At 42.3% G+C, this 144,179-nt stretch overlaps 1 protein-coding gene across 1 annotated transcript; it reads left to right on the forward strand.

The window, feature by feature from the left end:
- The first annotated feature begins 40,334 nt into the window (after positions 1 to 40,334).
- LOC140467439 (uncharacterized) lies at positions 40,335 to 104,013 on the forward strand. Its single transcript, XM_072563792.1, has 9 exons — positions 40,335 to 40,834; positions 76,358 to 76,477; positions 76,850 to 76,915; positions 80,388 to 80,540; positions 86,803 to 86,971; positions 88,482 to 89,014; positions 93,007 to 93,062; positions 96,752 to 96,803; positions 100,045 to 104,013. The coding sequence occupies exons 1-8, from the start codon at positions 40,802 to 40,804 to the stop codon at positions 96,777 to 96,779; spliced, it is 1,158 nt and encodes a 385-aa protein (XP_072419893.1). The 5' UTR covers positions 40,335 to 40,801; the 3' UTR covers positions 96,780 to 96,803; positions 100,045 to 104,013.
- Positions 104,014 to 144,179: the final 40,166 nt, after the last annotated feature.

Raw genomic sequence — 144,179 nt, forward strand, 5'->3', positions numbered from 1 at the left:
GGCAGCTCATTCCATACACGCACAACCCTCTGTGTGAAAAAGTTGCTTTTCTTCAGTGTTGCTGGGTTGAATTGCTGAGAACTACCTTCTTAACAGCACTGTGAGTGTACTTATACAGAATGGACTGCAACAGTTCAAGACAGTGACTGACCACCATTTGCTCCAGAGCATTTAGTAATGTTCAACAAAGGCTGGCTTTTCCAGCAATGCCTTCGTGCTGTGAAAGAATATCATTGAAATAGAAGCCTTAAAAGTGGAATTGAAGAAGTAATTAAAGGAAAAGAAAATTACAGTTTAAAGAGAAAATGTGGATAAGTGGAACTGACTGGATGGTCATTGGAAGGATTCAAAAAGTTTAAGTTTTCCTCTGAGATGTGGTATTTTAACATTGAAGAACATTGATGAGAAAATAAGCTATATTGGAGAGGTGGCTTAACAAGGAGACAGAGATCAAGGGTGAGTTTTTAATGAGCGGCTTATACAATGAGATTCTATCAGATAAATCAGCAAGTGTTTTACTGGTGGCCTATTGTTTATTAGCCGTGGTGATTTTATTGAAGCATCGACTGTGACTCTGATTAAAAACGCCGGCCAATTACTGATTATCTTTCAGCCATGCTATTGGAGCCTAAATTCCAAAGGATGAACAAAGGTCCTGAGAGTTTTCTGCAAGATTCTGACTGGCTGTGACCCAAATCTCCATTCCAAGCAAAAGGCTTAATACACAAACTTTTTGCAGATGTTGTAAACTTTGCCAAATTCGTTTTCAGTAAACATTATTCTGGAGCTGAAGCTGGCGGTGGGGGGAGGTTCTCATCACATTTCAGCTCCTTGGAATACTCTCATTTTAATTCAAAATTATGTGAACTCCAGACCCATTCCAATAATTAAAACCTGAACACTGGCCAACACTTCAGTGAAGCACTTGGACCACGCTGCACTGCAGAATGTGACATTTTTAAAGGAAGATGCTCAGCTGAGGAGGTGTTGTCCTCTTTAACTGGTTGGTAAAACCTCAGAGCATGAGATGAGATGGGGCAGTCATGATTCCATGAAGGTAGAAACAATGACTGCAGATGCTGGAAACCAGTTTCTGGATTAGAGTGATGCCAGGGCCAGACTTAAACTCTCAACCAAATTTGAGAGTGTGTGTGTTTGTGTGTGTGTGTGTGTGTTTCAATGTAAGTGTGTCAGTGTGAGCGCATGTGTGATAATGTAAGTGTGTCAGTGTGAGTGTGTGTTTGGATGTGTGTATGCAAATGTGTGTGTGGATATGTGTATATATGAGTCTGTGTGTTTGTGTGTGTGTGTCAGTGCGTGTCTTTGTCTGTATGTGTGTGTCTGTGTGTATGTGTCAGTGTGAGTGTCTGTGTATGTGTGTGTGTCAGTGTGAGTCTTTGTATGTGTGTGTGTGTGTGTGTGGATATGTGCATGTGTGTGTCATTGTGTGTGCTCTAGTGTGAGTGTGTGTCAGTGTGAGCGTGTCTGTGTATATATGTGTCAGTATGAATACTATATGTGTCAGTTTGAGTATGTGTCTGTGTGTGTGTGTGTGTCAGTGTGAGTGTGTGTGGATGTGTGCATATATGTGTCAGTGTGAGTGCATGTGTGTGTATGTGTGTATATGCGTGTGTCTGAGATTTGATTTTCTGCAGTAACCTTAGATGTGGCATATCCAGCTGTTCCCCTTTATGTGCATTGCTGCAGAAATCCCAATGACCAAGTACATCTGGCAATTCTAAATAAGGACAAAGCAAAAATCCCAATACAGCTTTCCTAAGGCAATATGTGATGGGAAATTGTGACACACATGCACATGGGATTTATCTGCAAAGGAGGAGGGACTGGAGACTTGAATCACCCCACCTCCTCTACAGGATCTCTGCTGGGCAGACAGGAGTGAACCAAATGAGTCATCATCATCATCATCATCATCATCATCAATCATAGAATCACAGACATGTACACAGAAATAGACCCTTCAATCCAACTCACCCACACCAACCCTGATGCCCTAAATTGATCTCGTCCCATTTGCCAGCATTTGACCCATTTGCCTCTAAACCTTACCTATATAATATTTAAAAGGCAGCTGGATGGTATATATATGTATCCAGCCTCCACCACTTCTGGTAGCTCATTCTATATATGCACTACCTTCTTTATGAAGAAGTTGCCCCTTTCTCCTTGTTATATCTCTCCCCTCTCACCTTAAACCTCTGCCCTCTAGTTTTGGGCTCCCCTAACCTGGGAAAAAGACCTTGACTATTCACCCTATCCATGCTCCTCATGATTTTATAAACCTCTTTAAGGTCATCCCTCAACCTCCAATGCTCCAGGGAAAATAGCCCCAGCCTATTCAGCCTCTCTGTATAGCACAAAAACCTCCAAACATGGCATCATCCTTGTAAATCTTTACAAGGGTCTCACATGCATTAATATCTATGCTGGATTTCTTGGGAGAAGCCTTCAGTAAATCCTTGAAATGCTTCCTTGGTCCTCCACATATTGGCCCCGACATCCCTATTCTGCATGCCTCCCCACAACCATACACTCCACCTTCTCCATACCTACCAACTGTGCTCACCACAACTACTCCTTGTCCACTCCTTGCCTCATCCTCGGCTTACTGCAGTCCAGCCTGCACCAGATGCAAACAGCCAATCAATCCAACATGAAACCTGCAGAAAAAACTAAATTCAAACACATCCTCCACTTAATATTTGAAACGCACAGAAACAGAAATTGCTGGAAGAACAATTCTGGAAAGGGGTCACTGGTTGCGAAACATTAATTCTATTTTCTCTCTACAGCTACCTGTTGAATTTCTCCAGCAGTTTCTGTTTTTGTGTCTTCCAGATCTCCAGTTCTTTGTTTTATTCCATTTAATATCTGGAAACGCAAAATCCTAGACTTTCTGTTTCAAACCCCTGCCCTCCCCTGGCTTTTTACAAACCCCTTGGTACTCTTGATCACAGCATTTGCACAACATTAGCGGCCGTCAGAAAGTACATGCGCATGAATGTAAAGCAGTCCAGGTGCTGAAATCTGAATTAAAAACAGTAAGTGTTGGACACACTCAGCAGGTCTGGCAGTGTCTGCATATTCCAAGTCCACCACTCTTCTTTGGAATGGCAGGAGAGATTTTTTGGAATCACTGACACACCTGTGAAATTGTATGCTGACCATACCGCTGCTCAACCACTTGACATATGATAGTCTCCAGAAATTGGAGAATTTCTGCTACATGGATCAATTATGCAAAATAGACAGAGTCTAGCAGATAAAATAAATACAGGAAGTTCAAGAGAAACCCAGGCATGTCCAGAATCAAGAGTGGAGAAAGAAACACAGTTAACATTTCGAATCAACTCTGACTCTTATGCAGTTCCAAAGAAGAGTTATATTGGACTCAAAACATTTTCTCTCTCAACAGAAACTGCCAGACCTGATCAGTTTCTCTAATGGGTTCTGTTTTTAATTCAGATTTTAAGCATCTGAAAACTTGACTTTTATTCATATGAAAATAGAATGTACTTTCCCATAATCTGTGTGGAGTTTGCACATTCTCCCAGTGTCTGCGTGGGTTTCCTCCGGGTGCTCCGGTTTCCTCCCACAGTCTAAAGATGTGCAGGTTAGGTGAATTAGCCATGCTAAATTGCCCGTAGTGTTAAGTGAAGGGGTAAATGTAGGGGAATGGGTCTGGGTGGGTTACTCTTCGGAGGGTCGGTGTGGACTTGCTGGGCCGAAGGGCCTGTTTCCACACTGCAAGTAACCTAATCTAACTGCCAATGTGAAGCAAATAGTGTGATCACTGGCATCTAATTCTTTTATTAACTTGGAGTTGACCTACTCACAACACGCAAATAAATTGAATGCATTAAGCACTCTTTCAGGAGCAGTCCAAGATTTTACCTCCTACAATCAGAAAGAATAAGAAACTAAACAAATAAAGCTTGGATCGCCCTGACTTTCAAGAGGTCATAATGACTCACTCACAAATTTCCAGATGGAGGTGGGTATCAGCTAAAAAATCATATTCCAATCCAGCCTACATAACTGTAGCTTCAGGCCATACTAAATCCTCATTCCCTAAGAAAATTCACAGGGAAAATTTCCCTCCACTCGCTCTCAAGTCAAACTGTAAAACAGTGGCTTGTTTCAACCCTCCTCCCCCAACATCAGCATAAATGCCCATCCTGTGACCACATAACAGTTGGAGGGATGCCAATGTTGTGTGATTCATACTGTTACCCCCATTCATAAAACAATACCTTGAAATTGTGTTATTGCCAAGAAAACTGCTTTTCTTCGGTATAAGTTAAAAATCACACAACACCAGGTTATAGTCCAACGGCTGTATTTGGAAGCACTAGTTTTCAGAGTGCCACACCTTCACCAGGTGGTTTCTTTGGAATGAATGAGAAAATGATTGTTGATCACTTTAACACATGGTCCTTCTTTTCTCCTTGAACGTACTTTTTAAAATGAAGTTGATCTTTTTTCTGCCAAGGATGAAGACCAGAGGGCATGAAGAGAAGTCCTAAATATAATGCCATTCCCTTCTATATTTTGTGTTTAACTTCTGTATCTTTAAATAAAACAATAATGTTTTGTGTGCAACTCCATGAACCCAATTTATAAAATGAAACCCAACATATAATTTAGTTTCAAGAGCTTATTAAACCCAATTGTCTTTCCAGTTAAATTTGACACAAATGACTCAGAGGTGATGCATTTAAGGTGATGGGGGTGGGGGGAGTTCAAAGCAGGTGTGAGGGGCAAGTTTTTGATACAGAATGTGGTAGGAGTCTGGAACGCACTGCCAGAGGTGGTGGTGAAGGCAGATACTATAGAGGAGTTTAAGGAACTTTTAGATTAGCACAGGAATATGCAAAGAATGGAGGCATACAGTCTAAGAGCAGGTAGAAAAGATTAAATTAATTTGGCATCATGTTCAGCACTACATCGTGGGCCAAATGGCCCTTTCCTGTGATGTACTGTAGAATGCTCTATGTATTATCTGCCTTCAGATCTGGAAAATATCAAGACTCATTATGGTAAATCTAGGTGTGGATGCTTTTACTTACCCCATCACCTCATATTAGGAACTCTTAAGGTGGAGGAAAAGCTACAATGTCAGCTTTATGACCTTTCAATCAGCACCTGAGATTCCCGCCTTTTATTCGACTGAAATTGGAGATGGTTGAATTCCATAAATATAAAATCCTGTGATTGAAAGGAAGTTGTTGTTTGATCTGCACATGAGTAGCTGGACCCCAGGCTGAACCTGCAGTCTATACCAAATGCTTCATCCAAGTTGAAAAGAAGCCAATAGTCAGCCTGCACAAAGGTACTCAGATCAGCTCACCACTCAGGAACTTATCATTAGGCACCGATTTCCGGGATATTATAGCTCCATGAATTGATTTTAATGCTTCTGGATTTGCCAAAACTTTTAATTATCTCCTCTCCTCTTCTGTCTTCCTTAATTTCCAGAGTGTCTGTGTGTGTGAATGGAATAGAGAAGTAATCCCCTCACAATTTGAATGATTTCTCAATAAAGCTTATCTGCGATGCAGGTAAAAACAATGACTGCAGATGCTGGAAACCAGATTCTGGATTCGTGGTGCTGGAAGAGTTCAGGCAGCATCCGAGGAGCAGCGAAATCGACGTTTCGGGCAAAAGCCCTTCATCAGGAATAAAGGCAGAGAGCCTGAAGCGTGGAGAGATAAGCTAGAGGAGGGTGGGGGTGGGGAGAAAGTAGCATAGGGTCGAGTTTGTTTCACGACATGGTGGAAGAGCTTCAGGGCAGAGGAAATGACCTGGGAGTTGCAGTGGGAGAGGGACTCCCTGAGATTCTTGTAGAGAGAGGAGGAAAACTTCTTCAAGGCAGTTTGTTTCAAAATTGGAATCTACAAACCACAAATTTACTGAGCCTACTACAGTAAGCAATATGACTAAAGTGGAAAAGGGATAAATTAATCCATACCTCTCTATGTAGGGTTTAAATCCAAAGATGTACAGGGTTACGTGGATTGGCCATACTAAACGTTGCCCGGTTATGTCCAGGGATGGGCAGCTTAGGTGGGTTAGCCACTGTAAAACCTACATGCAGGATTACTAAGTCAGGGCAGGGGGGTCTGGGTGAGATGCTCTTTGAAAGGTCAGTGCAGACTCAATGGCCAAATGGACTCTTTCTGCACTGTAGAGGTTATATCATTCTTAAGAGGGGTGTCAGAGAAATTACCCCAATAAATTAGAAATCACAAAGCACAGTTCAAAGTGAAATTGACAAACAGTTTATTCGTACAGCGATATCATGGAAGAGAAATTGACTAAGCTGAAACAGCAGCGACAGTCTGTCCAGAGAATTCTCTTCTTCAAGCTGAGGATGAAGTCAGGTTTTCTCGGAATCTTGTACAATAAGATTAATTAAAATGGAGAAAGATACACTATATTTGGAAATGGAGTAATCTAGTTACAATGATGATAATTGGAGAACAGTTATCAAAGAATGTCCTGATTCTCAATACAATGCAACATCCTGACAATATCAATGGGATCAGGAGATTCCAGTCGTCTTAGCAGATAGATGAGAATGTCTCTTTTGAAACAGTAAGGTGCTTCCATTGTCCTGTCTGGGAGCGAGATCCTTGGTGGTGCCTCTCCATCTGACCTATTCTTTGTGTGGCTTTGGTATTGCTTTTGCCCGAAACGTCGATTTCAAAGCTACTTGGCCGTCGATTTCACTGCTCGTTGGATGCTGCCTGAACTGCTGTGCTCTTCCAGCACCACTAATCCAGTATGCTGCCTAAACTGCTGTGCTCTTCCAGCACCACTAATCCAGAATCTGATTTCCAGCATCTGCAGTCATTGTTTTTACCTTGCTGTGTTATGAGACTGCCCTTGGGGCTTTGGGACAGTTGTGTTGACCTGGTATTGTAATGGGTTTTGGGAAGTGTTTTCCCTTGTCTGCAAGTGATGTCTGGTTTCACTTGTCAACCTGCTGAGGCATTCTGGGTGTTTTTAATATAGTTTGGCCAAGTTTGCTTTCCTAGTTCTTTGTGGGCCTATCGTGGGCTGGCAGGGTGGCAGATCTTTTCCCACAATTACCCCACTTTTTTGGTTAGAGGAGGGATGAGAAGGGGGTAATATAGCCGAAGCCAGGGGGATTGTCGGGTGGGGCGGGGGGGGCTCGGTATCAGATAGATACCTCTTGGGGTCTGAGTCTGGCCCAGTAGAGGCGATCTCAGGGACAGGGATGATGCCCCAGTTGGTCTGTACTCGACTGAGTGGTGACGGGGGTGCAGAGAGTAGCAGGATTGTACACAGGTGTGAACAAAACAGTCAGATGGCCATGACCAGCGCCACAATCCCAGCAATAATAGCAATGAAGGGTATCAGTCCCTGTAGTCGGGCTGTACCCTATGAGCCCAGCCAGGAGGCTGCCCAGTCCCATAGGTTTCAGTGGGAGTTCTCCTCATGCAGGACAGAAGCTGCCTGCCAAATATGTTGGGCCAGGTCTGTGATGTTGTTGCTGAGGTCAGGAATGTAAGTGCAGCAGTCAGTGCCAATTAGAGCACATGTGCTCCCATTAGCAGCAAGCAGGTAGGCCAGGGCCATTGTGTTCTGCAGAGCTACAATACGAATGGCAAATGCATTCATCTGGGTGAGTGCTTCAGCTGGGGAGTTCGTCACCTCCTCTAGTGTGGCGGCTTCTATCTGTAACCTCAAAATTACTTAGGGGGTTGTCATGAGGTAGAGAGCTGCTTCATTGGCAGTGAGGGCTCATTGGCTACGGGTCATGGCTGGAAGGGAGAGGACTGGGAGTGATAAATGAACAGTACTACATACACGACGTAGCAACTCCCAGCCCAGAACAACGGCAGCCAAGGGTAGGCTTTGTGGCCACAGATAACTTACGTGCTGTTGTAGATCCAGAGATGGTGGGTCTGGGTTCCTGTCCAGACAGTGAAGCAGGTGGTGTTCTGGGTGGTCCTGTTGAGAACCTGCAGGTTTAAAATGCTGCCTTCTGCAGCAGATCAGCGTACTACAGGAGTTAGGAGCAGGAAGTCAGTGCACCGGCTCCAGCCAGCCTCCCATCCAGATGGATGTGTGCGTTTCATACAGATGGCTCCTGCAGGTGGTCCGTGTGTGTTAGTGTCAGCAATGGTCAGGGCTGGGGGCTCATGGGAGAGGTTGCAGGCTGGGTAAAACCACCCTTTAAATTTGTCCAGGTGGTACCCTGTCGACCTCCAGCAGGCTGGGCTGTTGTCCCCGTGGTTGGGCATGGCCAGTGTGGGACCTGTCTGGGTCTAGCCACCATTCCACCATGTCAGAGATGTTGAAGGGGATTGAGGCTAAGGGGATACTCCCTTGAGAGTGGGCGGGGACCCTAGTGCAGACCCAGCAGTAGGTCTGATTAAGTCTCTGAGCATAGCCATGGGCCATTCTCAGGAAAGTGTTGGCCCGCAAGTCATGGCAGATTATTAAATGTCTCGCCCCTTGTCCCTGTTTACCAGCAAGCCACAGTGTGACAGTCAGACAGATCAGGCTGACGGTGCTAATGGTGTTGGCTGCTGGATCCATCCTTGGTGGTCAGAGTGGCGCCTTCTTCTGCCTGGTCCCTGTTCATAGGTTGTGGACTCTCTTGCAGCAGGTGGTATGTGTCCATTCAGCCTGTCCTTCCAGTTTCACAGCTGTCCGGGTCATCATCAGGATCAGCTACGAGCCATTCCACCTCGAGGGAAAGAATCCTTTCCTAGTGAAATTATCGTGACATAGTCCCCAGGTCAGAACGGATGAATGGGCATTGATTGGGGTGTAGGCAACATGGCCCTGACCTGGTCACATGTAACACTAATAATCCTGCTAAAGGCCTGGACGTGATCTAGCAGGCCTCTTGTGTCAGGAGAAGGTCTGTAACTGTGGAGAGTTTTGGGGATTTGGTAGCAGTGGGTATAGGTTCCCATCAGTACTTCAAAAGGGGTGAGCCCAGTCATGCGGTTTGCCTGCCCACATAGAGTATAGAGGGCAAGTGACAAGGCATCTGGTCAGGTCAGTCCTGTTTCCTGGGTGATTTTGGTCAGTGTGGTCTTAAGGGTGCCATTCATCCGTTCGATCATGCCTGATGACTGGGGATGGTAGGGGATGTGGTGTCGCCATGGTATCCCTAGTGCCTTGCTAATGCCAGTTGTAAGCCTAACAGTGAAGTTAGTCCCCCTCTCTGCCTCTGTGCTACTTGGGAGCACAAATCTGGGGATGACATCCTTTAGGAGGCATTTTACTACCATACAAGCATCATTCTTTCTTGTGGGAAATGCTTCTACCAATTTGGAGAACATGTCAATAATGACCAGGATGTACTTGTAACCCTGTTTCTGGGGCATGTGTGCCAAGCCAATCTGTAAGTGGCTGAATGGTCCCTCAGGAACTAGCAGGTGGTCACACTGGCCATGCCCAACCACGGGGACAACAGCCCAGCCTGCTGGAGGTCGGCAGGGTACCACCTGGACAGGCCTTCCTGCATTGTTCTGCAGGCAGATAAGTCACTGTGACAGCAGGGCTTGGGCAGCGACAGCGAATCCTGGTGCATACCAAGACAATGTCACAGTGTGTATCATGCCCCTCCTGCCAGTGTGGCCAATGCCGTGGGCTGCTAGGCCCAGTATGTGCAGGTAGGCTCTTGGGCAAATGATGTGGCCAACGGGGTGTATTAGCAGCTGTAGAGAAGGTGACTGCGTGGCCCCAATGTGGGCTCAACTGTCCTCTTCCTGCTGTGGAGCAGCCTGTTGTGCAGCTTGCACTGCCTCCATGGGCTCAGGGGATACTGGGACCTTTGCTATTCTGACAGCCTGCATAACATAGATGGTGGGGTGCAGTGCAGCTTCCCAGGCTGCTGTGTCAGCTGAGGCATTCCCGAGGGTGACAGGGTCAGTGGCAGAGGTATGGCCAGAACGTTTGATAATTGCTAGGGCTGAGGGTAACAGAACTGTTTCCAGGAGGTTAGAGATCAGCACGGCATGTTGTAGTGGCCTCCCTGCTGACGTGATGAAGCCTCTCTGTTTCCAAAGTGTGTCAAAATCATGGATGACTCCGAAGGCATATCTGGAGTCAGTATAAACGTTTGCTGTTGTGACCTTTGGCGATGATACAAGCCCTAGTGAGTGCAAATAGCTCCACAGCCTGTGCAGATGTGCTGTCTGGCAGCGTAGCTGATTCTAGGACTGTGAAAGGGGAGCAGATGGCATATTCTGTCAGTGTGCAATGGTATGAGGGCCTGAAGGAGGAGCCATCTATATAGAGTACGAGGTTAGGATTGTCTAGAGGTGTTTCAGAGAGGTCAGGGCATGGGGTGACGATCTGCTGAACAAGGTCTAAACAGTTGTGATCGTCCGTAGTGGTGTTCTGAGTGAGTGGGAGCAGGGTGGTGGTGTTCAGGGCAGGGACACGTTGTAGGGATAGATTAGCTTTGGATAATAAAGTGACCTCATAGCCAGTACTCCGGGTAGCAGTGAAATGTTGGGTTGCTGCAGGATTTAGCAGCAGGGAGACCGTATGGGGAACCAAAACAGTGTATGGGGTGATCTAGGACAATGGGGGGTGACCTTCTCTACTGTTACCACGGCTGCTGCCACAGCTCTCAAACACACCGGCATTCCCCTTGTAGCAGGCAATAAGTGTACAGAGCAAAAAGCAACAGAGTGCTGGGGGTTCCCATGGAGCTGTGTTAGGATGCCGGATACAAACCCCTTGGATTCGTTGACGTATAGGTAGAAGGACTGAGTGTACTCTGGGACCCCCAGGGCAGGAGCAGAGACCAGTCGCTGTTTTAATTCAGTGAATGCCTGTTCCATCTTTGGTGTCCAGGTCAGTTTCACAGGCTGCTTTGGTGAGCCTCGCTTAGGGGCTCGTCAATGGTCTGGGATCCAGTGCCTGCAATAACTTACCATCCCCAGGAAAACCTGCAACAGTCTTGTGGCTGGCAGGAGAAGCTGAGTGATGGCTGCGACTCTCTCTCGAGATAGTGCGCTGATGTCATGTGAGAGTTCGCAGCCCAAGTACTATACTGTGTGGTTTCACTTGTCAGCCTGCTTGGTCCCTGCTGAGGCATTCTGGGTGTTTTTGGTATACTTTGGTCAAGTTTGCTTCCCTATGTTCTGTGTGGCCTATTATGGGTAGGCAAGGCGGCAGATCTTTTCCCACAAGGGGAAAGCAATTATAATTTAAAATTACACACATTCCCCTTTGTTTATATCATTACAAAGCTGTCCCTCAACTCTAATTTATCCTTAGCAGGGGTCCTCTAAATGAACCAGAGAAAATAATCTCTCCAAGACAGTCCCTGTTGAAAACCAGCAGGTGTCCACAGCACAGCAAGCATTTATCACCAATCATGTGATTTACAGGAAACCTTGTTTAAAAAAATTCAATATGCACAGTGAACTGCCAATTACTTCTTTTAAATAAGCCAATTTATGCAGTTTCACGAAACTTGCAATAAGTAATTTTTGATCCATAATCCTTCAAAGCGCAAGTCCTCCAAGCAATATTAAACATAAAGCACCCTTGTAACATTGGTGCTATTCACAAAGCCTTAAGATGTCTATGCTGCTCTAACTTGTAACTCTTTCTACACTTTGATTACCTTGCTCTGAGAGAGGTAATGACGTGGAAACAACGTCTTGGGTAGTAATCCAGAATCCCAGGCTAATATTCTCATGTCATGGGTTTGAATCCAACCAAGGCAGATGATGAATTTTGAATGCAATTTTAAAAATCGATAATAAGAAGCCACTGTCAATTGTATTAAAAGCCCATTTAGTTCCATCAGTGTTGAAAGAAATCTCGTGTCATGAGCTGATCTGCCCTACGTGTAAACCCGGACCCCCAATAATATGGTTGACTCCTACATACCCTCTGGGCAATTAGGGATGGACAATGAACACTGGCCAAGAGAGTGACATTCATTTCCCACGAATGAATATTGTGGGAGAGTGGGGGCACCCAAGATTAACCAATCAAGAACAGTCAGTATTTACCGTGAACAGCCTCAGATAAGTGAACACTGCAGGTTTAGAAATTGCAATTTTGGAGAGGGTGGGTTTGTCAATTCTGAGAAATAACTCCGTTTCCCAAAGGTGCCCCCCACCCCTTGCTTAGCCGCCAAAATGTGCCAATCACAACACCAACCTTTTAATCTTCCTTCAAGAACAGAATTAATTTAACCAGAGGTAAATGGAAGAAGATTGATTACACAGGTCATAAGAATCATGAAGTAGACTGGAAGGTGGCTGAAAGAACACAGCAAGCCAGGGAGTATCAAGGTTTCAGGTGTTACCCTTCTTCAGGAGTGGGGGTGGGTATGGGTGGGAGCTGCAGATAAAAGGGGTGGGCAGGGGCAACTGGTGAAGTGGGAATGGGTGAAGACAGGTAGAGGGTACGACCTGGTTGGTCAACAACCGAGTAAGAATCATGGAGGCAGATAAATTATAACTCTTAAAGAGGAGTTAGATAGATAGCAGTAAACAGAAAAAAATGCACAGCTATGTGTCTAAACTAGGGACAAATTGGAAAATGTTATCAAAGATCAGAATCTGGAACCACAATGGCTTCCTTTTGTGTTGTAAGATTCAAAGGTTACAGTTTAGTTCACGTCTCCAATGAGCAAGCCTTACATTCAGAAAATTATATGTTGTGAAACTTGAAAGAGTTCAGAAAAGATTTACAAGGATGTTGCCAGGGTTGGAGGATTTAAGCTACAGGGAGAGGCTGAACAGGCTGGGGCTGTTTTCCCTGGAGCATCAGAGGCTGAGGGGTGACTTTATAGAGGTTTACAAAATGATGCGAAGCATGAATAGGATAAATAGACAAAGTCTTTTCCCTGATGTGGGGGAGCCCAGAACTAGAGGGCATAGGTTTAGGATGAGAGGGGAAAGATATAAAATAGACCTAAGGAGCAACTTTTTCACACAGAGGGTGGTACGTGTATGGAATGAGCTGCCAGAGGAAGTGGTGGAGGCTGGTGCAATTGCAACATTTAAGAGGCGTTTAGATGTGTATATGAATTGGAAGGGTTTGGAGGGATATGGGCCGGGTTCTGGCAAGTGGGACTAGATTAGGTTGGGATATCTGGTCGGCATGGACGAGTTGGACCGGGGGGTCTGTTTCCGTGCTCTACATCTCTATGACTCTATGACTCCACTGCTTCAGCATTTCTGAGAAGTTTTAAATTATTTCCTTGAATCATGTTGTTCATTGGATGCATTACCTAGGACAAAATTATTTCCTGCAAAACAAAAGCTGACAAAGTTTTCACTACAATCAAAACGTGAAGTGAGGAGAATGTGTTTGTCAATGCATGCTTAGATACTTGATCTCAGCTAATTTGGCTCTTCTGTATCCTTTCACTTGTCTATGTTTGTATCTGCCCTGTACAGAATGAAATTCAGGTTGTCAGTTTGCTCACTGAGCTGGAAGATTTGTTCTCAGACGTTTCGTCACCATGCCGTGTAACATCATCAGTGAGCCTCCGGTGAAGGGCTGGTGTTCTGTCCCACTTGCGATTTGTGAGTCTTGGTCTGTTGTGGTGGGTGATATCATTTCTGGTTCTTTTTCAGAGAGATTGGTAGATGGGGTCCAAATCGATATGTTTGTTGATGGAGTTCCGGTTTGAATGCCAGGCCTCTAGGAATTCCAGTGCGTGTCTTTGTTAAGCCTATCCCAGGATGGATAGATTGTCCCAGTCGAACATGTGTTCCTCATTGTCTATGTATAATTGATCATGTGTTTTGGTGGTTAATTGGTGTACATGTATCCTGGTGGGTAGTTTCCTGCCAATCTGTCCAATGTAATTTTTGTTGCAGTCCTTGCAGGGTTATTTTGTAAATGGCCTGCAAAATTCATAGTTTAGAATTTGAACAGACCTTAAGACTGGGAATTATGAAGAAGTTCTTAAAAATTCTATGTGAATGCGGGCATTACTGTCTGGGTCAGCATTTATTGCCCATCCCTAGTTTCCCTTGAAAAGGTAGTGATGAGCTACCTTCTTGAACCAGTCCAGATGCTCAGGTCAACCCACAATGCCATTAGGAAGGATTTTCAATTTTGACTCAGCAGCACTGAAGGAACAATGATATATTTCCACATTGGGATAGTACGTACATTGGTGAGGAAATTGTAAATGGTGGTGTTCCATATATCTGCTGCCCTTATCCTTCTAGACCATAGAGTTCATGGGTTTGGAAGGTGCAGCTGGCCTTAGAGCTTAATATTATCATTCACCTTTGCCCAGTTGTCCTAATGCCACTGTGACCTCTTCCCAAGATCCACAAATCTCAGCCTCCATTGTGTGACATGAATCCATCGATACAGATCCTCCATGGATCAGGTATAGTTTCTAATGAAGGGCTATTGTGGTGCAGTGGTCATGTCTCCACATCAGGTTTCAAGTCCATCTGAGCTGATAGTGTATCACTACATGACTGAACAGTGTAATTAACAATAATCTAAGTTAAAACTTGCACAACACCAGATTATAGTCTAACAGGTTTGTTTGAAAGTACAAGCTTTCGGAACACTGCTCCTTCATCAGTTAACGAGCTACCTGACAAAGGAGCAGGGCACTATACATAAACGTATATCAACCCTGAGTTTCATTTCTACCAAAGGTGATTGTGGTTACTTTAATTTCTCGATTGCACACACCAGAGGCGGCCTCTTCTACATTTTCAGAGAACAATTTTCTCAACAGCATAGCCATAAAAGGTCAAACCTTCCAGACTCCAAATTAGCCTGCCACCCACATTATTTTAGAATACATTAGGATAATTGCTTTCAACATTAAATTTCCGTCAATTTAACGGAAGGGGTCAGTGTACATTGAAGTTACTCACAACCTCAAGTAACATCAGGATCTTACATTTATTTATTAGATTCCCTACAGTATGGAAACAAGCCCTTCAGCTCAACAAGTCCACACCAACCCTCTGAAGAGTAACCCACCCAGACCCATTCCCCTACCCTAATTTAACCCCTGACTAATGCACTGAACACTATGGGCGATTTAGCATGGCCAATTCACCTTTGGATTGTGGGAGCAAACCAGAGCACCCGGAGGAAACCCAAGACACAGGGAGACTGTGCACACTCCACACAGACAGTCACCTAAGGCTGGAATCGAACCTGGGACCCTGGTGCTGTGAGACAGCAGTGCTAACCACTGAGCCATCATACCGCCCCAAATATGGTAAAATGGTATGGTAATATGGTAAAATGACTCAAGATGCTCCATGGGAAAGTATAATCCAACAGACATCAACACTGAGCCAAAGAAACAGACAATAGAGGAGGTGACAGTTTGGTCAAAGGGAGAGGTTTTAAGGAGCATAAAGAAGGAGAGAGATGGAATGGTTTAGGAATGACCTGCAAAGCATTTCATGCTGGTTATCTGAAGAAATAGCTATTCCTTGAGTGGGGGATCGATAAGATCCAGTTTCAGAGGGTTGCTGACTTTTTCATGGCTTTAAGAATTGGTAATGGGGGAGGGGGTTACCAAGGAAGGGGTGAACGAATCAATGCAGGAACTTTAGAATACAAATTCAAGAATCAAGACATACAAGACCAGGGACTCAGGATTGATGGATGAATACATTGGGTGTGGGGTGAATTAAAATATGTTCAGCAGAGTTTTTGATGAGCTGATGTCCAGGTAGACTGAATAATGGGAAAATTATCATGGGAGAACTGGAAGAGTTGGACATAGATGAAAGCACAAATGGAGAATTGGGTTGGTTTGCAACATAGAACATAGAACAGTACAGCCTGGTACAGGCCCTTTGGACCTCAATGTTGTGCCGGCCTTTTATCCTACTCTAAGATCAGGCTAACCTACATATCCTTCATTGTACTAACTTCCACGTGCCTATTTCAAGAGTCACTTAAATGTCCCTAATGAATCTGACTCTACTACCATTACTGGCAGTGCATTCCACACCCTACCACTCTCTGTGTAAAGTACCTACCTCTGACATCTCCCCTAAACCTTTCTCTAATTACCTTAAAATTTTGCCCCCTTGGAAAGCCAACTCACCTCATTACACAGCACCAACATCCGGAAGTCTTCACACACAGCTGCTGGAAAAGACGATCCTGAAGGGCATGGGATTTGATGAAGTTTACAACCTTTATAACAACTCAAAGTGAAACATTGAGACTTCCTCCAAAGTTTTTAGCTACTAGGTGCTCCCTGTAAATTATGTAATGAATAGTAAACACAGAAGGTATAACTCTTTTTAGATGAGCAATGAATCATCTGTATTGACCAAACATAGAAGCGGCACCATCGGTTGCACAAGCAATTATAGAATCATAGAGTCATAGAGATGTAGAACATGGAAACAGACCCTTCAGTCCAACTCATACATGCCGACCAGATAACCCAACCCAATCTAGTCCCACCTGCCAGCACCCGGCCCATATCACTCCAAACCCTTCCTATTCATATACCCATCCAAATGCCTCTTAAATGTTGCAATTGTAACAGCCTCCACCACTTCCTCTGGCAGCTCTTTCCTTACACGTACTACCCTCTGTGAAAAAAGTTGCCCCTTATTTCTCTTTTGTATCTTTCCCATCTCACCCTAAACCTATGCCCTCTAGTTCTAAACTCTCCGACTCCAGGGAAAAGACTTTGTCTATTTATCCTATCCATGCCCTTCACAATTTTGTAAACTTCTATAAGGTCACCCCTCAGCCTCTGACGCTCCTGGGAAAACAGCCCCAGCCTGTTTTGCCTCTCCCTATAACTCAAATCTTCCAACCCTGGCAACATCCTTGTAAATCTTTTCTGAACCCTTTCAAATTTCACAACATCTTTCCTATAGGAAGGAGACCAGAATTGCATGCAATATTCCAACAGTGGCCTAACCAATGTCCTGTACAGCCACAACATGACCTCCCAACTCCTGTACTCAATACTCTCACCAATAAAGGAAAGCATATCAAACGCCTTCTTCACTATCCTATCTACCTGCAACTCCACTTTCAAGGAACTATGAACCTGCACTCCGAGGTCTCTTTGTTCAGCAACCCTTCCTAGGACCTTACCATTAAGTGTATAAGTCCTGCTAAGATTTGCTTTCCCAAAATGTAGCACCTCACATTTATCTGAATTAAACTCTGCTTGCTGCTCCTCAGCCCATTGACCCATCCATTGTAATCTGAGGTAGCCCTCTTCGCTGTCCACTACACCTCTAATTTTGGTATCATCTGCAAACTTACTAACTGTACCTCTTATGCTCACATCCAAATCATTTATATAAATGACGAAAAGTACAGGACCCAGCACTGATCCTTGTGGCACTCCAGTGGTCACAGGCCTCCAGTCTGAAAAACAACCATCCACCACCAGCCTCTGTCTTCTACCTTTGAGCTAGTTCTATATCCAAATGGCTAGTTCTCTCTGTATTCCATGAGATCTAACCTTGCTAACCACTCTCCCATGGGGAACCTTGTCGAATGCTTTACTGAAGTCCATACAGATCACATCTGCTGCTCTGCCCTCATCAATCCTCTTTGTAACTTCTTCAAAAAACTCAATCAAGTTCATGACACATGATTTCCCACGCACAAAGCCATGCTGACTCTCCCTAATCAGTTCTTGCCTTTCCAAATACATATACATCCTGTCCCTCAGGATTCCCTCCAATAACTTGCCCACCATCAACATCAGGCTCACTGGTCTATAGTTCCCTGGCTTGTCCTTACCACCTTTCTTAAATAGTGGCACCATGTCAGCCAACCTTCAGTCTTCCAGCACCTCACCTGTGACTATTGTTGATACAAATATCTCAGCAAGGGGCCCAGCAATTACTTCTCTAGCTTCCCACAGAGTTCTAAGGTATCCCTGATCAGGTCCTGGGGATTTATTCACTTTTATGTGTTTGGAGATATCCAGCACATCCTCCTCAGTAATATGGACTTTTTTCAAGATGTCACAATCTATTTCCCAACATTCTATATTTTCCATGTCCTTCTCCGTAGTAAATACTGATGCAAAATACTTGTTTAGTATCTCCCATATTTTCTGTGGCTCCACACAAAGGCCGCCTTGCTTATCTTTGAGGGGCCCTATACTCTACCTAGTTATCCTTTTGTCCTTAATGTATTTGAAAAAACCCTTGGATTCTCCTTTACTCTAGATGCCAAAGCTATCTCATGTCTCCTTTTTGCCCTGCTGATTTCCCTCTTAAGTATATTCCTACTTCCTTTATACTCTTCTAAGGATTCATTCGATTTATCCTGTCTATACCTGACATATGCTTCCTTCTTTTTCTTAACCAAACCCTCAATTTCTTTAGTCATCCAGCATTCCCTATACCTACCAGCCTTTCCTTTCACCCTAACAGGAATATACTTTCTCTGGATTCTTGCTGTCTTATTTCTGAAAGCTTTCCATTTTCTAGCCCGTCCCTTTACCTGCGAATATCTGCCCCCAATCAGCTTTTGAAAGTTCTTGCCTAATACCGTCAAAATTGGCCTTTCTCCAATTTAGAACTTCATCTTTTAGATCTGGTCTATCCTTTTCCATCACTATTTTAAATCTAATAGAAGTGTGGTCGCTGGCCCCAAAGTTCTCCTCTATTGACACCTCAGTCACCTGCCCTACCTTATTTCCGAAGAGTAGGTCAAGTTTTGCACCTTCTCTAGTAGTTACATCCACATACTGAATCAGAAAATTTTCTTGTACACACTTAACAAATTCCTCTCCTCAGTGGTTAGCACTGCTGCCTCTCAGCACCAAGGACCCGGATTCGATTCCAGCCTCAGGCGACTGACTGTGTGGAGTTTGCACATTCTCCCCGTGTCTGCGTGGGTTTCCTCCAGGTGCTCCAGTTTCCTGCCACAGTCCAAAGATGTGCGGGTCAGGTGAATTGGCCATGATAAATTGCCCAAAGTGTTAGGTGCATTAGTCAGGGGTGAATGTAGGGGAATGGGTCTGGGTGGGTTGTTCTTCGGAGTGTCGGTGTGGACTAGTTGGGCCAAAGGGCCTATTTCCACACTGTTGGAAATCTAATCTAATCTAAACCCTTAACACTATGCCATTCTCCATTGGAATATTGTTCTCACCTAAGTAACTTTTGACTTCTTCAAAAATCGACAGTCCCTTAGTATCCATTTTAATGTTCCTGGCAAACATCTCTTCCATTAGTTTGTTTCTGCTCCAGAATCTCACATAAACCATGAGAGGAGTGCTGTTATCTTTAAAAGTAGTTTTGTCTAATTGTAAAGAGAATTTCTTGAATTGTCATGAACTGAACAATCCCTCTTCAATGCCCTGTGCCAACTCATAGATTCTTCTGACAACAGTAGAATTACAAAAGGAATAGCCTGAATTGGCACTCAAATTCATGAGGAGAAAATGAGGACTGCAGATACTCGAGGTCAGAGTCGAAGAGTGTGCTACTGGAAAAGCACAGTCAATCAAGGGCTTATGCTCGAAACGTTGATTCTCCTGCTCCGCGGATGCTGCCTGACCTGCTGTACTTTTCTAGCACCACACTCTTCGAGTCAAATTCATGACATCAGATATTATTATGGACACTGAAGGCAGAATAAGTGACTCACCAATATTGTGAACATTTCCAGTCTTAGCTATCAGTTCACTAATTTCGCATGATGCAACGAGACCCTTCTCTCATGTCTGTGATGTTTGAGTAAGCATTTGTTTCAGCATTGGCCTTTTCTCGAAATTATCTCGAAGGTTTCTGAAGAAATCTAAGGAATTATCCTTCTTAGCCAGATGTGAGTATCAAAATGTTTTTTTTTTCAATTTGCTTGGTCTCATGCTTTCATTTGGCAATGTGGTCATGCAGTTCAAACACATGGGCAAAGGTGGGTTTTGCAGAGATATGATGAAACCATATGTTAAATGCTGCCTATACATTTTTTTCCCCAGGCAACTCAGTGGTAGAAATATTTCTGAAAATAATAAAATAATCATGAGGTACTTTTACAAGGAAAATAATGAAAAAATGAACTAGGATAAAAAGGACTAGCAAGACAGGCTGATCTTCGGATAATAAATATAGCGATAATGGGTGCAAGAGCCCTTGATTGAATACAATCTGATTCGCGACTGACTTTGAAGTGACGCTGTGTGGGAGGAGCTTAAGCAATTAATTTACCAGGTGCACTGAATTCAAACAGTGCGTTGGAGAGATATTATAAATAGGAGGGAAACTATTGACTCCAATCAAAGTTGTTGCTTGGGTATTTCATAGGTTCAGTTGCCAGAACCCCCATAAACACTTGGGGCTTCCCCTCTCACAGTTTACAATCTGTGGCCCCCTTCCAATGTGCCAGAGCCCCTCAGGGGGCCATATATTCCCCCCACTGAGAATGGCTGCTCCACACTATCCACAACTCCACCAACCTTTGTGTCATCGGCAAACTTATTAACCCAGCCTTCCACTTCCTCATCCAAGTCATTGATAAAAATTACAGAGCTGGGGCTCCAGAATTGATCCCTACAGAACACCACTGGTCACCAAGTTCCAGGCTGAATGCTTTCCATCTACCACCACCCTCTGTCTTCCATGGGCCAGCCAATTCTGTATCTAGACAGACTGGTTTCCCTGGAGAAAGTGAGGGTTGTAGATGCTGGAGATCAAAGTCAAGAATGTGGTGTTGGAAAAACATAGCAGGTCAGGCAGCATTCAAGGAGCAGGAGAATCGATGTTTTGGACATAAGCTCTTTTGAAGGGCTCCTGCTCCTCAGACAGGTTTCCATGCCTCCTTACTTTCTGAATGAGCCTACCATGGGAACCTTATCAAATACTTTGTTAAAATCCATGTACATCTCATCTACCTTCATCAATGTGTTTTGTCACATACTTTAAGAATTCAGTAAGGTTTGTGAGGCATGACTTAACCCTCACATTGCCATGCTGACTATCTCTAAACAAATATGGTTTTCTAAGTCATCATATCTCCTGTGTCTTAGAATCCTCTCCAATACTTTGCCCATCACTGACATAAGACTGACTGGTCTGTAATTCCCAGGGTTATAGAACATAGAACAATACAGCGCAGGACAGGCCCTTCAGCCCTCGATGTTGCACCGACCTGTGAACTATTCTCAGCTCGTCGCCCTACACTATCCCAAAATCATCCATGTGCTTAACTAAGGATTGTTTAAATCTCCCTAATGTGTCTGAGTTGACTACATGAGCAGGTTGTGCATTCCATGCCCTTACCACTCTCTGCGTAAATAACCTGCCTCTGACATCTGTCTTAAATCTATCACCCCTCAATTTGTAGTTATGCCCCTCGTACATGCTGAAGTAATCATCCAAGGAAAAAGAATTTCATTGTCTACCCTATCTAATCCTCTGATCATCTTGTATGTCTCTATCAAGTCCCCTCTTTGCCTTCTTCTTGCCAATGAGAACAGGTTAAAGTCTCTCAGCCTTTCCTCATAAGACCTTCTCTCCAGACCAGGCAACATCCTGGCAAACCTCCTCCTCACCTCTTCCAATGCTTCCACATCCTTCCCAAAATATGGGGACCAGAACTGTACACAATATTCCAAGTGTGTCAGCTTTTTGTATGGCTCCAGCATGATATTGCAGCTCCGGAACTCAATCCCTCTACGAATGAAACCTAAAACACCTTATGCCTTCCTAACAGCACTATCCACCTGGAGGTGGCAACTTTTAGGGACCTATGTACATGGACTCCAAGATCCCTCTGTACATCCACACTACCAAGAAACTTTCCATTGACACAGTACTCTGCCTTCCTGTTATTCTTCCCAAAATGCATCACCTCACATTTAGCTGCATTGAACTCCATTTGCCACTCTCAGCCCAATTCTGCAGTTTATCCAAGTGCCCCCATAACCTGTAACACTCTTCCACACTGTCCACTACTCCACCGACTTTAGTGTCATCTGCAAATTTACTAATCCATCCACCTATGCCTGCATCTAAGTCATTTATAAAAATGACAAACAGCAGTGGTCCCAAAACAAATCCTTGTATCACACAACTAATAACCAGACTCCAGGCTGAATATTTTCCATCAAACACCACTCGATGCATTCTTTCAGAAAGCCAGTTTCTTATTCAAACTGCTAAATCACCCTCCATTCCATGCCTCTGCATTTTCTCCAACAGCCTACCATGTGGAACCTTCTCAAAGGTTTTACTGAAGTCCATACATACCACATCAACTGCCCTACCCTTATCTACATGCTTGGTCACCTTCTCAAAAAACTCAATGAGGTTTGTGAGACACAACCTGCCCTTGACAAAACCATATTGACTATCCCCTTCCTTGTTTCTGGATTAGTGGTGCTGGAAGAGCACAGCAGTTCAGGCAGCATCCGAGGACTGGTAAAATCGACGTTTTGGGCAAAAGCTCTTCATCAGGAATAAAGGCAGAGAGCCTGAAGCATGGAGAAATAAGCTAGAGGAGGATGGGGGTGGAGAAAGTAGCATAGAGTACAATAGGCGAGTGGGGGAGGGGATGACGGTGATAGGTCGGGGGAGGAGGGTGGAGTGGATGGGTGGAAAAGAAGATAGGCAGGTAGGACAAGTCATGGGGACAGTGCTGAGCTGGAAGTTTGGAACTGGGGTGAGGTGGGGGAAGGGGAAATGAGGAAACTGTTGAAGTCCACATTAATGCCCTGGGGTTGAAGTGTTCTGAGGCGGAAGATGAGGCTTTCTTTCTCCAGGCGTCTGGTGGTGAGGGAGCGGCGGTGAAGGAGGCCCAGGACCTCCATGTCCTCGGCAGAGTGGGAGGGGGAGTTGAAATGTTGGGCCACAGGGCGGTTTGGTTGATTGGTGCGGGTGTCCCGGAGATGTTCCCTAAAGTGCTCTGCTAGGAGGCGCCCAGTCCTCCCAATGTAGAGGAGACCGCATCAGGAGCAACAGATACAATAAATGATATTAGTGGAGGTGCAAGTAAAATTTTGATGGATGTCTCCTTCCTTGTTCCTATTCCCTTTCTTGATCAAAGGTATAACATTTGCCACCCTCCTATCATTTGGTACTACTCCAGTGGAGAGTGAGGAGGCAAAGATCATGCTAAAGGTGCAACAATCTCTTCCCTCACTTCCTGTAGTAACGTCAGGCATATCCCGTTTGGCCCAGGGATTTATCTATCCTTACGATTTTCAAAATTGTCAGCACATGCTCCTTCCTAACTCAACCTGTTCTAGCATATCAGTCTGTTTCATGCTGTCCTTAGAAACTCCAAGTTCCCTCTCAATAGTGAATACTGCAGCAAAGTATTCATTCAGGACCTCCCCCACTTCCTCCAACTTTAGCCACAAGTTCCCTCCCCTATCCCTGATCAGCCCTACCCTCACTTTAGCCATCCTGTTGTTCCTCAATTAGTGTAGAACGCCTTAAAGTTTTCCTTAATCCTACCTGCCAAGGCTTTTTTATGTCCCCTTCTAGCTCTTCTAAGTCCATTCTTCAGTTCCTTCCCTGGCTACCTTGTAACCCTCTGGAGCACTGTCTGATCCTTGCCTCTTTAGCCTTAAGTAAGCTTTCTTCTTCATCTTGTCTAGATGTTCCATATCCCTTGTCACCCAAGATTCTTTCAACCTACCATCCCTTCTTTGCCTCAGTGGGATAAGCCTGTCCAGCACAATCAGCAGGTGCTTCCTAAACAACCTCCACATTTCTGTTGTGCATTTCCCTGAGAACATCTGTTCCCAACTTAGGCTCCCCTGTACCTGCCTAATAGCATTGTAATTCTGTCTCCCCATATTAAATACTGTCCCATAGCATCTGCTCCTATCCCTCTTGGAGAACGTAAACTATAGGGAGAGGTTGAACAGGCTGGGCTGTTTTCCCTGGAGCGTCGGAGCTGTGGTGTGACCACATAGAGGTTTATAAAATTATGAGGGGCATGGATAGGATAAATAGACAAAGTCTCTTCCCTGTGGTGGGGGAGTCCAGAACATGAGGACATTGGTTTAGGGTGAGAGGGGAAAGATATAAAAGGGACCTAAGGGGTAACTTTTTCATGCAGAGGGTGGTATGTGTATGGAATGAGCTGCCAAGGGAAGTGGTGGAGGCTAGTACAATGTGACATTTAAAAGGCATTTGGATGGGTATATGAATAGGCAGGGTTTGGAGAGATATGGGCCGGTTGTTGGCAGATGGGTCTAGATTGGGGTGGGATATCTGGTCAGCATGGGCAAGTTGGATCGAAGGGTCTGGTTCTATGCTGTACATCTCTATGACTCTCCATGAGTATAGTAAAGGTCATGGAGTTGTAGTCACTATCACCAAAATGCTCTCCCACTGAGAGATCTGACACCTGGCATGGTTCGTTGCCAAACATCAAACCCAATATGTGGGCGGCACGGTGGCACAGTGGTTAGCACTGCTGCCTCACAGCGCCAGAGACCCGGGTTTAATTCCCACCTCAGGCGACTGACTGTGTGGAGTTTGCATGTTCTCCCTGTGTCTGCGTGGGTTTCGTCCGGGTGCTCCAGTTTCCTCCCACAGTCCAAAGATGTGCAGGTCAGGTGAATTGGCCATACTAAATTGCCCGTAGTGTTAGGTAAGGGGTAAATGTAGGGGTATGGGTGGGTGTCACTTCGGCGGGTCGGTGTGGACTTGTTGGGCCGAAGGGCCTGTTTCCACACTGTAGTGTAATCTAATATGACCTCCCCTCTAGTCAGCCTATCTACATATTACATCAGGAACCCTTCCTGGACACACCTGACTGCTCCATCCAAACTTTTGAACTAAGAGGGTTCCAATCAGTGTTATGTAAGTTAAAGTCATCCATGACAATAACCCTGTTACTTCTACACATTTCCAAAATCTTGCATCCCAATGTGCTCCTTCATGTCTCTGTTGTTGGGGGGGGCCATAGAAAACTCCCAATAAAGTGACTGCTCTTTTCCTGTTTCTGACTTCCAACATATTGCAACAGTTACATAACGGGAGATGTGACCGGGTCAGGGCATTACTTATTGAGTGTAAATTGTAGATGGGCAGTTTAATATTAAAGAGCATTTTGTGGTTTGTGGCAATTTCCTGTTCCGTATTGGTTTTGACTTATTGACAATTGGATAAGTGTTTGGAAGGCTTGGTGGGATAGTTAAAAGTTGGCTGGAAAATGAATATGGGATGGAATTCCAGAAGTTTTATTTACTTTACACTTAGATAGAGCCAGAAAAAAAACTATCTCTGTTTGACAGATAATCAGCAGCAGTTAATTGTATGTGGGAGTTGACTGGTGTTTGGAAAGGTGGTGGTGTTGTGACAACATTACTGGACTGGGATCCAAAGGCCCAGGCTAATGTTCTGGGGATATGGATTTAAATGTCACCATGGCAGATGCCAAAATGAAATCCAATTGAGAAACCGAGCATCAAGTGCTTAATAACGACCATTATTATCGAAGTTATAAACCCATTTGGTTCAATAATCCCATTTGGGGATTGCAATCTGCCCTACATGTGATTCCAGACCCTACAGCAAAGCAATTGGCAGTTAATTGCCCACTGAAATAGCCATGTAATCTACTCAGTTGTAACAACAGCTGCAAAACCTAAACTAAGGAATGAAACCAAATTGACTGTCCAGTCCTGACCAAGGAAATAACAACAACAAACACAACCCTGTCAATCCTGCAAAGACTTTCTTCGCAATGTCTGGGACTTTGTGTAAAAAAATGAAGAGTTTGCTATCTGGCAGACTAGTCAAGCAACGGCCTGAGAAAAGAGCTGAACTCCCAAAAGTGATTGCTTTTGGCATTAAGGCAGCATTTCACCAAGGAAGCCATGCAAAACTAGCACTTCCTCTCTCTGCAGCTGCATAGCATCATGCTGGCTCAAGGCTGCACCAGTCTCTGTTTCCACTTCATCCTCTGGCCAGCACCTCATTTCCTGCCTGGGGACCCTGCAGTCTTCCAGACTCAATATCAAGTTCAATAACTTTAGCGCCTGTGCTCTCCAATATCCTTACCCCAATCGTTACAATTAAGCCTTGTTTTAACATCGTCTGCTATTCCGCACAACCCATTGTTAGCCACTTTCTGGATTAGTGGTGCTGGAAGAGCACAGCAGTTCAGGCAGCATCCAAAGAGCAGCGAAATCGACGTTTCGGGCAAAAGCCCTTCTTTGCTGCTCCTTGGATGCTGCCTGAACTGCTGTGCTCTTCCAGCACCACTAATCCAGAATCTGGTTTCCAGCATCTGCAGTTATTGTTTTTACCTTATTGTTAGCCACTAACAGTCTCCATTTACAGCTAATCACCTTCCAAGCCCGATCATTATTCACTCTTTTCTCTCTTTGGGCTCTATCCCCACTAATCGTTTACTCCTTATTGCTTCCCCCCATCCTATCTTCTGCATATCAATTGAAACCTGCATCCCCATTCTAAGTGATTAAAACTTAATAGCAATATAGGTTTGTTCAATACATGACATCAGCTGTATGACACTTTGATCTTTTACTATAAATTCGGTTTCCTGTGATCGCTGGTTACCTGATGAAGGAACAGAGCTCTGAAATCTTGCGCTATCAAATAAACCGGTAAATATATGGATATATGATTGATAAATGTACAGCCTGTATATACAAATGATAAATTCTGATCTCTGTATGCAAAGAATTTGAATGTTTACGTATGTATGGCATGACCAACTGTACAGACCATCAAAATATTTTATGAATAAAGTATATTTTTGAAATTAAAAGAAATCAAATAAACCAGTTGGCTTATAACCTGGTGTTGTGTGATTTTTAACTTTGCATTTAAACTGACATTTTCCCAGCTACCATCAGTTCTAAGGAACTATCGCTTGACCTGAACCGTTAACTCTGATTTCTGCTCACAAATGTTGCCAAACCTGCTGAGCTTTTCCTGCAATTTTGATTTTTGTCTCCGATAGACAGCAGGCAGCTGTTTTTATTTGGCATTAATTTGGAGTGGGGCTTGTTTGCTTCTTTCCTCTTTTTCTCTTTCTCTCATTTTTTTTAAAGTGGCCACAGTGTTCATGGCCCTGGCTCGTTGTTGTTGTTGTTGTCAGGCTGTTCCAGTTAATCTTTTTCGGAGAAGATAATACCAAAGTTGTTGAAAATGGTCAATTCAGTGATGTTTGTCACTGAAGATCAAACAACGATGTTTAGAGTCTTTGGTTTTGGAGATGCTTATTCCCTGTCATTTCTGTAACATGAAAGATAGTTGCCCCAAATCAGCTGAAGCCTGGATATCGTACAGGTCTTGGTAAACATGGAGCTGGAATGCTTTAGTGCCTGAGGAGGCATGAATGATGCTGAACCATGCAATCCCCATTTCTGATCTTATGGAGGAAAGGTCATTGTCGAAGCAGCAGAAGATGGTTGGGTTTTCATTTCTTGGGACTGAGATGATCAACCTCCAATAAACATGACCATCAACCTTTGGGTCAGGTATGAATGCAACCAATGGAGAGTCTCTCTCTCACACACACACACACACACACACACACACACAGACACACGCACGCACACACCCCACCAGCCACCAGCACCTCCCAAATGTCATCCACTTCAGGAGAAAGTGAGACTCCAGATGCTGGAGGTCAGAGTTGAACAGTGTAGCACTGGAAAAGCATAGCAGGCCAGGCAACATCTGCAGAGCAGGAGAGTCGATGTTTCGGACATAAGTCCTTCATCAGGAATGCTACCGTTTTGCTAGCAGCAAGCTACTGCACATGCTGGAATCTGCACAGAAAACAATAAATGCTGGAGATCACAGCAGGTCAGATAGCATCCATGAAAAGAGAGCAAGATAATGTTTCAAGTCTAGGTGAGTCTTCATCAGAGCTGAAGTGAAATGTGGAGGGCACAGGCTTTCATGCTATAGCTTGGGGGCAATGGAGTGATGGTAGTGGATGCCGGGTGCTGGTGGAGAAAGGATGTTGATAGTTCTTCTTCACCGGCATCATACATTCACTACCACCACCGGCATCATACATTCACTACCTCCACATCCCCTTGCTCTCCCTCCATAAATGCTGCCTCCTTCCACACTTCACCTCAGCTCGAGTGAAGAGCCATCTAGACTCAAAATGTTAGCTCGCTCTCTCTCCATGGATGCTGTCTGACCTGCTGTGATCTCCAGCTTTTCTAGGGCCCCTTGATGACATATTCCACTAAATGATACTTGATGTTAAGAACAGACACTATCACCTCATCTCTAGAGTTTGGTTCTTTTGTCCATAGTTGGATCAACGATATAATTAAATCAGGAGCTGAGTGCCCCTGGTGGACCCAAACTGTTCTTTAATGATCAGGTTATTCCTTTGCAAGCATATCTCAATAGCATTTTTGATGGCTCCTTCCATCTTGTTGTTGATGAACAAGAGTAATGGGGCATTGGTTATTTGGGTTAGATTAGAGTCATAAAGTCATATAGGTCTACAGCATTAAAAAGACCCTTTGGCCCATTGAGTCTGCTCCAGTCAAAAACAAGCACCTAACTATTCTATTGCTCAGCACTTGGACAATATCCTTGTATGCCTTGGCATCACAAATGCATATTTAAATACTCCTGAAATGTTATGAGAGTTTCTGCCTCTACCATCCCTACAGGTAGTGAGTGCCAGATTCCCCAACTCCCACTAAATCTTTTCCTCACATTCCCTCTAAACCTCATGCCTTAAATCTATAATCCCCCGGTCATTGATCACTTAACCAAGGGGAAAAGTGCCTTCCTGTCTATCTACCTATGCCCTTCCTGTTTTAACACATCTCGGGTGCTCTCCTGCATTTTGTGAACAGGACATACCTGAACAATTTTCCACTTAAAAGGTAGATGCTAGTATTATAGCTGTATACGAACAGCACAGGGAGGGATTGGGTAGTTGTGGAGAACAAGTTTTCCATACGTTGCCAGAAAGTTGTTAGAGCCCATAGTCTTTGCAGTATCTAATGTCTTCAGCTGTTACACAACATCCTATGGAGTGAATCAGATTGGCTGAAGATTGTCATCTGTGATGCCAGGGACCTCAGAAGGAGGTTGAGATGGATCATCAGCTCAGCACTACAGGCTGCAGCCTTGTCTTTCCCCTGATGTACTGGCCTCTTCCATTATTGAAGATGGTGATATTTGTGAACCCACCTCCTCCAATGAGTTGTTTAATTCCCACCACCATTCAGTCACAGGACTGTTTCTGATGTTTGGCATTCAAGCAATGTTATATTGCAGTTTTAGCAGGTTGACAACACAGTTTAACATTTGTCTGATGCAGGTCGTGGCCTGCCCTCCTGCTCTCTGTATTGAACCAGGGTTAATCTCATGGCTTGACAGTAATAGTACAGTGGGAGGGGGAGTGTGTGGGTGTTAGTGGTGGGGGCGGGGGGCTGTGCGGGGGCCCATGAAGTTACAGATTGTAGTTAAATACAATCTGCTGCTTCTGGCCCACGATATTTCATGAATGTCTATTTTCAAGTTGCTTGTATGTTCAAGGTCTGTCCCAACTAATACTGTGGTAGTGCCTCACAACACAATCGATGGTATCCTCAGACTGAAGCAAAACCTTGGTTCCACAATGGCTGTGTGTTGATTGCTCCTGCCAATATTGTCATGGATGGACACGTCTGCAGCAGGTAAAATGATGAAGACAAGTTCAAGTAGATTTTTCCCTTGAGCTGGTTTCTTCACCACCTGCTGTAGACCCAGCCTAGCAAATAGATCTTTCAGGATTCAGCCAGTTGGGTCAGTTGTAAGGCTGTTGTGTCACACTTGAAGATTGGAACTGAAGGCCCCTATAAAGAGTATATTTTATGACCTTGCTACCCTCAATAATTCAAATTGCGTTTGATGTGAGTGAGTTCGAATACATCAACAAAGTTTCCTTGCCCATGTTTGTTTGAGACATCATGGCTTTCAGAGTCAATGTTAAAAATCACACGACACCAGGTTATAGTCCAACAGGTCTATTTGGAAGCACTAGCTTTCGGAGTGCTGCTCCTTCATCAGGCGGTTGTGGAGACAACCATCTCATGAAGGAGCAGCACTCCGAAAGGTAATGCTTCCAAATAAACCTGTTGGACTATAACCTGGTGTTGTGTGATTTTTAATTTTGTACACCCCAGTCCAACACCAGAGTCTCCAAATCATGAGAGTCAATGTTGAACACCCCAAGGGTAACACCTTCCTGACTACACTTCTTTGCCACTACCTTTGAAGAGTCTGTCCTGCCAGTGGGACAGGACATGTCCAAAGATATTGATGGTGGTGCCTGGGACTTTGTCTGCAAGATATGATTCTGTAATTATAACATGTCAGGCTGTTGCTTGACCAGTGTGTGAGACAGGTCTCCTAATTTTGGCACAAATCAGCTGTGAGTTGGAAGGACTTTGCAAGGTTAGCAGGGTTGCACTTGCCACGGTTGTTTCCAGTGCCAGTGTTAACGCCAAGTGGTCCATCCAGTTTCAGTCCTTTGCTTCAGTTGATACAGTTGGCTTGCCAGGCCATTTCAAAGATCAGTTAAGTGCCAACCACATTGTTGTGGATCTGGAGTCACATATACGGCAGACTTGATACGGACAACAGATTTCCTTCCATGAAGGACATTCATGATTTTTTTACAATAATCATCAGACAAGATTAATTCAAGTATTCATTGAATTCCAATTTTACCATTGGACACAAGACTCCAGAACATTAGCCCGATTCTGAATTATTAGTCAAATGATATAGTTATTACACCATCATCTTCCCCATTGCAGCAAGACTTCCTTATTCTTATACTGTCCTGTCAAATTATTCTTGTTGTATGCAGCCTCTCATTTGAATGTATAAGCTTGATTATGTATTACTTAGATTTCCAGAAGGCATTTAACAAGATGTCACATAATAAGTTATTGCACAATGTAAAAGCACATGGTGTTGGGTTAACATATTAAAATGCACAGGAGCTTGGTTGTTGGCAGAAATTATACACAATGGGTCTTCTTTTAAATAACAGGACAAACAGGTAATGTCCTATAGGGGTTTGAAATCAACTTATCACAATTTATATTATTGACTTGGATGAGGGGTGCGAAGGTACTGTTGGCAATTTTTCAGAAATCAATTTGCTGTGAAGATTTTGGTGGTTGAAGACTCATTTAAATAGGATGAGTGAGTGGGCAAAAATCTGGCCAATAAAGTAGGATGTGGAAATATGTGGAAATTGTTCACTTTGGCAGGAAGAGTAACAAGACAGAGTATAAACTAAATGGTGTTTTCATGCATGAGTCACAGAATTTATAATGCAAGTACAGCAAGTAATTAAGGAGGTTAATGGAAATCTATTGTTTATTATGAGAGGATTATAAAAGTAGGCATTGTGTGCTTCAGTTACTCAGGGCAATGGTGACACCATTTCTTGAATACTTTGTGCAGTTTTAGTCATCTCATTTAGTGAAGGATATAACTGCATTAGAGGCATTTCAGAGGAGATTTTGCTAAAGAACTATCTGAAATCAGTTGGACAGTGTGGTCTTGTTTTCACTGGAAGTTTTAAAAAACTGAAAGGTGATTTGAGAGAAGCTCATACAATTCTGAATGGTCATGACAATGTCGACATGGAAATGATGTTTCCTCTTGGGGTTGAGTCCAGAATTAAGGGCACAGTTTTAAAATTCGAGGTAACCCTTTTAAGACAGAGATGAGGAGAACGTTTTCCCCTCAGATGGTTGTTCAGCCTCAGGATCTGTGGTGACAGAGCACAACGCAGGTTGATTCATTGATATTGGTCAGGTGGAGTTAGATAGATTCTTGTTAGGCAAGGAAAACAAAGATTATTGGGCTGTAGATGGGAAAGTGTCGTTCAAAACACAAACAGATTGGCCTTGAGTTTATTCAATGGCAGAGCAAGCTCAAGGGATGAATGGTCTCCTCTGTTCTTAATTCATATATTTAATGAAGCAGTAACTGAAAATACTTTTGTGTGATAGTGCATTTACAATAATTTAAAAGGAACAAATTGTGAGTTTTCAGTGAGTGTCTTTGCAACTTGTTTCTTGCATCCTTCCTCAACACCCATGTAATTTATTAGGAACAATGGCTTGCTGTTAGGGTGAACATACCATTTACCTTCCATATTGTTTATTGTATGTTTCACTATTAACTTCTGCAACTTGTATACAGGAGCAACCAGCTCATGGTATCAAACAGCAGGAGAAAGCCATGATCCCCGGTGTTGTAATAAACTTCATACATCAAAGAAGTAAGACAGTGTAAAAATGTTGCTGAAAACAGGCCCTTGAGCCAGGAATTTCCTTTGACTACTTGAGTTGCTTCTGTACCATTCTGATTGTGAAACATCCCCAAAACTAGTATCCTGCCCAGAACCCAATGAATTGAATTCGAGACTATGTTTTTGAAAGTGTAAATGAGAATATATAAGGCACACAATTGATGTGTAAAGAAATCGATGAGATCAGAGCTGAAAGAAGATATATCAAAAGTCAAACCAGGGCAATGCCTTTCTCCATTATGTGTTTGTCTGGGTTCTTAAATGTATCTGCACTATCCAACTCAATTACATAAGTTCCACATTCTAACCACTCTCTGGGTAAAAGTGTTTTTCCTGATTTCCCACTTGGTTTTATTCGTAACCGTTCTTAATTTGTCTTAGTTCTTGAAGGGAGAACAACAAGGGTGAGATGTTCGACGGCTGTTAGTCTGACATCCTGGCACAAAATAACAGCTATTGCTGAACATATGCAGTTGTCCCTGGGGACCTTTGAGGATGCAGTCATCCACAAAATATCAGAAAACTCTTTCATGGGATTCTCATGCAGCTGGACCAGGGCTCTGTTAGTAACAAGCTTTTCCAGAAACAGGAGAAATGAGCTGGGAGGCTTCTTTCTTTCAATAGGTTTCTTCCCAACTATCCCAAACAATATCCAAAGCAGAAACTGGAACCTGACAGTGAACCCAGGCAGGTGCTCTCCATTAAACAAGCAATTAACACAAGGTATGTGGCTGCCGAGAATTGCCTTATTAAGAAAAAGATCCAAGTCCTTTCATTGACATCATTAAAAAGAAATCCAAGTACCTGCAATCCTTGAAACTTGAGTTTACAAAGATTATTAAATGTTAAGTTTTAATAACACTGTTAGTTACAATATCTCAATCTATTGGTATTTCTGTAACTTGTTTTTGTGCCTTCTCCAGTGCCTCTCTATGACAGTATTCTAAATGTGGCCTCCTATTGTTATGTTTCATGTTAACTTTTTCTACTCTTAATTCCTATAACTGCATTTTAAATAGGTATTAGCTTTTATAATGGGTATCAGCAATTCCAATTTTTACCCTGATTCCTAATGCAACATTTCAGTTAACATTGAACACTGCAATTAAATTGTTTTGCAATCAGATGACACATTACTGCTATGCATTAACCCAGTTGAACGCAATGTACTGATGTAGGACATGCCAACAACAGAGATCATCAAGCTAAGTCTGTTTTAAAATTGATAAATAAGAAGCACACACAAGTCAAACTGGTTCCTCAGTTAATTATTTTACCTTTTGCAGCTACGTAGACCAGATTCTTATGTCATAAGATACCCTGTTAATTAAATTTGTGGTTCCATTATCATGTATGTAATAGACACATTTTTAACAACTACAGTGAATCATGCAAACAACTTATTGTCTCACGCAAAATTACCAAAGATGCTATAATGGACACCTGTATTGAGGATGATAATAAACCTATACCTGATGCTTGATGCAATTTTAGGAATCTCATTGACATTGTCCAAGGTAACAACGTTCTACTGGAAACAAACACTGAGCTAAACAACAACAGAAAATGCTGGGGAAACACAACAGGTCTGTCTGAGTCTGTGGAGAGAAAAACAGTGGAGTCAAAATATTAACTCTATATTTCTTGTTATAGATGCTGCCAGACCTGCTGAGTTTCTCCAGCACTTTTTGTTTTTGTTTCAGATCCCCCACATCCACAGTCCTTTATTTTGTTGTAAACATTAAGCCAAACTCTGCATAAGGAGATGTAGTAACAAAAAATAGCATGAGGCTAGCTTTTCATTTCAGATTTTTCCTGAAATCAAACTTTAACCATTTGCCATTGTAACATATACACCCATGTCCCCAGAATATTAGCCTCGGGTTCTAGATTATACCAACTCCTCCCTACAGAGCAGTGTATCAGAGATATGACTGAATACTACATTGGAAACTCTACCAGACACTGAGTCAGAGATTAGACTGTAAACTGTGCTGATTGCAGCACTCAGCAATATTGGAGTCAGTACTAAAATTTGAACCAAACTGTATGCTAAACAGTTAGGAAATCTACTGAACACCTTACAAAACCCAACTGACCATTTAAAAAAAAATCATTCATTGGACGTGAATGGTGCTGGCTAGGCCAGCAGGTATTGCCAAATTGCCCAGAGGGCAGTAAAGAGTCAACCACATTGCTGTGGGTCTGGAGTCACATGTACGCTACACTGGGTAAAGATGGCAATTTCCTTCCCTAAAGAGCACTAGTGAACCAAATGGGTTTTTCATGAAAAATGTCAACAGCGGATTCGTTAGTCATCATTAGACTCTTAATTCTAGATTTTTATTGAATTCAAGTTCCACCACCTGCTGTGCTGCAATTTGAACCTGGGTCCCCAGATCATCACCTGAGCTTCTGGAGTAAGACACAAGTGATAATACCACTTCCCATGACAAGGTGCATAATGAAATGTACTGGATATTGTTTAGATAATTCCCACTCAATATTTTATTTGGGAACTGCGCTTAAAACATTGTTTGAACTGTACTAGATACTATGTAACATAACTTCCAGACCTCGATATACTTTGGTCGTGAAATATTAGTCATTTTGTTTATTTTATTTCCCTGTAATGATCGAGATTGGAGAGTTTCCTACTTCCCTTTCTGGTCCCACTCTTCCAAATGTCTCATCAACTTTTATATGTAATCAAGTTGGTGAGGTGGCCATTTATAAAGGCTTCAAACTATGTCAGATGTAATATTAACAACAGTCAGGTTTCTTTAGTCAATATCAAATAACTGGTTTATTACCAAAAATAAATTTATTCAATTACAAAGTTTATTTGCAAACTATTTTGGCTACATATGGGTGACATACTGTATCTGCCCTTTTAAAACCAAAGCTATCACACACTTATGATGAGAAAGAAAGTGAAAATGACAGGGTATTAACTCCAAAGCACTTAGTTAAAAATCACACAACACCACGTTATAATCCAACAGGTTTATTTGGAAGTACTAACTTTCGGAGCACTGCTCCTTTATCAGGTAGCTGTGGAGCAGGATCATAAGACACAGAATTTATAGCAAAACGTCACAGTGTCATGCAACTGAAATGATATATTGAACAAACCTAGATTGCTGATAATTCTTTCATCTTTTAGAATGGGTTGCAGGCTCCGTTCATTAATACTAAATCCCAGAACTTCTTTTAAGTCACATTCTTGAGATAATTTAAGGTTTTATCAAAGAAGGTGACATCTCAGCCCAGGCAATTCATAAAGCTGTGAGATTAGAATCTATCTGTATCCCAATCTTGAGTTAGACTGGTTCTATTTCCGAAGTAGGAATTTATAAAATATTATATGGATTGACTGCCTGAAGATTGTGCACTTTTTGAGCAAAATAGTGTATCTGCAAATAAAATTCTGCAAATGCAAATTCACCCCACAGACTTATATGTGTTTGTGTGTGCTTGAAAGAGAGAGAGTGCACGTGAGAGAGTGTGTGTTTGCGTGTTTGTATGCTTGGTAGAGTGTATGTGTGTGAGTGTGATGGAGCATGAGCCTGTGAGAGGGTGTTTACATGGGTGTGAGTGTGGGGTTGTATGTGTGTGTATAAGAGTGTGTGAGTATGTCAGAGTGTGTGTGTGTTTGAGAGAGAGAGAGAGTGCATAGTGTTGTGGGGCACCTGAAGTGTGACATGAACCTAAGGTCCCAGTTGAGGCCGTTCCCATAGGTGCAGAACTTGGCTATCAGCCTCTGCTTGGCCACTTTGTGTTGTTGCCTGTCCCGAAGTCTGCCTTGGAGGATGGTCACCCAAAGATCTGAAGCCGATGTCCCTGACTGCTGAAGCATTCTCTGTCTGGGAGGGAACATCCCTGTCCGGTGATTGTTGTGTGGTATTCATTCATCCGTTGTCGTAGTGTCTGCTTGGTCTTGCCAATGTACCATGCAGCATATGAAATAGACAATGGTGGCCGAGTCACATGAGTACCTACCGCGTGCATGGTGAGTGGTGTCCCCACTTGTAATGGTGGCATCCATGTCGACACTCTGACATGTCTTGCAGTGGTTGCCATGGCAGGGTTGTATGGTGTTGTGGTTGATGTTGTCCTGAAAGCTGGGCAGTTTGTGGCGAACAGTGATCTGTTTAAGGTTGGTGGTCGCGACAGACACTTGAAGGTGCAGAATGATACCCTCATAAGAATAGGGTACGATCCTCAACTCATCGATTGCCAGTTCCGGTGTGCCACAGCGAGAAACTATAACGACTTCCTTAGGAGACAGACATGGCATGCAACCGTTAGGGTACCCTTCACTGTCCAATCCTTCCCAGGAGTGGAGAGATTACACCATGTTCTTCTCAGCCTCCAACACATCATCGATGAGGATGAACACCTTGCCAAGACCTTCCCTACGCCTCCAATTCACACCTTTAAATAACCGCCAAACCTGAAACAGAAGATTGTTCAGTTATAGAGCCATAGAGTCATAGAGATGTACAGCACAGAAACAGACCCTTCAGTCTAACTCATCCATGTCGACCAGATATCCCAACCCAATCTAGTCCCACCTGCCAACACCCGGCCCATTATCCAAACCCTTCTTATTCATATGAGGTAAAAACAATGACTGCAGATGACCCTTCTTATTCATATACCCATCCAGATGCCTTTTAAATGTTGCAATTGTACTAGCATCCACCACTTCCTCTGGCAGTTCATTCCATACACCTCCCACCCTCTGCGTGAAAAAGTTGCCCCTTAGATCTCTTTTGTATCTTTCTCCTCTCACCCTAAACCTGTGCCCTCTAGCTCTAAACTCCCCCACCCCAGGTAAAAGACTTTGCCTATTTATCCTATCCATGTCCCTCATGATTTTATAAACCTCTATAAGGTCACCCCTGAGCTTTCGACGCTCCAGGGAAAACAACCCTAGCCTATACAGCCTCTCCCTATAGCTCAAATCCTCCAACCCTGGCAACATTCTTGTAAAGCCTTTCTGAACCCTTTCAAGTTTCACAACATCTTTGCATTGGGAAGGAGACCAGAATTGCATGCAATATTCCAACAGTGGCCTAACCAATGTCCTGTATAGCCTCAACATGACCTCCCAACTCCTGCACTCAATACTCTGACCAATAAAGGAAAGCATACTAAACGTCTTCTTCACTATCCTATCTACCTGCGACTCCATGTTAAAGGAGCTATGAACCTGCACTCCAAGGTCTCTTTGTTCAGCAACACTCCCTAGAACCTTACCATTAAGTGTATAAGTCCTGCTCTGATTTGCTTTCCCAAAATGCAGCACCTCACATTATTCTAAACTCCACCTGCCACTTCTCAGCCCATTGGCCCAGCTGATCAAGATCCCGTGGTAATCTGAGATAACCCACTTCGCTGTCCACTACACCTCCAATTTTGGTGTCATCTGCAATCTTGCTAACTATACCTCTTATGATCAGATCCAAATCATTTATATGAATGATGAAAAGTAGAGGACCCAGCACCAATCCTTGTGGCACTCCAATGGTCACAGGCCTCCAGTGTGAAAAACAACCCTCCACCATCACCCTCTGTCTTCTACTTTTGAGCCAGTTCTGTACCCAAATGGCTAGTTCTCCCTGTATTCCATGAGATCTAACCTTGCTAACTAGTCTCCCATGGGGAAACTTGTCAAATGCCTTACTGAAGTCCATATAGATCACTGCTAAGCAATGACCAGCCCTGACATGGCATTGCAAGCATCGCACACTCGCCAACCTCAGCATTACCCTGGTCAGTATAGATCACGACCATCATCAATCCTCTTTGTCACTTCTTCAAAAAACTCAATCAAGTTTGTGAGACATGATTTCCCATGCACAAAGCCATGTTGACTATCCTAATCAGTCCTTGCCTTTGCATATACACATACATCCTGTCCCTCAGTATTCCCTCCAACAAATTGCCCACCATCGACGTCAGGCTCACTGGCTTGTCCTTCCCACCTTTTTTAAACAATAGCACCATGTTAGCCAACCTCCAATCTTCCAGCACCTCACCTGTGACTATTGATGATACAAATATCCCAGTAAGAGGACCAGCAATCACTTTCCTAGCTTCCCACAGAGTTCTAGGGTACATCTGATCAGGTCCTGGGGATTTATTCACTTTTATGCGTTTCAAGACATCCAGCACTTCCTCCTCTGTAATATGGACTTTTTTCAAGATGTTGCCATTTATTTCCCTACATTATATATCTTCCATGTCCTTTTCCACAATAATTACTGATGCAAAATACTTGTTGAGTATCTCCTCCATCTCCTGCATCTCCACACAAAGGCCACCTTGCTGATCTTTGAGGGGAAAGTGAGGACTGCAGATGCTGGAGATCAGAGCTGAAAATGTGTTGCTGGAAAAGCGCAGGTCAGGCAGCATCCAAGGAGCAGGAGAATCAACGTTTCGGGCATGAGCCCTTCTTCAGGAATGAGGAAAATGTGCAAAGCGGGCTAAGATAAAAGGTAGGGAGGAGGGACTTAGGGGAAGGGTGTTAGAAATGCGATAGGTGGAAGGAGGTTAAGGTCAGGGTGATAGGCCGGAGTTGGGGGGGGGGGGAGCGGAGAGGTCAGGAAGAAGATTGCAGGTTAGGAAGGTGGTGCTGAGTTCAAGAGTTGGGACTGAGACAAGGTGGGGGGAAGGGAAATGAGGAAACTGAAGAAGTTTGAGTTCATTCCTTGTGGTTGGAGGGTTCCTAGGCGGAAGATGAGGCACTCTTCCTCCAGCCGTCGTGTTGCTATGGTCTGGCGATGGAGGAGTCCAAGGACCTGCATGTCCTTGGTGGAGTGGGAGGGGGAGTTGAAGTGTGGAGCCACGAGGTGGTTGGGTTGGTTGGTCCGGGTGTCCCAGAGGTGTTCTCTGAAACTGTCCCAGAGGTGTTCTCTGAAACACCTCTGGGACACCCGGACTAACCAACCCAACCATCCCGTGGCTCAACACTTCAACTCCCCCTCCCACTCCACCAAGGACATGCAGGTCCTTGGACTCCTCCATCACCAGACCTTAGCAACATGACGGTTGGAGGAAGAGCGCCTCAGCTTCCGCTTAGGAACCCTCCAACCACAAGGGATGAACTCAGATTTCTCCAGTTTCCTCATTTCCCCTCCCCCCACCTTGTCTCAGTCCCAACCCTCGAACTCAGCACCACCTTCCTAACCTGTAATCTTCTTCCTGACCTCTCCCCCCCACCATCCCCACTCCGGCCTATCACCCTCACCTTAACCTCCTTCCACCTATCGCATTTCCAACGCCCCTCCCCCAAGTCCCTCCCCCTACCTTTTATCTTAGCCTGCTGGACACACTTTCCTCATTCCTGAAGAAGGGCTCATGCCCGAAATGTCGATTCTCCTGCTCCTTGGATGCTGCCTGACCTGCTGATCTTTGAGGGGCCCGATTCTCTCCTTAGTTACCCTTTTGTCCTTAATGTATTTGTAAAAACCTTTCGGATTCTCCTTAACTCTATTTGCCAAAGCTATCCCATGTCCCCTTTTTGCCCTCCTGATTTCTCTCTTAAGAATTCTCCTACTGAGGATTCCCTCAATCTATCTTGTCTATACCTGTCATACAAAGGGATGGGATGTTTGGAGCTTTCTAACTGCAAAAAGCAATTAATGCTGGGTCACTTGTTAGTTTTAAATCTAAGATTGCTAGATTTTGTTCACTGATGGTACAACGGGATATGAGGTAGAGGAAAATATGTGGAGTTTGACGGCAGGTCAATCTCTCTAAGCATTAAGAGCCCTCTTCCTGTTCCTCGGTTCTCTACTGACATCTGAATGGGTTAACACTGGATGTATTGAGATTGTACTGATCACTCAACAGGAACTGGAACGATTGAACATTCCACTAGACACTGGATTGGAGAGTAAATTAAACATTGTGTTGATACGAAACATGCACTGGTATAACAATACAGAACATTGCACTGCAGTTAGACTGAATCCTCTATTGAACATTGCATTGAACAGTGTGGTGTGACCTACACTAGACAAGCACATTATCTTAAGGACTGTTCTGAATTAGGGACGTCTACTGGAGTTTAAATGTGGGGAAGTTACTGAGCAGTGTATCTGAGGACACGGTGCGGAACACTGGGAATGGATTCCACATTGTATTCCGGGACTATAAACGGGCAGTATATTTGTGGAGTCCCCTGGACAGTATTGGAGACTCCGTATAGTGGGGGCTGTCCTTCGCCCAGGATTAACTTTGGGGATGGTGCGAAGTAAAATCATTTCCACCCCACCCCAGCTCAGGCACAGACACCGGTTACCGAGCCAACGCGGACAAACTACACAACTGTGCTGGGAAATCACATGTGAGGGGGTGGGTTAGTACATTTCACTCGCTGTGTGTCTGTGTCAGTGTGTGTGTGTGTGTGTCCGAGCGCTCGATCGGGATATGTATTAGCACCAGCCTCCCAGCGATGTGAGCTGCTCCTCAAGATCAAGACCTTTAAGACCAGGAGTTAACACCCAAACATCTACTCCCTATGAAGAAATTAGCTTCCCTCTGCAAACTCCAGGTAAAGACCTCTTTCGCTCGGCACATGAAGATCCCGCTGCGGGGGGGGGGTTGTAAAAGGGGAACTTTGCTCTGAAATGCAATGCAAAAATAAGAAATAATAATTTGGCAGCGGATGCATGGTGTTGGGGCTGAGTTCACATGAACGCGCGGGGGGTTGGGGGGGAAAGGAGGACAAAGCTATTTGATTACTGATCTATTTGTTCGGCCCCATCTTTTAATTCTGCTTTCACTTTCTCTCGCGAGTGTCGCTATTGGGCTCTCTCGTGGTGTGTGTGTTTTTACATAAATTCAGTTTTTAAGTCAGTTCCAGCCTTTGGAGATCTGTCTTTTTTTTTCTCTCTCTCTCTGTGTGTCCAGGTACTCATTACCCCTTGCTTCTATGAGTTGGTATGCTTCAGGTCGGGGGGGTGGGGGGGGTGGGTGGAGAGTGTGGGTCAGGAACGCGTGGCCTCGCTGTTAATAAGCAAGTTCGGTCTGCAGCGCCCAGTCTTCGGGAGGGGGAAGGAGATCAGTCTGCGCTTGAGTTTCATCCCACTCCCCTTCCCTGCTGGGAATTACACTGTTCCCTTCGTGATCCCCCTGGGATGAGGGGCAGCAGGAAAGCATCCAGAAGAGAGTGGCTAATCAGAAATGACATGGGAGGAATGAAGAGAAATATAGTGCAAACTCTAGTAGGCTTTCAAAAACAAATTAAAACAAAAACTTGTCCTAATATGTACGCATGCGACTCGACCCAGGACCTCCTAGCCCAAAGGTAGGGACACTGCTAATGCACCATAATACCCTCTCAGGTTCTTTCTTTCAGATTCATGTATGTTAACCCATTAGTGTTACACAAATGGTGAGCATTCTACATCTGACAACCCTGATTTAAGTCCTGCCGCCTTAATCTCCATAATATGGCCCGATGGGGAAATCCAGTTTGCATTGTATCCTTCAGATACAATATAAATGCATCGATGTGTCCAGTCATTCATTTTTCGAGTAAGTGTATTAGAAATCAAAGCAGAAAGTGCTGGAAACATTCAGGCAGCGTCTGTGGAGGGACAGACATGAGGTAATGATCATTCCTCAGTTCTGGTGGAAAGTTATCGAGCTGAAATATTAACTCCGTTTGTCTCTTCACATATGATGCCAGACCTGCTGAGTTTCTCCCAGCTTTTTCTGACTTTGTTTAGGCGAGACCTCTCTATCCGGAGATGTGAGCTTGCAGACACAGTGAGAAGAATAGAAGCAAAAATGCCTTGAAGGGGAAGCTGAATGGATACATAAGGGAGAAGTAGATTACAACACGTGCAGGTAGAATTAGAAGGTATGGAGTTTAAAGAACAGTACAAATCACATCAGCTGAATGGGCTGTCTCAGTGCTGTAAATTCAATGTCAAAATCCAGCTGGCTTTAAATATTTAATGCCAGACCTATTTGCTTTCCCCCCTTTCACTTTCTCTCATGGGGAATGTGAGGACTGCAGATGCTAGAGATCAGTCAAAACGTGTGTCGCCGATGATGAGCTTATGCTCGAAACCTTGATCCTCCTGCTCCTGGGATGCTGCCTGACCGGCTGTGCTTTTCCAGCACCACACTTTTCGACTCTTCCTCTCTCATCCAAAGCAAAAAGGACGGCCGGGGATGAGGAGAAATTTCTAAGAGGTACAGATAACGTGGGTCATTATGAGCTGAATTGTTTGGCCTGAAGTAGGTCCGACATTAAATATTTAAAGCCAGCTGGATTTTTGACATTGAATTTACAGCAGAGAGACAGCCCATTCAGCTGATGTGATTTGTGCTGTTCTTTAAGCTCCACACCTTCTAATTCTACCTGCACGTGTTGTAATCTACTTCTCCCTTATGTATCCATTCAGTTTCCCCTTCAAGGCATTTTTGCTTCTATTCACCATTGTGGGCAGCACGGTGGCACAGTGGTTAGCACTGCTGCCTCACAGCGCCAAAGACCCGGGTTCAATTCCCGCCTCAGGCGACTGACTGTGTGGAGTTTGCACGTTCTCCCCGTGTCTGCGTGGGTTTCCTCCGGGTGCTCTGGTTTCCTCCCACAGTCCAAAGATGTGCAGGTTAGGTGAATTGGCCATGCTAAATTGCCCGTAGTGTTAGGTAAGGGGTAGATGTAGGGGTATGGGTGGGTTACGCTTCGGCGGGGCGGTGTGGACTTGTTGGGCCAAAGGGCCTGTTTCCACACTGTAAGTAATCTAATCTAATAACTTCTCTCTGTGTCTGCAAGTTCACATCTCCAGGTGAAGAGGCTTCGCCTGAATTCCCTTTTGGGTTTAGTATGGCCATCTTTAATTTTTTCACCCCTGACTTTTGGCAAGCTTGCCAGCAAAAACATTTTTGGGCTCATCCTATCAAACCATTTCACAATGTTAAAAGTCACTGTTCTATTGTCCTCCCCAGAGGTTGCTGTTGTAGAGAAAGGGGCCCCAGACTCTTCTCTTACTTGGAAAGGAATGATCTTCTGGGCTGTGGGCCAAGTGCAAGAGGAATGAGACTAATCCAATAGTTTTTATCAAATAAACCCAAGCAGATAGGATGTACAGAGTGATCTCCTTCAACTCTACATTATTCTGACTGTAGGTGTGAAGTTTGTTGTTACATTTTTGCTTAATAATCAGCATAAGCTCTAAATGATGTTGCAATTTGGAATTTAAGAGTCTTTCAGCTCAACTGGTTCATGTATGTGACCATGCAGGATATAGGAGCCGATTTAGGACATTCTGCCTATCTAGTCTTCTGCCATTCAATCATAGCTGATACATTTCTCAACCCCATTCTCCTGCCTTGCCCCATAGTCCTTATATTCCACACAAATCTCTTCCCACCTTACTCTATCTCACTCTATCAACATTTCCTCCCATTCCTTTCTTCCTACAGGCACTAAGGGGAGGTGATGTTGCAGTGGTAATATCTGTAGGTGAGGAAAGACAGGGTAACTCTCTGGATGTTTGGGTTTAAATCCATCTTGGAAAATGGTGAAGTTAAATTCAATTTCTGGGAAAACAAAATGGAATTAAAAGCCAGTTCAGTTGTAAGCACCGTTGTTAAAAACCCATCTGGTTCACTAATGTCCTTTAGGAAAGCAATTCTGCTATCCTTACCTGCCCTGACTAAATGTGATTCTCAGTCACAGAAGTTAAATCTTAAATCTCAAATATTGACCTTGTTGATGATGCCCAGCATCCCACGTGAGAATAAAAAAATAGAATTGGGTGCCCTTAAATACATCGTTGTTTGATTTTTTTCAGATTGTGTTGCACTTGCTTAGGGATTGTCCCTGAAGACATTCGGCCGGAGCTCATTAATAGAGTTGGAGCTGGCAGACTCCAGTGTTTACCTAACCTCATGTTTAAAGCATTTGTTTCCTCTCTTCATTCAGGAAGGCCTTTTAGCTCTCCAGTCTATAACTGGAAATTTGAAATCCTCTGCCGTGAGTTGTTTAGGGCTTCAATGTATCCTGGAATAGGAAAACGACAGGTTAGGCTGGAGAACTGCCAGGGCAAGTGGTGAGACATTTGGATATGTACATGAATAGGAAAGGTTTGGAGGGATATGGGCCAAAGCACAGGCAGGTGGGATTAGTTTAGTTTGGAATTATACTTGGCATGGACTGGTTGGATCAAAGGCTCTGTTTCCTTGCTGTATGACTCTGTGACTGATCACTGTCTGAAAAGTGAATATGATGGAATATTTCCTTCGTTAATAAGCTCACAGATCCCTACAACAACTGCTTGCACTTACCTAGCACCTTGAATGGTACAGAATGGCCCAGAGTGCTTAAGGAAAGTGGACATGATGAATGTCGAATTGGTCATGATCCTATTGAATGGCAGATCAGGCTGGAGAGGCCGAATAGCCTACTGCTATTGCTATTTCTTATGGTCTTAAGAGGAAGCCATCAACAATATCATTCAGCCTGGAGGTGGGCGGTTTTTGTTATGAGAAACCCAGCAGGTCTGGCGGTACTTGTGGAAAGAGAGAAACAGAGTTAATGTTTTGTGTTTGGTACAGCTCTTCTTCAATGATGTTCCTCTGGAGTAGGTAGGACTTGAACTCGGGCCTTCTGACTCCGAGATAGGGGCACTACAACAGTATCAACTGTGCAGTTTCTTCTGACAGATTAACTATCAAGAAAAGCTGGCTGTGGTTCTCCTCTGAAGAAAGGCAAAGATTAATTGGAGGCCGACTAAATATATGTAAAACTATGAAATGATTTGATAGAATAGGTGTAGAATGTATGGGTGAACCAAAACTGAGTCGTAACTATAAAACAAAAAATAATGAGTCCAAGAAGGAAATCAGGAAACTTTCTTTTGCCAGAAAGTGGTTAAAATGTGCGCCTCACTGCTGCAAGGAGTCCTTCTGGTGAACAACATTGCACATTTACAGGAAAGTGAGAAAAACATATGAAGGAGAAGTGAATAGAGAATGACTGACAGGTTTGCAAGAAATGGATCAGTTGAATGCTCATGTTGAGCAATAAAACTGCCATGCTCCAATTGGATTAAATGAGCTGTTTGGGTACTGAACCTTACATTCTGCAAACATAGAAATTCAAGAACTATGTCAAGAATCAAGTTTCTTTACTGTAATACACAGTGTAGAAGCCATACGGAGGGGAAGGGACACATGGGTGTGACTTATAATTCACATTCAGTATCGGATTTGAAACTGTATTTGCTTTCTATTTGCTCAGTGAGGAAGAATAGCAGTGGTCAGTGTGTTACACATTTGAATGGTCAGCCTTAATTATACTTTAGTGTGGCCAGACAATTGTGAAAACTTCCTAAAACACAAATAAACATCTCAACCTCAACCTCAGAGAAAGGTCATTTCTGAGATGTCATATTTAGAATATGGGTTCAAGACATTGCAATGGCCCCAAAAAGTACACACACATCTGAACATTTTTTTTTGTAAGCATTTCTCATTTAAGGTAATGATGTTTTCCATTTTAAGGGAAGGTAGTTAAAGACATGAGGGAGCAGGGTTTAACGGTGATGGGGACTGGATTAGCTGAAGAGCAAATGGAGAATCATTCAGAAGAGAATGAAGATTACCATGTATTAGCTGGCTCAAATGGTCTGCTTCTATACTCTACATTCTATGGAATTTCCAGTCCCAGGCAGTGAAGGTAAAAATCTATCCCAGTGTGCACAAACACTGTCCCAGACCTGAGGAACAAATTGGGGTGTGCTGCCCCTCAGAACCACATCTTCTGTTAGCAGTGGCTTCCTTGGTTTTCAGTTTGAGAGTGGCTTATCAGGAAGGGGCAGAGGTGACATACAGCAGTGGGAGTCAGCGCAAGAAGAAGAGAGAGAAAAAAGATCAGGCCTGAACCTTTGGCAATCTAGCGATAAATAAGTGAAGAAGGATGTGACCTGTATCCTCTGTCTGAAATATTTCTTAACTTCTGTGCAATATTGTGTGTGTTAAATTGAGTGGCTCAGTGGTTAGCTGCATCACAATACCAGGAACCTGGTTCCATTCCAGCCTTGGCTGACTCTCTATGGATATTGCACATTTTTACCCTGTCTGTGTGGGTTTCCTCCAAGTGCCCTTGTTTCCTCCCACAGTCCAAAGGCATGCGGGTTAAGTGGCTTGGCCATGCTAAACTATCCATAGTCTCTAGGGCTGTGCACGTTAGGTGAATTAGTCATGGGGAGTACAGATATGGAAAGTCTGGGTGAGATACTTTTCAGAGGGACAGTGTGGACCCGATAGGCCAAATGGCCTCCTTCCGCACTGTAGCAATTCTATGAAGTTGTTATAAGTATGACAAAGATACTTGCGTTAGCACAGCCCAAAGTTGCAGTGTGTTTTTTTTCCCAAAGTCTGAAGTTTAAGGTTTTTCTTCATGAGTTGTAAAATCTAAAGTCCAAATATCGTGCTTCACCTAATAATGAGACTGAAGCAGCCCGTTACTTTAAATTAGGAGTATGTGTTCAGATTTAACCCCAGCTTACCGGATTGCTGGTGTTTGGGGTGGCACGGTGGCTCAGTGGTTAGCACTGCCGCCTCATAGCGCCAGGGACCCAGCGCACATTCTCCCCGTGTCTGCGTGGGTTTCCTCTGGGTGTTCTGGTTTCCTCCCACAGTCCAAAGATGTGCAGGTTAGGAGAATTGGCCATGTTAAATTGCCCATAGTGTTAAGTGCATTAGTCAGGTGTAAATGTAGGGTAATGGATCTGGGTAAGTTGCTCTTCGGAGGGTTGGTGTGAACTTGTTGGGCCGAAGGGCCTGTTTCCACACTGTAGGGAATCTAACCTAATCTATCTCCATAAACCTCTAGGAAGGGGCAGAACACTGCCAACAGTTTGGCATAGGTTGTCCGTCAGGCTCAGGGATAGCCATGCTGGAAGTTAAAGCATTAACTTAGGTGACATTGGGATCCCCTGTTGAGGTTACCATTAAAATGTGTTTCAGTGGTAAAAGCTTTCTCACTCATCCAGCCATGCTATAGTTGGTGCGGGTGTGGTTTGTAATCAAAGTTGATTGTCCAAAAGTGTTACATTATAAACAGTAATTTTCTTCCTCATTGAGCAAGTGAAAACCATTTATCTGATCACATTCATGTGTATCATCCTACTATGTATGTATAAAAGGAGATTTTTAAGATACTAATTGCAATAAAAATAATTAATTTGACTTGCCCCAAAGTCTTGCTTTTATAGAGATGCATAAAATGTAAAACAAACCAACTGTTTCAAACCCCCAATTGTTCATGTTATACATGAGCTTTCTACTGCCCCTCTTCATCCAAGTCTATTTGAGTAATCTTCTGTTTTTCTTTCCCTCATTTATTTATCTAACTTCACCCTAAGTGTGTTAATGATATTCACAACCTTTAGTTTTGGTCTCCCCAACAATTGGAAATATATTCTTTATGGTCAAAACCATTGTCAAACTATTTCAGGATCTTAAAGATTCTCTGTCCTTTGCAGTTCCTCCAACAAAGTAAACGAGGAAAGATAACAGAGTAGAGGAAGAGCAGCCTTAAAGCAGAGTTGTTGAAATGTTTCAATAGACATGAATCCGTGCATTGATATGGAATGATTTACATGAGAAATCGCAATCTACCAGTAGCCCACTGTCCATCCAGGGTAATTAATGTTCTGTGGTCTTTGTGTTGTCTCAGCTCACCAAAGAAAAATATAACAACAGCTGGGATTCAATACATTACAATAATGTCACTGTTCCAACCAAACCTTCTGCTATATTGCATAATTGCTGATGACACAATTGTTGAGTTATGTTGCAATTAATCCCTTATAAGAAGCATACTATTCTGCAATGCTTTATCCCTGTGATCATTATAATATCTGAGGATAAAAGGACTTACATTTTTGTAGCACACCTTCACATCCTCAAGGCATTCCACAATATTCCTCAGAGAATCAATTACTGTTGCAATGTAGTCACTGTTGTCTTATAGACCAACATAACCCCAGGAAGCTGTGGGATAATTAACCTTAATCTATCCATGTGATTTGAGAGATGCAGGTTTACCAGGGTCACAAAAAGACAGCCCCACTTACAACAAATGACGGTGTGGAACCTTTTACCTTTACCTATCAGACACCCAGTATGCCTCGCTCCAGTACTGCATCCAAAGCAGAGGACCTCTGACAATATAGCACTCTCTCAGTACGTAAATACTAACTTCAGATTATGTACTGATGTTCAACAACAGGATATGAATCCACGAGCTTTGAATTCAGAGAACAAGGCTGGGACAGATACGTTCAGCTGAGTATAGTTGTCAGGAGGTTGCTTGGTGTTCCCAATGAAGCAACAAGTATATCCCTCTTTGTGCTCCACATTCTGCCAGGGTGCTGAAGAGTACTTGATATTTATAAAACTATCTACCAGCAAGATTTCCCCCCTTCCATGAATGGCAAGAGGAAAATAAGACATTTTCTAATTTTCAAAAATAAATTATTCCCAAACAATTCCATACCTGGTCGTTGTTAATGTTTTCATTCCATAGCTCCCAACTTATTGTCTTTATAAAATCACGACCATTTACAATCCCACTCCTCCTTCCTGTCACTATATCCTCTCTCCTTCCTCAACTCTTCACACTCGCAACTAACAGCCTTTCACTCTGTTTGCCTGGGAAGAAATCTTAAATTGGAGATCACAATTTTTAAATTGTTCTATCCTCTCCACAAGGGGAAACATCTTCTCATCATCCACCCTGTCAACTCCTCTCAGGCTCTGATAAGTTTCGATAAAATCCTTTCTCATTCTTTTAAACTCCAATTAATACAGACCCAGCTGTTCAATCTTTATTTGTAAGGTAACCCTCTGCCTTCAAATCCAGCTATTAGTTGAGCAAGCCTTCTTTAAAATGGCTTTAATTCATTTACATTTCTTAAATACAAAGTCTAAAACTGTATATGGAACAGTAGATGTGGTCTCACCAACATTGTAACAAAACTTAATTATGTTCATACTTTTGCAATTTTTTACATGATAGATGGAGAGTTTTACCAGGGAATGACAAAGCATAGGATTCAGGAAGCCATAATTAATGAGGAAAAATTAAGATTGAATGCACAAATCCTTGGAGTCAAAAGACCAGAGTGGTTGGTTGTAGGGAATGAATGGTTGTGGAGATGGGGATCAGAGGCATCGGATTCAATAAGATTAATGTTACTGTCGAACATAATATCTCACTGTTCCCAAATCAGTGTATTCTGTACTACATTACATGGTGCTCTGTAGTTATAGAGTCAGAGAGTCATAGAGATGTACAGCACGGAAACAGACCCTTTGGTCCAACTCGTCCATGCCGACCACAGACCACAACCTAATCCAGTCCTATTTGCCAGCACTTCACCCATATCTCTCTAAACCCTTCCTATTCATGTACCCTTTTAAATGATGCAATTGTACCACTTCCTCTGGCAGCTCATTCCATTCACACACCACCCTCTGTGTGAAAAAGTTATTCCCTGCACATTTGGTAGCAGAACTACATTTGTCATTCTCCTTCCCGTCTCCGTCTCCCCTCAGTGTAACAATTGTACTTATCAGATTGAAAGTAATATTGAGAGAATAAATACCTTCATTCATTATTGTTAATTTTTAATGGTTAGTTATTAACTTTTATATTTATGAAACAATTCCTAAAACAATCAGCTTAGTTTTAACTGACCAGTGGAGTGCCACAAGGATTAGTACTGGGTCCATTACTTTTCATTATTTATATAAATGATTTGGATGTGAACATAGGAGGTATAGTTAGTAAGTTTGCAGATGACACCAAAATTAGAGGTGTAGTGGACAGCAAAGAAGCTTTCCTCAGATTACAATGGGTTCTTGATCAGATGGGCCAATGGGCTGAAAAGTGGCAGATGGAGTTTAAATTAGATAAATGTGAGGTGCTGCATTTTGGGAAAGCAAACCTTAGCAGAACTTATACACTTAATGGTAAGGTCCTAGAGAGTGTTGCTGAACAAAGAGACCTTGGAGTGCAGGTTCATAGCTCCATGAAAGAGGAGTTGCAGGTAGATAGGATAGTGAAGAAGGCGTTTGGTATGCTTTCATTTATTGGTCAGAGTATTGAGTATCGGAGTTGGAAAGTCATGTTGCGGCTGTACAGGACATTGGTTAGGCCACTGTTGGAAAATAGCGTGGAATTCTGGTCTCCTTCCTATCGGAAAGATATTGTGAAACTTGAAAGGGTTCAGAAAAGATCTACAAGGATGTTGCCAGGGCTGGAGGATTTGAGCTATAGGGAAATGTTGAATAGGCTAGGGCTGTTTTCCCTGGAGCATTGGAGACTGAGGGGTGACCTTATAGAGGTTTATAAAATCATGAGGGGCATGGACAGGATAAATAGACAAAAGTTTTTTTTTCCCTGGGGTGGGGGAGTCCAGAACTAGAGAGCATAGGTTTAGGGTGAGAGGGGAAAGATATAAAAGAGATCTAAGGGGCAACGTTTTCACACAGTAAGTGTATAGAATGAGCTGCCAGAGGACGTGGTGATACAATTGCAACATTTAAAAGGCATTTAAATGGCTATATGAATAGGAAGCATTTGGAGGAATGTGGACCAGGTGCTGGCAGGTGGGACTAGATTGGGTTTGGATATCTGTTTTGGCGTGGACAAGTTGGATCAGAGGGTCTTTTTCATACTGTACATCTCCATGACTCTATAACTAAGCAAAATTTTGCAAATCACTCATCTAACAGTGACTTGGATGAAGTACTGTTAGATTGTGCTTGGCTGACAATAAGATGGTGAGTATTATTTAGGCTTTACCAAAATTGAATTTGAAGTGTCCAGACTTTCCATTCAATGTTTAAACATCAAAGTATAATTTACATAACAAGGGAACTTACTCTTCTAACATTACTAATGTAGCTAAGACAGAATACAGCCCCACTGGTGCCAAAAGACCTCTGGCTCTGTGCTCCTCAATGACATGCACAATAAAATTTAGTTTTGTTTGAATTGCTTTTGGATTCTATTTCCAATGGATTTGGTTTTCTGTCAGTCAATTACAACGTAGCATTGAGTATTGTCAGTCTCTTGTTCCTCGCACAATAACATTATGATTGCTTCTACTTCCTCATTTGCTGTTAGCTGTAAATTAGTGCCCATTTCCCTCCTGCTGGCACTGTGGAGAAGGTGGGTTTGTATCTAATCTCTCTCTTAAATGTTTGTGAAGTCTAGGATTTTACTTCTCCAGTGCTGGCAGTATGATGATTTTTGATAAAATTTCAATGTTTTTTTGTCAAGCAAACAAATATTTTGAAACTTTTACTTAAGTCTTTTAGGTATTTATGCTAAATGTGGCACATTTGTGAGGAAGAAGTGATTTTGGATCCGTGCTTTCTAAAGATCTTCATCACCAGGTTTTTCTCCCCTCAGCTTCTCAGTCAGTTGTAGACTCACTGAAAGAGATGAATCACCATAATCGGCATTATTGTTGTATCTTGAGACTACCAAGATGGTGGACGATAAATGATGTGGACCTTGACCATTTCCCGCTAATAATTCCTATTGTTCCCATTCATTGGCAATGTTTTAAGGAATAATGGCCACCATCCCATAATTATGCATCTTGTAGAGCAATATTGCTTGGTCTCAACATTTCAGTCTATCTTCATGCATCAAAAACTTTCCTCAGTGCTCATCTCCTGCAAGATTTTCCATTCTTATTTCCTTACAGAATCTAGAAGATTTAGAATACTGTACAGTAGGCAAACAGACCACTCAGTTATTAAGTAAAGACACAACTGATATAAATTGGAGGTGATCATCAAATATACTCACCACCCCCCCCTTCCCAATCATCACCATATATAATCTTTAATGCCATACTGCAGGGAGGTGTAACTACATGATGACAAGTTTGCGGAGTCAGTCTCTCATTTTAGATTAGACTCACCACAGTATGGAAACAGGGCATTCGGCCCAACAAGTCCACACCGATTCTCTGGAGAGTAACCCACCCAGACCCATTCCCCTACCCTGACTAATGCACCTAACACTATGGGCAATTTAGCATGACCAATTCACCTGCTCTGCATATCTTTGGATTGTGGGAGGAAACCAGAGCATCCAGAGGAAACCCACACATGTGCAAACTCCTCACAGAGTCGTCCAAAGCAGGAATCGAACCTGGGTCCGTGGTGCTGTGAGGCAGCAGTGCTAACCACTGAGTCAATATAAGTGTGGTCATGGCAAGGAGACCCTAATCCAATGAAAGATTAAAATGCAAAGAAAGCAGCAAAGAAGGAAAGAACTACATTTCATTCTCACAGTGTATTTCATAGATTCAGGATTCAACAAATTATGTTTCTATCATTGTAGTAATTTTGAACTACTGTAACAAGCAAAATGACACAGCAATATGCACACAGCAAGCTCCCATAAACAGCAAAAACAAGAAATGACCAGACAATCTACTTATGAAATTCTGATCCCTCTGTCTCTACTTCTCTTGATATCTACTCACTGTCTTAACTCCAAACTTCACGGATGACCAACAAATCAGATATTAAGTTTGCGATGCATGCTTCAAGGTGTGTCACATGCAGTCACATTTGCAGCCCTGCATGCCCACCTTAGATGGATCCTCTCAAAATCCAGAAATTTCAGTATCCTGCACATATGCCATGCCTGAGAAATACAACTTGATTGTGGCCATTTGATTCAACTAAGCCTGGTCTTGTGTTTTGGGTTAAAATGAGAGTTTACATCAATGAGAAGGCAGTAAAGAGTGTGGGCAAACAGAGACTAAAATGCACAAAATGTTTCAATGCATGTAATGCCATAAGAAGTCTTACATAATTTGGATTTTATAAATTGGACAGACAGTGTAGGACTATAAATACAAAAATAAGTTTATACATTAATATTAGTTAAACTACAGATTGAGTATTGTGTAATTTTGAACCCATCACTACAGAGAATGCTACAGGAATATGGAATACAGGAGCAGGAGTAGGCCATTTAGCCCTTTGAGCCTGTTGCAGCCATTACTAAGATCATGGCTGATCTAGTTGATCTCCACTACAATCTCCTGCCGCCACCTCAGAATCCTTACCACTCTCGGCTATCAAAAATCTGCCAGGTTCAGCCTTGACGAAATTTAAAAACCCAGCCTCTATTACCAGAGTTCAAGAACCAGGGCTTAGTCTAAGGATGCAGGGTAAACCATTTAGGACTGAGATGAGAAAGAATTTCTTCACCTGGAGAGTGATGAACCTGTGACATTCACTAACACAGAAAGTGGTTGAGACCAATTCATCAAGTGTTTTCATGAAGGAGTTAGGTTTAGTTCTCAGGGTTAAAGGGATCAAAGAGTATAGGAAGAAATGGGAACAGGGTCCTGAGTAGGATGATTAATCGTGATCAAATCGAATGGCAGAGAAGACTCAAAGGACCAAATGGCCTATATCGGTTCCTATTTTCTAAATTTTTATGTGTATCATCTGGGGAAAAGAATTTCACACTCTAATGATTCTTTGGGAGAAAGAAAATCTCTGTATCTTTGCTTAAGATGCAGCAGCACGTTGACTGAGTGGCTCAGTGATAAGCACTGCTGTCTCACAGCACCAGGGACCCAGGTTCAATTCCTATCTCGGGTGACTGTCTGTGTGGAGTTTGCACGTTCTCCCCAGGTTTGCTCTGGTTTCCCCCTGCAGTCCAAAGATGTGCAGGTCAGCTGAATTGCCCACAGTGTTAGGTGCATTAGTCAGGGGTAAGTATAGGGGAATGGGTCTTGGGTGGGTTACTCTTTGTAGGGTCGGTGTGGACTTGTTGGACTGAAGGGCCTGCTTCCAAACTGTAGGGAATTTGAACAAAATGAAAGGGTAGATCTCTACTTCTTCTTAATCTACATTCCTTAATTTTAACCTCTTCCAAAAGAGGAAGCATCTTCCTGGTACCTACTCTTTCAGACACCTTCAAGCTCTTCAGTCTTCTAAACTCCAGTGGATTTAGGCCTAACCACTTTAACCATTGTTTGTAAGATAACCCTTCACCCAAGGGCTGACTCTAGTAAACTTCCTCTGCTTCAAAAGTATTTATATATTTTTTTCAAATAAGGTGACCAAACTGTACACTGCAATCCAGATGTGGTCTCACCAGTAAATCTTCCCTACTTTCACATTCCTTTTCCCTTGCAACAATCACAATCTCCCCCACCATTTCATTGCCTTCCTAATAACTTGTTGTATCCCCACACTAACTGTATGTGATCCATTTACTAGGACACCCAAATGCCTCTTAATATCGATTTCTCCATTTTAATTGCTTTTGATTAGATTAGATTAAATGCCCTACAGTATGGAAACAGGCCCTTCAGCCCACCAAGTCCACACCGACCCTCTGAAGAGTAACCCACTCAGACCCATTCCCCTACCCAATATTTACCCCTGACGTGGCAATTTAGCATGGCGAATTCAACTGCCATGCATATCTTTTGGATTGTGGGAGGAAACCGGAGTACCCAGAGGAAACCCACGCAGACATGGGGAGAATGTGCAAACTCCACACAGGCAGTCGCCCATCGAACCCGAGCCCCTGGCGCTGTGAGGCAGCAGTGCTAACCACTGAGGCACAGTGCCACCCATTTCTATTCTTCCTGCTAAAATGAACAAATTTGGATTTAGATACTACAAATCTATCTCAATCAACTTGTTCATATCCCTTTATAGACTCTCTAACGCCTCTTGAAAATTTACTTTCTTACCCATCTTGACATCATTAGCAAAATATAGCATTCTGGTCCTTCATCCATGTCATTGCCATGAATTATGAATAGTCGGCAACGCTGCACTGTTCCCTGCGGCACTCTACTAGCTCCTGCTTCTCAACCTCAAAGTGAACCACTTATCCCAACTAATATAATACTCCCTGTACCATGCACTCTATCCCTATACAGCAACCTTTGTGGCACATTATCAAATGTGTTTTGAAAATCCAAGTACCTACACCTACCAGTTCCCCTCTGTCTACTGTAAGTGTTACATTGTCAAAAAGATTAAATAGATGAGTTAAACACAATGTCTTCTATCCAAAGCTTTGTTCACTCTGCCTGATTAGATTAGATTAGATTAGATTACTTACAGTGTGGAAACAGGCCCTTCGGCCCAACAAGTCCACACCGCCCCGCCGAAGCGTAACCCACCCATACCCCTACATCTACATCTACCCCTTACCTAACACTACGGGCAATTTAGCCTGGCCAATTCACCTGACCTGCACATCTTTGGACTGTGGGAGGAAACCGGAGCATCCGGAGGAAACCCACGCAGACACGGGGAGAACGTGCAAACTCCACACAGTCAGTCGCCTGAGGCGGGAATTGAACCCGGGTCTCCGGCGCTGCGAGGCAGCAGTTCCAGTCACATTGCATTGTGATTTTTTAAAAATCCCATTATTACCTTCTTAATAATGGATTCTCTTACTTTCCCTTATCTTAGTCAAAGTTCTTTTCAAAATCATTCACTAAGGTCATGCTGTGGATCGGCGGTTTTCAGTAAGAGCTGAAAAATGTGTTGCTGGAAAAGCGCAGCAGGTCAGGCAGCATCCAAGGAGCAGGAGAATCGACGTTTTGGGCATAAGCCCTTCATCAGTAAGAAATGAGATTAAAGATTCTGGGAGTACCAGTATTACAGTGAGTAAACTAAATTTGGATTGATATTGGTTGTTGTAGCAAAATGAGACTGGACATTAAGATGCTGAGATACATAATGATTTAACAGTGACACCTGCAGCCACGTGCGAGAAACTGTGAAGAAAGGATGAAATTATTTGCTTTAGTGAGAAATGTACTGACAGAGAACAGTGTCATGTGCAGTGGTGTCGACAAAAGAGCTTTCAGAAAACCAATAAACAATGGGGGAAACCAATGCAGGCCACAAACTATCAGCAGAGAGGAGAGTCACTTCTCCAATGTTCCGAATTGGAACCCTCATGCTACAAGGCCTGTGGCTACACAAGCCAGTTATTAATGTTACAAAAATAGGAGATAAAGGAGGTTTCCTTTAGTTAGCATGACAGTGTTAAGAGGGTCATCAGTTTAAAATGATCGCTGACAGAACATGGAGAGTTTTTGGAAGAATTTCCTGCACACGGTGATTGCCTTTGGTTGGTCTGCTGTACTATAGAAAGTAGTCAAGCTGAGATGAATGCACTGGTTTGGGACAAATTGGATAAAAGTTTGAAGAAGAATGAAATGCTAGACCGTAGGCATTGGTCAATGAGGATAGCTTTGGAGCAAAGGAGCCAGCAAAGATACAATAGCCTTTCCTCTGCTATAAATAAACATGTTTCCATAATATTTGCTGATTCCTAAAGCAGTGAAGATTAAGGTTCCCGATCCCATTTCCTTCCCTCTACTTCCAGTCCGGCGCTTTCTTATCAATGTTAAGTAATATATCTTCTCAAACAAGATTGGGAAATCAAAATTGTGCTCCCTTCTGTCACGTACGACACGTGCACACGCATGTCTGTCACTTACTAACACACATACACACACACACATACACATCCTTTCAGCTGTCTAGTCTTTTTTACTTAGCACCAATCCCCCGCCCTTTCCCTATAACTCTGTGCATTGTTTCTCCATAAATAATCATCTAGTGCCCTTTTGGATGCCTCAATTGTGCCTCCATCAAAATTTCAGGGAGTGGATTCCAAACCCAAACTGTCGCTATGTAAAAAAAAATTTTCTCACTATCCATTTACTTCTTTTGCACTGCTCTTTTTTTAAGCTGTGCAGAACTATCCAAAGATATGCTGGTTAGGTAGATTGACCATGCCAACCAAATTGCCCTGTAGTGTGCAGATTAGGTGGGTTAGCCATGGGAAAACACCCTATATGGGGCTCCAAGCATGTGATGGTTCAGACTTAATAGCCTGAAGGATCTGTTTCTGCATTTAGGGATTCAGTGATTCTATTTTATGACTCTATGTGCCCTCTGTTTCGTGATTCTTTCACAGTCATGAACAGTTTCTGTCTATGTTATTCAAACCCCTCATGATTTTGAAAGCCTCCATTCCTACAAAATCTTCCACAGTCCCAACCTCTCAAATCTTTCCTCTTACCTGATGTGCCTCATCCCTGGAACCATTCTCAAAAAACCCAACTGCATACTGTTTCAGGACTGCGCAGAACAAGCCTTAATCTGGCCCCTGTGTATTAGCTAGCCGGGGCTTAGTCAGTGGAGCCCTCTCCCTTAGCTCAGAAAGCTGTGGTTCAAATCCTGCCCCGGGATTGGAGGGATCAAGGCTGAATCCATAGTGCGGTACAGAGGGCATGCTGCTCTGTTGGAGGTGTTGCCTTCTGGATGTGATGTTAGACCAAAGGCCCACCCGCCCTGTCAAGTGGATGTAGAAGATTCCTGAGCACTGTTTCAAGGAAGAGCAAAGTTGCCATTAGTGCCTTGGCCATTAATTATCCCTCAATCAGATCATGGAATAAGAAAACAGATCATCAGGCTGGTGGCTAGAAAGCACTTTAGAATGTTCAGTGGCTACTTGATGGAGGCACTCTACAAATGCAAGACACTTTTTTTTTATCTTTGAAGGCTCAGTTTTGCTTATGTGAATGAGCTTGGTCGAGGCTGGGTTAGTGTGGGAGGTTCGTGAGTAGACTCGCCATACCTGAGGGTCACCACACCTCAGTCAAGGGGCAGGGCTAAGAAGGTGGGACCTTCATTAGTTGTCCTTAATTGGTGAGAGAATCAACAGGGGCAGGTGGTCGTTCACAGAGTGAGCTTTTCTTGAGGGGAAGATGCTGTTTATTTTGTTGTGTTCAGAAGGAATATTGAAGATTTATAGATTAATATCGGTTTCTGGAGGAAAGTATTTTTATGTGGCATAATTAACATAAGAGATATCTCTGCCACTTTTAGATATAGGGGTAAAAACAGTTGTCATTGTTTCCCAAAGGATAACTGCACAGTTTCCCACTCTGGGTTAAGATGTGGTCATTGGAATATCCTCCTCACCACAGGATGGTAATAGTGTTTGACAATATCTACTCTATCCAAAGATCGGGGATCAATTGCAAAAGCAATAGAACAGATAATCAATGAAAGCCACCTTTAGATCTCAGTGTATATCCATATTTCTGTATTAAAATGAAGTTCCTCAAAATGGCCCATCTTGCTTTTACTGTGAGATCCATTACAGAGAAGAGTGGCCTCTAGCGACCCGTTGCACAGTGGGATGGAAGAGAAGGACTGTTCACTATAACAGTTGAGCAGATTGTACATTCGCAAGCAATATTCATCAATGCACTTCTAACCACAAATCATCTTGAACTGCATTTCCATTACATCTGTAACATGAAGGTCAAGTGCAGTGCAATAAATCTGGGGTCAGTTGGAAAAGCAGTTTCAGGAATGGAATGGATTGAAAGACTCAAACTATGCCAGGGGATGAGTGCCCAGAATAATGAAAACAAAAAATGCTGGAGATCGCAGTGGGTCAGACAACACCCATGGAGAGAGAGCAAGCTAACGTTTCGAATTTAAATTTGAAACATTAGCTGGCTCTCTCTCTAGGGGTGCTGCCTGACCCACTGGTCGCCAGCATTTTCTTGCTGTCAGTACAGATTCCAGCCGTAATTTGCTGTTAGCACTAGGTGATCCGACTATTTTTGCTGGAGCAGAGGAGTCTAAGTAGAGATTTGAAAGAGATTTTTATTTAAACGGTCAAAGGTGATGATAGGGGAATGCTATCGGCTGGAATTTCTTTGGGACTTCTTTCACTGGAAGCTTGGCAGGAAATGATGCATTTCTCTGGGCTGTGGAAGTCAAGTTTGATCCCAGGAGGTAAATGACTTCTCTGTGCGTTGCTAGCTCTAAGGACCCTTTCCCTAGTTACAGTGATGTTCTTGTTCTCGAAACCTGTTATCAGAGAAAGCCTTGGAAATTCCAATAGTAATTTCCTTATGAGTAATTGACTATTTGTGAAGCCATTATTTGCTTAGTCATGTGAGTGGTGGTAGGATCACTTCAGTCGTCTAACATTCCAAAATGCCACAAACCATTCTGCTGTTGCCAGCATTTGCATTCCATTTGTGTAAAGATTGCTCTCTGTCACATGATTGAGTCAAGAAAGGCCACAGAAAGAAAATGCACAAGCAACACTTTGATGAACAGGCTGAACTAGAAACTTTATGGCAGAAAGACATTTACATATCTGTTCGCTGATGTAAAATTGGACCAGTTAGAGAAAGTTCAGGAAGACCAGTTAGGATATCAAGCCACTACTTGCCCCTTACCCCACTTCCACCACTGTTCTTTAACCCCTGTCGCCTATATAGTGCAGTATTCTCGTTCGAGATGTAATACTGTTTGTGGTTAAATTGCAGCATGGTAATTAGAACCAGATGTTAGAAGATGTGAGAGGCTCTGGTGAACTCATATACAGGGAAGTTGCTCATACAAAATATTGCATGGTATAGAAATTTAATTGCAGAACTTTAGTGTGAAGATGAATCTCAATCAAAGTTCTCAATAAAGTTGGATGGAACTGCACAATGTAGATTGGATAAAGTTAAAAATCACATAACACCAGGTTATAGTCCAACAGTATTATTTGGAAGACTAAAACCTGGTGTTGTGTGATTTTTTAACTTTGCCCACCCCAGTCCAACACCAGTACTTCGATATAGATTGGGTTCAACTCAAGTCATACGCTATTTAACTAGTTCTGGTTTTGAAAGGATTGGCATATTTTGGAGGGTTTGTTGTTTAGTGTTGCTTCTGATCACAGAACTGATTTGCTCTTTACCTGCATGTATCAGGAGATTGCCTGCAGAAGGCTTACAGCTTTCCATACATTTAAACCACTGCATAGAAATTCTGGGTGATTTTAAAGAAAGTAAGGCTTTTCAATGCAGCCCTGAGAGTGTACTGCACTGTCAGAGATTTAATCTTTCACGACTCTGTGTCAGGTGGATGTAAACGTTTCTATGGCACCTTTTGAAGAGGAGCTTCTTACACTTTGACTGACATGTTTTCCTTCACCAAAAGACATTATGCGAGGCGTAGACAGGGTAGATTGTGAGACTCTTTTCCCCATGGCAAATGTGTCTAATACTGGATGGCATATGTTTAAGGTGAAGAGTAAATGGTTTAGAGGGGACCTGAGGAAATTTTGTTTTCACTCAGAGGTGGTGGATAGGGCAGCACGGTGGCTCAGTGATTAGCACTGCTGCCTCACAGCACCAGAGACCCAGATTTGATCCCAGCCTCGTGTAACTGTCTGTGTAGAGTTTGCACATTCTCCCCATATCCGTACAAGGTTCCTTCAGATGCTCTGATTTCTTTCCACAGTCCAAAGATGTGCAGGCTGGGTGGATTAGCCATGGGAAATGCCGGGTTACTGGAATAGGGTTGGGTCTGGGTGTGATATTGTCCGAAGGGTCCATGTGGACACCATGGGCTGAATGGCCTACTTCCACACTGTGGGAATCCTATATATGGAATATGCTGCCTACGAGAGTGGTGGAGGCAGGTACTCTCACAACATTTAAGAAACATCTGGATGAGCACTTAAAATACCAGGGCATAGTAGGCTATGGACTAACTGCTGGTAAAGGGGATTAGTGCAGATTGGCATTTGTTGGTCAGCATAGACATGGTGAGCCAAAGAGCCTCTTTCAATGTTGTATGACTCTATTAACTTTAAACAGTCATTTAGCAAAGTGATGTTTGTGGAATATTGCTGTGTGAAAATTTACTGCCACTCTCTGAGATCCTGAGGATCTGAAAGGCACTATGTAAATGTCAGTCATTCTTTTAAGGCTTTTTCATAAAAACCTTGAAAAATAGGGAAGTGAAAAGGTCTTCCAGAGAAGGAGACGGATTGTAAAAGTCTACTTTCACCACTTTTATTAGCGTTTGAAAGGAACACTTCCAGCTAGTGACTGAATCCTTGCCATGGAGAGTGTAATTTCTACATCTTCAGAGCGAAGCCAACAGCACAGGTTCAATTCCTACACCAGCTGAGGTCACCACGAAGGTCCCACCTTCTCAACCTCTCCCCTCGCCTGAGGAATAGTGACTCTCAGGGTAACCTCACCACCAGTCACTCTCTGTCTAAGAGAGAACAGCACTGTGGTCCTCTAAGACTATGGCAACTTACCCTTATTTTACCTTTTCAGTTCCTGAAATCACAGAAGGTTACAATGCAGGAAGAGATGGTTTCGTAGGGGTAATATCACTTGGCCTGATATGGGTTCAAATCCCGCCATGCCGAGAAATTTGATTTCAGTAAAAATCTGTACTAAAGTGATGGCCATGAAACCAGTGTTGATTGTCATAAAAGCCCGTCTGTTTCTCTGATTCCCTTTAGGGAAGGGAATCTGCCATCCTTACCAGATCTGGACTACGTGTGATTCTAGACCCACAGCAATATGATTGACTCTTAATTGCTCTCTGGGCAATTAGGGATGGGCAATAAATGCTGGCCTGGCCAGCGATGCCCCCATTCTGTGAATGAGTAAAAGAAAATTGCCATCGGACCATCACTTCTGCACAGGAGAGTGCTCTCCAAATTCATAATTCACTTAGTGACAAACCCTGCCTTCTCCACATAGCCCTGAACATTCTTTCAGACAGCGGTCCAGTTGCCTTTTGAGTGCCTTATTTGAACCTCTTTCTACACATTCTAAGGCAATGCGTTCCATTGTATATGGGTCTAAAAGTTGATTGAATACAGAGCACACCATCCACTGTGATGATACTATGGGAATCTGGTCAGGGTAAAGTATGGGACAGACCTGAGGTAATGCGCTGCTATATTCTCTACAGGAAAGTAAGTCATATTCACATAGCCTGTAAATGACTGTAAATTTGTATTTCTCACTCTGTTCGATCACCCTATGATCTTGGTGTCTTTGTATATTATGATCTGCCTATACTGCATACAAAACAGAGCTTTTCACTGTACTGAGGTAGATGTGACAATAATCAATCAAATCAAATCAATAGTTACAATAATGCAATAAAATTCATATTGTTCATTCAACACAAGTCTTCTAATTAGAACTGAAATGTGGATATTCTAATCTACATAGACTACTTCAGGCTTGAAGGAAAACATATTCTAGGTATCTCAGAACTTAACCACTAGATGCATGAATATTTTTCCTCATGTCACCTTTGTCCCTGCTGCCAGTTACTTCAACACTGTGTCCTCGTGTGTCTGGTCCCTTCATGAGTGTGAACAGTTTCTCCGTATTTGTTCAGTCCAGGCCTCACAAGATTCTGAATGCCTTGATCACATTTCCTCTCAGCCTTCTTTTGTTCCATGGAAATAGCCCTAAACTCTCAAATCTATCTTCATAACTGAAGTGGCACTTTGTTGTTTTAAAGTTATGACCAGTGCTCTGCATGTGTACTAAATGGTGAGATTGTAGTGATGTAGCTAAAGAAAAAGAGTAAAAGAGAGAAAAACATCTGTGTGTGACGTATGTTTCTCTCTTCTGGCTAAAACCAAAGAATGTCTTTAAAATGTATGTATATTATTTCATGGGCCCAATTGTAGGTGGACCTGTGATTTGCAAAGTTTGACAGTACGTAATTTATGTCCCAAACTTTAGACACAGAGCTCCATGGAAAAGCAGGAGTTTACCAATGAGCTGTGCCTGTATATTTCAACCATGTCACGACAGTGAAGCATTATTACCCAATGTGAAAATTGCAACATCTGATAAAATCTAAACTCTGACCTGACAAGATTCTTGTTTTCCTTCTAATCTTCCTGTAATAAGTCGTGCAGAGGCCAGCCCCTGAACTTGGCTCAAGCAATGTGATCAGAATAGAGTCAAACTTTAAAATTGATGGGATTAACCCAAAGGGGAAGACATTCTCCACAGGGAAGAGCTAGTCCTTCAGAGGGAGAAACTCAATGGAGAGAGAAACAGAGCCAACATTTCAAGTCCAATATCATTCTTGCATCAAACTCTGGGGTTACAAAGAAAAGTCATGTTGATCTGAAAACAGCAACTCTGTTTTCGCTCTCCACAGGCTTTGCCAGACCTGCAGAATTTCTTCAGCACTTCCTGTTTTTAATTCCTTACCTCCAGCATCCACATAAATTTGCAGTAATCATTGAACCTGTGGTTGTGTTAACTAGAAAGGGAAAGGGATGAGAACTGGTCAGTCTCTTAATATTGAACATGTTCATGGAAATCCAAAGACAAAACTTTTAAGAACCCTTGCTTCAATGTTGTGTTTAACTGAGACCCTCAGATCAGGAATTCCCTGGTTCTGTTACTGACTGAGTTTATCTTAGCCAGAGAGGTACAGTTGGGAGGAAGAGGAGGAGGACCCTCAGCCTCAGTCAGATTGATGAGTAATCTGGAGGGTTGGTAAGCTAACTCTAATGGCTCCTAGGACTGGTCACTAACCAGTGATCCCAGTGGAACAGTGTGTGTGCTGAAACATGTTGATAGGATAGTGAAGAAGGTGTTTGGTATGCTTTCCTTTATTGGTCAGAGATTTGAGTATAGGAGTTGGGAGGTCGTGTTGCAGCTGTACAGAGCATTGGTTAGGCCAATTTTGGAATATGGCGTGCAATTCTGGTCTCCTTCCCATTGGAAGGATGTTATGAAGCCTGAACAAGTTCAGAAAAGATTTACCGGTATTTGAGGATTTCAGCTGAAGAGAGAGGCTGAATAGGCTGGTGCAGTTTTCCCTGGAGCCTCGGAGGCTGAGGGGTGACCTTATAGAGGTTTATAAAATCATGAAGGGCATGGATAGAATAAATAGACAAGGTCTTTTCCCAGCGGTGGAGGAGTCCAGAACAACAGGACATAGGCCTGGGGTGAGCAGGGAAAGATTTAAAAGCAACCTAGGAGGCAACATTTTCCATGTGCGTATGGAATGAGCTGCCAGAGGAAGTGGTGGAGGCTGGTACAATTACAGCATTTAAAAGGCATCTGGATGGGTATATAAATAGGAAAGGTTTAGAGGGATATGGACCAGGTGCTGGCAAATTGGACTAGATTAGGTTGGGATATCTGGTCGGCATGGACGAGTTGGACCGAAGGGTCTGTTTCAATGCTGTACATCTCTATGACTATGACTGTGTTGCCATGCTGGGCAATATGGTCCATTACTGCCCACAATCCAATAGGTACACAGAAGAACATCCTTGAGGATGTTGGAACAACAGTGGTGATTCAAGGCATTGTTTATTTATTTCAAGATAAACCTGAGAGAAGACCTATGAATATGAAAATGAAACCAGATTCTTTGAACAGGCGACATTTCAACAGGAAACATTTCAACAAGAAACTGGGTTTGAAATCCCAAATAAACCGCAGTGCTAGTGATGCAAGTTGTGTGTGAGGTCTATCAACTAGAGATGGCTTATTGTTTTGTTATGTTTAGGCAGTGAGCAATTTCCGGGACAGAGCTGCCAGGTCTCCAGGATTGACATTTTTGAGAACTACAGATTAATCTCTTGGACACTGCAGAAAGCTGCCCTTAACGAAATATCATAGAGGCACCGGAAACAAATGTTTTCATTTCATTTTCTTTGAGTGCGTTATTTGCTAAAAATCAATTGGAGATGAGAGCAGAATGGTTGCTTGGCTGGATGGGGATGTTGTGAGATGGAAGCTCCAGGAATAAGTCAAATCCTGCCTGACTCCTAATCTCTTTGCAAATTGCATGTGCTAGTTATACACTTGTCAAAGGCCGGGTCCTAATAACCGTGGCTAGTTTAAGCTGGAGTACATTGCAGTCGATATGACAGAAATATTTTCATTATTTCTGTGCAGTACTTCATTGATGTGGAGGATGTGGGAGGAAATTTCAGTTTCAAAGTCAAGTTTCTTACAAGGCAAATTGCTTCTGCCTCCGAGACAACTGGACTGATTGAATCTGGGTGGGGGATTGAAGTGACATACTTGTTTTATTCAATGCAGAACCCAGAAATGATCCCGGAATTTGCTCAGTGTCTGATGTAGACAAGAGCAGGATGCCACAATGTCAAGAACACCAGTAAGGGTGACCAAAAACATTTCAAGTTTACCTAGCTAACACATAATAGACAAATGTTCATGCACTCAGGAAGCACAACTCTAGTAATAAATACTGAGAATTAAAATGTGGGCCATATACCATTTGATAATCCCAATCTTTCATACAGTTAATTCGGGATTTCTTAAGGGTTGGACTCCTGAACTTGGGTTCTTTTGAGTTCCAATATTGAGCTCTCGCAAGAGAAACAAAGCGAAGAATATCATTGTCCTAGGAATTGTACGTTGAAATATCCCTTAGGATCATTTCTCAGGGATTTTCATCAGATGATTATGTGTCAAAATTTGATGCATTCTTTAAATTCTTATAGGAAGCTGGTTGATGGATCTGTTTATTTTAAACTGAATAAAAGGTATCTAATTGATAATAGATTCCTTGCAGTGTAGAAACAGGCCCTTCAGCCCAACCAGTCCATACCAACACTCTGAAGAGCAACCCACCCAGACCCATTTCTCTCTGACTAATGCACCTAACATTATGGGGAAATTCAGCATAGCCAATTCACCTGAACTGAACATCTTTGGACTGTGGGAGGAAACCAGAGGACCCGGAGGAAACCCACGCAGACACGGGGAGAATGTGCAAACTCCACACAGACAGTCACCCGAAGTTGGAATCGAACCTGGGACCCTGGTGCTGTGAGGCAGCAGTGCTAATCACTGAGCCACCATGCCACCCTATTGGTAACTGGGTAAAATGTTTACATTTATGTTATGGTCAGTGGAGTAGTGGGGTTAAAGGGAAATACAATATACGCCTCTCATCTTAGTCATTATCTATTGGACACAATATGATGAATGAGATAGTGGAATGTTAGCCTTTATCCCTCTGGACTATGCAAAAGGGTAGAGATAATGTTAAGTTATGCCAACCTCTCTTTGGACCCAAGTTCAATTCCAGACAATGATAGAGAGGGTGTTTTTGTTAAACAAACCTATCAAAGGCAAGTAAATGGAGTTAAGCCACGCATCAACCACAATCTTGGTGAATGATGGGATAGGTTCAAGGGGCTGAATGGATTACTCTTGTTCCTTCATTCCTATTGAATCTGAGGAGGGATTCATTTGCCTTGAAGTTTGACCATTGTAATGCCAGATGATGAAAGGAGTGGGTAGTTCAGGTAGAATTATTTTCTCGTGTATAGGAGACCAGAGTAAGAATGGAAAGCTTCCATTTAGAGCTAGGCTATGCAGTGGTAGTATCAAGAAACATTTCTTCACACGAAGCATGGTGACAATCTGAATCTCTCTTCCCCACAAAAAAAATCTGAGATTAGTTTACTTCTGAATTTTATAAATTTCTTTTCAACAATTGCAGCCAATGTAACAGAACCAAAGTAGGTAAGGAGGACTTGCAATTCAGGTCAGCCATGATAATTGAATGATGTCACGGGCATGAAGGGCAGAGTGGCATCCTTGTACCTATCTGCCCATTCATTTTATTTATGTGAAATTTTGCTCGGCACAGTGGCTCAGTGGTTAGCACTGCTGCCTCACAGCACCAGGGACCTGTGTCCAATTCCACCCTTGGGTGACTGACTGTGTGGAGTTTGCCCATTCTCCCCGTGTCTGTGTGGGTTTCCTGCATATGCTCAGATTTTCTGCCACATCCAAAGATGTACAGGTTAGATGGATTGCCCATGGGAATGCAGGGATAAGATGGGGGATGGGTGTGGTTGGGATGCTGTTTGGAGGGTTGGCTTGGACTGATTGGGCTGAAAGGCCTGCTCCCACACTGTAGCGATTCTGTCTGTTATGTTAATGTGCAGGTGTTTATTGTTCATTCAGACAGAGCCTGGATGTCATTGCTGAGTTTTTTGTGGACTGTGGTTATCAGTAATTTTCACTTCCTGGTGGATTAGTAATGCACTGTTTTATTCATTCCAATATTCCCTCAGCAATATCTGTCCAATAGTGTGACACAGCAAAAAAAAAACAGTGGGCTCTGATAAAACACAGCTGTCAGTGCGCTGTTTGTACACTTTTAGTAATTTCTGCAAACTAACTGGTTAGTCCCAGTGCTTTGTTGTGACCTCCTTTCTGATGGCCATTGTCCTTCAGGCCAGCCAGGTGGGTTATTGGTTTTATCTGTGAGTAACTATCCTTTTGTAAAGAATTCTCAGCAATTATAGGCAGTTAACACTAACCTGCACTTGCTGAAGTTTCTCTAAGGTGTTTGTAATGTAGCAATGTAATAAAACCTAATAAAGTATATACAGACAGGCTTACATTGGATTGGCTTGGTCCCCCTGCTCAGAGGGTTGTCCTATGACAAAAAGCTCAGGAAATTGAGTTGATGTTCTCCAGAGTTTAGAAGAATGAGAGATGGTCTCACTAAAAAAAATTGCAGGATTCTGAAGAGGCTTGACACTCAGAGGCTGTTGCGCTTGACTTGAATACGGAGGTGATGTAGTGGTCGTGCTACTTGAGTGTGATCCAGAAGCCTGCACTAATGCTTCATTAATAACCCAATACTGGACCCACACACCCTGCCACAGAGAGTGTTTGCTGTTCACCAATGGGTCAGATGCTCTTTCTGCCATTGCTGTTTGTCAGTTTCCCCTCCCGGGGCACCTGTGTATGCCAGAGACACTCAGAATAGTTCACTCCTTTGCGGATGCTCCTTCTCTGATGATGGCCTTTGGGTTTGCCTTTTATTGGATGGTTGGCACCTTTTTTTAAAAAAAGTTAGGTCATGGGGCCTTTCGGAGTGAATGAATGATCCAGTGGCAGCAGGAAGAGATGGGGAGGCAGCAGCGACGGCATTGTGGGCCAATGTGGGAGCATTGTGTATCTGCAGTGTTAGCGGCATTAAAAACAGGCAGCTGAGGTTTCCCAGAGAGTGAGCTATGTGGAGGATTCATCAAAGATTGTGGAACTTTTAACTTAATTGCTTAATTTTTCCAGTTCATACTAAGAATTACATTATTGTTAACTATTATTTATTTATTTTTCTACTTATTTTGTGAGCGTAATGCTTAACCTTTAAGTGTATCTTTTACTATTTGGTGCTAACTAATATGGTGCTGTGTGTGGCAACATTACACTGTTTTCACTATAATTCTATTTTGCAAAATTATATTTGCAGATACATTCTATTTTGCTCAAAAAATGCATAATCTACCTCCATGTAATATTTTGTAAATTCCACTTTGGAAATAAATTCAGCCTGACTCAAGATTGGGATACAGGCAGACTCTAACCCCACACCTTTAATGAATTGTCTGAGCTGAGATGGCACTTTTTGTTATAAAACATTAAACTATCTTGAGAATATGACTTAAAAGAAGTTCTGGGATTTACATATTAAACCAAAACTAGCAAACCCATTCGAAAAGATGAAAGACTCAATCTCGGTTTGTTCAATATATCATTTCAGCTGCATGACACTAATCTTTTGCTTTAAATTCTGTGTCTTATGATCTTGCTTCTCAACCACCTGATGAAGAAGCAGTGCTCTGAAAGCTAGTGCCTCAAAATAAACCTGTTGGACTATAAGCTGGTGTTGTGTGATTTTTAATTTTGTCCACCCCAGTCCAACACCAACTCCTCCAAATCAAAGCTAGGATGAGACTAAGCACTGAATGCCTTCACACTGGCATCATCCACAGTCTAACTGCACAAAGAAATACCACGTGGATTTGATATTTTTCCAGTGCTGGTGACAGCATGAACACAAAATGCAATTCGTAGGAGGTGAACAGCATGAATCAGAAATCATATCCTGAAGTTTGCATGAATCAGTTAGAATTTCTAGAAATTTCCTGGAGTATTACAAGTTTTTACATCTGCTTGGTAGTCTCAGAAGAAGTCTAGAAAGGGAATTAACTTGTTCAGGCCAAATGGTCTGTTCATTTTCTGGATGTCCTTGGGACCTGTTGAGTCAATAAATAGATTTTGGCAAAGCTAAGCTAATTTATTGCATCAACTGATCAAAGTAGCAATTACCATATTTCGTGTCTTCCATTTGTCATTATTCAGTCTGGGACAGTTTTGGCCAGATGATACTATGGGCCAAATCTGATATCATCTGAAAGAACTTTGTGTCCTGTAGATTCGTATTGGATTGTTCTATTTTTATAGAATGAGCCAATCTGGGATACCAATAGTTAACCATTGATTTGTTTTCGGCTGATATTTACCACAGTGTCTGAATTCTGGACTTGGAACTGTGGGCGTTTTTGAAATCTCCTTTTCTTTTGCTGATAGTTAATTAAGTTGGTGTCTGTGAGGTTGCATGTCATGTGTTTGGAAATAAGTGGATGATTTTCCCAGCAGCATTAAGATTGAGGATCTGCCTGCATTTAAATGATCCAAGAGATTGAGAATCATGAACAGTTCTTACCAGTCAATTGACTGGTGTTGGTAATGGATGATGTAAAATTCTCATTGGTCTTCTGTTGTGGTTCCAATATGGTTATGCAATTCAGAAACCTAGACCCTTGAATTCTCGCTGCATTTTGCTGAAGACCATCATTAGAGACATCAGACTTTAACTATCACTCATCAAACTGGATAATTTTGTATGAAAATGAAACTTAAACTTTAATTAACCCTGCCCACTGCATAGTTTGATAAAGACCATCCATCCCTCTGCCCATCCTTTCCTTAATTCCCTTTGTTCATTTATGTGTTTATCACTGTGCAAGTATATGAGCATTTGCAAGAATCCTGGTTCTCTCTCCCTCACTACATGCTTGCAACCTACTGAATGATGTAAGTTGAAGACTTATGGCAAGATGTACTTGACTTAGTAGATGGTAATGTTGAAAATGTTTGCTGTGTGATACTGTCGTTTGTCACAGGACGGAGACTTAGCATGCAAGTGGGTTAACACATGAGTTTCGACTGTTCCCCAGCTCAATTAAAGTGTCAACACGGTTGTTTCCAAGGTTAATTCCTCCTTTGAAATGGCACGCAGTTATTTCTTAGAAGGGTGTGAATGTTGCATATATGTAGTGCAGTGATTTTCACCACATTATAATGGCAGGTGTTACTCGTGATACGAGTTGAAAAGTGCAGTGCAGGTGAATTCCAAATATCTGCACTCCCTTTACAGTTTCAGAAAGGTCAAATCATAAGCTTTTTGATCACAGTCAAAGCCCATGTCAACTACTCTTAATAAATTGATCACTTTTGCTGACAAACAGTAAGTGCTCATTGCTTATCACCTGAAACCGTGAGTTTTAAAGTTTTTCGGAAAGAGTTATTAAAATCTGGGTAAACTCTTAAATGCAGACCCATTTAAAGTGCTGCATTCAGTTCTGAGCACCATGTTTCTTTAATGATGAGGTGAGGAAGAGCACAGACTTAATTGAACAATATTTGGACTGAAAGGATTAAATTGCGAGGATGGTTGTATTGAGGAGGCTCTGAGTATAGAAGATTGAAGAATGATCTAATTGTAAGGTGATTAAAGGAGCTAGTTGAGTGGATAGAGAGCAACGTATTCCTCTGATGGAGAAGAGGAGATCAAAGGGTTCACAGATTCATGGCTTTAACATTGGAAATAGACCATTCATGGGTTCTGGAAGGAAACACTTACACAAGTGTAAGGTGATGGGAAGCAGAAATCTGGGATTTTTCATGCATCCCTCCCACACCTGAATGCTGTTCAATTGATTGAAAATTTCAAGACTGAAACAATAGCTTTTATAAGGGGTGGGGTATTGAGGAGAAAGTGAGGACTGCCAAATCTGGAGATCTGAGTCAAAAAGTATGGCGCTGGAAAAGCGCAGCAGGTCAGGCAGCTTCCGAGGAGCAGGAGAGTCAATATTTCAAGCATAAGCTCTTCATCAGGAATATTGGGGGCGTCTCAAGGGGGCTGAGAGATAAATGGGAGGTGGGTGAGGCTGAGGGGAAGGTAGCTGGGCATGCAATAGGGAGATGAAGGTGGGGATGGAATTGAGGTGCAGATAAATGAAGTTGTATCTGAATGTGGGAGGAAGGGGGGAGTTGAATGGCATATTTAAGTTCTTAAACAATCAGTTTTCACAGCAGAGCTGAAGAAGCCAGTGCAGAAGTGACTTGTGTTGCGTGGAAAATATTTTCCATTGTGCAGACCTGAGGTCAGTGTGAATTGAATTGAATTGAATGTATTGTCACGTGTACCGAAGCACAGTGAAAAGTGTTGTCTTGTGAGCAACACAGGAAGATCACAGAGTTAAGTAGCATAGATAGTAAATAATAGGTAAACACGACAAAAACAAAAACACAGGTACAGGTGAATGTTAAGAGTTTGTGAGTCCATTCAGTATTCTGAGAACAGTAGTGTTGAAACTGTTTCGAAACCAGCTGATGAGCGTGTTCAGGCTTCTGTACCTTCTCCCCGATGGTAGAGGTTGTAGAGGAACATTGCCAGGGTGGAATGGATCTTTGAGAATTCTGGTGGCCTTTCCTTGACATTGAGCCTGGTAGATGGATTCTATAGATGGGTGGTTGGCCTTTGTGATTGTCCAGGCCGAGTTCACCACTCTCTGTAACCGTCTCTGATCTTGAATGGTACAGTTGCCATACCAGGTAGTGATACATCCAAACAGAATGCTCTCATTGGCGTACCTATAGAAGTTGGCAAGGGTATTCACCATCTTGCCAAATTTCCTCAGCTGCCTGAGGAAGAAGAAACATTGTTGGGCCTTTGTAACCAGTGTGTCCACATGAAGTGTGCAAAAGCCAATATGCCAATTGCTATGCAAAGCAATCTCCCATTGAGACTTTGGAACTGACCCAGCTTTCAGTCATGACTAAGTAAAAGGAAGAAATTGAATTTATATAGCACTTTTCTTCACTTTAGGTTTTTCTGAAACATTTTCCAGTCAATAAAGTGTAGGCACGGAAATTGCAGCAATTATTTTTGCTGCAGCAAGCACCCATAAACCCCAAGTCTAATGAATAGCCAGGTTGTCATTTTAGGTTTTTGGTGAGGTATAAATCTCAGACTGCTTGCGAGGAAGAACTTCTTGCTAGAAAATTTTACATCAGTTTAACATTTCACCCCAAAGATAGCATTTCTGACAGTGCAGCACTCCCTTAGAACTACAGTGAAATGTCATCCTTAATTATCTGCTCAAGTTTGTGAAGTGGGACTTTAACTGACAACTTCAGGTTAGGAGCAAGAACAGTCAATATTCAACTATCACTCGGTGGGTAATTATTTGGGATAGACTGTGGCAGTGAATGCACATCAAATGAAAATCAAAGGAGAATTATAAAATGGCATAAAAATAGAGAGATTGCTGGAAAAGCTCAGCAAGTCTGGCAGCATCTGTAGAGAGAAATGAGAGTTAATGTTTCAGGTTGAGTAACCCTTCCTCAGAACTCAGAGAAAGGGTCACTCGACCCAAAACGTTAACTCTGATTTCTCTCCACAAATGCTGCCAGACCTGCTGAGCTTTTCCAGCAATTTCTGTTCTTGTGTCTGATTTACAGTATCCGCAGTTGTTTTGATTTTTATAAAATGATGTGTTTGGCCACAGAATATAGTGAAATTCTTAATCCTGCTATATGGAAATCTAGAAAACAACTTTCTTTGGGCCTGTACTTTCCTTGCTGCTCTGTTCAAAAGAAAATCCCCCAAATTCCTTTTTGATTTCTCTGGCAATTTTTCAAATTCTCTGCAGTGTCTATTAATTGGAACCATCTGAGAGAGTCAGGCATCTCCAAAATCCCAGTTATCTCACTGTAAATGTCAAGCATGTTAGGAACCTCTGAATTAACAATGGTTAATACTGAGTTTCCTAAAGATTTACAACGTGTCATAGTTGTGGGAGTGTTAGCTAGCTGCAAATGTTATTTGCTGATGTTCCGTCCCCTGTCTAGGTGACATCCCAGTCAAGATTAGAGTGGTGCTGGAAAAGCACAGCAGGTCAGTCAGCATCCGAGGAGCAAGAAAATCGACGTTTCGGGCAAAAGCCTTTCATCAGGAACGAAGGGTTCCTGATGAAGGGCTTTTGCCCGAAACGTCGATTTTTCCTGCTCCTCGGATGCTGCCTGACCTGCTGTGCTTTTCTCGCACACCACTCTAATCTTGACTCTAACCTCCAGCATCTGCAGTTCCCATTTCTGCCTAGGTGACATTTCAGCTCAGTGAACATACCCACAAGTACAATAACCAGCACCGGAGCTGCAAATCTTTACATTTTAGAACTTTTTTGGAATTTAGAATAATTGGTTTATGGTCAATCTGTGAAGATATTTTCTCCGCCACCTGGTCAGAAATGTTTTGACATCAGACTTGAACTTGGGCCTCAGGATCTCTACCATGCTCCCCCCCCCCCCCCCCCCCCCACACACACACAAACTCCTCTCAATCTACACAGCTGACAGACTGGAGTTTGCAGTTGATGACTTGTTGGACTCAATTACAAAGGTGCACCTCTGTGCTGGCTTATTCCATTCCTCTTTGCCCAGATCACTTCCAATGTAAGACAAAAGCTTCAACAATTTCCCACCACAGACGATAGACTGACTGGTCTCCAGCATTCTCTGTGTTTGTTTCATGATAAAGCTATTGATTATCAGAGAGAAGTATTTAGATTCGGTGTGCAAGGTTCCAAATGACGGCGTCATCCAGTTGCAGTTTCAAAACACAGCAAACTCTTTTCTGTTTTAGTGTCAACGATAAATTTCCTGCGGTCACAACAAAAGAATTACTAAAGACACAAAGGCTGTTAACTTAAGGATTCTGATGTTGGCTTTTCACTTGTACAAACTGAGATCAAATCCAGTTTAGAGAGATGAGACAGAAGCTCTGTATATCTTATGGATGGATACGTGAAATATATTTGAATGTTGGATCTCCAACCATCATGGGCATGGAGTTTGACGATAAGTGGGCGGCACGGTGGCACAGTGGTTAGCACTGCTGCCTCACAGCGCCAGAGACCTGGGTTCAATTCCCGCCTCAATTCCCGACTGTGTGGAGTTTGCACATTCTCCCCGTGTCTGCGTGGGTTTCCTCCGGGTGCTCCGGTTTCCTCCCACACTCCAAAAATGTGCAGGTCAGGTGAATTGGCCATGCTAAATTGCCCATAGTGTTAGCTAAGGGGTAAATGTAGGGATATGGGTGGGTTGCGCTTCGGCGGGTCAGTGTGGACTTGTTGGGCCGAAGGGCCTGTTTCCACACTGTAAGTAATCTAATCTAATCTAATCTAATTGTTGCCACAGGGTCACACAGAGAGATGACAGGATTACCCTGAGATCTTGTGGAGGAGAGGGTAATGTTCTTACCATTATGTGGTTAGCACAGAAGGTGTGTCGTAACACAGCCAAACAGATGATTATCAATCTGTAAATCCTTCTGTAAGAGTGGGAGTGCCTCCTGGTCAGCCAAAATCAGGTGGTCGCTGCAGTGCAACAGGTTTGCCGTGTTGGAAGTGGATGATCTAAAGCCGTGAGCAATCACGGTCAGCCCCAGGCATGTACAAACAAACCCCGGATTGCTTGTCGGGCCTATGCTGAGGGGAATTGTTGAAGCATAGTATCATAGAGTTATACAGCATGGAAACAGACCCTTCGGCCCATCTCACCTACGCCAACTATGTTTCCTAAACTGAACTAGTCCCACTTGACTACACTTGGACCATATCCCAACAGACCTTTCCTATCCATATACTTATTCAAACATCTTAAATATTGTCATTGTACCCACTTCTACCCCTTCCTCTGACAGCTTGATCCATACAGGCACCACCCTCTATGTGGAAAACGTTACCCCTCAGGTTCCTTTTATAACTTGCCCACTTCACCTTCAACCTATGCTCTGTAGTTTTGAACTCACCCACCCGGGTAAAATACCTTGTTTATTCACCCTATCCATGTCCCTCATGATTTTAAAAGCCTCTATAAGGTCACCTCTCAGCCTCCTACACTCCAGGGAAATAACTCTCAGTCTATCCAGCCTCTCTTGTGACGCAAACCTTCCAGTAACGTCTAATGGAGGAGGCATTGCTTTGCATCTGACTTGCTGTTTCTGACCCATGAATGAAGCATTGAAACATGGAAAATAGGAGCATGTGTAGACCATTTGGCCCTTCGATCCTGCTCTACCATTCATGATGCTCCAACTCAATGGGGCAGCACGGTGGCTCAGTGGTTAGCTCTGCTGCCTCACAGTGCCAGGGATCCAGGTTCGATTCCAGCCTCGGGTGACTGTCTGTGTGGAGTTTGCACATTCTCCCCGTGTCTGTGTGGGTTTCCTCCGGGTGCTCCGGTTTCCTCCCACAGTCCAAAGATGTGCAGGTTAGGTGAATTGGCCATGCTAAATTACCTGTAGTATGAGGTGCATTAGTCAGGGATGAATGTAGGGGAATGGGTCTGGGTGGGTTTCTCTTTGGAGGGTTGGTGTGGACTTGTTGGGCCGAAGGACCTGTTTCCACACTGTAGGGAATCTAATCAAATCTAACAGCCTGTTTCTGCTTCTCCTTCATATCATTTGATCTCTTTAGCCCCAAGATTGCTTGATATCACCACTGACTAGCATTAGCACTAACTTCCATGGACATTACGTTCACAATAAAGGTTTAAAGAAAGGAAAAAGACACTCATAATTATTGTCGACATACTAAGAGGAATCTAGATAGAAATAAAGGTAAAATAATCACAATCTTACTGGACGATAGGGCTGCTTTCTCATCAGGGAGACTTGACTGGTGGTGGTTTAACCTATGGGTCACCATGCCTCAGATGAGGAGAGAGAGATTGAGAGGCACATCTTTCATGGTAACCTCAGCCAATGCAGGAATTGAGCCCAAGTTATGGCATTACTTTGTGTTGCAAACCAACTGAGCTAGCTGTTTTCCAGATGAAAGTGAAAGTACCAGAGTGATATATTGATTGAATTGAAGGTGTGACATGGGAACAGCAGTACATACTAGTTGGACTGAATGGCCTGTTCCCATGGTATATATGTGCATGCTAATGTATCCAACTGGTTGTTAGACATGGCTAGTCATGATCATTTCTGTGTTTTATTATAGGCACTCTGCTGCTTGAGTCTTCTGGTATTTCTGCCTGTTATTGCAACAGAAAAATGGTGCAACAGCCCCGATGACTTCAAATGGCTAACGGAACAGATTCAGATTAAGATCAACAATCTGGTTAGAGAAACAAAGCAACGCAACACACAATTATCACTGTAACTTCAGCCAGACACATTTCCTGTCATCCACATTCTTATAAATCCTGTAACTCTTATTTTAACATACCTACTACTCGAGCAGTAGTCAGCCCACTACGTTTTATGAAAAATTTGGTCTCAAAATCTTAATTTGTACACAAGTATATATGATGATTTACACTCTACGCTTTTAATCCCTCACGGTAGTGCTACTGACTTTGATGCAGCTTATAGTGCTTAATATAATACTTCCTGACTGTCTTACATTCCTCAATACACTTCACTTTCAATCAACATCAGTTGCCTCAGTTGTAATAGTTTCTAAGGGCCTAACTGGATCTTTCTTTCCCAGAATGATAATCTGCTCCCGAGTATGATAAAGTACAACACCTTTACAAATGTGAAAACTGCTGTATTGGTAAGTGACCCTTGCTTTGATTTCATGTTGAAACAGAACAATTAAACAATTATGCACCTGAGGCAGGGAATTGCACAAACTCATCACTCTCTGAGTGAAGAAATTACTCCTCATCTCAGCCCTAAATAGCCTGCCCTGTATCTTTAGACAATGAGCCCTGGTTCTCCCTGGTCACTGGGAACATCCTTCGTGCATTTATCCTGTCTAGTTCTATTAAAGCTGTACAGGTCTCCATGAGATTGCCTTTTTTTCCTTCTAGTAGGAGACATTGGACTGCAATCCACCAGTAGTCTAATGCCCTTCAGTAAGCAATTAATTTCAACTTAAAGGCCACTTAGGAAGGGTCTAAAGGGATCTAGACCAAGTGCTGACAAATGGAACTAGATTGATTTAGGAAATCTGGTCAGCATGGACAGTTAATAATTAGTTGGACCAATGTTTCTGTGCTGTACATCTCTATGACACTATGTTGAGATTTTATAAGAGTGTTACATGCCAAGTGACCAGTCAACAGGATACCCTCCTCAGACTGAAGGGTGGATACCCTCCTCAGACTCAGGTGGAAGGGGGAGTGGGAGAGTTCCCTCCTTTTCAAACCCGTTTTTCATTCGGCTTCCTCAAGCCACAGCCATGACTCCAGCCTTGGGCATTGCGTTCTGCTCTTCCGTCCCACTCCCTTGCCTTGTCACTGCAAACTGCCCACAGTCACCAAAGGCCTCCCCTGCCCCGTGTAATATCACTGGCAGTACAGGAGAACTTTCAGCCTCTGATTGGTCAATGGCTGTCTGAGGCAGTATTTCCTAATGCTGAGGGGAGCAGTACTTCCTGGAATCAATGAATGGAAAAGCCGCCAATGGTAAATGGGTGTGGGCCAACTGTTGGTCCTCCAGGTGGACTTCCCTCAGCTTTTAAACTTGGGGGAGTGAGCATGGATTAGGTGTCATTTAAATTCAGCCTATTTTTACATTATTCTATTTCACAGCTTGAATAACGTTACTATATAACGTGCAGTACAAAAGCCACTGCAGTAAGATCTAAATACAATTTCACAACAGTATAAATTTGGAGGCAAGAAATATCAGCTTGCCAGTGTGTTTGATTATCTCCTGTTTTTAATATGACGGCTTTTACAAAACTGATCCTTTTGTTGTGGCTGTGATGGTGGGATCACTGGCCGGACTTTGCTGACCATACTTAGAAGGCCTCAAGAAGATCGTGGTGAGCTGCCTTCCTGAACTACTGCAGTCCATAATGCTGCTGTAGGGATTCCTGAGGGAATTCCAGGATTTTGGCCCAGTAGCACTGAAGGAATAGAATCCCGTTTGGCCCAACCAGTCCACACTGACCCTCCAAAGAGTAACCCACCCAGACCCATTCCCCATTACTCTTTATTCCTGACGAATACACCTACGCGACACATCCCTGAACACTATGGGCAATTTAGCTTAGCCAATTCACGTAACCTGCACATCTTTGGACTGTGGGTGGAAACTGGAACATGCAAAGGAAACCACTCGGACACGGGGAGAATGTGCAAACTCCACACAGACAGTCACCCGAGGGTGGAATTGAACCTAGGTCCCTGGCGCCGTGAGGCAGCAGTGCTAAACCACTGAGAGATGGTGAGATATTTCCAAATCAGGATGGTGAGTGGCTTGGAGGAGAAATTCCAGATTCCCAGGTAGCTTCTGCCAAATGTTACAAAGGAGATTTGATCCTCAACAAATATGACTTCAGGCCAACTGTGTCTGCACTCGGTCATTCCTGTACTGAAGGTATATGATTACTCTGATCTTGCCTTCTCCTCAGCGAATTTAAACTAATCTACAGTATAAGTGAGGCCTATTGCCTTGAATGGCCATTAGCTTGTGCAAAACTAAAATGATATCTTTTATTAGCATCATGCAAATATTTCTAGAACTTCAAAATAGCAGTATTTAAAACCCTACAGGTCGGCTTTTGAAAAAAATGCATTCTTGCGTGGAATGTGGGCATCACTGGCAGAGCTAACATTTCATTCCCATCTTGAATAACCTTTGCAAAGATGGTGATGTGGCACCTCTTTTCAGTAGCCATGGTGCAGGTATACACACAACACTGTTCGGAAGCAATTTTCACCCAGCAGTCATGAAGTAATAGCAATATAATTCCAAGTCAAAATGAGTGTGTGACTCGGAAGAGAACTTAATGATGATGGTGTTCTGATGTATCTACCTCCCTTATCCTTCTAAATGGTAGAAGTTGTCAAAATATTGCCTCATTTAACGTTAGACACTTATCAAGAAATCCAATAGGGAATTGGAAATAAACCTCTTCACCCAAAAAGCACTTGAGAAAGTAGTGAACTGTTCAAGTGATAATCTGTTCCAAAATTCTATCCTCTTGCCAAAAATCAAATTTGGTGCCAAAATTTCTGATTGTTTCTGGTGAGATTGATACACATAATTTTATTTACAATTACAATGGCTCATAGAAAAAGATTAGAACATTTTCCTTCCATTTTTATCCCAAAGTGCTTAAATGAATTATTTCGTGAATGCATCTGCTCTTACTCTGTATGCATGTATGACAATTAGTTTATGCACAGAAAATCCTCATTAAAAGAAAGATTGCATATTCAACAATGTAACAGTCCCTCAGTGTTGCACTGGAGTGTTAGCTGAGATAATATGCCGGGTTTTCTGGAGTGGCCTTTGAACTTTTAAAACTTTTGTCTTAGAATTGAGAGTGCTACCACAGAGCCAAGGTGTTAATGTCTCTTAACATCCTGTTAATACATTCCAAACCCACAGCATCCAATTCCTGCCTTTTGATTTGTCCTGAGGTGACTCCTGCTGGTCTGTGGTTCCAAATAGCTTTCTGTGACTGTCATTTTGTGATCATCCATTCGAGCTGTAACCTTAGTTATAGTCAGAAGGTTATTTGATAGTGGGACATTATAGTTTGCCCTACTGTTCTGGTGTTCATTCTTGCAATCAAGATAGGCAGTTGGCTCACAAGATGGTGATCAAATGTGGAAATTTGCCTACTTTCCCCTCTCTACCTCAGAGGCAGAGATCTCAATTACATTGTTCTGTTATCTGCTAGTTTACTACCCAAGGATAAATTTCTTTACCTGTGGAATTCTATGCCTTAGCAAAAAGCAGTTGAGGGCTAAACATTGAATGGATTGTAGTTAGATATAGTTCTTTGGGCTAAATTGATCAAACAGTATGTAGAGAAAGAGGGAACAAGGTAGAGTTGGATGATCAGGCATGATCATATTGAAGGACTGAATGACTTACTCCTGCTCCTACTTTTGATCTTGTGAACCCAACCTGATGCCTTTTGAATCTGCAAGACCGCAATCCAAGTATTAGGGCCTGGCTCAGGATCACTGGCTCACTTCACCCTGATTTTATGGTCATAATGAGAGCTCTTGTTTCTCACTCCTATCAATTTTTAAGTTATTTTCTTATTTTCTTCCCTACAGACTGATCGCTGTTTTATCATTGTCACTGCTGAGCAACTCAACAACTCTCTTCAGCTCCTGATGAGCCACTTTAAGACGAACTCCAGCAATTACAATCTGACGCAACAAGTGGTGACATTCCTGAATATACTTCACACACATTGTTCTGATGAAGTACGTGTTTATCTTTCTTGCTATTGTCTTATTAAGCAATATTAAAACAGGATTACCCCAAAGCCCAGTGACTGAATGGAGGAAAATTGCTTCACTCAGAAGCTAGTGACGTTTTGGAAACCTCTACCTCCAAGGACTGTGGATGTTCCATGATGAATATATTAAAAATGGAGATTGGTAGTTTTTAAAAAAAATTCCAGGGGAATTGAGCACAAGGAGGATAGAGGGAGAAGGTGGAGTTGAGGGCATTTGTAAACTGTGATCGTATTGAATGGCAGAGCAGACTGAGAGACCTTCTGGTCTACTCCTGCTCCTATTTCTTACATTCTTCAGTAGCTCTTGGGAAGCAGGCCCTTGTAGGTGGTGCATAGGTATTGTTGAGTCAGGCAGCCACATAAGTGTCCGGTGGGCAGTTAGATGCTACCAAGTCTCCTTCAAGAATTCCCTCCATTCTTGAGAGACAACTCTCTGAGTGACACTCACCCATTTGAAATGGGCACTTGGCTGCTTCCATGCTGTTCACTCCAGAATTCTCATTTTTAACACTGGCACTTTTAAAATGCACCATGTACAGGGGAACCTCGATTATCTGAATACCAATTATCCAAAAATCAGATTATCAGAAGGAGATCTCAAGGTCCTGCTAGAAACATTACATCAAAGACGTGTTTCGCACCTTTTGTTTACAGTGATTAAACAGGCACCGTCTCCAAATGACTGACCTCCCGCCCTCTCTCTCTCCCACTTTCCCTGGAGTTCTACAGAGGGGCATACCCTAAACCCCCTCTTCCCCAGATAATCTCTCCAACACTGTCCTGTACAGGGCAGCCCCGGAGAGGGGGTGGGGGTGGACGGAGACGGGGGTCACCGATATTGGACGCGGTTGGGGGGCAGGGGCTGGGGATGATGTTGAACGCAGTTGGGGGGGGGGTGGGGTTGGATGGGGTTCTGGAGGTGTGTGGGGCGCGGTGTTGGAGGCAGGAGCTCACACGCTGTGTGCTGCTGCAGTCTCCTGAATGGGGAGCAGACTTTAAAAACTCCGACCCCCAGAGAAAAGGCATTTAATCGAGAACCGAATAGTGCCCACCCATCTCGTTTGGATAATCGAGCTTCCCCTGTAGTTATTTCTTCCTTAGTGGCTCTATGATAGGTACCATTATCCGATTTTTAATGTTGTTTTCCCTTCCTCCAAAGTACGGTTGTTGTTATTAGATGATTAATCAGGTGCAGAGTTACTTCCATAGACCTTCTACTAGCACCAACTAGGAGAAAGTGAGGACTGCAGATGCTGCAGGTCAGAGCCAAGAGTGTGATGCTGGAAAAGCAGAGCAGGTCAGGCAGCATCCGAGGAGTAGGAGAATCAACATTTCGGGCAAAAACCCTTCATCAGGAATTCCAAACTTTTGCCCGAAACATTGATTCGCCTATTCCTCAAATGCTGCCTGACCTGTTGTGCTTTTCCAGCACCACACTCTCGAATGTTATTAACATCAGTCAAGAACCACCCCCCAACACACACACACAAACACACACAAACACACACACACGCGAAAGTCCATTGAAGTTGTGGAAATCTGACATGTTACAGCCATTATTCTACCACAGGATAGGTGGGATCATGTTCCACAGACCTGAGAAATGATCCAAAAATCATTTTTGAATTGTAAAATAATGTTTCTGAAAAAGAAGGGGAGGGGAGTCCTATCGGGTTGGTGAATCAAGGATGTTGGTCTGGTCATTTGCAGAAGAGAAGGAGAAAGAGGAAGATAAAATAACTAAGGCTTCATGGAGAGCAGTCAGGAAGGATAATGCATCAATCATTGTTTTGAGAGAACTTCAACTATATTTGGAGTCTTGCTTGATCTGTGGCCGTTACTGCAATAAACTACTCTCAATCACTATTGCATTTGCTTCAGACCCTGCCTTTATTTTACTGTCATACCATTTAAGTCCTGCTTCTGACTCAATATATACAAAGCATTCCAGAGAAAGAATTTATTTCCTTACTGTGTGCCTGACTACAATGTTTTATTCGTTTGCCTCGTGTGTGTCTGTGTGTGTGTCTGTGTGTGTGTGTGCGCCCAAAATGTCGATTTTCCTGCTCCTCGGATGCTACCTGACCTCCTGTGCTTTTCCAGCGTTACTCTAATCTTTTACCACTGAGTCTCAAGATTTAAGTGCCAAGTCAGTGAGAGGAATAGCTGTGTTGACAGGCCCCCATCCCTCTGTGTGATCCTTCTGACTCAACTGCAGCATTCATACCAAATCATGTGATACTTTCTCCCAGAAAGAGGCCAAAATAGAAGAAAAATACGAGATCTCCAGTCATTTAAATTGAGGCTTTGAGGTAGTTTATCATGTGGGAAGGATTTGAAAACAAGGGGGAGAATTTTGGAACAGAGACTGATGCAAACTGGTGATCCAGCACTTAGTGTGAGTTAGGATACAAGCAGCAGAGGTCTGGATGAGCTGAAGTTTGCAGAACAGCATGGGAGGGTACAACACAGTAAATGCAGAGCCAACAGAGACCTGGATGATTGCATATAAAAATTGAGCATATGAACTGAAAGGTAGGGGTGGAGACAATTGATGTTACATAACTGGGAGTAGACACTCTTGGTGATGAAGGTCACAGAGTCATAATCTTAACACAGGGTCAAAATGAGTAGAAATCTTTATTTGGCTGCCATGATTAGAGGTCATGAATCCCAGGCAGCTGGCCGATTGATTCAGGACCCAAATTTGCTCCAAACCGGATAGCCAGTCTTATCTCTGAGTTTTCTTTCCTACTCCTATCCATTTCAAATCTTCTGAGTCCCTTTAATTTGATTAATTTTGATTTTAACTTTTGTTTTAATTCATTCACTCCTGGGATATAGGCCTCACAGACTGGACCAGTATTTATTGCTTATCCTTATCTGTCCTGGGATTCAATCGAGTGCTGTATTTGGCCACTTCAGAGAGCAGTTAGGGATCAATCACATTGCTGTGTGGGCCTGGAGTCACATGTAGGCCAGGTCTGGTAAGGACAGCAGTTTCCTTCCCTAAAGACATCAGTGAACCAGACTGGGTTGTTACAGCAATCATCTTGTAGGCATTTTGAATTCCAGGTTTTTTATTGAACTGAAATACCACCATCTGCTGTGGTGCGACTCAAACCCAGATCCCCAAAACATTCTACTGGTCTCTGTATTATTCGAGTAATAATCAGTTGTTGCTTCCCTCTTAGAAGATCCCAGCAATCCCTGGGCTGGCACGCACCCAACAATCCAACTCAGTACCTGAAGGTGCTCAAGGAGGGAAGGTAGAAGCCATTTTCTGATTGTTATGCAGCTCAGACTCAAAGTAATGTGGTAAAAACAATGACTGCAGATGCTGGAAACCAGATTTTGGATTAGTGGTGCTGTAAGAGCACAGCAGTTCAGGCAGAATCCAAGTAGCTTCAGAGTAATGTAGCAACTAGTCAATGGTTAAAAGTACAGGTGGAATGCTGCCTTGCATCCCTTCCCATCTGTATTTGCTCCACTTCTATTCCAGGGCAGTGTTTTCACATGAATTATGAAACTATTTGCTGCTCTGTGTGTGTCAGAGGAATTGGAAACCTGACACGTCTTGTACTCCCTGTTGTGAGCAGATCTCTTGTTATTCTAACCAAAAATCATCACTCTCACCCAGCCAGGGCGTAGTTTTTTGAGCAGAGGAGATAAAGACTGAAAAAGGGTCTGCCAGGGAGGAACTGTGAATGCAAAAACAGTCCGTCCTCTTGACAATGTGATTTCAACCAGTGCTGTGTTTCTTTTAATGGACGAGATACATATCTTTGACATAGTTAATTTATTTTAGTCAGAAATAAGCACTCTCCAGTCCCCTGTCTCCCACCACATCCACCACCGCCCCCCCCACTCCCCCCCCCCCCCCACCCCTGCACCACGCTCACTTCACAGTCATCAGTGACATTTCTGGTGGTTTTAGGATTTGGAGTAGGCCTTTGAACCTTTTCTGTTATTGATTCTGGTTCACAGACAATCCAATCCTGAACGCATTTGCTGCCTTTTCTTCATATCCATCGATACAGTCACCAAACAAAGATCTAACCATCTCCATTTTGAACATTACAATTAGCCTTAGAGCTATAGGGAAGAGAGTTTCCACTTGTTCTTTTTGTGAAAATGTGTTCTCCGATTTGATTCATGAATTTGAACCCAGTTTAAGATTGTTGTGTTTTGATATAGAGGCCCCCTACCCACCTAACTAAAGAAAATGATATCGCTTCTTTTTTGAAACTTCATTCATGAGACATGAGCATATCTGGCGAGGCCAGTACTTGTTTTCCATCCTCATTTGCAGTTAAGTATCAATTGCATTGCTGCATTTTCCTCCCGAAAGGACATTAATGAGATTTTCTAGTAAATGATGCTGGTAAGTTACATGGTTTCAGGAGACTTGCTTTTATTCAAGTTTCATTGCAGGGTGGCACGGTGGCACAGTGCTGCCTCACAGTGCCAGAGACCCGGGTTCAATTCCCGCCTCAGGCAACTGACTGTGTGGAGTTTGCACGTTCTCCCCGTGGCTGCGTGGGTTTCCTCTGAGTGCTCCAGTTTCCTCCCACAGTCCAAAGATGTGCAGGTCAGGTGAATTGGCCACGCTAAATTGCCCGTAGTGTTAGGCGAAGGGGTAAATGTAAGGGTGTGGGTGGGTTGCGGGTCGGTGTGGACTTGTTGGGCTGAAGGGCCTGTTTCCACACTGTAATGTAATCTAATCTAAAAGAAATTTCAGCAAATACTGTATCTCAAAATATTGTCACTGAAAGAAACCAGTCTTCATTTACATTTTAATAAATTGTTAGTGAACTGCTGACATCTAGGTTATTCCTTGGTTGTTTCTGTGACTGGTTTAATTGTTATCCATGATTATACTTTGTTATTGCTTTGTTACATTAAGTAAAATAGCAAAGTGAAACTTACATTTATCAATATATGTAAGCTGTAATGTAAGACATGTCGATGATCAGTAAAGTAAAGGGCTTGACTGATAAAAATGTTCATACTGCAGAACTGGTCAAGTAAAGATTTTGATATACTGAGAAATCAAAGTGAGGTGTAAAGACCCACAGTGGAAGATACCTCTAATGTACAACAATCTACAAGATAAAATACTACCATGACACAAAGATATTTGGTTAGATATCTGAGTTGCTGCATACACGTCTGGAATCTGCTCTTTAGGAAGGATATATTGACCTCGAAGGGAGTGTAATGTAGGTTTACCATATTTGCAACTTGGCTATCTAAAGTTAAATTATGAGGAGAGATTACATCAACTGCATTTCTATTTCCCACAGTCTTGAAGGTTAAAGAGCAATTTGATTTAAGTTCTAATGTTTTGAGAAAGAGATAAGGGAACGAAGCTAGAATGTTAGCTATAGCTCAGTCAGTCAAATTCTTGCCTCTGAACAGAATGGTCCTCGGTTTAGGACCCACCCTAAGGCTTGAGCACATAAAAACTGAGGGAGCATGAGCCAATCAGAGGTGCTTCAGGTGAGGCTTTAAACTGAGACCCTGAGTGAATGTACCAGATGCTGTGGCACTATTTCAGAGAAACACAGAGGAATTATCCCTACTGTCCTGCCAATATTTATCCCTCAGTCAGCTTCATTAAACAAGATAAGCAAATCATTATCACAATGTTAACTATACTTATAATTTTAAAACTTTTGGTGCAATACCGCCATTAGTCTGAGATGATGTCTGAACCAAAGTACCAGAACTAAGGGATTAAGTTTAAAACTTAGACCCACTTCTTTAAAGAGCAAAATTAGGAAATGCCTCTGTGCACAAAGATTGTTAATAAATTAGTACATTTTAAGCCTGTAATTGATAGATGTTTATTGACCAGGGTCAAATGGAGTTAGATCAAAGATCAGCTTTGCTCTCAATGACTCACAGCACAAATAGACTTTAGGAGCTGATGGAGAGAGAATTTGGAGGTTAGAGGTGAGAGGTTAATCTATCGTTTGGCATCCTAGTTTTCCCTTTAGTTTCTGTCAGTGAATGCGAGAGTTGCACAAAAGCTGAAATAATTGAGCAGCTTGAAGTGCTGGAATTATACCAAATGATCAATTTAGCTATCATTCTTTGGAAAGTGTCCAATATAAATTTGTTTAACTGAACTTTGTTTATGTTTACTATAAAATATACATTGGGATTTGGAGGATGCGTTGTTTAAAAATTGGAATTAAACACTTCCTTGTTTTGTTTTACAGAACTCCCATCAATGCTCGAAACCAGATACGAAGGTTGTTACTGGGTGTAAAAGTGATCTGTTTGCTTACTTCCATGCTATCTTGAGTCACTATATATACATATTTGACCAGTGCAACCCAGTAAAACAAGCCACAGAGCAGTCAGAGGGCTATCTTTCCTTCCTGAAAGGTAACTGGGATTCTTCTTAATTTCATGGCTCTAGAGAATTCATTACACTTCCTTTGAAAAACTAACTATAATCCCTAATACCTAGACTTTCCACATATCCTTGTGGCTTTCATCCTCGTTCTTAAACTTGTCTGCTGTGTGCCTTTATTTCCAAAGTTTAATAACTCCTAGATTTACTTCAAAAGCACGAACTTCTGTTTATCTCAATTCCATATCTGCCTGCTTCTTTACTTCCTTCGAAGTTTAATTGTGAACTTTGTACATTTTCTGTGTAGTCTTCCTTCCGAAATGTGGCACACTTGAGCAGAATCTTCTGCCGAGACAATCTCCCCTCTTATATAATGTTCTGTATTAACTTCCAATATTACATAATATGGCCAAATACAGGTTTATGGTGTTAGTTTGTAGATTGGCTAGGAGTGATGCAACAGGCTTAAGGGCTAAGTGGAAAGATAGTGGTGAAGTGATAATGTCACTGGATTATTCATCTAGAGACTCCATCTCTGGAGATGTGAGTTCAAAACTCAACATTGTAGCTGGTGGGATTTAATTTTATTTATTAAATCTGGAATATAGAGTTGATGTCAGTAATGGTGACCATGACAGCTGTCATCAATTGTTGTTTTAAAAATAAATTCCATAAAAGCTCTAAAGGGAAGGAAACCTACTTTGCTTACCTGGCCTACACGTGACTCCAGACCCACAGCAAAGTGATGGACTTTTAACTGCCCTCTAAAATGTCCCCACAAGCCACTCAGATCGATAGCAATTATGAATGGGTAACAAATGCTGGCCTTGCCAACAACACCCACATGCGGTAAAATAACAAAGGGATAAAGGTCCCCATCTCTTCAATTGTACATGGTCCAGTCTCTACAATATTGTCCTTTATCGTGTTATCTACTGAACTCTGCTATTCTCTCCAGCTCCCAATCTTTATGGCCACCATCTCACCAACATTATTTCCTTTTTGTTAATGTTTGTTGAAATTGGGACAGTTAGTATCCTTTCTAGTGATTTTAACCATGGTCTATACATTTATTGTACTGTTCCTCTGTGGATGATGTCCTGCGAAGGGCTGATTACAGGGATGAGCCAATTAGACAGAAAAGAATCTTTAAAGCAGCTCAAGAAAGTGGACAAATATCTTAAAGAAAACATTCTTCCAAGTAATTAATGTACTCAACTTTAGTGGTTAGCACTGCTGCCTCACACCGCCAGAAACCCGGGTTCGATTCCCGCCTCAGGCGACTGACTGTGTGGAGTTTGCACATTCTCCCCGTGTCTGCGTGGGTCTCCTCTGGGTGCTCCGGTTTCCTCCCACACTCCAAAGACGTGCAGGTCAGGTGAATTGGCCATGCTAAATTGCCCGTAGTGTGAGGCGAAGGGGTAAATGTTGGGGAAATGGATCTGGGTGGGTTGCGCTTTGGTGGGTCGGTTTGGACTTGTTGGGCTGAAGGGCCTGTTTCCACACTGTAAGTAATCTAATCTAATCAATTTATTCCCACAGCCTCTGAGATCTCCATTGCTTCAAACTGTTGCCTGATTGACCTGCACAATGGATCACATTCAAGCTATCTTAACAGAGACTCTCCCACAAAATCTTTGTATAATGTCAGCACACTAGAGCCTTTCTGCTCCTTGTCGTCTCCTATACAGAGTGTAACGGGTTACAAGCTTATTCCCAGCACAGAAGCAACGTCTGCAGTGACCAACGTACTCACAGAAGACAAAAGCACTGTTGTTAAAAAGGATGCCTTGTTTGGCAGCACGACTGATGACCCACATCACAGCACTGGCAATTTAATGCAAACAGAGGTTAATAATGGTGGAAGTACTGTACCTAATGTGCTGCCTGCATCAAACTCTGCTGTATCTCCTTCACAGACTCTCAGTAAACCTACTGATGCTGCAGGAAAAGCTAGTCTACATGAAGACAAGCAGCACACAAACACCCACTTATTTCAATATCTATTCATAGGAACTGCTGTTGCACTGGTTCTCACACTCTCTGCACTCGTTCATTCGCACTTCAAGATAAAGGTAAGAAGTTGTTCTCTTCACTTCTTAATCTGACATGACTCCCATGTTCCATCTTAAGCTTCTATTGGGTTTCATTTAGTCACTGAGAAAAGAACTAATAACTCAGGGGAGCTGAATTTGCCTTTCAGAACGTGGAGCAAAAACCAAAGCTGGGAGAGACACATTTGATGGTATTTAATAGCAGGTTGAAAGTATGGGGAAATGGGGGGAGGGGAATGTTCCACTGGCCAGTGAGGGGTGTGGTGGAATATAGACTTCCATGTCGATGAAAATCAACTGAAGCCAAGGAGAAATGAATGGAACATATTGGAAGTTCAAATGATGTCCACTCCGAGTGAAGATTTCCAGTCTACATTTTCTAGATGCCCTGAGGGTACTGTAAATGTGAAGTCTGAATCACTCCACCAGCTGTCTGCTAGTCCTTGCTACTTCTGTGGGGGTGTCTTTATTTATTATTGTCATGGGATGTGGAAGTCACTGGCAAGAGCAGTGTTTGTTCCTTCATCCCTAATTGCCCTTGCTTTTCTAGGTCATTTCAGATGGTTAAGTGTCAATCACATTGCTGTGAGTCTGTGGGCCAGGCCAAGTAAGGATGGTAGATATCCTTCATAGAACACCATTAGTGAACCAGATGGATTTCTACAGCAGTGAATCATCATTTCATGGTCACAAATTAGAAGACTAAGTTTCAAGTTCAGATTCTTGTTAATTGAATTGAGCTTCCATCAGCTGTCAATATGGGATTTGAACCATTTCCCCAGTGCATCAGCCTGGGCCTACTGGATTACTTGTCCAATGCCATAACCACAATGCCACAATAGGTGGTGGGGGATTGTGATATACCTGGTCAAAAGGTGCAAAAATGCTCCATAAATAACAGAAATAGACTTGTTTGATATCATTTATGTCCTAACAATGGTGGACAGCAAGGTCATCTATTCATCCTAGTTACCCAGTGTCACTGTGGAGAGTAAAGAGGATCATATCAAATGAAAAAGACAGCTCAGCTAATCCTTGAGCAGTTGTTTGCATAGGCTTACATGTGGTTAATGTAACTTAGTTCTTCACTCTCTATGTTATAGGGCAGTGTCCTTGCTCACTGGCCTATATTGGGTCTCATTCTCCTATCATCTCAAATATAAAATGATTCTCATGACCTTGCCCCCCCATAACCCCTTTCAGTCCTAAAATCCCCACCTGAATTCCCATGCCCTGAATCTACCTGCTTATGAGTGCTCCCTTTGTTCCACCAACACCCACTGCACCTTGGACAGCACATTGTTGAATCTGCTCCATAATCCCTTTGACCTCTCCATCTCCTGCTCCACTGATAAGATCATCCTTAAACCCATCACTCAGCCATGTTATTGGTCACCCCTCCTAAAGCGCTTTAAAAAGGCAAGTTACTCTTAGGTTTCTGTAGGGATCTGATCTGGGACCAGTTTAGTTGGTCTGAATTCAAAACAGTATGTGTAGAAGGAAGTGAGGGCTATAGAAAATCTGATGTCATCATTGGCTACAGTCTGCTCTCTTTTTTGTTGCTCCTCTTTGGGTGGAGTGTGGCCCACTTGCACAGACTGAAAAAGCAAGTTCATGACTCACAAAAACATCAGTCAGCCAGCAGGTCCTGCACTGTGCTAGAGTTTCCATAGCAAACACAAAGCAAGTCATGTTTTGACAAGCAAGACAGTGAGATTGAGGGCAGAGTCTACATCTGCAGTCACACCTCAGGGTACCTCAAGCCTATCAATCTTGTTCCCTTAACTCCCTAGCAACAATTTCTCAGCTTCCAGACATTCCACAGCGTTCTGTAACGATCCACTGGTTGGAATAGGATAGTGTAATACCTGCTTGACTGCTCACAAATGATGCTGTCACTGCTGGCTTGCATAGTCTTCCAGTTCAGATTAAAATTCTCCATAGCCTCTGTGGTCCTGCCTCTCCTTATCTCGGTAACCACCTCAAGCTTCACAGCCTTCTGCTCACTTGCATGTTCCCAATTTCCACTGTCCTGTTGTCGGCAGCTTGTCATCAACTGTCTTAAATGATAACTTCATCAGCTAGGATGAAATGGTAGAGCAGACAGGATGGGCCCAATGGTGTATTCTGCTCCTATATTTTATGGCTGTCTGGAAATTCCTTTCCAAGCATTCCCAGCTCTATCTCCTCCAGTACAGTGTATAAAGCAGTCTGATATAGTTTGGAATGTTACCCTGGCATAACCTTAAGATATCCTTGCCAACAAACAGACCTTCTGAATGCACAGTATCCAACTGTTTCAGTACAGTCAGGCATGTGCAGAGCTGCTTTTTTCACAGTAACATTATTTGAATTTACCCAAAATAAAGATAAAGAGGCTGAATGTGGATAAATGAAAAATGATGGGGAAGCCGAGGTTGTATATGATTGTGTGTTTCAAAGCATTTTCTAGACTGATGAACTATAACAGGGCACTGCTCGACAAAGGGGAGGGGTAGAATGTCATGTTACTCATACTGGTGTTTGGGCTAATCCTCTGGAGGTATGAGGTCAAATTCCATTGCAGTTGGACAATTTTGATTCCATTCAAAGAAAGCTGATAGTATTGGTGGTGAATGTGAAGCTAGTAGATTATTGTGAAAAACATTATTTCATTCAAAGTGCCCTTTAGGGAAAGAAACCTGCTGTTATTACTTGTCCTACAAAATGACTCCCAACCCTGAATAACTTGGCTGACTCTGACTGCCAAGCTAGCCACTTAGTTGCATTCAAAAAAGTGGCTCACCGCCATTTTCTCAAGCAATATTAGAGTTGGGTAGACCCAGCCAGAGAACAAGTGAAGAAAGTGGTTTAATTCTGTTTCACTAACTTGTCAGTGATATTAGTGAGGGGAGATGGTACTGTAATGTCAAAGTCACTAGGCTAATCATGTAGACGCTGAGGGAACATGGGTTCAGGTCCCACGACAGCAGTGTGTGGAATTTAAATTCAATGAAAACCAAAAGTTTATAAAATCCTGAGGGGCATACATAAGGGTCTTTTCCCTAGGATGGGGAGTTCATAACTAGGAGGTATATTTTTAAAGTGAGAGGTGAAAGACTTAAAAAGGACACAAAGGCAACTTTTTTTACACTGCAAGAGGTTCATGTGTGGAATGAACTGCCAGAAAAAGTGGTGGATGCAGGTACAGCTGCAGTATTTAAAAGGCATTTGGATAACTTCATGACTCGGAAAGGTTTGAAGCGATATGGGCCAAGTGCAGACAGGTGGGAGTAGTTTAGTTTGGGACATGGTCAGCATTGGGTGGGTGGACCTTAGGTTCTGTTTCTGTGCTGTATGACTCTATAGCAATCAGGAATTGAAAGCTCGCCTCAGTAGTGGTGACCATGATGAGTATCATCAATTGCCACTACTCTCCTTTTGGGCAAGTGCCATCCTTACGAGGTCTGGCCTACGTGTAACTCCAGACCCACTGCAATGACTCGGCCATTTCATTTATCAGAAGGGCAATTAAGGATGGGCAACAGATGCTGATCTTGCCAATGGCACCCACATTCCACAGAAGTATAAAGAAAAGTAGTTCATTATTGTCTGTGACATAACAGGAGACTGGCTTACTGATGAGCTCACCTTTATACAGTATCTTGTACTCCTCCACATTCATGAAAAGCATCAAAGGTGTGCAGTTCAATTTGTTGCTTTCAGAATTTCTCTCAGGAATTTGTGTTTCTTGGATTCTGGGACAGTATTTTGGTCAGGGCTGTCATCATTAATGCCATGCTGACTACTACCCTTGTCAGGAATGGACATTAGCAACAGGATTGATGGGGTCACCATGGTCAGATGGTTAATGGAATACTGTACTTAAACTGGAACCATGCCATGCCATCTGTAGAATTCTGCTGGCTGAGAAAGGTTATGTGAGAGTGAAGAGAAATGACAGGAAGGGTTAGGAGAAAATTATCTCGGTGCCACCTCTGGACTTAACGTGATCTGGTTTCTATTTGTTACAGAGGCTGAAGCAAAGATTGTGGAATAAAGACTTGGAAGACCACGACACAGAAACCAGGTAAAATTTGACAAAATTTAAAATTCTGTAGTTTCCTTAAAATATATCACATGCTTCTCCTTCCTCCTGCTTATGAGAAAGCAAACTGGTCACTCTTTCCTTTCTGTAAGCAGAACACAGAGACGAGGAGTCAACTCCCTCTCCCTATTGGCACCATCTTCTCATCAGTTACTTCTCAGTCCCCTTCCTCCATGTTTCTGCCTCATTAGCAGTGACCACACCTCATGAGCCAGCTACCTTTGATACGCTTATCTCTATCTGAACCCTCTTGCTTGCGTGTCAGTGGAATAGGAGGATTTTACATAATAGCTAACTTTGTTTGCAGTCACACTTTTGACTCCCCCTAGGTAGGTCATCGCAAGGGCTGGTGGTGCAGTGGGTAGTGTTCCCACCTCTCAGGCAGAAGGTCCAGGTTCAAGTCTCATCCCATAACTTGACAGCCAAGGATGTGGGCATGTTCATAACATGGCCAAACAGGTCAATGGTCAGCTTGCAAAAGCTTCTAACATATACTTAAGAGAGATTTCTGGTCACCCATGTGATGTAACAAACATTGGAACGTCACATCACCATTCATTGCTCCACAATATGATGTGCATGTAAAAGTGTATTGTAATGTGGACTGTAACATAATGCTATCACTTACATATGTGATTAGTCAATTGATCCATTTTTGGGAGATTGTGTGTTTGTGTGTGTGTGTGTGTGTGTGTGTGTGTGTGTCAGACATCTGTGGCACATCTATCCACATGCTAGTGTCAAGTGAAAGGAATTTGTGCGACAGAGCAAGAGGCTATAAACCCTCCAGAATATCACATAGTTTCTTTGGTTAGTGAGACAACCAAGCTGAAAGGTCAAGGGCTGTGGCACAAGATATATAGATGTTGAAAACAATTAGCAGAATAGGCAATGTCAGATTTATTAGATTGTAAAAGGATGTAAAGTCTGAAAGGTGTCCAGATGAGAATGGTTAGGATTAGGAGTTACAAGTTTAACTTGTAATACATGGATAAGAGATCTAGTATCTATTTATATCTCTGTACTTCAACAACTCTGCCACTCTTCAGTAATCATGCAGTTTTAAAATATTTCATGATTTCAATGCTTCATGTATAGTGTTCAGCCTGTACATTGAGTACTGCATGACATGTAACGTCATAACAACAGGCAAAGTGGCTGTACAGGTTGAATGTGAATTCTTAATGCAGTTTATCTTTAGCATAAAAACAGTGGCTCAGTGGTTAGCACTACAACCTCACATCACTAGGGACCAGGGCTCGATTCCAACCCCGAGCGACTGGCTGTATGGAGTTTGCATGTTCTTCCAGTGTCTGAGTTGGTTTCCTCCCAAAGTCCAAAGATGTGCAAGTTAGATGGGTTGACCAAGATAAATTACCCATTGTGTTCAGGGGTGTGTACATTAGCCATGGGAATACAAGGTTATAGGGTGGGGGATTGATCTGAGTGGTCGGGTTGGTGTGGAATTGTTGGGCTGAATGGCCTGTTTTCATACTGTGGAGATTCTATTCCAAATTAAACTTTGGTGTGACATGAAATTCTCATTAAGTGTTGTGAAAAATATAATAGTCCCCTTGTCCAATTTGAAACCTACATTTTTGTTTAATAACTGGGCAAAAATTAATGAAAAGTTACAACAAACAAGGTCCTGTTGGAGGTTGCAGGCTTGAATTCCCTTCTATGATGAGCAACATGGAGGGGAATTTACAAGTAGTGGTGTTCCCTTGCATTCCAAGCCCATGTCCTTCCAGTTGTTAGGGATTAAAAGTTTGAGAGGCACTGTTAAAGGATGCTTAGCAAATTCTTGCAGTGCATCTTGTGGATAGGACACATTGCAAACATGACTGCACTGATAGTAGCTGGAGTGAATGTTGAAGGTGCTAGACACTGTGCCAATCAAGCATCTGTTTTGTCCTGTATGCTGCCAAGCTGCTTGAATGTTTATGGAGCTGCACAAATCTAGACAAGTCGGGAGCATTCCTTCACCCTCTTGACTTGTGCCTTGTAGAAGGTGAACAGGTTTTGGAGAGTGAGGAGGTGAAATTAGTCACTGCAGAACACCAAGCCTCTGATTTTTCTTGTAGTCATGTGTGGATAGTCCAGTTCAGTTTCTTGTCAATAGTAGTGCCTCTACCTCAGAATTGATGATGCAGATGAGGTCATCGGTGCCGTGGATCATCCCCAATCATGACTTATACTGTAGATATTACTCTGAATCGACCTTACCATTTAGCCAAATAAGCTAATCAACTTTGGCAGAAATATTTCCCTACAGTAGAACTGATGATTTCATATAGTTGCACAACCTTAATCTGCTGTCCAAACAGCAACACAGCAAGCCCGTGTAAACAACAATTCATAGTTCATAAACACAAGCCTGTTTATTTTTAAGTTGGTAATTCCTCACCATCACACCGCAAACAAAATGATCATTGCAAATGTGACTTCGCTCAAAATACATGAGCATGGATAGAGGATTAGCTAATTAATAGAAAACTAATAGTTGAAATAAAGGGGACATTTTCAGGATGATAACCTGTAATTAGCGAAGTACCAGAGGGATCAGTGCTGGGGCCGCAATTACTTACAAGATAAATGACTTGGTTTAGGAAAGTGAATGTACTATAGCCAAGTTTGCTGTTAACACTAAACTAATTGGAAGGTAACTGGTGCAGATAACACATAGACTCTGCAGTGGGACACAGGCAGGTTAAGTGAGTGGGCAAAACAGCAGATGGAATATCATCTGTGTAAATGTGAGGTTATGTACTTTGACAGGAAGAATAGAGGATCTGGACATTATTTAAATCAAGAGTTCTCGTCCATGAATCACATAAAACTAGCATCCAATTTAAGGGGGTAATAGGGAAAGAAAATGGAATGTTTACCTTTATTTCAAACAGAATGGAGTATAAATGTAGAAAAAATAATCAGGGCACTAGTGAGCTAGAATACTGAGAATAGTTTTAGGCTCCTTATCTAAGGAAAAATATATAAGCATAAGAGGGAATCCAGAGCAGGTTCACAAAGCTGATATGGAAATAGTCAGACTGCCTTTTGAGGAGATGTTGAGTAGATTAGACCTGTACTCATTGGAATATAGAAAAACGGGACAATTTTATTGAAACATTCTGAGGGCAGATGTGGAAAGGAAGAGTCTTGTTGGAGAGTATAGGACTGGAGGGTATAATCTCAGAAGAACGAGTACACATTATTTTCTCTCAGAATGTTGTGAATCTATGGAATTCTTTACCGCAGAAGTCTGACGAATAACAAGGATCTTTTCCCCAGGGTAGGTGAGTTCAAAACTAGGGAATATATTTTTAAGGTGAGAGGAGAAAGGTTTAAAAAGGAAGAGGGGCAACATTTTTATATGGAGAGTTGTTCATGTGTGGAATGAACTGCTAGAGGAAGTGATGGTTGCAGGAGCTGTTACAAAGTTTGAAAGACATTAGGGTAAGTACATGAATAGGAAAAGTTTTGAGGGATATGGACCAAGTGCAGGCAAGTGGGACTAGTTCGGTTTACAAACATAGTTGGATGGAAGGGTCTCTTTGCATGCTGTCTTACTCTATATGTTATCAAATGGCAAATTGGTTAAGATTTGGCACTCAACAGCTCTAAGTATTGCTGAGGCTGTCCACCAATATCCTGCAATTTTCTCATTGCAGCACAAGTTTCCTGACAACAGAAATCTAAGGGTGATAAAGGAGCGGGAGAACGGTAAGTCTAAACTGTATTTCCCAATGCATGTAATTGTCCAGTGGGTGGAGATGTATATACAAGTCACCATTCTGCTGTTGGCAGGTTTAGTGTCACACACTGTCACACTGTTTAATTGGCTCAAGTTTTATCCCACACTCTCGCCAGTGCTGCAACTGTTCTAATGTGGCAGTGACATCGGGCTGCGAAAAGACATTTTCTGACTGTCCTTTGGTTGAGATGTTAACCCAAGGCTCAGTCTTCCCTCTCAGGTTAATATAAAGGGTGTTATCACAAAGAAGAAAATGTGGCTTCTGCCCACTGTCCCTGCCGGTATTTTTCCCATCACCCATGTTGCAAAAGAGATGATCAAATCATAAATGCATCGCTGCTTCAGGGTGTTTGCAAAATGCAAGTTGGCTCCTGTGCTTCAGCAGCAATCTTAGCTCAATGATTTATTCTATTTCTAAGCATTCTATTAGTTTGTAAACAAATTTACCTTTTGGTGTGGCATAGAGCTGTGCAGAATCATGAAGGAGCTTTGTCATGCGCCGGCTATTCATCTGAAAAAAGTAACAGTTTGTCCCAATTTCCCATTGTTTCCCCAGAACTCTGCATTATTTTTTTCTTTCAAATTATATCCAATTCCATTAGAAAATTAACATTAAATCTGCTTCTGCTATCCTCCAGCATACATTGAGATCCAATTGAGATGATCGAGTAAAAATGTCCCCACATCTGATTTCAACCCAATGGTATATTTCTGTCAGGGTGAAAGGGAAGGCTGGTAGGTATAGGGAATGCTGGATGACTAAAGAAATTGAGGGTTTGGTTAAGAAAAAGAAGGAAGCATATTTCAGGTGTAGACAGGATAGATTGAGTGAATCCTTAGAAGAGTAAAAAGAAAGTAGGAGTATACTTAAGAGGGAAATCAGGAGGGCAAAACGGGGACATGAGATAGCTTTGGCAAATAGAATTCAGGAGAATCCAAAGGGGTTTTACAAATATATTAAGGACAAAAGGGTAACTAGGGAGAGAATAGGGCCCCTCAAAGATCAGCAAGGCGGCCTTTGTGTGGAGCCACAGAAAATGGGGAGATACTAAATGAATATTTTGCATCAGTATTTGCTGTGGAAAAGGATAGGAAGGTATAGACAATACGGAAATAGATGGTGACATCTTGCAAAATGTCCAGATTACAAAGGAGGAAGCGCTGGATGTCTTGAAACGGTTAAAGGTGGATAAATCCCCAGGACCTGATCAGAACTCTGTGGGAAGCTAGAGAAGTGATTGCTGGGCCACTTGCTGAGATATTTGTATCGTCGATAGTCACAGGTGAGGTGCCGGAAGTCTGGAGGTTGGCAAACGTGGTGCCACTGTTTAAGAAGGGTGGTAAAGACAAGCCAGGGAACTATAGGCCGGTGAGCCTGACCTCGGTGGTGGGCAAGTTGTTGGAGGGAATCCTGAGGGACAACATGTACATGTATTTGGAAAGGCAAGGACTGATTTGGGTTAGTCAACATGGCTTTGTGCGTGGGAAATCATGTCTCACAAACTTGATTGAGTTTTATGAAGAAGTAACAAAGAAGATTGATGAGGTTGAGCAGTAGATGTGCTCTATATGGACTTCAGTAAGGCGTTCGACAAGGTTCCCCGGGAGACTGATTAGCAAGGTTAGATCTCATGGAATACAGGGAGAACCAGCCATTTGGATACAGAACTGGCCCAAAGTTAGAAGACAGAGGATGGTGGTGGAAGGTTGTTTTTCAGACTGGAGGCCTGTGACCAGTGGAGTGCCACACGGATCGGTGCTGGGTCCTCTACTTTTTGTCATTGACATAAATGATTTGGATGCGAAAATAAGAGGTACAGTTAGTAAGTTTGCAGATGACACCAAAATTGGAGATGTAGTGGACAGTGAAGAGGGTTACCTCAGATTACAACAGGATCTGGACCAGATGGGCCAATGGGCTGAGAAGTGACAGATGGAGTTTAATTCAGATAAATGCGAGTTGCTGCATTTTGGGAAAACAAATCTTAGCAGGACTTATACACTTAATGGTAAGGTCCTATGGAGTGTTGCTGAACAAAGAGACCTTGGAGTGCAGGTTCATAGCTCCTTGAAAGTGGGGTCACAGGTAGATAGGATAGTGAAGAAGGCGTTTAGTATGCTTTCCTTCATTGGTCAGAGTATTGAGTACAGGAGTTGGGAGGTCATGTTGCAGCTGTACAGGACATTGGTTAGGCCTCTGTTGGGATATTGCATGCAATTCTGGTCTCCTTCCTATCAAAAAGATGTTGTGAAACTTGAAAGGGTTCAGAAAAGATTTACAAGGATGTTGCCAGGGTTGGAGGATCTGAGCTACAGGGAGAGGCTGAACAGGCTGGGGCTGTTTTCCCTGGAATGTCGGAGGCTGAGGGGTGAACGTATAGAGGTTTACAAAATTATGAGGGGCATGGATAGGATAAATAGACAAAGTCTTTTCCCTGGGGTCAGGGAGTCCAGAACTAGAGGGCGTAGGTTTAGGGTGAGAGGGGAAAGATATAAAAGAGACCTATGGGGCAACTTTTTCACACAGAGGGTGGTACATGTATGGAATGAGCTGCCAGAGGTTGTGGTGGAGGCTGGTACAATTGCAACATTTAAGAAGCATTTGGATGGGTGTATGAATAGGAAGGGTTTGGAGGGATATGGGCTGGGTGCTGGCAGGTGGGACTAGATTGGGTTGGGATATCTGGTCGGCATGGACGGGTTAGACCGAAGGGTCTGTTTCCATGCTGTACATCTCAATGACTCAATGACAACACTAGCTTTATTGAGTCAGGACCAAGCTCCTCTCTTAGAAGCAGGCTCCAAGTTCTTGCAAATGGTCATGACAGTGAGGCCTCTACCATTTTAAAGTTGGGATGGGGGTGTAGACATCGATCAGAAATGCTTCAGGACCCCTAAAGAAATCCTATGCATGCTGCAGTTTTGCACACAGCCATGAGGATAGTCCTTAAGAATTTTTCTCATTGTATTTTGCAAATAGATGGGAACAAGAGAAGACCTTTCAGCCCCTTGAATCTTCTCCATTGTTCATACAGTGCATCAACTCCATTCACCCTGCTTAGCTCCATACCCCTTCATACATCTAGCTAGCAGAGTAGAAATGAACTGATGGCAAGGTCTCACAAGTATGTTGAGAATAAATGCAACAGTTATTTGTTTTTAGTGTCTTACTCCCTGCAGATGGTAATGTTCTTGTCTTGTTTCTTGCAGCTTTGTGAACACCATGGGCTTCCATGAAGCAACAAATGGTTTTTCTTCATACATTAATGCAGCTGGAAATCCCCTCAAATTTCCCCAAAATGTTCAGTGAGACCTGAAGTGACTGTGAATATTGTGCTGGAAACTGGCTGCAGCAAACTTGGCTGCACACCAAGCAGTTAGAGCACTGGAATTAACAGTGGTGAAAAGACAAACAATATAAGATCCCTGCAGCAAACAAAGAGGCTTTATATTTTATGTGACATCAGCAGCTGGGCAGTACTGGCAGCATGATGAGCAGTTTTGTGTTTGTTTTTACAGAGAAAGAGTGTGAGCCAAATAATTTCACCCAACTTGCCCCATACCTGGTTGCTTCAAGTTAATCGAGGGGAGTGTGAGCTACAACAGCCCTTCAAGACTTTCTGCAAACAATTGCTTCCTGATGAGAAATTATTTTTATATCTACAAAAGAGAAACTGCATAAAGAGTAGGATAGTAGCCAAAGCAGGTGTTACTGATTAGAGTCTTCAAACATTACCAATATTCATCGAGCTTATAAACTGGCATCACCAAGTCACATCAAATTAACAATCTGTGGTCACCACAGCTTCACTGAGTCAACTTGATGCAATATCACTGTTGATTTATTAATCCATTAACACTTGGTCCTTGTATAGCTTCTAATCCAATGGAATCACAGATCACTGGATTACTGTCGCACTAACAAACCAATACCATAAAGACATCAAGAGACTCGCCTGAAATCTGTAAATCATAACTCTGCTTCAACTCTGTTATAACTTCTTCCAGCTATGAGAATTCTGTTGATAAAGAAATTTTGTTTAGTTTGTTGGTCCCTGATAGCACTGACAATGTTGGAAACTTGAGATGAATAGATTTTTAAAATCATTTCCACAGTGTCCATGGAAAAATGTGATTTCAGAATAACTTTGTTCAAATGAAATTTAGTGTACTGCCGTCAAGCTTCCTTGACTAATGTGTGGACATACGATGTTGAATTTTCACCAATTTCATTGGAAAATTGATGTGCTTCCATTTTCTCAGCACTTTTTTTTTACGCAATCAGTAATTGTTCATTATTTGTCCATTTTTCTTTCATTATTTTAGGGATTTTGTTCCATTGCTCAAATGGTTTTCTTCAGTATTATCAATTGCCACTAATTATTAATGTCAAAATCTTAATCCATGCCTTTATCAAGTCCAAGCTTCCAAAACTGCTTCTCCTCCATTATGTATCCCTCCAACTCCCTCAAGCAGCCACATGTATGAGTTCCTTGGCCTCTATCATAAGAGGTCATGGGCCATTCAGCCCCTCAATCCTATTCCATTATGCAGTGGTGAGTACTTTCAACTGATGACTGTAGATTTCACTTCTAATGCCTCTTTTCCCTCTGCTGGCAGGCCCCAGGAGGCATGACTTGCTTCTCTGGTACAGTTTGGATCCTTGTTCTCTCTGTTCCACTGTCATTTCCATAGATGCTCAAACAAAAAAAAAAATCAAACCACATTTCTATAGCCATTTTGGTACTCCACGGAAGATTTCATGAAACAAAATCTGTCAAATCTGTCAAATATTAGAATAGGTGACCCAAGGTTTTGGAACACAGGTATCTTAGAGGATTACAGGGTTTGAGGAAGCTATAGAGCTAGGGAAGAGAATGGCCATAAATAGTGCTGGCAGACACTAGATGTACAGGAACTGGTGAGATTGCACCTTAACTTCTTTCCTTAAATAATTTTTATTAGATTAGATTCCCTACAGTGTGGGAACAGGCCCTTCAGCCCAACAAGTCCACACCGACCCTCCAAAGAGTAACCCACCCAGACCTATTTCCCTCTGACTAACGCACCTAACTTATGGGCAATTTAGCATGGCCAATTCACCTGACCTGCACATCTTTGTGTGCTGTGGGGGGAAACTCGAGCGCCCAGGGGAAACCCACACAGACACAGGGAGAATGTCTCCACACAGACAGTCGCCTAACGCTGGAATCGAACCTGGAGTTGTGAGGCAGCAGTGCTAACCACTGAGCCACCGTGCCAACAAGGAAAGAGTTTAGGGGAAGTTCACTTGGCTGATTCCAAGTATAGAGAGGCTGTCTTATGAGGAAAGGTTGAGTAGGCTGCGCTTATACTCTGAGTTTGGATGAATGAGAGGTAATGTTATTGAAACTTGTAAAACTCTGAAAAGATTTGACTGGATCGACACTGAGATACTGTTTCCTGTCATGGTGGAATCTCAAACTAGGGGACACAGATTAAATATTAGGAGTCTCCTGTTTAAGAGGAAGAATTGCTTCTCTCAGATAGTCTTGTCTTTAGAATTCTCTTCCAGAGTGAGCAGTGGAGGCTAGGTCATTGAATATATTCAAGGCTGAGGTAGACAGAAGGGTCAAGCATTCGGGTTACAGTCAGGTCAGTTATGAATCTGTTGAATAATGGAGCATGTTTGAGGGCCCAAATGGCCTTTTACTGCTCCTGTTTCTAATGATTAAAACGAAAATGATGATATCTTGACAAGCAGGGAGGATAAGTAAATGGGATTTGGTGCAAGTAGAGTATGGACAGACTTGGCAATGAAGAGGATTTGGGATTTCTTAAAAAAATGTTTTCTGATCTCTTTACTGTCCCACTATTGAGTTACTTTTAAAAAACAAAAAGACCTCTCTTTAACTTTGTTATCAACCGCCTTCTCAATTTCTGTTTTCTCCTTCTCCCTCTTGCTTTCAGTTCTTTTTTTACTCTATGCTGCATTGCTTTTTGAGGTATTGCTCTTTGTATTCAGAATTCTGTAGCCATTGACTTTATTGTGAGCCATTTTCATCTATTTGAGCTTCCAAAAATGGTAATATTATCAACTGCACATTTGTCACAGTATTATTATACAGCAAAATAAAAATTTAATTGGGAAACAAATAGCACCAATCTGGGAATAATATAATTTGGGAAAGGAAGCCATGTAGCGGTGACAGGTTTGTTTTGTATTGATGCTGGAACAACATATCAGAATAGTTTAAATTATGTATTTGACACCATTAGCATACCAGAATGTAAGCTGAACTGAAGATGGGGTTGCCTACTCAGGTTTGACTTATTCCTTAAGTTGTCTTTCAATTGCCTTCAACCTGCCTGGTCAATCAACCCTTTTCTTGCCATCTCCTGTAACTAAAGGGAATTTCCAAAGGCTTTTTTTTTCAATTATTTTTCTCCCTAGCTGTCCTGGAGATTAATCTTTAATTCCTAGTAATGCTAGGGCAATGCTGGGAGTTTGGAAACCTGTAGATCTGTTGTGTTCTTCAAACACCAGGGGTAAGCTTTTTCATGTGCATGTAACCAAAACTGTATACCCAGTTTAAACAGCTTCTGTATTTTGCTGTACAAAGTGCGCATAGACAACCTTCTCCACTGAGTCTCTCTGGCTACGTGACCCAGAAAGAAGATTTGCAATACTTAAGCTGGCTCACTGATTGCATATCTTGCTGAGATGGATTCATAACACGAATAAATTTCCTAAATGTGGCTTTGCAACAGGTTCAACAAAGGGTTGTGGTGTTTTAATTTGAAGAAGAGAGCGTTGTGCACCTTTGATGTCGGCTGGAGCATGATGATGTAAGAAGCACATCAGTGAGGTTTACAGACATTCTCATGGAAGGCCATGGTGTTTTGCAAGCTGATTTAAGTCCAGCCTTCCAGCTAGGCTTTAAGTGTAACAACCATACTGCAAACGTGACATGCTGATGTACTTGATGCTTGGCTTCCTCTGAAACCTGACAGGTTTTGACAAGTTGGATGGTTTACCAGTGAAGTGTATCTGCCTTGATATTGTTTGATGTATTGTGTGTGTTTCACCTGATGAGGAGACATGACATGAGCTGGCCTTGTGTTGAAGGTTGCTTCTGCTTCTGTTTCTATATTGCATTCAAGGCACAGAGCATAGCAACTGCCTATTAAATGTACCAATTGCCATGTGGTTTGTCTTTTGTCTTATTCTTTCATGGTGTGTTGACAACCCCCAGGCTCTCCTGCCAACCGTTGGGAAGTTTAACTCTAAACACTATCCCGCAGTAAGGTGTACACTGCACAGTGTCTTGTCGATATTGTAGTATTCGGTATGCAGTTAAAGTCCACGTTTTGGTAATCTGGTGCCTAAGACATAATAATGCAACATTATTATGCTGTAAATCTCAAATGAAGCACAAACTCGTGAGGGGACTGGACAGAGATACCAGGAGGATGTTTCCTTGTGTAGGGGGATGCTAAAATTAGGGAACATTATGTTGAAATAAGAGCACCACCTTTTAAGTCAGAGATGTTTTTTCCCTCTCACAAGGTCTTTTATGGAATTTCCTTCCCCTTAAGATAATGGAGGCCTGGCCTTTGCATGTACTCATGTCGAGTTGATAAATTTCTGATGGACAAGGAAGTCAAGGGTAATGGGGTTTGGGGTCCAGAGAGAAAAGCAAAGCCAAGACAATCTTACAGAATAGTGGGGAGAAAGTAAGGACTGCAGATGTTGGAGATCAGAGTTGAAAATGTGTTGCTGGAAAAGCACAGCAGGTCAGGCAGCATCCAAGGAACAGGAGAATCGACGTTTCGGGCATAAGCCTGACCTTACAGAATAGTGGACCAGCCTTAAAAGCCTGAATGGCCTTTACATTCTCTTCTGCTCCTAAAATACCTGAAATCTGATAGAATCTGAAAAACAACCATGGAGCTGAAGCACTACTAATTTCTCGCTAGTCTTTACTCTGGCAGATCTGCTGGCTATTTTCAGCATTTTCCGACTGTGATATCAACCGGTCTGACTTTAGCAAAACTAAGGTTTTCTACAAGCAATCACAGACAATCTACAGATTCCACAAGTCCTACTTGAAAGGACTACATTGTACTCTGCTTATCATTTTCCTAATCAGTGCTTGATGTTCCATTACAGAGGTTCAAAGAATAGTTGTCATAATTTGAGTGTGGAGCTTAGTGTGACTGATTGGAAAACTAATGTGAATTCTTAAGCGAAGAAAAAGTGGCTGCAAATTGTTCCAAGGCGGTCACTTTTTGCAATGAAAATATTCAAGCTTCTCTCTCACAGAAAATTAATCAACTGTGTTCAAATAAAAAAAAACACATCATGTTGTGTGGTCTACCATCACCAAATGAACTGCAGAGATCCAAGAAAGGAGCCTGCCACCACCTTTTCAAGGGCAAGTTAGGGATAGATAATGCTGGTCCATCCAGTGATGCCCACTTCCCATAAAACAAATAAAATAAACTCATGCATATTTACCTATTGCCTATCGGCAGCAGTATGTGAAGTATAAAATAACAATGATGGTAGATCAGATTTCATTTCAAGGTTGTTTTGACATAGTTTTGCAGGATTGGAAATTTCCTATTCAACCTGTTCATGACACACCTCTGCTGTAGTTGGAACTTGAACTCAAGCCATCCAGGTCAGAGGTAGGGACACTACCACCGAACCCTCTTGCACAATTAGTTCAAACTGGCATGAAGATGAGAATGTGATCATGTTTCACCAATGTTATGTCAATGTTTTATCAAACAAAAATCTTGATAAGCCAAATTATTTTCAACTAAACTGTCACTGATGTAAAATCTAAACAAGTCATGACAGCACCAACACAGATGATCACTGAGGTAGTTAGATCTGATTGCTGTTGTGTAATAGTTGAATGAATGGGAGCCTTGATCAATAAGTCTAATGTAAAATAAGCTCACGCCTGTAATCAGATGACATTGCAGAAAGAAAAGGGACTAGTTTTTGTAAATTCTGCAGCGATCCATCTGATTTGCACTCTAGCTTCAACAGGAGATTCCACAGTAGCATTTTGAAAAAGAACAAGATGGAGGGAGATTGGGTGTCTCCCTTATAGCCAACATTCATCTCTCAGCCAGCAGAAAATCACAGAATCTGCTCAGTGCAGAAAGAAGCCATTTGGCCATCAAGTCTGCACTGACTGCCCCCAACCCCTGATCAATGAGACGGTAATTGTTATATGTGGGTTCTTGATGTGCACATAGAATCTGTTGCATTTCCTATTTTGCAACACTGCTGAAGTACTTTATTGATGTTGACATTCAGAAGCTGTGAAAGATGTTACATAACTGCAAGTCTTTGTATGGGAGGAATGAACATAGTAGGAATTCTACCTCTAGCAATGTTATATATAATAAACAGATTATTAACTTCCCTTTAAAGAGATTACTAAAAGAGTTCAGGGGCAATTTTCAATGTAATCCCACGCCTTTCACTCAATGTGAACAAGGCAGGTACTTAAAAACTAGGAGCAGGAATAGGGTATTCAGCCCTTTGGTATGATCCCATGGCCGATCCCATCTTAGCCTCAACTCCACATTCCTTCCCACTCTTCATAACCCTTCAACCCATTACTAAATCAAACATCTGTCCATCTCCACCCTCAATTTACTCAATGTCCTGGCATCCAATGCATTCAGGGGGAGTGAATTCCACAAATTCGCAACCCTCTGAGAGAAGTAACTCGACATGTTTTAAATCTGTCAACCCTTATCCTGAAACAATGACCTCTTCAACTAGATTGCCTCTCAACATCTACTTTGTCAATTTCCTTGAATTGGGGCAGCTCAGTGGTTAGCACTGCTGCCTCACAAATTCGATTCCAGCCTTGGGCGACTGTCTGTGTGGAGTTTGCACGTTCTCCCTGTGTCTGCGTGGGTTTCGTCCGGGTGCTCCAGTATCCTCCCACAGTCCAAAGATGTGCAGGTCAGGTGAATTGGCCATGCTAGATTGCCCATAGTGTTAGGTGCACTGGTCAGAGGGAAATGGGTCTGGGTGGGTGTCGGTGTGGACTGGTTGGGCTGAAGGACCTGTTTCCGCACTATAGGGAATCTAATCTAAAAATGAAGGGTCTGTTTCTGTGCTGTATGACCTCTATATACCTCAATTAGATTTCCTCTCATTCCTCTAAACTCTAAAGAGTTAACCTGTTCACCTTTCTTCATAAGGCAAACCCTTTATATCTGGAATCAATCTAGTGAACCTCCTCTGAGCTGTGTCCAAGGTAACTATGTCCCTTCTCAAGTTAGGGAACCAAAATATGATGCAAACCTCCAGGTCTTACTAATACCTTGTACAGTTTTCAATATCACTTGAAGAAGGATGCTGTTTAGATTAGATTACTTACAGTGTGGAAACAGGTCCTTCTGCCCAACAAGTCACCCACCCATACCCCTACCTAACACTACGGGTAATTTAGCATGGCCAATTCACCTGACCTGCACATCTTTCGACTGTGGGAGGAAACTGGAGCACCCGGAGGAAACCCACACAGACACGGGGAGAACATGCAAACTCCACACAGTCAGTCGCCTGAGGCGGGAATTGAACCCGGGTCTCTGGCGCTGTGAGGCAGCAGTGCTAACCACTGTGCCACCGTGCCGCTGTTCTTGAGGGAGTACAACAAAGGTTTACTAAGCTGATTCTGGGAATGGCGGGACTGACGTGTGCGGAAAGATTGACTAGGTTAGGATTATTTTTAATGGAATTCAAATGAATGGTGGGAGAATCTTATAGAGACTTATAAAATTCTAAGAGGACCAGATAGGGTAGATGCAGGGAGGTTGTTCCTGATGGTAGGTGTGTCCAGAACCAGAGGTCACAGTCTGAGGATTTGGGGTAGACCATTTAGGATGGAGATGAGGAGACATTCCTTCACCCAAAGAGTGGTGAGCCTGTGGGAATCATTACCACAGGAAGCATTTGATGCCAAAGTATTGAATGTATTCAAGAGGTGGCTAGATTTCACACTTGGGATGAATGGGACCAACGGTTATGGGGAGAAAGCAGGATTAAGCTATTGAGTTGGGAGATCAGGCATGATTGTAATGAATGGTGAAGCAGGCTCGAAGGGCTGAATGGCCTCCTTCTGCTCCAATCTTCTTTGTTTCTATGTTTTATATTCTGTTCCTTTAGCAATAAATGCCAAAATTCCATGAGTCTCCCTTTTCAACTGCTGTACCTGCATATCAGTTTTCTGCAATTCATGCACGAGTCAACTCAGATTATCAGGTCACAAGACAAAATTGGAAAGCCAATAGGTCAATGCTGAGTTAATTCTTAAAAAGCTAACTTGACTTTTTTCACCAAGGTATGATTTAAATGACAGCTTCTCCTGTGAGAGCCTCATTAGGATTTGCAAATCAGGATCCACAGTGGATGCACGTTGGTGGGGTTTCATTGAGCCAATTGGTTGTGCCAGTTTAAAAACCCCAATGAGTGGAACTCATCCTAAACTGGATAAACCAACAAAGGGGCAACAACAAAACCTCTCCAGCTAATTTATTTTTACTATTCTTCAGAGGTCATGGAAGCAACATTTACAGTGGTTCAAGAATGAAAGGTTTACATGGATTACATTTTCTGCTATTGCTGGAACTTTTAGTTCTAAAAGGTTACATTCATCTGTCCTGGACAGTTTGCAATTTAAATGAGAAGTCAACAAAGAGATCATGCAGTATAGTTGTTATTTCTAATTTGGTAGTTTATGAGTCAGCCTAAGCTGTGATATTTCTGTTCACAGTGAAGTTTGGTGTGTTGGTGCAATCATGTAATTAGTGCTTTTTTAAAATAAAAATGCATTCTTGGGATGTGTGTGCTGTTAACTAAGCCAGCATTTTATTACCCATTCTAACCACCCAGAAGGATGTGATGGTCACCTACCTTTGTCAACCACTGCAATCCTTGGGGTTTAAGGACAGTTTAAGGACTCACTGAGCTGGCGAAAGTGAGGACTGCAAATGCTGGAAAAGCACAGCCAGTCAGGCAGCATCCTCGGCTGTGGTGGGGTCTGCAGATGCTGCGGATGCTGCCCGACCTGCTGTGCTTTTCCAGCACCACACTCTCCATCACTGAGGTGGCGCACTGGAAATCAAGCCCCACTATTCCCAAAGTCATCATTAATGTGAAGAGATTTAGCTCAAAGTCCTCCGTTTACCTAACTGATGGGCTCAGGTTAAAAGGAAACAATCACTACATTCTTGTACTTTACAAGAAAATAATTGTTTATTATGAACACATTGTCTTTAATCAATGGCAATTAGTAAATATGAATTTGAACTACAACAGTCCAACTTAAATTTGTAAGTTCCCCTCTTCACAAACAGACAAACACACAAAGACATACAATACACAAAGACATACAACACACAAAGACAGACAACACACAAAGACATACAACACACGAAGACAGACAAACACACAATGACAGACCAACACACAAACACAGACAAACGCATAATGACAGACACACAAAGACATACAACACACAAAGAAGACAAACACACAATGACAGACCAACGCACAATGACAGACGCACAAAGACAGACAAACGCATAATGACAGACACACAAAGACATACAACACACAAAGAAGACAAACACACAATGACAGACCAACGCACAATGACAGACACACAAAGACATGCAACACACAAAGAAGACAAACACACAATGACAGACCAACACACAAAGACAGACAACACACAAAGACATACAACACACAAAGACAGACAAACACACAAAGACAAACAAACACCTGGATATTAAGGTAAAAAAGGAGAAAATCTCAGGGAACACGGTTCAATGGCACTAGTCTGGACCACAGGATTCAATGAGTTGCTTCCTTTCTTCCCCTTTCAATTCCTTTTTAGTTCTTTGCTGTTGGCACAAGTTTGTAGACCAATACGCTCTTTCACTTGTTGGATGAAATTCATCTAGTAATCGAAAACTGTACAAATTAATTAAGGTAGAGAGATCATAATTTATTAAGGTGATGAAGTCAAAAAGAAGAGTAAGGAAGATTTTACAGACACAGAACAGTGTGGTGGGGCCACATGTAGTGCAAGATGATGGTTGAGGCCGTCTCCATAGGTATGGAACTTGGCTATTAGTTTCTGCTCAGCGATTCTGTGTTGTGTATCTCAAAAGCTGCCTTGGAGGACACTTACCTGAAGATCAGAGGCTGAAAGTCCTCAATTGGTGAAGTGTTCCCCGACTGGGAGGGAACATTCCTGTTTGGCGATTGTTGTGCAGTGTCCATTCATCCGTTGTCAGAGCATCTGCATGGTCTCTCCAATACACCATGCCTTGGGGCATTCTTGTCTGCAGCCCATGAGATAGACAACATTGGCTGAGTCACATGAGTATTTGCATGTACTTAATGTACTAGTTCTGCTACTTCTTTTATTAATTAGTGAGATGTAGGTGTCTCTGACTGGCCAGTATTTATTGCCCAAGACAGACCTCATTGCCCTATTGATCTGATTGGCTTGCTGAGGCCATTTCAGAGATTAATTTTGAGTCAGCCACATTACTGTAGGTCTTAGGCCAAACAAGATAAGGATGACAGATTTCCTTCCCTAAAAAGGACATTAGTGAACTGTAAAGCCTAGCTACATGAAGAAAGGCATCTTAATCCTGTGCACCTGTATGAATTATCAGATTTGAGAATGTAGATTTTGTATGTGTAACATAGTGACAAGAGCATTCTGAGTCTGAAATCCATCCAATTCCAATTGGACCTTGAAGATTTGTACCAGATCAATTGCATTTACTTGCCTTTGATCTATATCTGTTCTCTTGATAAGCTTATTCATGAATTTTGTGGTGTTTAATAATCACCTTTTAGGCTTAAGGTCATGGAAATTCTACCTTGTAAAATTTTTGCTGGCTGTTAGTGGAAAAGAGGACATTGAATCAGATTGTATCAGAGGAGTTCCGAATGGTTCTGTTTATAATATTAAATACCATGGAGGTGATTTGGAGATAGTCTGTTAATCTATTCAAAGGTTTCTCTGTGTTTTATTTGTAGTGCATTCATGTGTAAAGCATCATTGAAAAAAAGCTATTTTAACTGGGGATGAGCAACAGTCATTACATCCTCTTGTGACTCATTCACTGACCACACACTATTTAATGTCTCATAAAATGTTAATTTCTTTCCTTGTAACCTATTATTTTAGCCCATTAGCTCAAACCCCCACAGACTTGTTAACTCCACAGAGAATAGCAGACAACAGGCTATTTTGCTAATTGAATTCTTTTTTTTAAAAAAAACATTTCTTTCATTTTGTCTTGACTTTATTTTTCATTTTATTTTGTTACTTTCCCTCAATGCCTTCAGAGTGAATTATGGATTTTTCAATTGCTCATTCTTTGCAACTCCTTGCAGTCAGGCCAGAGATGTCTCCAGTTACAATTGGGAACGAGAAAGGAAATCTGACTTTATCCAAGCCCTTCTGATTCAGGAAATAAATGAACTTGGCAAGTTAGTGCTGGGTTTTTGGACTAAGAAGATCTTAGTCCAACTGTCAGCCTGTGTTAAGTTGACTGAGCTCTGGTTTGTTGTTGCATCCAATCTCAGCAGAATCCCTCGAGGAGAAAGTGAGGACTGCAGAAGATTGAAGAAGGGCTTATGCCCGAAACGTCGATTCTCCTGTTACTTGGATGCTGCCTGACCTGCTGCGCTTTTCCAGCAACACATTTTCAGCTCAGCAGAATCCCTGCCTAGTTGCTGCAGAGACTTGCTGTCGATATTGAGTGAGAACACAAAGAAGCTCTAATGTTCCTTTCCCATTGTCAAATTTATCAAGCATCTAGAATAGAATCCCTACAGTGTGGAAATAGGCCATTGGGCCCAACAGGTCCACATTGACCCTCCAAAGGGTATCCCATCCAGACCCATTCCCCTACCCTATTACTCTACATTTACCCCTGACTAATGCACCTGGCCTACACATCCACAAATGCTATGGGCAATTTAGCACAGCCAATTCACTTAATCTGCACATTTTTGGATTGTGGGAGGGATTTGGAGCACCTGGAGAAAACCCACACAGGGGGACACATGGAGATTGTGCAAACTCCGCACAGACAATCGCCCAAGAGTGGAAGCGAACCTAGGTCCCTGGTACTGCGAGGCAGCAGTGCTAACCGCTGAGCCACTGTGCCACCCATCTATGTGCCCGTATTCTGGCTTGAGTGAGAATCAGTGTCGAGAATGTGGTGCTGGAAAAGCACAGCAAGTCAGGCAACATCCGAGGAGCAGGAGAATTGACATTTCAGGCATAAGTCCTTCATGAGGAAATCCAATGCAGCAAGGCATCTCAATTCTGTTCACCAGTCTGTATGGCCAAAATTGGGCCTGTAGATTTTGTACATTGGAACATAGCAACAGGAGCAGAGCTTTCAGAGAGTATTTCTTCAGATTCCAATTAGACCTTGATGATCAGTACCTGTTCAACCTCATTTACTTGACTTTGATTCATACATCTTGATAACCTTGAGATATGATATAAATTTTTTGATGTTTAAATAATCACACTTGAGGCTTGAAATAATGAAAACTCTATCTGATTTAATTCTTGCAGGTTGCAGATACAGAAGAGACCACAGAGTTAGGTTTGCACCAGAACAGTTCCTTCTGGTTTTGTTACTCTTACATGCTTAGCAGCAATGAAATGTTCCTTATTTAAACACTTAAACTTAGCTGTTTAATTCCAGCCTTTCTGGTGAACCTGAAGTGTATCTTCTCAAAAACTGCACACAGTATTCTTGATGCCATCTGGTTAAGGTTCTTAAAACTAAATATTTGATTAAAATCTACCGTCTTGATTATCCAACATAAGCACCAACTTTTAATAATAATTTATATATATGAACAAATGCATCCTTTTACTCCCGTTAGGGAGAGGCAGTGGCATCAATGTCATGGGATTAGCAATCTAGAGATCCAGACTAATGTTCTAAAGACACTAGTTTATCTCTCACTACAACAGCTGATAGAATTTAAAGTTAAATAATACATCTGGATTTTAAAAGCTGGACCTCAGTAACTATGAAACCGTTGCTGATTTTCAAAAAAGAAAACCTTTTTCTCCACTTCTACTTCAGGAAGGAAGTGTACCATTCCTAGCTGCTCTGATTTGCATAAACCTCCAGACACACAGCAATGTTGTTAACTGTTAAATATCCACTGAAGTGGCCCAACAAGCCACCCAGTTGTATCAAAATGCAACAGAAAAATCAATAAAGATTGAAACCAGATGAAGCCTTTTGTGTCAGGCTGTCAAAATATTGAAGCTTCCTAACAGCACTGTGGAAGTCCCTACAATTCACATGGAGTGCAGCAGTCAAGAAGGCAACTCAGCACCACCTTCTCAATGGGTAATCAGGGTTGAGCAGCAAACCTTGGCATGGCCACTGACACCCACATCCTACAAAATAATTTTTTTAGAGTTCTAGAAAATATGCTGTTTTGTCTATCTTGGATCTAAATGGATTGCCCACTGTGAAGCTCTATCTAACAGAATTTTGTCCACTGATTCAATCTGCCTTTGTTCTTTTGAAATGTTCTGTTCTTAACTACACAATTTGAGTGCCTTTTAATATGCATTGTAATGTTGGATATACAGTTGTATATTCCTTCAGTAAAGCTACTAATGTATCTGGTGAATAGCTGAGACCTCACTATGGACCCCTGGGAGAATCTCTTGTCATTAATCAACACGTGTTTCCTTTCTCCCATTTCTCTGCGTTCTACATGTCACAGAGCTCTCCAATTCAATACACTTTCACTAAAAATTTGTGTTAAATCTTGTCAACTGTTTTCAGGAAGTCCCTATAGAAAGGTTCCCTACATATTTCCTACCCTCCTTGTTAATGATTGGAGGCCTTATTTAATGATGAAGGGCTTTTGTCCAAAACACCGATTCTCCTGCTCCTTGGATGCTGGTGCTTGACCAGCTGTGCTTTTCTAGCAACACACTCTCGTCTCTAATGTCCAACATCTGCAGTCCTGACTTTTGCCTAACATCTCACAAATGTCAGGCAATGACTATCTGTAATTACAGAGAATGTAACCACCAACTTTTGACATTCAATGATGTCACTATCATTGAATTCACCACTATCAACAGCCTAGGATTTAACGTAGGCCAGAATCTCAACTGGACCAGCCGCATCAGTACTCTGGCTACAAGAGCAAGTCAGAGGCTGGAAATCCTGTAGTGGATAACTCACCTCCTGACTCACCAAAGCTTGTCTACCATCTACAAGGCACTCATCAGGCGTGTGATGGACTACTCTCCACTTGCTTGGGTGAGTGCAGCTCCAAGAACACTCAAGAAGCTCAAAATCATTCATAAAGAATAGCCCACTTCATTTGCACACACCTACAATCTTAAACATTTCCTCCCATCACTGACATATTATGGCAGCAGTGTGTAGTGCCTTCCAACCCTGCTGTCCCCACCCCCTAGATCATCAGGAGCACCGGATAAATGGGAATAACACCAATTCCAAGCTCCCCCTTCAAGTCACACAACATCCTGTTTTGCATCGCTGAACCCCAAGTTCCTTCATAGCTGCTGGGTCAAGCACTGGCTCTTTCTTCCGAAAAGCATTGGAGATGTACCAATTCTCCACGCCACCCCTCTCTCTCCCCCATTCCCACAGTCCTACCACAGTCCTACCATCTCACACCCTCCTCTGCACCATGGACTGCAGTGTTTCAAGAAAGTGCTCACCACCACTGTCTCAAGGGGAATTAGGGATAGATAATAAATTAACATGGAGGTGGTAGCAAAGTGGTAATGTCACTGGACTAATAATCCAGAGACGAGGAGAAAGTGAGAACTGCAGATGCTGTGGAGTCAAAGTCGAAAAGTGGGACGGTATAAAAAGCACAGCAAGTCAGTCAACATCCAAGAAACAAAGAGTCAACATTTCGGGCATAAGCCCTTCATCAGGAATGTGGAGGGGGATGGTGCTGAGAGATAAATAGGAGGCTGGGAGTGGGTCTGGGGGAAATTTATCTGAGAAGGTGAATGTAGGTGGAAGGTGATTGTGATAGGTTGGTGGGGAGGGTGGAGTGGATAGGTAGGAAGGAAGATGGACAACCAGACAGCATCAACATCAACCTTCACTAATTTCCAAATCTCCCCTCCCACCACCTCATCCCACATCCAAACCTCCAACTCGGCACTGCCCTCTTGGCCTGTCCTACCTGTCCACCTTCCTTCACACCTATCCCGTCCACCCTCCCCACTGACCTATCACAATCACCCCCCACCTGCATCCACCTATTGCCATCCCACCTACCTTTCCCCAGCCCCACCCTCCCATTTATCTCTCAACCCCCTTCCTCACATCCCCCTCCCACATTCCTGATGAAGGGCTCATGCTCGAAATATCGACTCTGTGGCTCCTCGGATGCTGCCTTATCTGCTGTGCTTTTCCAGCGTCACACTTTTCGACTCTAATAATCCAGAGACCCATGAGGTCATGGGTTCAAATCCCACCAAGACAGATGGCTCAAATTTGAATTTAATGATTAAAAAGCTGGTTTAATTGCAATCCTGAAAACTCTGCTGATTATTAGATTAGATTAAATTAGATTAGATTCCCTACAGTGTGGAAACAGGCCCTTTGGCCCAACCAGTCCACACCGACCCTCCGAAGAGTAACCCACCTAGACCTATTTCCCTCTGACTATTTGACCTAACACTATGGGGCAATTTAGCATCGCAAATTCACCTGACCTGCACACCTTATTGTAAAAATCATCTGGTTCATGAATATCCTTTAGGAGTTAGCTGTCCTTATCTGGTCTGGAGAAATGTGATGACTCCTATCTGTTTTTTGGACCATTAGGGATGGGCAGTTAATGCTGGCCCAGCCAGAAACAGCCACATTGAATGAGGAAAATGCCCAATAACAAAAGAATAACTTCTTCCAGCCATCCCAAAATGTCTGAGCCGAATGCTGACTTTGTTTCTTTCTACATTTTTTGCTCTAAACAAGATGTCCGGTCTTCAAATAACAGATGAAACTTTTCACATTTACAGTATCACCTCGATTTATGACCTTAATCCGTTCTGGGACCCGGTTCGCGAACCGAAAAGTTCGTGAACTGAATCAATTTTTCCCATTGTTCGGAAAAGCGTAAGAATGCTTGGATGTGGCAATGAACGCTGTTCACAGCGCACGCGCCAAAGACAAATTGAATGAGATCACACGGGGCCTGAGAGCTTTTGCATTCAACAAGTGCGTAGCAAAGCAGAATAATGAAACCACGTGGTCGCACACAGGCTTTTTGCGTTCGTACCTTCGTTCGTACCTCGAATTTCGTACGTACATTGAAGCAAAAGTTTACGTACAATCCTGTTCGTAAACCAATTTGTTCGTGAACGGGGTCGTTCGTATGTCAAGGTGCGACTGTACTTAGAATGTAGATCCCACAGAGACTTGCACAAGACATAAACAGATTCTTATGCTTGTCCAGGTACAAGCTGACCAGATGGGTTTAGTATGGACCTTTGAAGGGTTTGAAGAATATTTGTTAATCAAATTGTTTTTTTTTGAGGCAGCCAGTAAGTTAGATAGGAGTGTGCATAGTGACATTATCTATAAATGGACAAGAACCTGCTTTCTTAAGGGGTATGAGGACATTGTCTATGCAGATCCAACAGCTGTCTATCTTCTACACTATGTTGTGCCTCACACTGTAGAGCTCAAGTTACTAAATGCTTTTATTTCATTTATACAAATGGGAATACTTTGATTCTTTTGAAGCTCACTACAAACACTTTAGTTAGAAGAGGCCAGAGTGACTTTTGTTGCAGGCCTTATTAAATTTCAATCCTACCTCAATGCCAATGAGAATTTAATTTATTGATGGTCAGTTGCTATCAGTAACAATCTCCCACTTCTGCCCTCCTTGTGATCAGTAATGTCTAACTCCCCCCTTGTGTTCTGTGACGAGGGAAAGGAGACAGTCACTTAGCTGAACTAGGCTGTCTCACAGGAAATTCTAATCAGATGGAGCGAGGGTTTTTTAAAAACAAATTGTGTGTGACTCAGCATTGTTCTTGTTAAAGAATATCAGATACCACATCCTGTCATTATCAGCTCATGCTTGGCTATTCCAACTCTTCCTGGCCTTGTTTGGTTCGCCTTCTCCAGATATTGAATCAAAAATCCTTCTCTCTTTGGATACTTCACTCTGTGGAAAATCTTCTTTTACATCTGTTACTTGTGGTCTTTCAGCTCTGCCCCTGCTTTATAATGCTGGAAACTTGTAACCACTTCATAGAGTCATAGAGGTATACAGCAGAGAAACAGACCCTTCCATCCAACTCGTCCATGCCAACCACATCTCCTTAACTAATCTAGTCCAATTTGCCAGCACTTGGCCCATATCTCTCTAAACCTTTCCTATTCATATATCCATCCAGAGGTCTTTTAAATGCTGTACTTGTACCAGGATCTAACACTTTCTCTGGCAGCTCATTCTGTAAGGCACCACCCCTCTGTGTGAAAACATTGTCCATCAGGTTCCTTTTAAACATTTACCCTCTCGCCATAAACCTCTTCCATCTACGTTTGGACTCCCCTATACAGAGGAACCTTGATTATAGAGAATAGAATAGAATAGAATCCCTGCAGTGTGAAAACAGGTCAGTAGACCCAATAAATCTACACCAAACCTCTGAAGAGTATCCCACCCAGATTCTATTTATTATCCAGCATTCAATTATCCAAATTTCAGATTATCCAGCAAGATCACAAGGTCCCAATGCTTGGCTGAACTATGTTATCCAGCATTCAATTAACCGAATGCAATACTCCCCACCCATGTCCTTCGGATAATTGAGGCTCCTCTGTACCTGGGGAAAATACCTTGGCTATTCACTCTATCTATGCTCCTCATGATTTTATAAGCCTCCATAGAAGTCACCCCTAAGCCTCCAATGCTCCAGGAAAAACATCATCACAGCCTATTCAGCCTCTCCCTATAGCTCAAACTGTTCAACCATGGCAACGTCCTTGTAAATGTTTTCTGAACCTTTTCAAGTTCCACATTTTTCCTACAGCAGGGAGACCAGAACTGAACTCAGTATTCCAAAAGTGCCTTCCCTAAATTCATCAACCTGTCCTGCCCAACTTTCGAAGCCTTCTGAAAACCACTTTTCAATTAAGTTTCTAGTCACCATGGTGATCAGTGCCTCCTTCTGCTTTCTTCTAATGTGATTTTTACTTCTCTGCAAAGTATCTTGAGATAGTTTCAGCAATAAAGCTTTTATGTCAGATGGTGACTACACAAAAGAAGCCATCATAGCTCTACTGACTCTCTCCAAATATATCACAGCTAGTGCTACTGTCCTCCATTTTCCATTTGCTCAACAAATTGTTCCTCCTCAGATAATTATCCAATTTTTTGTTGAAAGCCATAATTGAATCTGCATTCCCCATACTCGAAGGGAGCACATTCTGCAGTCCAACTGGTTACTGCATTGTTCTGTTGTTGCTTCAGTTGCAGTAGTGGTTGAATTAGATCAGTTTGCATAGTTGAAGGGTTATTTCTGGTGGAGATTTAGGCAGCTTGATCAATCCTGCAGTATTTGAATGTACAGAGGAAAGTTTGCTTATGAATGCATTGAAACAAGCCATTCAACACAAACAGTCTATGGTCAGTGTTCATGCTTCACTTCTGCCTTTTCCCATCATTGCCCATGTAATTCAATCAACATAATCTAGATAATCTAGATATCTTGAATTAACCTGTTCAGACATGGTATGGCACACCTCTGGAACAGGTGAGACTTGAACCCAGGCCTCCTAGCATAGGATGAGGATAGTACCACTGCACGACAAGAGCCCTAATATAACCTTCTATTCTCCTGTCCCGTACATGCATATCAAATATCTTTGTTATTTGCCTCAACTACTCCCTGTAGTAGCAAGTTCCATGTCCTTAGCACTTTGTGGATATAGAAACGTTTTCTGAATTCTCTCTTTGATTTCTTGCTACTGGCACAGGTTTAATGTGAGAGAAGAAAGGCTTAAAAGGGACCTGAGGGGCAACATTTTCACACAGAGGGTTGTGCGTGTACGGAACAAGCTGTCAGAAGAAGTAGTGGAGATGGGTACACAGGTTTAGAGGGATATGGGCCAAATGCAGGTCAGTGGGACTCATTCACTTTAGGAAGCCGAAGGGTCATTATGATACTATGATTATTATTTTACAGTCATGGTCTCTGGTTCTGTTGTCCCTGCAAGTGGAAACATTCTTTGTCCACTCTAGCAAACATTTTCATCATTTTAAAGATCTCTATTAAAGATCACTTCCTTCATTTTTCAAGGAATAAGAATTAGAATCAGGATAAGAATTAGCCTGTTCATTCTTTCCTAACAGGCGTATCCCAGCTGCTCTGGTCTCATCCTTTCCGCTCCCCCAAGTGCTTCTATATCCTCTTAGTAATCTTCCAATCAGGGAATGTGTAACTGTGACTGTAATAACATTTGACAGATGTTTAATATAACGTTAATTTTGCTGAAATAAAGCAGGGGAAGTAACACTGGGGCCACATGTCAACCATCCTCTTGTCCAATAAATTCTGACCCAATTCTATCACAGCTGTACCCTGTGTTCAGCTCCACCCTCTCAATGAATCTTGTTTCTGATATTTGAGTCTCTTACAGTGAAGCAGTTTTTTTTTGAGCTTGATTCCTGACACTTCTTGCTAACAAATCCAGTCTGGTGTGTTAAAACCCCGGCTAATCCCTATTGATTTTATATGAAGTGTATCATCACTCTTCTCACTCTGACCACAGATGTGTCATGGACTGAGGAGTCTGGTGCTCCAACACAGATCCACACTTTTAGAAGCACAAACTGGAAGTTCGACATTTCTCCTTCGGGTTGGTAGCTGAAGGACATACAATGGCTTCTTACTGTATGACAAGAGAATCACAAGATCATTACAGCATGCTCTTGGATCTGGCTCCCCAAAACACCTTGAATTGTGAATCCCCTGAGGATGAGTGCAATTCAGTCTATAGACAATAAATTAAGAACTATAATAGCATTATGAGTGGGGCAAGGGACTGAAGTGGATAAACACTGCATCATAGTTATCTTCCATAACAATTCCTATCAATTTTACACAATGTATATCAACATGCGGTTCACTCTGACCACAAAGTTAATTGCGACGACAGTGGCTGTTCCTTTATGTTAACGAATGCCAGTGAATAAGTTTAAGATTGCCATTTCAACCAACACCTGGGCTGGGTTATCTCGCACACTACATCCTTCTCGTCTTACTTTTTATGCCAAATGCTCGTGAGAGACTCGGTAAATCATACGGTGACAACAAGAAGGAAGTTCTCATTTCTGAGAGGTCAAAGGTTCTACCGAATCCTGTTTCTAGCGAAGGATTTCACTAGGAGTCATCCTAGTTAATCTTCTGCAATTTGTCTCGAATTAAATAATATCTTTTCTTCAATAAAGGGGTCAACTCCCCACTTTTGGAATACTGTATGGAGTTCTGGTGTTGTTCCTAAAGAAAGGATGCAGTGAAACTTGAAAGGGCTCAGAAAAGATTTACAAGGATGTTGTCAGGATTGGAGGGCTTTAGCTAGAGAGAAAGGCTGATTAGACTGAGGCTGTTTTCCCTGGAGCGTCAGAGGCTGAGGGGTGACCTTATAGAGGTTTACAAAATCATGAGGGGCCTGGATAGGATAAATAGACAAAGACTTTTCCCTGGGGTGGTGAAGTCCAGAACTATGGACCTTAAGTTTGGGTGCCATACTGGTTCTGCATTTACAACTGTCAGGAATGCATTCCGGATCATTGGACATTGCTGGTATGATTACAACATTTAAAAGACAACTGGATGGGATATGGGCAAGTGCTGGCAAATGGGACTAGATTTATTTAAGATATCTAATCGGCATGGATGAGTTGGACTGAAGGGTCTGTTTCTATGGTGTACACCTCTATGACTATGTGATCTGGTTTCACCAGCACCATGTCCAGTTGCAGTAAGACTTCCCAACTCTAATACTCCAACCTTCTTGCAACATTCCATTAGCCTTCCTGATTACCTGCTGCTCCTGTGTGCTAGCTTTCTGTGTTTTGTGCACAAGTCCCTTTGTACTGCAGTTTCTCTCCATTTACATAAAATTTTAATTATAGTTTATTTGTTAAGAATGTTTTGTTTTCTGTTCTATTTTTCTTAAAATCTTGCTTGAAATAACTCCACAGAGGCCAGGATCTGTCACCAAGGCCCCAAGTGATTTACACATGAACAGTCCTTCACTCTAGTACTGCCTCATTCAGAGTCAGGTACCAGAGTTCAGTATCTTTGACCCTTACTCATATTCATACGTTAGCCAGGGCTCTCTGATTGGACTGGATTAACAGCCGCAGTCAGGGAACTCATATTCTTTGAGGATCAGCTGGCAGACCTAGTTACAATAATTACATTTCTGTATTATTAACTTTCCAATCTGTACTTTAATATTCCTCTCTGTTTAATTTAATTCATGCCTTCTCTAAAATGCACCCTCATTTCCAGCACAGGCACATGAAAAGGCACCCATATCCTACCTATAGTAGACACAAATCTTCAGACACTCATGTGGACATTGACATCTATAAACAATAAAATAGAGTCAGCCTATGGACCACAAGATCATTCTCTCATTAAAAGAGCGAGAACTGGTGGTAGCATAACGTGAGGGTCACCATTCCTCAAATGAAAGGAGGGGAGAGCTTGAGAAGGAAGGTCCATCATGCTAATCTCATCCAGTGTGGGAATTGAACCTATGTTATTGGTGTCACTCTGTATTGCAAATCAGCCTTTCAGCCATCTGAGCTAATTAAAGCCCATAACTACAACACATGCAGAGCACACTGAGATGCAAATAAAGATGTGCACATAACTGGTTAATACACACACGCACGTACACATGTATAGACACAGTAATGTTCACATGTATCATCATAAAGACAAATAAAAGGACATGCAACTATGCACCATAGTAGACGATTACACAGACAGACAGCCAGATCACACACAGACTCCAGTTCCTGATGATCTGGTTATATTTCTCCATCACCAAGTGTTATGAAAATAGATTCTTTAGTTATTATTGCATTATTAATTCGTCCATTGGTATAGCACCTAAAATTCAAATTTACTTCACTGACTGTAAAGTGTTTTTGAGACATGCTGAGATTGCAAAAGATACTACAGAAATACAGGTTCTTTCAGTTGCTATGTTGCTTGTCCAGGCTACGCCTGTGCTGCTCAGTTAACCCTAATTCAAGCTGCTTATCGGCCAGTGTTGGCACTCACCTCACTATTCAGCTCAGAATAAGATGCTTTTCACAACTTTGATGACTATCTTAGGATTTCCGTTGATTTAGTGTGTCATTCACCGTTGGTGTAATTCGTGAGAAACTTCTGCATTTGGACATCAGTGTGGAAATTGATGGCACTATACTAAGTGGGGGTCAACACTGGGTGACGGACGGCTGTCCAGAAAAAGTTTGTTGGCCCGTCTGAGGTAACTTTTTCTACTGTGCATGGTGTGTGTCATCTTCCACTTACGCAGCTGGCTAGCTAGTGGAACATTTTCATCTATTAATCTGCTGAGCAGCCATGGTACAGCAAGACAGCTGTTCGTCACTTGTTACACTGATGTTTCTAATGTGCCCGGCAGCAGACTATTGGCAGAGTCCTAGCAGATCAGGTCCCTGCCATAGAGATGGTTTTCTGCTACGTTTTGTAAGAGGTAGCACAACCTCAGCCATGACTTGCATGGGTGAAGTACAGGATTCCTGATTGGTTTTCTCAAACTCTAACCCCAAGGATCTGAGAGTAAAACAGAGAATACATTGCAAGAACTATAGATACAAACTAAGCTTTGCCAGGCAGAAAGGCATGCGGCTGGAAGGGCCACTTAAAATGGCAGACTTATGAAAAACTGGATAATAAATAAAGCATGCTGGGAAATCAAGCCAAGCGTTGGCCATAAGCATCTGTGCTAAAAGCACTGAAATAAACAATTCACTGACCCAGACAGGCTGCAGCTGCAGACAGCATGATATATAATCGACCCAGCCCATTCCCAGAGCAATTGGAAGCATTAAGTTGTTCTCCAGAATAAAGGGGCAACTCACACCCTTATTTGGGAAAAGCTACTTGACCTACGTGCACCTAACGCCTTCAGGAATGAAGGCTCAAGGACCATTAGCACATCAATGTCTGATTGGACCCGATGGGTCAGGGTGATCAAGCCCTGGTCGAGACATTGGTAGGAATCGAAGACCCTCCCAAAGGGGCTTGAAAGCTCCCGGGTGTAAGAATCACCGCAGCACCATCCTTGGGTGCAGTAACTTGAGACTAACAATCGTGAAGAGGAGTCAACCTTGGGACCACCAAAAGAAGATGACTAGCTGATTATCGTCACATGGATCAAGGCCAAAATCTTGTGTGGTGGTATTTAATCATTCTAAGTTCAGTTAAAGTGTAAGATAGAACATAGAACAATACAACACAGGACAAGCCCTTCAGCCCTCGATGTTGTGTTGACCTGTGAACTAAGAATTAGATTTATAGCATTGATTGTTAGTTTGTAGTGTATTTGTTATTATAGTATTACTTCTGTTGAAATAGATAAAGATCATTTCTTATCACTGTTAAGTGTCAACTGGCAGCTCTTTGCTGAATATAAAGGTCAAAACACACGCAACAGGCCCTTCTGTAAACGTGGCTAGTACATCAGACCTGGAAAGTGGGAGAAGTTAGGATTCATCTCACCCACACAATCAGATCCTGGTAGCACGTCAAAAAGGAGTTGAAGAAAGCTGGCATGATGAGAGTACAGTAGAGATTACTAGGTCAAACACCAGCTCGAAGCATGCCAACCCTTAACTTTACCCTCACAACTTGTAACCCATTTAAAATTGACTTATCCCAAGTATTTATAGACTTGTCCAAGAATACCATAGCAGAGGCAGACAATCCATCAAAGATAGTATGTCTGAAAATGTAGCATGCCACAAGTAACAGTCAGGAACAAATTGATGAAAAGGGTCATCAGTTAGGAATGGGTAATCAATGCTGACCCAGACAGTGATGCTCAAATCAGGTGAATGAATAAATAAAAAAAAACGATTCTCCATTAATGTTCCACCAGGACCTATCGATCCTACTTCTTAATAAAACCTTGATCCAAACTTGGTTCCTGGGGCTGGCCTCTCGGGATGAGGTTAGAATGACTGCCCTTGGCATCAAAGCAGCATTCCATCAACTGTGAACAGTATTCCATACGTCCTAGTAATGTTGATGCTATCGGGACCAGAGGAAGGTCTGCCACAAATTACAGTGAAAAGGAAGATGAATTGTGAAGGTTGGAGGGCTATTACTCAAGATATCAACCGTATTTGTTTCCCAGGTCGGTGTAGTAGGCCCAATCATCTTGAGCTGCCTTATTAGTGATGTTCTTTCAATCGTTAGGTCAGAAATGTGTCTTTTTGCTGATTATTCTAAAGAGTCTAGTTCTGCTTGTATTTTATAATGCATTTAATACCTGAAAGGGTTAATTGACACCATGAGGTAAGCTCCATCCATCACGATATAAAGGTCTACTCCTTAAAGCAATGATCAGTGAATTTGTTCTAAAACCAGTGTCCCAGTACTCATTATTTTAGAACAAAACCAGAAATTTCTTGGGAAAGTCAGCAGGTCTGGCAGCATCTGTGGAGAGAAAATAGAGTTAATGTTTTGAATTCAGTGATCCTTCTTCAGAACCCATAATTCTAGTGTTTAGTCCATGTAGCTAACCATAACATGCGTCGCTCTTAAGTTGAGCTGATGTCTCACTGGAGACCATTATGTATCTCAGATACACTATAATTAGTTATAACAGGCAATGTAATAAACCTGTTTATCAAGATTGGGCCTATCTTCTGCTGGATGCATTGTATGGCCATCCTTTTGCGCATTGTTTCAGTAACTTGGACGAACTCCGATAAAAAGGATTGCTGGCTGTGAATCTACACACAGCTTTTCAGCTACACCATTATAGCAAACTGGCACCAGAAAAAAAATCTGCTTGTAACTCTTCTGATAGTTAGGCGATTCATGCCTGCTTGCATAAGATGCTGCATTTAGCCAACTTCTTGTATGCTTCAGAAAAATTGAGACCTTTGAAGTGTGAATGCTTTTATGCATTCTTAACAATTCCATACACAAAACATAAGATAACTGCAGAGGTGCTTGAAATATATAAGGACAAAAAGAACCTTAAATAGTGACACTCAGGAAAGAAAATGTCAGTATTTCAGACATTTGATCAGAGCTGAAAATCCAAACAGGAATGTGGAAGGCATCAGAAAGGGAGGTGGATCTAAATGTAGTTAGATGATAGATGATGTAGTGCAGTTGTAGATGAGCGACAGTGGGTGTGTGAGAATGGGGCAAAACAGACAAGTGTGGAGTATCATGGCAGGAGTGGAGTATCATGGCAGAACTCCTGAAAGGAGTTCTATAAGCAGCAGCAGCAGCTCATATAGGGGTTGAAGCTGAGAAGTGTTGAAGCTCTGACTATTAACTGTCAAGTAAAATTTATGCTAGAGATTTGTCAGATAATGACTTTCACCTACAAGGAGCAGAATAGTGCCCCTCTTTGATAGTCAATGGTATACCATTAGTGAAACACTCAACGTCAACATTGTCATTATTGACTAGCAACATAACTGAAGAAGCCACATAAATGTTGGAGCAACTTGAGAGATTCCAAAGTTGAGCATAGTGCTGGGCTTCTCATCTCTTGACCGCCCCCAAAGATTCGGTCATCGCCAACAAATGTGCACTCGTCAGAAATGTTGTTAATTTTCCTGAACTGGTGTGCAGCAACACAGCGAGACAGCAAAGCAGTCAGCTTGATTGGGAGCTGATTCATCAGCTTGAACAACCAACTCCTCCACATGGAAGCAGCATGTACTATCCACAGCATGCAATGCACCAACTTACTTAGACCATCCTTAATGGTATAAATTTTTATCAGTTTCCGGTCTCACACCAATGTGGTTTAATCTTACCTATTCTCCGAAGTGGCCTAACAAACTATTCCATTGGTATTAAACTAGTATGGGCTTTTGCCCGAAACGTCGATTTTGCTGCTCGTTGGAAGCTGCCTGAAATGCTGTGCTCTTCCAGCACCACTAATCCAGTATTAAACTAGTACAGTTGTTCCAAAAGAAGACAATTGATAAATGAAGCAATCCATGGCTTTGGAAAGGCAGAAATCCTACATATCTTAGTCTATCATTAAAAATCAATTGCCTTGTTGAATACAACAATAATTATACCATTATTCCTGCTCAATAAAGCACCCATAACATCTTATATTCAACAGCAAGCTGCAATCTCACTAATACCACATGTTTAACATTAGCCTGGCTGAATCAGACATTAAAATCAAGAACCATATTGTTTTTGTTAGGATAATAAACAACAAAACATTGGAAATAACCAGGGCAGGCAGCATCTGTTGGGTAAGGGACAGAGCTAGCTTTTCAGGTCATTGACCTTTCATGGAGACAAGTTAGAGATGTTACGGGTTTTAACCAAGTAGAGATTCAGAGAACATGGGAAGGGGAGAAAAGAAGAAAAGAGAAGGCTTATGATCAAGCAGAAGGCAGAACAGGCCACATTACAAAATGGATATAGGTGGAAAAAAAAAGAAGGAATGGTAATGGGAATAAAGAAAGAGACAGCAGAAGATACTAGAAATGGCAACAGCAAAATCATTATCAGTTGGAGGCAATGGTTGGCTTTGTCTGACTATCAATATTGCAAACTATGGAGAGGCCATCCAGAAGCTGCCCTGTCACTGCTAACCCTTTGCCTGTTGAGTATATCTTTACTTTCATCACTAGATTACTGCTCCTGATAGTTCTTGAATGTCATAATACATTGTATGTATCAACTGATCTTCCAGTGCCTCATGCAATTCCAGGATGTGACAGCTAGAAAGCAAAATATTTCACGCTGCTCATCTTTCATCTGTTGTGTCCAAGCAACAGCAACCTCACCCTCTAAGTGCTCAATCCACAATTGTAATTCCTTAATGTTGGCACGCCACTTGTGCTATCCAGTGATGCCTTCAGTGTTAGGAAACAGTTCACATTCTCAACATTGTTGCTCCCTATCAGTCAATAGCTTGAAGAGTGATATTTTATGTCAATACACATATCTATCCTATAATTTCACAGCAGTCAGATAAATTTGACCTTGTGTGTAAGTGAATTATATTGCGCAGGACAGATTTGGAGGAAGAGAAAGTGGAATCCCATTCCATAATACAATGTCCTGTTGCTAAGATAACCATAATATACAAAAATACCAACAAGGAACAGGAGCCCCCTGAGTCTGTTCCACCATTTGCTACAATATAGAATCCATACTGTGTGGAAGCTGGCTGTTTGGCCCATCGAGTCCACATCAACCTTCCTAAGAGCATCTCACCCAAACCTACAACCCTGCATTTCCCATGGCTAATCCACCTAACCTGCACATCCTTGGACTGTGGGTGGAAACTGGAGCACCCAGAGGAAGCCAACACTGATATGGGGAGAATGTGTAAACTCCATACAGACTGCCGCCAGAGGCTGGAATCAAACTTGGGTCCTTGGCACTGCAAGGCAGCAGTGCCAACCACTGTGTCACTGTGCTCCCATGGCTGACCTGACTGTAACTTCAAATTCACATTCCCATCTACATGGATAACCTTTCACCCTTTTGTTTTAAAAGAGCTATTTACCTCTATCTTAAAAATATTGAAAGATTTTGCTTCCACCACCTTTCCAGGAAAACAGTTCCAAAGACTCACCATATTATGACAGAAATAATTTTATTTCATCTTTGTTTTAAATGAGTAATTTCTAAACTGTGACCCCTCATTATTGATTCTCCCATAAAAGAAAACATCCTCTCCATATATATCCTATTATGACTCTCAAGATCTCTTATGTATCAATCAAGTTACCTCTTCCTCTTTTAAATTCCAGCAGATAGCCTGTGCAATTGTTCCTTATAAGAAAATCCACTCATTCCAAGTATTAGTCTGATCAAACTTCTCTAAACATTTTCCAATGCATTTACATCCTAAGACCATAAGACCATAAGACATAGGAGCGGAAGTAAGGCCATTCGGCCCATCGAGTCCACTCCGCCATTCAATCATGGCTGATGGGCATTTCAACTCCACTTACCCGCATTCTCCCCGTAGCCCTTAATTCCTTGTGACATCAAGAATTTATCAATTTCTGCCTTGAAGACATTTAGCGTCCCAGCCTCCACTGCACTCTGCGGCAATGAATTCCACAGGCCCACCACTCTCTAGCTGAAGAAATGTCTCCGCATTTCTGTTCTGAATTTACCCCCTCTAATTCTAAGGCTGTGTCCACGGGTCCTAGTCTCCTCGCCTAACGGAAACAATTTCCTAGCGTTCACCCTCTCCAAGCCATGTATTATCTTGTAAGTTTCTATTAGATCTCCCCTTAATCTTCTAAACTCCAATGAATACAATCCCAGGATCCTCAGCCGTTCCTCATATGTTAGACCTACCATTCCAGGGATCATCCGTGTGAATCTCCGCTGGACACGCTCCAGTGCCAGTATGTCCTTCCTGAGGTGTGGGGACCAAAACTGGACACAGTACACCAAATGGGGCCTAACCAGAGCTTTATAAAGTCTCAGTAGCACAACGGTGCTTTTATATTCCAGCCCTCTTGAGATAATTGACAACATTGCATTTGCTTTCTTTATCACGGACTCAACCTGCATGTTTACCTTTAGAGAATCCTCAACAAGCACTCCCAAATCCCTCTGTACTTTGGCTTTATGAATTTTTTCACCATTTAGGAAGTAGTCCATGCTTGTATTCTTTTTTTCCAAAGTGCAAGACCTCGCATTTGCTCACATTGAATTCCATCAGCCATTTCTTAGACCACTCTTCCAAACTGTCTAGATCCTTCTGCAGCCTTCCCACTTCCTCAGTACTATCTGCCTGTCCACCTAACTTTGTATCATCGGCAAACTTCACTAGAATGCCCCCAGTCCCTTCATCCAGATCATTAATATATAATGTGAACAGCTGTGGCCCCAACACTGAACCCTGTCGGACTCCGCTTGTCACCGGCTGCCAGTCCGAAAAAGAACCTTTTATCCCAACTCTCTGCCTTCTGTCAGACAGCCAATCCTCAATCCATACCAGTAGCTCACCTCGAACACCATGGGCCCTTACCTTGCTCAGCAGCCTCCCGTGTGGCACCTTATCAAAGGCCTTTTGGAAGTCTAGGTAGACCGCATCCACTGGGTTTCTCCGGTCTAACCTACTTGTCACCTCTTCAAAGAACTCCAACAGGTTTGTTAGGCACGACCTCCCCTTAGTAAATCCATGTTGACTTGTTCTAATCTGACCCTGCTCTTCCAAGAATTTAGAAATCTCATCCTTAATGATGGATTCTACAATTTTACCAACAACCGATGTTAGGTTAATTGGCCTATAATTTTCCATCTTTTGTCTTGATCTTTTCTTGAACAAGGGGGGTTACAACAGCGATCTTCCAATCATCCGGGACTTTCCCTGACTCCAGTGACTTTTGAAAGATCTCAACCAACGCCTCCGCTATTTCCTCAGCCACCTCCCTCAGAACTCTAGGATTTAGCCCATTGGGGCCAGGAGATTTATCAATTTTAAGATCTTTTAGCTTTTCTAGCACTTTCTCTTGTGTAATGGCAACCATACTCAACTCAGCCCCCTGACTCCCTTTAATTGTTGGGATTTTACTCATATCTTCCACTGTGAAGACTGACGCAAAGTACTTGTTAAGTTCTCCAGCTATTTCCTTATCTCCCATCACTAGGCTCCCAGCATCAGTTTGAAGTGGCCTGATGTCTACTTTTGCCTGTCGTTTGTTTCTTAAGTATCAAAAGAAACTTTTACTATCATTTCTAATATTACTGGCTAGCCTACCTTCATATTTGATCCTCTCCTTCCTTATTTCTCTCTGTGTTATCCTCTGTTTGTTTTTGTAGTCTTCCCAATCTTCTGATTTCCCAGTGCTCTTGGCCACTTTACAGGCTCTCTCTTTTTCTTTGAAAGATTTCCTGACTTCCTTTGTCAGCCATGGCTGTCTAATCCCTCCCCGGATAATCTTTCTTTTCTTGTGGATGAACCTCTGTACAGTGTCCTCAATTATACCCACAAACTCCTGCCATTTTTGCTCTTCAGTCTTCCCTGCTAGGCTCTGCTTCCAGTCTATTTTCATCAGTTCCTCTCTCATGCCCTCATAATTACCTTTATTTAACTGTAACACCATTACATCCGATTTTGCCTTCTCTCTTTCAAACTGCAGACTGAACTCTACCATATTATGATCGCTGCTTCCTAAGTGTTCCCTTACTTTAAGATTTTTTTTTAAATAAAGAGGCCACTACTGTACACAATACTCCAGATGTGATCTCACTAATTCCCTGCATAATTGAAGCATAACCTTCCTACTTTTGAATTCAATTCCCCTCATGGTAAATGATAATATTCCAATGATAATATTCTAAATCTTTTCCCTGGGGTGGGGGAGTCCAGAACTAGAGGGCATAGGTTTCAGGTGAGAGGCCTAAGGGGCAACCTTTTCACGCAGAGGGTGGTAGGTGTATGGAATGAGCTGCCAGAGGAAGTGGTGGAGGCTAGTACAATTGCAACATTTAAAAGGCATCTGAATGGGTATATGAATAGGAAGGTTTTGGTTGGATATGAGCCGGGTACTGGCAGGTGGGACTAGATTGGGTTGGGATACCTGGTCGGCATGGACGGGTTGGACTGAAGGGTCTGTTTCCATGCTGTACATCTCTATGACTCTAATAGCATTCCTAATTATTTAATACATTTGTGATTCATGCACTATCCAGGTCTGTCTGCATCTCCGAGGCTTGCAATCTCTCACCATTTAGATAATATTCTTTTTTTATTATTTCTGCCAAAATGGACAATGTTATATTTTTCCATATTATATCCCTTTTGCCTCATTTTGTCCACTCACTTAAACTATCCATATCTGTCTGTAGTATCCATGCTTTCCTGCCCATGCTTTTCTTTGCATTGAGAGCAAATTTGGAAACCATCCCTTCTATTCTTTCATCTAAGACTGTTATATAAATTGAGAACTGTTGAAGTTCCCGCACTAATTCATGTGGCATGCCATTTGTTCCACCTTGCCAACCTGAAGAAGATATAAGTTTGCACATGCTCTGTTGCTTTCTTTGCAGCCATTATTCTATACAGGTTAATGTGCTTTACTTCTCCACAACAAAAACTTTGACGTGGCACTTTAACGAGTATCTTCTGAAAGTCTAAGCACCGTACATCCCCTTTATCCACTGCAAATGTTTCTTCCTCAAAGAACTCTGATAAATTAGTTAAATCTGATTTCCCTTTCTCAAAACTATATTGACTCTGCCTCAGTACTTTGATTGTACCTAAAAACCAAAAGAACTGTGGATGCTGTAAATCAGGGACAAAAATAGAAATTGCTGGAAAAGCTCAGCAGGTCTCGCAGCTTCTGTGGAGAGAAATCAGTTAACATTTTGGCAGCTTCTTCAGTATTTTGAATGTATCTAAGTGCCCTGCCATAACATATTTAATAATAGCTTCTAACATACAGCTTCTAATATATTGGAGCACCAAAGGAAGAACGTATTTTGAACCAGATTTTTAAACAGTGAAAGCATCTTGCACACAGAGAGAGGCCCATTGATCCTTCATACCTGTGCCAGCTTTTTGGAATAGTTGGTCTATCGGTTCACTGTTCATAGTCCTGCAAGGTATCTAAGTATATAAGCAATATGTAAGATCTATGTCGCCCATTATTAAAGTAAGTAAAATCTGAAGTCACCCTACTTTATAAAAAGGCCTACAGGTTATGTCAAAGCTTCTGTTTGAGCTCTCTTGCTATTTTAACTATTCTCAGCAGCATTAATGGAAACTCATTCGGACATCGCGTTCCATCTCATGTACTATTATTCGGTTTTCTGATCATAGTGAACAATCCAATTCATGAATCTATATGTTGTGGTAGACCAAAAATCAACTCCCGTTTGCGAGAATTGGAACCTGTCTATCAACCAGTTGCAAGGTGCTACTTAAGAGTAATCAAATCAATTGCAAGGTATAATTTGAGGCTATCCTCGCCATCAGATCAGTTACAGAGTGAAACTGAAGACTAAACCATTCAAATGAGACTATTGAATGCACCTGTAATTGAAGGGAAAGAAATATCTTCTGTTGTGATATTTAATTAGACATATAGGCGCACTCTCAAATTTCATAACTGTGTTGGAGGATCATCAGTGAAAGACTGCGTGAATAATGTCTCACAGTTCCTAAAAACCCCAAATAAATTGTGGGGACCTCTCATTTTCTTCTAACCCATGTCCCAAACATGTTTTGCATTGCATTGTATGAGACTAATATTAAATTTTTTTAATCCATTTGCAGCTGCTTCTTTTCACGTGTTTCCTGGTGTAAAAGCCTGAACCTGGCATTTGTGATACCGTGCAGTCCAGAAGGGAGAAGAATTGAGATTGAAGTGGAATGGAGATGCAGTTATGACAGATGTTGCTCTGAGCTTCCCATCATTAGAATGTTGCTGCAGTACTGATAACAGTAGTTTCCACAATTGTATTGGATAAGCACTTGGTTAGCTGTAGCATGTGGTGATAGTAGTTGCAATGAAGTGCAGTGATGAGAAAGTGGTTGCACCATTTCTATAATGCTTACTCTGCCCTTAGGACATCCCAATGTGTGTTGGAATAGCATAGTTATGTTGGAGTACAAACACCATTGTAAAATAAAAAGCGCATTGTCATCATTTTGCACACAGTTTGTGTTCCACAGACAGCAATGAGATCGACCACTTCATGGTTTTGAGATCTTGATTGATAATGACTATGGGGCTAGAATGCTGAGGAAAACTCTTTGGTTCTTCTTTGAATAGTACTGTGGGATTTCCAACATTCCCTCCATCTGGACCACCCACAGCACCTGTAGTGGGAGTCCCATGGCTTCTCATTGAACCTCCCATATCGCTGGCATTGGACCTTCCGCATGTTGCTAATGAATAACTGATTCCCTCTTCTATATGATGTGTCTCATCCTCTCAGTCATGGACAGTGTGTCTGGTAAGGATCGGAAGAAGTGGTGAAATACAATGAATGGGTTACAGTCATCTAGGGCACCTGTCAGCACATTTTGTTCAGCTGACTAAGTCTAAACACATTTTGCAGTCTTTTGTGTCTGAGTAATCAATGATCTTCTTCCAACAGTTCAGTTCAAGTTATGTGTTTGCATCTTATGAATTACTTGAGTAAACTTGCAGTGGAAAACTGCCACACAGCTGTTGAGATTACTAAAGAGGTCTTTCAATTTGGTTTATTTGTTCTTTTAAAACTGGTTATTTTTGTAATTTTAACACAATACAGAAAGAGTCACAGGAACAAAGGCTCCACAGTTAATACGGAATACCAAACAGGAAACATTAGATTTGTATTGTCGGCCACATTTAAGCAAATCACATCATAAAATATACACAATAGAGGAGCAGGTGCACCCAGAAGCAAGTTTCAGATGGGTGAGTGGGGGGGTCTACTTTTAAACCATTCAAAACGGCAAAGAAGTCAATACAGTGCACAACAATAGGAAAGCACCAGATTATTCTCAGTCTATGCAGGGTGTTCAAATTCCCACAATGTAGATAGAGGCCATTTGGCCCGTTGAATCTGCATCAACCCTCCAAAAAGCACCCCACCCCCACCCTTATCCTTGCAATTCTATGTTCACCATTACTAATCTACATAGACTGCATATCCCTGGACACTACAGGACAACTTAGCATGACCAATCCAACTAATGTATTTGGACTGTGGGAGAAAACCAGAGAACCCAGAGGGAGCCCATGCTGCCATGCAAACATGCAAACTCCACACAGACAGTCACCCAAGACCCAAATCATACCTGGCTCCTTTGTGCTGTGAGGTGGCGGTGCTGATCACTGGGCCACCATGTCACTCCCTCCTCTGTCTATGATGACTTGGTCAATTCTTGATTCCTTTTCATCTTTCACTCATTTCCCACTTCACTTAAAGCAAGTTTCTTAAAAAAAAGCTTGAATAGAAATTACAACTTGTAGAACCTTGTGGCTTTAAATTGTTTTGGTTAATGAATATAATGTTCTGGGAAGAAAATTCCTCCAAGGTTTCTTCTCTCGTGAAAACTTACATCACTCAGTCCTTCAACCCTGTTCTTTCATCAGTTATAGAGCAAGGCTGATTAGGGGAAATGCCAGCCAAGTGACAATATCACTCTCTGGATTAGTGGTGCTGGAAGAGCACAGCAGTTCAGGCAGCATCCAAGTAGCTTCGAAATCGTCGTTTCGGGCAAAAGCCCTTCATCAGGAATAGTCTGATAATATCACTAGACCTATTAATTCAAGAAATACAGGTAAGATTCTGGGGACCTGGGTTCAAATGGTGAAATTGGAATCCAATAAAAATCTGAAATTAAGAGTCTGATGACAAGGTAAAAAAAACCATCTGATTTACTTATGCCCTTTAGGAGTGAAACTGCCAGCCTATGTGGGACTCCAGACCCACAGCAATGTGGTTGACTCTTAACTGCCCTTTGGGCAATGAATGCTGGCCCACATCCGGTGAATGAAGAATAAAGTTGTTCCTGCACTGTTTGTGCAATTTTAATGTTCCTGCTTGATAAAAATCCATGAATTTCAGTTTTAAAATTTGCAGTTCCAGTTGGGACAAGCAAGTTCCAGATTTCCTCTTTCTGTTGCACTAAGCAATGCTTTCAAAATCTGATGCTCCCTCTAATCATTTTTTTGTTGGTGGCTGGACACATGGAATCAGCATCTGAAGCCAGAGGTCAATGCTTTGGCCCTTACATTGGCAGGGGCAGAACCTCAGAGCAGCAGCACAGCTTCTAGGGAATGTTGCTAACATCACCGTGAACAGCCACGCTCCATTTCTAAAGTTTTGCACCTCTGTTTTAGGTTCTCTGTCCAGAGGAAATGGTTTCACTCCATCTGATGTCAAATCCTTTAATTATCTGAGACACTTTGCCAGTTGCTTCTGGTGGAAACTGCCTCTACATGGAAGGAAGCTTCAAGCCTGATAAAGAATGGCTAAACAATCACACTATCAGTTGATGTCTGCAGCATCATGTCCTGTTGAAAACCAGCAGAGTACAGAAGGCAAGAGGAGGATATAAAATCTAGGAGGGAAATGTATTATATTAAAGAGAAACATATGGTCCGTGCAACATTGAGATGGAACATTATTCAAAGACAAATACTGAACATGATTCCTGTCTCAAAATGGACTTGGTTCCTCACAGGGAGGAGTGGAGGATACAAAAATCGAGTGCCACTTAAGATTTGAAGTTCCACAGATTATTTAGTTAATCTTAAGTAGAAGATCCTGGAGACACGAGCTTTAAGTTCACTTTATTGGCTAAGTAATTCTGCTAACCCGATAGCAATGGAAGTGGGAGGCTGTACTTAAGGTGGTCAGGTTACATTGCATGGATCCTGTTTCTTTCCCAGCATCTCCCTGCATTAACCCACTCTTAACTGATACTTACACAGGCTTGCAATCATTCCCATCAAACCTGCTGATTACTAGGTTCTCATGTGTCCCTGCCAGTATCCCTCTGTCCGTGGGGTTCTGTGCCTCCTACTACTGACCAGGTATTCATTACATGACAGCCCAGACTTTGGGGCAGGAATCTGATGTTAAAATCAATAACTCTTCCATGTCCCCACTATAGTCAGGTTTATCGCTCGGTCCTGGGATTTTACGAGCCCTCCTCCTTCTCCTCCTCTGCATTACTCATCATGAACATTGATGGCACACAAGCCCAAAGCCTGTGTGTTGAAGAAGAGCAACTGAAAGCAGTGGAAAAACCCAAACCAAAGATTCATCAAGGATGTGGTCTCACACACACATCAAGTTGCTGCCTTAGGAACCCATCTGCATGTCACATTTGTGATAGCATCTCTGAAAGGTGTGATTAGCCATCAGTCATAGAAGATAGTAGGTGTTTGTTTGATTAATTTTCACTTTAGACCGTGTAATATGGGACCAGAAGTAGGCCATTCAGCCCATCAAGTCTGCTCCAGCATTCAATGAGATCATTGCTGATCTGACAACCGTCAGCTTCACCTTCCTGCCTTTTCCTCATAATTCTCCATTCCCTGTCTGAGTAAAAATCTGTCTATCTCCAAATATATTCAATGACTCTGCCTTGACAACTCTCTGTGGTAAAGAGTTCACATCATCTCTATCCTCTGAGAGAAGAGGTGAGAGAAAAGAGGGACTTTAGCTCCTCTAAAAATGTAGTTTAATTCTCATCTTTCAAAGTCTAGTTTCACATACAGATTTATTACTTTTGCCAACCCAGGAATGGTGACATTGGAGTAAAGTGAGAAAGCTGGAGGAATGGGTCAGGGTCATGACTTCTGCTCCGAAGACACTTTGCTGCTGATAAAAGTTTGTTTAAAAGCAAAACACAAACCCTTTCCACTGTGGTACATAGGAGAGAGTAGTAAGATATATATTGGCAAGGAAATTTCCAGGGCACGAACTCAAAAAACATAATTTTCCATTGACAATGACAATCTATTACACCCACATGCTGTTGGCATGAATGTGTATGATATGACTCTTAACAAATCCTGATGGTCCGTGAAAACTTTCTTGATTCAGTGTAATTCAAGAATTTTGGAGACATTAAGTACGACGTGAAGATCCTCATTTGGACCAGTCTTCCCCATGGGTTAGTATGCTGCTGTACGCATTCAGGTCAGCATTTTGATTAAACAAGAGACAATAGAGGAAACCATCAATTTATGCAATAGCTCTGGTCTTCAGAGATTGAGTTGCCCCACATTCTTGCAACTCTCTGAAGAAAGCTTCCCAGTTTCATTTTTCAGTTTCACTTAACCTGATTCAATATTATGACCCAATGTGAAGGGGTAAGTTGGCTCCCCTTAGTTGAACACTCCCAATTGATTACAATGAAGGTTTTAAGTTCATTTTAGCAAAAAGCTATGCTCCTCTCCAATTAGTGTATGGTTGACAAAATTAAAAATCACACAACACCAGGTTGTAGTCCAACAGGTTTATTTAGAAGCACTAGCTTTCAGAGCGCTGCTCCTTCATCAGGTGGTTATGGAGCAGGATCAAAAGACACAGAATTTATAGCAAAAGATTACAGTGTCATGCAACTGAAATGATGTATTGAAGAAACCTAGATTGCTGTTAAGTCTTTCATCTTTGAGAATAGCTTGCAAGTTTCAGTTCAGTAATGTGTAAATCCCAGAACTTCTTTTAAGTTATATTCTCAAGATAACTTAAGGCTTTACAAAAACATAGTGACACCTCAGCTCAGACAACGCATTAAAGGTGTGAGGTTAGAGTCTGTCTGTATCCCAATTTTGAGTCAGACTGGCTCCAAAGTGGAATTTACAGAATATGACATGGATTAATTGTCTGCATTGACTGCCTGCAAATTGCACATTTTTTGAGCAGAATAGAATGTATCTTCAAATATAATTCTGCACAACCTAGTGTTGTGTGATTTTTAACTTTGTCCACCCCAGTCCAAAACTGGCTCCTCTACATCATGTATATTTGACTACATGGTAACCACAGTTAACTAACTTCACTGTATGCAATGAAGTGACAATGATGACTTTTCCTTTTGAGTTAAAGCAATAACAAATTCCTTACCTGCTAAACTTATGAAAATGATAAAAATGGGTCATCAAGTATACCACCCTGTGCAATTTCTTGGACTCATCTACTCACACATGCAATTGAGCAGATGGTCTTGAAATTGCACTGAGTTTGGTGAAAGATTAGGTTGAACTATCTTTGATCTCTGCCCACATTTTATTTCTCACACATGATAAGGAGCTAATGAACAGAAGCTAGTTCTCAGAAAGACAGGCCCAGTTGCAATCATTTCTTAGTATCCTGTTCTCCAGTGTGCGCTTTTGCTACCATAAAGTTTTGAGGGCAAATGATAAGAAAAAAGGCAAGATTTGCAATATTTTGTGTCTCAAGGTTGTATTTGATTTGTCTTAATAAATTGCAACATAAATGTTACCCCTGAACTGTTTCCCTGGATGCTAATTTAGGTTCTAATTGGGAAGTAACAATCTTGTTGCAGAAAATCAAAGCATGTTTTACTAATGAAGAAATATCTGTCCAATCACAAAGGGAGTCCTCAGTGTACTTGGTTAATATTATTGTTCATAACATAAAATAAAAGCAGAAAGTGCTGGATACATAAATGGTCAGGAAGCAAGTCAGGGATCAAGGAGCCCTAGCAAAACTGGAGTTAATAGGAATCGAGGGAAAACTCTCCACCAATTGGCGTTGTACATGGCACAAAGGAAGATGGTCATGATTGTTGGAGGTCGGTCATCTCAGCTCCAGGAAATCTCTGCAGGAGTTCCTCAGGGGAGTGTCCTAGGCCCAACTATCTCCAGCTGCTTCCTCAATGATCTTCCCTCCATCATAAGTTTGGGCACGTTCACCAATAATTGCAAAATGTTCAGCACCATTCACTACTCCTCAGATATTGCAGCACTCAGTTTGACTATAAGCAATAGATTTCAAAATTAAATGAATGAATCTTGATGAAATACTGATACAGGTGATAACAGAGATGCTGACACCTCTGACCCAGCTTAGTAAGTAGCCCCTCCACCTCAGTTCAGGGACAATTTTATGAATGGGCAACAAATCATGGCCTTGAGAGCACTGCTGTCCATGTATCCTTAAACTGTGTTCCAGGATCTGGACTCCCCAATCATTGGGAATATGTTTCTTGCGTTTACCCTGTCTAGTCCTACTAGAACTTTACAGCCTTCTATGAGATTTCCTCTCCGCCAATCTAATGAACTCCAGTGAATAAAGTCCTAGCCAATCCAGTCCTCCTTCATATATCAGTCCTGCCATCCCAGGAATTGGGTTGGTAAATTTATGCGGCACGACCTCTATCCAGGAGGGAGCCCGGGGGGCAACCGCCTCCCAGCATCAACTCTGCCAATTAGCCCCCTCAAATCTAATATGAAACACTACAAAACTTCCTTTTGAGATCTCCAACTGAGGAAAATAGATACTGTAATTTCGATATGAATTATAGTGTTGATAGATGTCTATTGTGCTACTCTGGGGTACTCTCTGGGTGAAAAATCACATTTAATTTAGTTTCAGTGGGGCTTGATTTCTTCTGAATGAGGCAATTTCCTGTTTCGGGGATTTCCTGAAAGGCTCCATTAATAGTTTTTAGCCACAGAAAATCCCCTCTTTATGATTCACACAAGGGAGAAAAGAACAGTTGGCTGTCAGGAAACTTGACTCATAATGCAGTGTTGCAGAAGATCAGGATCACCATCCCACTCACCTCCGCACCACCAGCTCCCCCCAAAGCCACGAGATTGTCTGTGAAGACCCAGCCGATATTGTTGAGTATGTCCATGGCATTATGGTATTATTATTGCATTATAAGTATTGGTGGCATTATGGCATCTGTGTTACAGGGAGCATGCCCTGAGGTCCTGAGGTTCTTGGAGCTACCTCTCATTCAAGAATATTAAGGCAGCTGATGGAAATCTGTACTAAAAACTGAAATTGCTCAAGAACGTCAGCAGGTCTGACAACATCTATGTAGAGAACCCAAAGGAGAGTCACATCGGACTTGAACCATTATCTCCGTATCTTTCTGAGGAATCCTGATGAAGGGCTTATGCTTGAAACATCAAATTCTCCTGCTCCTTGGATACTGCCTGACCAGCTGTGCTTTTCCAGCACCACATTCTTGACTCTTGTAATGTAGTGTAGTGTTGCGATTTTTAAAAAATCCCAAAGTTCTTACATACAACTGAACTTTGCTTTCTCCAACAATAAGTCATCCCTTTTTTTCTATCTATTAACCGCCATTAGTAAATCACTGATGTTTTCCAGTCGAGTCTTTTACATGCTAAGCCCATTAAGGGCAATGTAAAGCGTCAAAGGTGAGGGAGAGGTAGGAAGATGGGGAGGGGATAGTATAACCATTATGTCACTGGGATACTGCTGAAAAGGATGGTACGGTGGCTCAGTGGTTAGCATTTTGCCTCACAGCACCAGGGAACCGGCTTTGATTCTAGCCTCAGGTGACTGTTTATGTGGAGTTTGCACATTCTCCCAGCGTCTGTGTGGGTTTCCTCCCACAGCCCAAAGATGTGCAATGTAGGTGGATTGGCCATGCTAAATTTCCCATAGTGTTCAGGGGTGTGTAGGTTAGGTGCATTAGTCAGGAAATGTAGAGTAATAAGGCAAGGGAATGGGTCTGGATGGCTTACTCTTCAGAGGGTTAGTGTGGACTTTTAGAGCCAAATGGCCTGTTTCCATTTCATTCTAGGTGTCAGTTCAAATAAGTAGCAATGATCAAGAAACTACTTTGCTATTATGTAAATGCATGGAAATGATAGTTGTCATTCCTAAATGACAGACATACAATCCCAGACTTGGTGAGGAAGGACCCATAACTTAATTGCCTTCTAACTGTTGTTTCAAAAGGCTTGGAAAGCAATTCTGTTGTACCAACCCACCACAACCGGGCCATAAAGCACAAGGAGTATTGGCTAAGAAAAGGCACAATTTCTTGAAGCTTTTCATCTTGCCCTCATCAGGGCAGTTCTGAAGAATAACAATCTAAAAGGAAAATAATATTTCTAACAAAATATAGGAGAACACTGATTGATCTCAAACAGTATCTATGTTATTTTCTTTATGCATTAACATTTCTTGTGAATTGTGCTGGTCAATGTAAGATGAAAACCTTTGACGAAGGGTGTATTTTTTTCAGTCAATATTCAAATACTGTACCTCAGGGTGAAAAAGCACAGCAAGTACCAATAAAGAATGGACTGCAGTAGCTCACTAACATAAGGGCTCACCAGCGATGAGGGAAGGTCAGCAAATGTTCAAATTGTAAGAATAATTTTGTTTAGATCCATTCTAACATCACCTACCCTGTTTCTACATGGATGTGAGGATATTCTCTGCTGTTGAGTGTTTAAACATAAAACTAATAAACATAAATATTAGTGATCACTTCTTTGTATCAGTGACTTTACTGTAAGTTTGAATTGTATTTATATGCATTATGTGTAACCTTGTTAGTGTGATTACTACAGCAAACAGCCTGAGGTATATTTCAGAAAAGTCTGTTTCCCGCATTCTTTATCATCAATGGCTCTGCAGTGCCCACTACTGGTAATGTGGTGAATCATTCCATGTGTTGCGAAGAAATTACCAGTTTGGCTTAATATCACAAAAATATTAAGATAGTTTGACACTGCATGAGATCAATCAGCATTCTCCTGTCATTCATTAGAAATATTAGTTTCCTTTTATACTGTTATGCTTCAGAACTGCCCTGATGAGTGCAAGATGGAAAGCTTCAAGAAATTATGCCTTTTCTTAGCTAATATTCCTTGTGCTTTATGACCCTGTCGTGGTGGGTTGATACAATAGAGCGGCTTTCTAAGCAGTTTCAATCAACAATTAGGAATCAATCAAGTTTTGGGTCTTTCCTTACCAAATCTGGGATTATATGTTAGAAGTAACCAGATAAACAGGAGGAAATGATGTCAATAGGGTTTGATGAAGTAGGGTGAAAAGTAATTTGTGTAGAATATAGATGATGAGGGTTTTGTCGTATGAAGAGAGGTTGAACAGTTTACCCTCTGCAATTTAGAAGAAAGAGGGGAGATCAAATTGAGGCATTCAATATAATAAAAGGTGTGGATAAAATAGACATGGAGTGGATGCTTCCTCTTGTGGGGCATTCTAGGGACAAGAGATAATGGGTAGCAAATTTAAAACAGAGCTGAGGAGAAAGTACTTCTCCCAAAGGATGGTGAATCTTTGGAAGTCGCTACCCCAGATGCAGTGGATGCTGGGACAGTGAGTAAACTTAAGAAGTTAGACAGATGTTCAACTGATAATGGGTTGAAGAGTTATGGGTGGAAGGCAGGTAACTGGGGTGAGGAGCATATCAGCCATAATCAAATGGCAGTGCAGACTTAATGGGCCGAATGGCCTAATTCTGCCCCGATATCTTATGAACTTATGTACTATAAAACACTGACATAGACTACTTGAACTGAATGGCCTGTCCCTGGACCGTAATTTACATTTATCTGATTTAGCCAAACAGAAAATGACAGGTTTGTGAGCAAAACACCTCACATAAAATAGACAACAGTGTTATGTTAATAGTAAAAATGAAACATCATTTTTTGAATTCCATCATCTGGGTTATAATACCTGGAAAACTTCACAGACTAAAATGGTTTTATGGTCACAGCAATACCCTCACACCACAGGCTGATCCAGTTCAATATCAATATCAATATCAAAAGTATCAATAAACAAGACCCAGTCCAAACTGAAATTAACATGTCATCAAAATGTCTGAAACCAGTCACTCAGAGCTGTATCCCCTACTTGATTTTTAGCTTGCTGGAAAAGTCACACATTGGGTTGAAAGCCACCTTATCTCTTGGATGAAAAAAACCAAGTCAAGCAAAGAAACACATGAAGTTTCCACAATTTAGGCAATTGCTTTTGGGCAGAGCAGAGAGAAGAGTTCTCTTCAGAACTGGATGGCTCCTCCTGATTTTCTCTCAATGTCTTCAGAAACAGCATCCATAAAGCAAATCGCAGAAGTATCCATTCTCCAACATAACTCCAGGATATCTACAAGTTTCATTACTGCTAAGGATGCAACTCATCAATTAAACAACCATGATCCCAAGTTAAAATATAATGCCTCAAAGATTTTAAGGACTTTTAAACTGTATTTTTTTCTTCCTTTTTGTACTAGACATTCCCAACTTTTAAACTTTAAACTTGCTTTATGTGTCTGTTTGACATTTCAAACATACAGACATACAAACGAGAGTAGGCCACTTGGCCCTTCCAACCTGTTTGCCATTTAATAAAGTCATGGCTAATCTGATTTTGACCTCAACTCTATATTCCTGCATACACTCGATAATCTTTCATCCCCAATCATCAAGAATCTGCATCCACTTTGTTTTGAGTAAGGGAATTCGAAAAATGCATCACCTTCTGAGATAATTTGTTTTCCCTCTCAATGGGCAACCATTTATTTTAAACGATGAACCCCGAGTTCTACTTTCTCTAAGAAGGGCCAACATTCCACCCAGTCAAATCCCCTCAGGATCTAATATATTTCAGTTAAATCACCTTTAACTCTTCTAAACCCCAAAGGAGACAGTCCTAGGCTGTCTTCTCTTTCCTTAGAAGGCAATCTACTCATTCCAGATATAAGTGGAGTAAACCTTCTCTGAACTGCTTCCAACACATTAATATTCTTCCATAAGTATGGTTGAAGGGGATTCTGATGGTCAGGACTTACATGCATTTGGGAAGGCAAGGATTGATTAAGTATTGTCAACGTGGCTTTATGTGTGGGAATCGTGTCTCACTAACTTGATTCTTTTTTTTTGAAGAGGTGACAAAGAAGATTGATGAAGACAGAGTGGTAGCCATGGTCTATAGGACTTCAGCAAAGTGCTTGATAAGGTACCATCTGGTAGACTGGTTAGTAAGGTTAGATCACATGAGATTCTGGAGTAGAGTGGTGCTGGAAAAGCACAGCAGTTCAGGCAGCATCCGAGGAGCAGGAAAATCGACATTTTGGGCAAAAGCCCTTCATCAGGTATATTCCTGATGTTGGGCTTTTGCCCGAAACGTTGATTTTCCTGCTCCTCGGATGCTGCCTGAACTGCTGTGCTTTTCCAGCACCACTCTACTCTGGAATCTGGTTTCCAGCATCTGCAGTCATTGTTTTTACCGAGATCACATGAGATCCAGGGGGAGCTAGTCAATTGGATATGAAGTAGCTTGAAGGTAGAAGTTTAGTAATAGATAGTTGATTTTCAGAGTAGAGGCCTGTGACAAATAGTGTATCACAAGGATCAGCGCTGGGTCCGCTGTTTGTTGTCATTTATATAGATTCATAGAGATATACAGCATGGAAACAGACCCTTCGGTCCAACCTGTCCATGCCGACCAGATATCCCAAACAGGTCTAATCCCATCTGCCAGCACCCGACC

This window comes from Chiloscyllium punctatum, chromosome 45 (assembly GCF_047496795.1).
Source record: "Chiloscyllium punctatum isolate Juve2018m chromosome 45, sChiPun1.3, whole genome shotgun sequence".
In the NCBI taxonomy this organism is placed as follows: Eukaryota; Metazoa; Chordata; class Chondrichthyes; order Orectolobiformes; family Hemiscylliidae; genus Chiloscyllium; species Chiloscyllium punctatum.

What these genes read in the sequence shown, in the direction of transcription:
- LOC140467439 (XM_072563792.1), top strand. Translation starts at nt 40,802, where the DNA reads ATGAAGAAATTAGCTTCCCTCTGCAAACTCCAG. An exon ending in ATGTGAAAACTGCTGTATTG is followed by an intron (nt 76,916 to 80,387) that starts GTAAGTGACCCT and finishes TCTTCCCTACAG; the next exon opens with ACTGATCGCTGTTTTATCAT. An exon ending in CTATCTTTCCTTCCTGAAAG is followed by an intron (nt 86,972 to 88,481) that starts GTAACTGGGATT and finishes TTATTCCCACAG; the next exon opens with CCTCTGAGATCTCCATTGCT.